The 120,320-nt window shown below is 42.0% G+C and overlaps 2 protein-coding genes, 1 non-coding gene and 1 pseudogene across 3 annotated transcripts; 3 read left to right on the top strand and 1 right to left on the bottom strand.

The window, feature by feature from the left end:
• Window positions 1–33,274: 33,274 nt before the first annotated feature.
• On the bottom strand, window positions 33,275–68,257 carry TTC9 (tetratricopeptide repeat domain 9). The gene is made up of 3 exons (XM_019733343.3): window positions 67,358–68,257; window positions 36,923–37,105; window positions 33,275–34,915 (listed from the first exon to the last, which is right to left on the bottom strand). Exons 1-3 carry the CDS (start codon window positions 68,202–68,204, stop codon window positions 34,836–34,838), a joined length of 1,110 nt encoding a protein of 369 aa, XP_019588902.2. The 5' UTR covers window positions 68,205–68,257; the 3' UTR covers window positions 33,275–34,835.
• A 27,918-nt stretch (window positions 68,258–96,175) lies between these two features.
• Window positions 96,176–96,389, top strand: LOC141570961 (small nucleolar RNA U3). The gene has a single exon (XR_012495390.2). It is a non-coding gene; the product is annotated as a small nucleolar RNA U3 (small nucleolar RNA).
• A 463-nt stretch (window positions 96,390–96,852) lies between these two features.
• On the top strand, window positions 96,853–110,765 carry MED6 (mediator complex subunit 6). Its single transcript, XM_019733344.3, has 8 exons — window positions 96,853–96,966; window positions 100,161–100,320; window positions 101,368–101,459; window positions 103,216–103,298; window positions 103,602–103,710; window positions 105,037–105,152; window positions 109,169–109,196; window positions 110,366–110,765. The coding sequence occupies exons 1-8, from the start codon at window positions 96,945–96,947 to the stop codon at window positions 110,494–110,496; spliced, it is 741 nt and encodes a 246-aa protein (XP_019588903.1). The 5' UTR covers window positions 96,853–96,944; the 3' UTR covers window positions 110,497–110,765.
• A 147-nt stretch (window positions 110,766–110,912) lies between these two features.
• On the top strand, window positions 110,913–117,076 carry LOC109448219 (disintegrin and metalloproteinase domain-containing protein 20-like; annotated as a pseudogene).
• Window positions 117,077–120,320: the final 3,244 nt, after the last annotated feature.

Genomic DNA, 120,320 nt, shown 5'->3' with positions numbered 1-120,320 from the left:
ATCCTGATTATATAAAGAAAATGTATTTCCTTTTCCCCCCCCATCTCTTAAAATAAATACTTGATAGGCATCAGAAAAAGATGGAAAGTCAGTAATTGTTATCTTTATGGCGAGGTATTATGGATGATCTAAAAACGTTCTTTACTTTTGGAATTTTTTTTTTTTTTTTAGAGTTAGGGTTAGGGTTAGGGTAAGGGTTAAGGTCAATGTTAGGGTTAGGGTTAGGGTTAGGGTCAATGTTAGGTTTAGGGTTAGGGTTAGGATTACGGTTAGTGTTAGGGTTAGGGTTACGGTTCTACTTTTGGAATTTTTAAGACTTTTTCTAGAAGGAATATATGTTACTTTTCCATTGAGCAAAACCATAGTGAATACAGCAGTTTGGGGGTTAATTTCCCATGATGCCAGGTCCCTCTGTAGATGTTCCAGAGCCCCAGGCCACGTGCTTCAAGGATGCCCCCTGCCCTGAGCAATATAACAAGCTGACTCAAGAAGCCCTGCTCTTGGAAGGTAGAACAGGCCGGGGCCAGGTCCAGCTTCCAGTTCTAATGGAATCTTCCCCTCATCCCTTTCCTCTTCTCTTCCTCCTAGTTGATAGACGGTGCTGGAATGGTGAGTCACACGCGGAATGCGAGCAGAAAGTAGTACGGACACATGAACAGAGGAAGTTCTAAGAGGAGGTACCATGGAGGTCTCCTAGAGGGCACAGCCTGGTTAGAAATGTCAGGTCCTGGACAGGCAGGTAGCATGCTCTTGCTTTTGCAACACATGCACACACACTCTGAGCTGGGCTGGTCCTAGGTACACCACACCCTGTTTACTTGACTACTGGAATGTGCTTCATTAAGGCTGGGACTGATGTGCTAATCCTCTGAGCCGTCCAGTCCCCACCCAGTCTAGTCTGACCAGCTTAAGTTGAGAACATGTTTTGGCATAGGAGAGGCAGGTGGTGGTGAAGGGTGGGCGTCTGCTGCTCTGCCCGGCCTCTCCTCTCAGACACTGGTCACACTGCAGCCACCCAATCAGGAGGGCCTCTTGTACAGTCTCAGCGGTAGGCACTGGAGACTCCTTTGTGATAAGGGGAAAAGGGGGTGGGTTGGGATAGATTAGCCTTAGAAAATATGCTCGTGGAACACAGGTCTGATCATGTTACACCCCAATGTCCGTAGGAAAAGATAAGCATTCTTTAGCTGGCCTTGAGGGCCTCTCATGATCAGGTCACAGCCTACCTGACTCCTACTGCAAGTTCCCTGCTCCCAGCTCTTCCCCACCCTTAATACCACACACTTCCCTTTTTCCTGTAGGACTTGATCTTCCAGGAACAGAGGCCTCCTGCTTAAGAAAGCATTATCTTCCTTATGAGCAGATTCTCTGCTACCTACCCAGCTGTCTGAGCTGACTGCAACCTAATTAAGTGGTTAAATTGGGATAGGAGGAGGCAAGGAAGAATTAGGCAAGAGAAAGAGGGAAAGAGAAGAAGAGAGACTTGGATTCTGCTCTCTGGAAGGTCACAGATTCCCTGGTGAGACCAACTATGCTGGGATGCACTGAAGCAGTTGACTGAGCACAGTGGGACTCCTGCAAATAAAGGCATTCCTGGGGGCCATGGTTAGTGAAGGGTGGCCAGTTAAAGAAGCACTGACTCCCACCTTGTTCTGTGCTTTACCCAACCTGAAAAGAAAAGAATGATCCCTCTGATAAATACTTATGGAGGGCCTATTCTGGTCTGAGATGCAGTGTGACTGGTAAATTCCAATTCATTCAGTGCCAGGCAGGTCAATGAGCGATGCATTCTTATGACAATAGAATGGGGGACTATGGCAAATGGAGAGGCATGTCCCATTTAAAGTCATCCACTTAAAAAAGCAGTGCGTAGGGGTGGCCGGTTAGCTCAGTTGGTTAGGTTAGCTCAGTTAGTTAGTGTGATGCTGGCAGCACCAAGGTTGCCGTGTTCGATCCCCGAATGGGCCACTGTGAGCTGCGTCCTCCTTAAAAAAAAAGCAATTCATAAACCATCTCCCTACCCCCTTGTTTTAAAACCCCTGAGAGTGAGTGATGAAGACAGAAAATAACTGCTGCCTTTTTGGAGTTTACCATCTAGTGGGGAAAATCAGGTAAGGCAAGACAATTAAGGCACTGTGAGCCTCTCTCTGCCTCTCTCTCTCTCTCTCTCTCTCTCTCTCTCTCTCTCTCTCTCTCTCTCTCTCTCTCTCTCTCTTCCTCTCTACCTCTCTCTCTTCTTCCTCCCTCCCTCCCTTTTCTCTTCCCTTCCTCCATCTGTCTAGAGAGTGCAGTGGTGTCTAAGTTGAGACCTGAATGGTGAGTAAGACTGAACCATCAGTGGGTTGTGATGGTAATGGGGATTCCAAGTATTGCGAGGGGCCCCTGTGAAGGGGATTTTTATCCCGGCCAGATTGGTTATCTTGCATTCCTCACCTCACAGGGTGCTTTGTTCTTGAAGCCTGTTCTTTTTCTTTTTTCCGCCTATCTTCTGCCTGCCCCCCAATTCCGGTTCAAGCCGTTGTTTCTCACTCTAGTTGTGTAGGACACAGCTCCCTGGCCCAGGCTGGTATTACGGGAGGCGGGCAGCAGGCGCCAGTCATCAGCCTGCCGCTCACAGCAGCTCATGGCAGCTTTAGCCAGCTGCCGGCCACTCATGGCAGCGCACAGTAACCCACGGCAGCACACAGCAGTCCAACTCCACTCATGCTGGCTGCCGGCCACTCACGCTGGCCACCGGCCACTCATGGCAGCCCACGGCAGCTGACGCCAACCTCCGGCTGCTCACGGCAGCCCAGCTCCAGGGAGAGCTGTTGTTCACAGTCTTAGCTGTAGAGGGCGCAGCTCACTGGCCCATGTGGGAATCTAACCAGTAACGTTGGCATTAGGAGCACCGCGCTCCAACCACCTTAGCTACCAGGCAGGAAGCCTGTTTTTTTAATCAGTGTTAGGGTTAGGTCATAACTGGGAGAGATAAAGAAAAGATAAATTTTAGCCTAGGTGGGAAGTGGAGTGGGTGTTCTCAGCTGGGTTCCACCTGTGCCATTTAATCTGCCCTCAGGTGAGGGGAAAAAAATGTGGCTCTTAAGGGACTTTCTATGGGGAATCAGAAAAGGGTAAATAAGGGAAAATAACATGTGGGGAGAGGGTTCAGGAGATGGGTTCTGGGGACAGAGATCTTTTTCTTGACCCATCTCTGAGCAAATGATATTAATGACAGAATACCAGGGGTGGGTGCCAAAAACATGTATACAAGTGGACACTTTGGTCAACGTTGCTCAAGCAGTAGTTCTCTGTAATCAGACATGTCCGGATGCTGATGGTAATGATGTAGGATTTGCCGGCAATTTCTGGGTATGGGCCAGGATCATGTTTCATGAAGCCGAAGAATGGACACACGGACCAGGGAGAGGCAAGGAGTTGTAAAGGAAGATAGTTTATTAAAACCAGGAGAAAAGGTTACAGCTCCCGAGCAGGAGGGGGTAACCAAAACTCGGAAGCTCACTAGTTAAGGCAAAAGGCTTTTACTATTATATTTCTATTTCTACCTGGGAGGGGAATATTGGAATGCTGGTGTGGTGGTGCTTACTGTTAAGGTGTTTATTAAATTTGTTCTATTCTTTAACCTGGGGAAGGCTATTGGAAATGTCCTTCGAAATGTCTTTGCTGCCTTGGGGCATGATTGATGTTTCTGTTTTGTGAAGAGTGTGTTGTTTTGAAAACTTAAAAAAAATGGCCAGTGTTTCGTTTTTGGTCAGCCCACCAGGGAATTCCTGACTGCCTGATGTCATACTAACTAAACTGTCTAACTAACCACTTTGAGCACCTCTTGTAATGGCAGAAGTCAAACGTGACTTGTATTCATCTTTTGTTGTCGCTGTATATTGAGTATTACAACTTGAATACAGTTTTCCTTTCTTAAAACGTGTATACATTTTTTTGGCACCCTCTGTATAACAGCCCATTCCTTCTTCCTTTTGTCGCGCACCTTGGGATGTCTGTCCCAGTACAGCAACAATTTTTAAAGTGTGCTCTATAGACCCCTGGGGGTCTGTGAGGTTGAAACTATTTTTACAATCATATTAACCAGTTGTTTGCCATTTCACTGTGTTGATATCTGCACCAGGGGTGAAAAGCAATGGTGGGTGAAACTCCTGGCACCTTAGCACACGGCATGGCAGTGACACCAGACTGGACAGTACTCTGTGTATTTATCACTACCATGCACTCACAGTAACAGAGATGCCAGTTTCACTTAAGAATGTCCTTCATGAAACAGAAAACATTACTAATTTAATTACGTATTGACTCAAGAATACACATTTTTAACATTCTGTGTGATGAGATGTGAAATTCGCATAAGACACTTTTGCTGCCTATGGAAGTACAAGGGTTGTCCTGAGGTCAAGCACATATATGACTGAGTTGCTAGGTTAACTAGCTGCCTTTTTCCCCCCCATAGAACACCATTCTTACTCAAAAGAATGGTTGTCAAGCAAGCTAGGATTATTTGGGCTTACGTATTTGGCAGGTATTTTTTCGAAAATGAATGAAGTGAGACTGTTACTTCAAGGAAAACAACTAACAGTATTTATTCCTAATGATAAAATTTGAGCTTTCAAGTGAAAATTAGGATTTTGGAAAATTTGAGTTCTGTCATGAACTTGACAACTTCCCAATACTTACAAACTTTTCTGATTAGATGGGTAGCGATATTAATGAATATGACTTTTTGATGTCATATAACGAAATGTGTCAACATTTGGAAATTTTGCACAATTCAGTGAACAAGTATTTTCTACATGACAATGAATGAAGTTACAAAATCAAGCATTCAAAAATACACTCAACACCTAAGATTGAGCAATGAATTTTGATACAGCATAGTACAAAAAGTTCATGGATATGATTTCAGATTCCACATCCTAACTAACTTGCAAGAAACTGTATACTAACTTGTTGAGTTTGGGTATAGTATCAAAGAAGAATGCCTACAATTATCTGAAAAAAATCTATTAAATATTCCTCCCTTTCCAGCTATGTATCTGTGTGAGGCCAGATTTTCTTCATATGTTTTAACCAAAAACAAGATATTGAAAAAAATTGAATGTAGAAATGGATGACAATTTGGCTGTCTTTTATTAAGCCAGACATTAAAGAGATGTGCAGAAATATGAAATAAGGATACTTTTTCATATAATTTTTTTGTTTTGGAAAAGATGGTTATTTTTCATTAAAATATGTTATGTTAAACATTTAATGCACTTATTATTGTTATTTAAAAATGAATCACTAAATTTAAAAAATTTTCTTGGTTTTATTTTCTAATTCAATAGCTAAATACGATAGAACGTACACAAACAGACACTGGGGTCTTCAGTATTTTTTTAAGTACAAGAGGATTTGAATCACCACCAGATGGCGATGATGAGAATATAGAGCAGATTGTGTGTGTGTGTGTGTGTGTGTGTGTGTGTGTGTGTGTGTGTTTGAGAGAGAGAGAGAGAGAATAAAAGTGGAATTTGCAGTAGTGAGTTTTATATGAGATTTCCTAATAGCAATGATGTTTGTAGACTCCACAGGAAAAATAAAATGACAGGCTCAGGGCTTAATCAGTTGGGTTTTCACAATCTAAATTAGATAGGCAGATTTATGCCAAATAATATGTTGGATTTCTTTTTCCCCTTTCTCTAACAAAAGCCAAGCACATTCCTTAGAGAAACTCCCTGCAGCCTCGGAAACTAAGTAGATTAAACTGAAAGAGCTCAGTCTTTTCCATTTTGTGTTGCTAATAAGATAACATTAATCTCTGGGGTGTAAGAGCAAAATTTAGGCAAGGAGTGCATTGTGGAAACCTAACAGCCTGCAGTTTGTTCCCAGAGGTCCTTGGAGATCCTAAGTAGGGGAGGAGGTAGTTGGGGTGGGGGTGAAGAGAAGGTTACCTTAAAGAGCATTAGCTGGCCACGGGATGACAAAATAGTATAAATGTCTGGGCTTTGTATGAGGAACTATAAATGGGCGTTGGGAAAACTTAAAGCCAAACTTATTTTCCTTCAAGGGCAGTCTGAAATAGCTGATACAGGATAGAAGTCTTTTCCAGAAGTGAAGTTTTTATTGGCAGTGCTCTTCTAAGGGTCAGCAATAAAAGGAACTAGAGCCTAAGGGCGGTGGGGTGGGGCTGGCTCTCTGAATGGATTTAGAAGCTGCTAGTGAAGTGGCTGTAATGAGGTATCGACCCTCCCTAGGCTGGGGGTTTATGAGTGTCCCCCTCTGATATTTATCCATCCATTCACTCATTCATAATCATTGTTTGGAACCTACTATCTCTGTGCTAGGTGCTATGCAGGGTGCTGGGTCTACCTTGGAGACTGAAGCAGACATGGTTCCTACCTTTTGGGGGACCTGTTTGAAAAAATCCAAATCAATACTGAAGGAATCTAGACATCATGCCACCCCCTCACCATAGACTTTTTAAAATGTTTCAAAGTCCACTCAGCCTATTGTCTAGTAAAGCTACCCGTGCAATTGGCCAAGTTGAATGGCAGATTTCCCATATAAAATGAAGGTGTCTCAGAAAGAGTGGGTGGGGAAGCTGTTTACCCTTGACTGCCCTTTCTCCCTCTCTTCTTCCCTTCCTTCCTTCCTGCCCTTCCTCTTTCCACAAATATTTACTGAGCACCTACTAAGTGATAGGTGCTGGGGCAATAAAGCTGAACAAGACATACTTGGTCTCTAACCTGGTGGAGCACTCAAGTATGTAAATAATAAAAACATATTTACAGATTGTGGTTAGCAACGTGAGGGACAAGGGGCATGAGAACCAATTTTAAATAAAGATGCGCAGGGAAGAACTCTCTGAGGAAATGAATTTAAGCCAAGATTCCTCAGCCTTGGAACTAGTCACATTTGGGGCCAGACAATTCTTTGTTGTGAAGAGTATCCTGCACATTGTAGAATGTTTAGCAGCATCCCTTGGTGTGGGGACAGAGCCCCAGAGAGCAGTTTCCAGGCTCTCGGCCTCACATGGAAAGGTGCTGGCTCCGGTAGTAAACAGCCATCAACTGTGATTGGATAGCCATCAGCTGTGGCTAGTTAGCCGTCAACTGTAACCAGTGAGCCATTGGCCACTAATATAACTGTCATGGCTATGCTAGCGGAAAATGGGGGCTAGCAAGAAGATGGTGGCTGGGCTAGCAAGCGGAGCAGTGAGGGTTGCGAACAGTGTGGCTCCTGCTTCCTGTGTCCCCAACCCAGCCACCAGTGAGAATATAGTGATATGACTCCCCTACCTATGGCTCCGTGAGTGTTCCTTTTTGGTCTCACCATATCCTGCGCTCTTATGTGGGGATGGGGAGCTGAGGCCCCACAGGCCGCCCCGCATGACACCTGGCCTCTGCCCACTCAATGCCAGTAGCACCCTCCACCCCCAATGTGACACCAAAAATGTCTCTAGATGTTGTTGTGTCCCTTAGGGGCCAAAATTGCTTCCGATTGAGAACCAATGGTTTAAGCTGACACTAGACAGATGAGGAGCCCATCAAGAGAGGACTGATTGCATTGCAAGTCTTTTAGGCCATAGTAAAAAGTTTGGGTTTTATTCTAAGTAGAAAAAACTCAATGTTTTTAATCACAGGTGACATAATCCACTCTGAATTTTGGAAAGATCATTCAGGCTGTAGAGTGGAGAATGGGTTGATGGCAGTAATAGAGAAAATCATAGTAGTCAAAGGAGCCCGGTGCAGTTGTCCACCCGGCACCCAGGAAGTGATGGTAGCCTGGACTGGGTGATGGCCCTGAAGGTAAAGAAAAATGTCCACCATTTTTGAGGTAGAACACCCAGGTCTAGCTGATGGATTTGACGTAGAGATTCCATCCTTAAGCGTACCCAATGGTGCCCCCTTTGCTCCCTGGTCAAGTGGTAGCATTTTCTGGGGAGGGAGCATGGTTAAACTTTAAGCCTGACCACAGCTGCCTGCTAGGAGCTCTCATAAGACTGTCACTGGGGCTAACATTTGGTTGGGATGATGTATAGAAGTGAGTCACTGTGGTCACAGTTCTCTGCCCCCTGGGATTCTGACTGATAATGTCTCTTAGGCACCAAGGCTGAAGTCTCACTTCCAAAGCCATGGATGATGTAAAATCCACTCAGCATCCCCGACTCAGGAATCTTGTGTTTCTCATCTGGGAGAAATGGAAGCACCGTGCCCTGGAAACTCAGACTAGGAGTAAGCAAAGCTGTTTGAATGGCACCTGACCGAGGGCCTCTTCACTGAAGTTGGAGAGTGATGAACAGGCATTAGGCAACAGGGGGCTGAGGCTGTTGGGTGAAAAGCATTAAGTGTTCCCAGGGAAGCGGGAGAAGAGCAGGGACGAACTCTCATGAAATATTAGGGGTGCAAGAAAGGCCTGTTTGTTAGTTTGTTTTTAATTGCATAGAACACGGTTGCCAGGATTTTAAATTGTAGTGCTCTAGGCATGTAATTAAGTAACAGGGCTTAGTTGGCACCAACTGGGATACCAAGTTGTTGATGCAGCTTATGAGAGTGATCTTCTGATATTAAAATTCAGGGCTGAGTACGTGTGTGTCCCTAGCCCTATTTGTGTGTTTTTCCTCTGGGCCTCTAAGCTGTAAGTGAAAATGACCAGACCCCCTTTAATGATGATTTCTTTGTTTTCTGCCTGTGTGAAAAATTCCTGTCTAGGTCTCAGTCTGGCCTGTGGTGATGACATTCAGCTGACAGGGTTTCTGGACCTAAAACAAAGATGGATCATTCAGCCCAATCATGAGCCATCCTAGTCATTACAAATGCCCCATTCAATCTCTTCTTCTGCTTAACAATCACAGAATTTTAGAGCTGAACGTGAACTTAACAATTACCTTCTCATTTTATATATGAGGAATCTGAGGTCCAGAGTTGTGAACTGACTTATTCACGGTTGCTCAGCTGATAACCAGGATGGATGGAACCTGAACACAGGGTCCTCTCTGGCATAACCCCAAGACCCTGCCCCTTCCTGGACTCTGGAGCAGTCTCTTCTCCAACTGCCCCGCCTTCAACACGAATTCCCACCCTCTTTGAAATAGATGCTGTTTTCCCAGTCTTTTTTGCCAGAAGTATGGCAACTCTGCTACGGACGGTTCATGGAGAGAGAAGAGGGTTATCATAGACCAGGTAACTGAAATGCTTTGTGAAATGGTACAAGATAGTTCACTTTTCAAGTCACAAGGGAACCATTTCACCTTGGCAAAGGCAACTTACTGAGTGGGCCATAATGGCCTGGAAGAGTTCCTGCCCCTCCCCAAAGTGAGCAATTTCCTCTGCTCTGCCAGCACAGGCCCATTACATCATAAAGACAGTGAGTGTTTACCTGGTAATTATCTGGAGTGGAAGCCAGCTCTTTCAAGAGGCTCTCTTTGATCCTTCCTAGCAATATCCTCAGAGATGGGGGTGGGGATGGGAAACAAATGAAGGTCCTCAGAGGGTCCTGAGAGTGACCAGAAGTCACAACCAGATCTCCCGGCTGCCGGCCCACCCCTCCTGCACTCTGCCCATTTGGACCTTGCTGCTACTATAGCAGATAGAGGATTTTAAAGAGTCCCAGTTTCCCCTTTCCCAGGCCAGTGAAGGCGGAGTTTCTGAGGTGCTCCTCATTAGAGGTGGATAAAGGTAAATTAGCTGCGGATCTTTTGGGATAAAAGCATTTGTGCTTGTTTAAGGTGACCACACCCTGGATATCATGGATGTCCTGATCTCAAGTGTTCTGTCCTAAGCTCAATAAATTCATGTACTTATTGAAACTCATATTCTGATTTTTGGTTCTGAACATAGAGGCATTCCACTTATTTAGAAATGGAATTCTTCACCCCTTTCCTGGTATCTGACTTTGAACCACACAAAGCTCTCTCTGGAAAGTACAGAATCAACCCCCACCCGACCCCCACCATCACACCAGCCTGTCATCTAGGGAACCGGTGATGGGGCCGAGCAAGGCAGGGTGTGTGTAAGCATGGGTTTGGGAATCAGTTCTGGGCTCAAATGCCAGCTTCCAGCCCCATTATTTACAGCATTTTCTAAATGCATCTCCTACTGCTCCCCCTGCCGCCCTCCGTTTCAAAGCACTAGCCTCCAGCTTGTCTCTTTAATACTTGGTCCCTGCCTCGAGGCCTTTGCACTTGTGCTTCCCTTTCTCTGGAATGCTCTTCCCTCACATACCTACAGGCCTGCTTTCTTCAAGCCTTTTTGCTCAGTGTCATCAGGTGGAGGCCTTCTATGGCCTCTTTCTAATATTGCAGCCCTCCATGCCCTCACTCTGTCTCCTTCCTTGCTTTGTTTCTCCATAGCACTTATCACCCTGTACCATGTCATGTAATTCACTTGTATATTTTGTTTATTGTCTGTCTGCCCCAGACATGATGTAAGTGCCATGAGGGCAGGGACTTTTGTCAACTTTGTTCACTGCTATATCCCCAGCATCTAGAACGATGTCTGGCTCTTGGCATGAGTTTAACTAATATGAAAGGATACATCCATTTGAGCAAGTAACTTACCTTCCTGAGCCTATATCCTCCCTCTCTTAAAAAGAAGGTGTGAGAATTAAATCAGACAACTGCTGTAGATAAAAATGATAGCCAACATAGATCAAGTGTTCATTCAGTGCCAGTTTTCAAATGTGCTAAGTGCTTTATGTGGGTTATTTTATTTAATCCTCTCCCAAATCCTGTGGTAGTCTTTTTGTCATCGTTTTACAGAATAGGAGCCTGAGGCTTACAGAAGTTGAGTCACCTATCCGGCATCACACAAAGTTCACGTCCATATTTGTTTGCGCCCAGAGCCAGCATTTTCAACCTCGACGACACAGTGCACAGGGCCTGGTATGTAGCCACAGCTCAACCAGCGCCTCTCTAAGCCACACAGCACCCTTGTGGTCTATCTACTCCTCCTCTTTTGGGAACCTGGCCCTCTCACTGAAACCTGACATTTTTGAAGCATTCCCTGTCCTTGGAAGGCAGTGTGGTATGTGTAACAGTGAGGTGGTAGGTTTGTTCATGGGGAGACCTGGGTTCTGGCACCTCCCTTGCCACTAACTTGCTGTGTGATCTTGAGCAATCACTTTCCCTCTCAGGGCCCCCCGGTTCTACTGGTGCAATGAGCACTGAGGTCCCTCCAGCTCTAACAGCCCTCCGACCGTGGGAGGCCACTTCAAGGTATGAATTACCTTGGAGTATCCTACTCCCAGGCTGTGGCCTTGACCCTACTCTGCTCAATAATGCAATCTCTCCTGCCTGGACAATTGCTGGTCTTTCCCCTCCCACATCTCTTGAGTTTCAGGCTGCTGGATTTGAGTGAGAGAATGGAGGAGGCAACATTTCCAGGGGTTTTCTAAGCTCTTCTCTTCCTAGGAACGAGACCAAGAGGAAGAAAAGGAAGGTGTGAAGGTTTGAGAGCCCTTCCCACCCAACCTGAGACAAAGTCACTGCAGGAAATGGATTTCCCTTGGTGGGGGTCACAGGAGAGATATGCTTGGCTTTCTTGAAGCTCTGCAGAAGGGCTTGGGGACTGCTTGTGTAAGATGGCATCTGCACGACAGCCCCTTCTCACTTCCCCACCCCACCGCCTGCCAAGAGTTCCAAGGATTCTCTTATTTGCCAACCCTAAAACTGTCTCACTTCAGTTTCAAGTTCTAAACTGGAATTTTTTCCCCTCATGGAATAGAGGTGAAATGGAGGTTGAGTAAGCCTAGCTAGCCAATGGCTTGGGTTATTTTCTTCATTTCATTAATTCATTCAACATTTATGTGCTAGACTCTTTACAAGGGACTTAAAGAGGAAATTAGTCAGGTCCCATACTTTGGTAATTGGTAATTCGAGGAGGGTTTAATAAAGAGACTACTTTCAAAGGTGAGGACAGAATGTAGGAAAACAAGGGATAATGTAGTAGCCTGGAGCTAGTAACATCAGGGAGATTGTTAACCCTAGGCTGAAGGGATAAGAGAAAATTCACAGAATCCAGGCGAGAGCCCTGTGGAGAGGGCCACCTGGCAGGAGCTGTGTGTGACCTTTGGTTGAGGGACTCATCTAGCAGGTGAAAACCTTGACCTCTCTCCCTTCTTTCCATTGGCGGAACTCCATGGAGTTGGTATGAGTCAGACTCCTGGAGCTCACAGCAGAATGGAGAAGAGTGAGAATCTAGAAAAACAAGGAGATTTCTAGCACAGAAATCAGGCATGGCCTCTGTCCTCAAGGAGCTTGCATACTAGCAGGAGAGATAGGAGTGTAAAAGTAAATTACAGTGAGGGCCGGCCCGGTGGCTCAGGCGGTTAGAGCTCCGTGCTCCTAACTCCGAAGGCTGCCGGTTCGATTCCCACATGGGCCAGTGGGCTCTCAACCACAAGGTTGCCAGTTCAATTCCTCCAGTCCCGCAAGGGATGGTGGGCTCTGCCCCCTGCAACTAAGATTGAACACGGCACCTTGAGCTGAGCTGCCTCCCGGATGGCTCAGTTGTTGGTTGGAGCGCGGGCTCTCAACCACAAGGTTGCCAGTTCAATTCCTCGAGTCCCGCAAGGGATGGTGGGCAGCGCCCCCTGCAACTAAAATTGAACACGGCACCTTGAGCTGAGCTGCCGCTGAGCTCCCGGATGGCTCAGTTGGTTGGAGCCTGTCCTCTCAACCACAAGGTTGCCGGTTCGACTCCCGCAAGGGATGGTGGGCTGCGCCCCCTGCAACTAGCAACGGCAACTGGACCTGGAGCTGAGCTGCGCCCTCCACAACTAAGACTGAAAGAACAACAACTTGAAGCTGAACAGAACCCCCCACAACTAAGACTGAAAGGACAACAATTTGACCATTGTTCCCCAATAAAGTCCTGTTCCCCTTCCCCCAATAAAATCTTTAAAAAAAAAAAAAAAAAAAAGTAAATTACAGTGAGATAAATGCTTTAATAACGATATGAACAAAGTACAAGAGATGCTCGTGTGTTAGAAAATGAACTCCTCCAGGAGGGTTTTAATGTGTGTGGAGGTTGGGGGAGGAGATTGGTTGCTGGGAAGGGAGTGCAGAGGAGTTGTTTCTCAAATAATGATCAGGCTTCTTGGAGGAAGTAATGCCTAAACTGAGACCTGGAATATGATAAGAATTAGCCAGGAGAAGAGGAGAAGTAAATGGAAACTAGACAGAGTGAAAAACATATGTAAAAGCTGGAGACATATGTAAAAGACTGAGAGTGTAGAACTCTTGGGGAAACTGTAAGTAACGTAATATAATAAAATATAATAGTATATAGGAGGATGGGGGACAGATAAGGCTGAAGAGAAGAAGGGCCCAGAGCATGAAGAATTATTTTGCCAGACTAAGGAATTTGGAATTTTGCCTAAGTAAGTCCTTAAAAGGTGTATTTATGGACAATGATTATAGATAACATTGTATTTATGTTTTAGAAAATCACTTTAGAGGAAGAGGAGAGAGTGGATTAAAGTCAAAGAAGTTAGAAAGCAGGATGTTTTTATCATCTAAGTGAGAGATAACAGTGGCCCAAAGTCCACTGGTAAAAGAGGTGGAAAGAAGTATTAAGGTAAAACTTGGTGGGATTTGGGGATTGGATATAGGAGCGAGGGAGAATTTAGTTCTGGAGAGATGGTGATATAGCTCACTGAGATAAGGTACTTTAGAGAAGGAAGAATATGAGTGTGTGAGGGGAGGAGAGGGATGGTGCATCATGGTGGAGAAGATGGAGGAGACTGAGAACTAATCCAGTTTGGTACATAGTGATGTGTTTGTATCAGTAGAATATTCAAATAGAAATGTCAGTGCTTTGAACCATTTGTTAGAAGAGGTTGGTGGGAGCTGTGGATTTGAGAACCATCAGAATGCAAACAATTATTGCAACAATGGAGTCCATAAGACCACCATGCAAAAAGCTTAGATTTAGGAGAAAAGAACTTCGAAGAATACTGACTTTTTCAAGGATGGTAGAGGGAGAGGAACTCACAAAGGAGATAGAGGAGTAGCCTGAGAAGAAGGAGAAGAACTAGGAGAGAGTGGAATCATAGATGCCAAAGAGAATAGTGAGTTCTAAGAGGCGGCAGGAGGAGAAGTAACTATGTCAAGCGTTACTGAGAGTTCCTAGGCATGGGAGTTAATTAACAACGGCATGGTTGTTCTTTCTCTTTCCATGTCTTCTACTCAGATAGACAAGGAATATTTCCTGAGCATCCACAGTATGGTTGTTATGGCCTGGATTTTGTCCCCCTAAAAAGATATGTTTGAATTATAACTCCTAGTACCTCAGAACATGACTGTATTTGGATACTGGACCTTTAAAGAGGTAATTAAGGTAAAATGAGGTCATATGGGTGGGCTCTAATCCAGTATGACTGGTATCCTTATAAAGAGGAGACTGGGACACAGACACAGAGAGAAGACTGTGTGAAGACACAGTGGGGAACAGCCATCTACATGGCAAGGATAGAGGCTTCCAGAAGAAACCAACTCTGACAATACCTTCATCATGGACTTCTAGCCTCCAGAACTGTGAGCAAATAGCTTTCTGTTGTTTAAGCCACCAAGTTTGTGGTAATTGATTATGGCAGCTCTTGCAAACTAATACAATGTTTTACGTAGGGATTAGAAAAAGTAAACATGAGTGAGGACCCTCAAGGAACTTAAAAGTCTTTTAGGAAGAGAAGGAGCCCATAGATTAATAATTGGCTATTCTAGGAACTGTAACAGCTATATACGATGTCAGAGGGGTAGTAGACTGGGGGAGGCGGGTTATCACTTTGTGAAGAGTGTAAATATCTAACTAGTACATTGTTTTGTACACCTGGAACTGATAAAAACAAAATAACTGGCTGTTCTAGCCAGTATAATACTCAGGTTTGGGTAATTAGGTTAATAAGCACTATACAAGGTTAGAGAACACGGCACTTGCTCTAGGCTAAGGTAATTGGAAAAGGACTCAGGAGGATTGAGTTCAGCCTTAAAGGATGTATAGGATGGGGGGTGGCAGAGAAAAGGGGAAGGGAAGCCCTTGTAGGGGGACTAGGCTAGAGGAGAATGGGAGATGTTGAGGGAGACGGTAAGTAGTTCAGGCTGACTGCAGGGTGGTTCCTCGAGTAGGATAGTGAAAGATGGGGCTATAGACTGATACCAACACTGTTATACTTCCTCCCAATATCTGTGCTCTCATCATGGTAGTATAAGGTTTGGCTTAGCACTTGGCCACTTGCTGAAAGACATTTCCTTTGCCGTTAGGTGTGGTTGTGTGACTAGGTTCTGGCAAAGAGGATGTGGGTCGAGTGGTGTGGACAACTTCCCAATTGTGCCCATGCAAAGAAAGAGACGTACCCTCCCTTTCACCCTTCTTTTCTTCTTGCTGGCTGGAAGTGCAGACATGTGGTGGTGGGGCGGGAGCAGCCATCTTAGACCACAAGATGGAAGCCTTGTGTTGAGGATGGCAGGAACAAGATAGAGCCTGGATGTTGACAATATGTGGTCACCATATCAGCCCTGGACTGGTTTCACTTGGACTGCTATTTGAGAGAGAAACTCCTATCTTGTTTAATTCATTGTTATCTTATCCCTTATAATAACAGACAAATGGATATTCTAACTAACACACACAGGATGGGGCTAAATGCTGGTGGAGTCTGTGGTTTGTACTGTGTACAGTGGTAATTTCCAAAGTCTTTTGGATGAAAGAATGGGGATTAGGGGAAGAAATAAATATTTACTGAGTGCTCATCGTGTGCTAGGTATTGTATTAGGTATGTATTATATGTTAGGATTATTTTATTTACTTCTCGCAATGGTTCTGTAAGGTAGCTATTATTAGCCCTGTGTTAACGTAAAGGAAACTAAGGTTCAGAGAAGTTATGTCACTTACCCAAGGGAGCACAGTACTGATGGAGTCAGAATTTGAATCTAGATCAGTAGTTCTTAGCAAGAGGCAATTTTGTCCCTCAGGAGACATTTGGCGATGTCTGGAGAAATTTTTGATTGTCACAAATGGTGGTGGTGGTGATAGGGGTGGGGGAGGGATATTACTGGGTAGCAGGAATGCACAAGACAGCACCCCACAGTAAAGGATCCACCCCAAACTGTCAATAATGCTGAGGTTGAGAACCCCTGAGGTCTTTTCTACAAAAAGCTCATGTTTCCATTACACCACATTGGGGGCTGGGAGTTGAAGAGGGTGTTGTGTAAAAAGAATACAGTAGGAGAAGAATGTCACGAAAAAAAAATTTTAGGAAGGTAAACCTACAGTGGTTAAAATAAGAGTTGAAGACAGGAGACACTGAAGCTAAGAAGACTAATGGAAACCACTGACACAGTCCAGGTGAGAGGCAGGAAAGACCTGAAGGGCTGGGTGGTGGGGCCGATAAAGTGAAGAGAATTTCGGTATCAGTGGCAAGAACTTGCTGACTGAGATTATAGGAGGATGGAGAGGCAGGGAGAAGTGAAGACAGAATAGTCAATGATTCCGTTTCTCTCCCCTTCCCCCTCTTCTTTTCCCATCCCACCTTTATTCCTCTCTTCTCCCTCCAGCCCCCTCCTGCATCTCCCTCTGCTTCCCTGTCTTCCTTCCTCCTAACCCCTTTCTCTAACTGTGTACTGTTTTCCCCTGATGCTCAGTTCTAGGCTGTGGGTCTAAGCTCCCACCCTCACCAAGGGCAACGTGGAAAAGTCTGTTTCCTCCGTTTTATCCCTTATGACAAGAACCAGCAAGCTCCTGCAGCAACAGTTACAAACTCTGACACATCTTTTCAATCTTGCTTCCTTCTCCATTTCCTGTTTGCAGAGTAGGTTAAAAACGTGGACTAGGGTTGTTAAAAGACAGACCCGTAGCTCCTGGAAGAACCCTGAGGGAATTTCTGACATGCCAGAAGAGGAAGGAAATCCTTTGTCTTACTGTTGCTGTTTTCTCTGGAGTGTTTCCAAAGGACACTGGCCTGTTGACAAGGTATCCCAAGGGCCTTGGGGTGGCCTTCCTCCCTTCCTCACCCCGGGCCTGTGCCTGTCCTGGCAGCCTGCTTCAGGGCCAGGGCACTGCCAGGCATCTGAGCCCTGGTTTCTGGTCTCAGTTTTAGCTTCCTTTGCCCTCTGGGAACACTGTTGAGAGGCCACTGCCATCTCATGCCTTTGGAAAAACTTGGTCAATAAGAAGCCTACAATGATGAACTGATTGCTTTGAGGCCTTAGAGCTAAAGTTGGTGACTGCCTGGGTCCGCCCTGACCCGCACGGGGTGGGGCGGGGGTGGGCGTCAGTACCTCTGGGGTGATGCTGGGTCCCCACTCCTCTTCCCATCATGCTTCCCTGATGTTCTATACCCCTCTCACCACTTCTCCCAGTTCAGCCTGTGTGCATTCCTTTGCCTCCAGGTGCCCTCTGCTCACTTATTCTCTATTTCCTTAGTTCCCTCTTCTCTCTCCCACTCACACCACACAACCATGAGAGCCAGATCTCCGAGAATATGGAGAGTGAGTCCTAGTTCCTCTGCGGACTTTGGCTTTCTGCATTCTTTCCCCTCCCTCTTTCAGGTATCTATTTCCTCATTTGCTACTCCACCCATCCCAGCACCACCTGTTCTGAAGAAAGGATTGGGTATCAGTCCTGTGTTCCTCTGGTGGCAACATAGCATGATGTTTTGGAAAATGACTACACTTTGGAGATTAATAGCTTGGGTTGGAATCTGGGCTCTGTTCCTTACATGCAGCTTTGGGTATGTTACCAAATTTTTATGCTCGATTTTTCTCTCCCAGTCAGGGCTAACAATAGTATAGACCTCGTGGAATTGTGAGGATTAAATGACTAATGTATGTAAACCTTTGGACAGTGCTTGGCGCTTGAGAAGTTTTATAAAAATTAGGTGTTGTTATCTATACAAATATGAATTGATGTTCTGGAGCTAAAAGTTCTGCATGTAGGAAAGGTTCCCCTCCAGCCGTGGCCAGCTGACTCAAGGGCCATCGTAGGGTGGCCAGCCTACAGGGGTGGCCAGATTAGTGTCTGCTGCCATCAGAGCGGCCAGGGATGACATCATTCGAACACTCACTGGACTCCAGTGTGACCATTAGGCCAGCAGTGGTCAGGAGAACAGAGGGTACATGCCACTGCTGGGGGAAGACTGAATGGCCAAAATGGAGAACATGTAGGCTTCTCTAGGAACCTGCTGGGGATGGGTAGGTGGGACCCGCCACATGTGGAGGGCCAAGGTGCCAATAGAAACCGTTTTAATAGTCACAACCTCCTCCTCCTCCATTTCCTGCGTCCTTTCTCCCTTGTTTAGGCCCTCAATACCATTTATGGGCTCCGCCTTGCCTTCTCAGGAGAGACCTCTTGGAAAAGCCTCTGACAGCAGCCACACCTGAGGGTGAATGACTTTAGGTCTTTTATATGAGTATGTCTTATAAGTTTTCTGTATATGGGAGGGATGGAGGTTCTGACTTTTATTAAGAAAAAACAGTATCATCACCCCATAGGAGGGCAGATGTTGGAGGTCCAGGACCTCCTTCCTATTGGTCCCTGGCTCAAGGGGAGGCCTGTCTTCCCAAGTGAGGAGCAGTACACCGCATGCAACGCCACACACTCAGAGGGTGGGGGCACCATCCGTCCGGAGCACCACTCACATCTGACCTCTGGAGTTGCCCGTGGACCCTGCCCTAATCAGGGACTTTGCCTAAGGATTCCTTCCTCCTCCTTCTTGGCTCTTTGCTTATGAAGGGCAGGTGTTGGAGGGAGGCAACTGAGGGAGTGGGAGTCATCAGATTGAAATGCAGGGCGGAGAGAGACCATTGCTTGGGGCAGGAGGAAAAAAGCGGGAGCAGAAGGAAGAGCAGACCCTCAGCTTCCACTTCCCCTTTCCTCCTCTCACCTTGTGCCTCAGAAGGAACTATACCGTCTCACAGATGATGAATCGGGGGCTGTGCAAGGAGCAATAAAGTACCAATAGACCTAGCTCTCCACTGGTTCATTAGAAAGAGAAATGACAGCCAAAGCTGCCAAGAACCAACTCTTTAGCATTGTTTTTTCTGACCTTTCACAGCGTTGCCAAGCTGATGGAGGAGTCAGGGATATCGGATGCTGGGAGCAACAGGAAAACCAGGCCTCCATAAGGTGGTTGGTCAGGTGTATGCCTAACATGATGGCCATGCTTGATGTCCTGAGAGGGACTCTTGTGGTCTCCCTGGGCTCAGAAAGGAACCCTCTCGAGGTCTGTACCTTCACAGTCACATATAACTGCCTCATGGTGGGGCAGGGCTGCTGCCCCAGTGACTCAGCAGGAAGAGAGTTTCCTGGCAATGCTTACTCTCTTTTGTAGGGATCTCTCCTGAGGACTATCTGAGGCCACAGTGCAGTAGTTGGGTCTGTTTGTTTTTTCAACACTGTTCATCAACTGCCCTGCCCTCCTCCCCATTCATTGATACAATTGTTGTGTTTTTCCATCTTAAGAGAAATGCTGTGCAAACTCATCTTCAAGCCAAGTCCCCTAGCCCCAGGGGTGATTTTCAAAATAGTGCTAGACATTCGTCCTTTTATAGCCGGATGTCAGGGAGGTCCAGGGGTCCAGGGGAAGGGGCCTTGGGTGGCTCAGGGCAGTGCCATTTACCAGCTGGAAGGAAAACACTTGAATGTATTTGCGGGGAGGATAGTCACTTCTTTTTTTTACTTTATTGTAAAAAACATAATATTAAATTTACCATCTTAACCATTTTTAAGAACTTATTTCAGTAGTGTTAAGTGTGTTTACATTGTTGTGCAACAGAGCTCTAGAAATTTTCCATCTTGCAAAACTGAAATTCTATACCTACTAAATACAAATTCCCCCTTGTCCCTTCCCTCAGCTCTTGGCAACCACCTTTCTACTTTCTGTTTCTATCATTTTGACTACTTTAGATGCTTTATATGAGTGGAATCATGCAATATTTGTCCTTTTGTGACTGGCTTATTTTGCTTAGCATAATGTCCTTGAGGTTCATAACAGTTTAGTATTTTAACAAACCATATTTACGCACCTGTATTGGCTGAATGTCAGCCCTGCCTCACCACCACCTCAAACTTAAGCCCTATTGCACAATTCTGGAAATTACTCTTGCTTGAATATTAAAGAAATCCCCTTCCTCATCCCCCAATCCTACTACGGTTCTTTCCCCAGTGTATTTCAGGAGACTCTTGCAGTATGAGAAATCTCTCTGCTTTGGCCTGTATTTTGGTCAAGGCCTCCTTTACCAATACTTTTTAGTTCATTCCCAACTGTTTCCTTTAATATACCACATACTATCTAAATGGAATTTCTTGCTATTTTTTTTTTAAGACACATCTTTATGCCTTTGCTCATGCAGTTTCCTCCATAAGGGGTCCCCTTTTCTCTTCTTTTCAAAAATTCCCAGAGAGGTGTGGAAAAAGGAGAAACTTTATTCAGGAGAACAGTTTGCAAACTGGGAAACGCAGCCTCCAGTGAAAATCAAGTGTGCTCCACCAAGACAAAAGGAAGACTGCCTTTTATAGAGAAAGTTCCCACCCAGGTCCTCAATTGGTCCAATTTTATGCAAATGAGCTTTGCAAATTTGTACAGTTCTGATTAGTTCGAATCATGCAGTTCTGATTAGTTGGTATTATGTGTTCTGATTGGTTGTTATAGAGCAGTTCTGATTGGTCAGTTTAGATGCAAATGAGGATATAATTGTGCAATTCTGATTGGATGGGGTAGGTCTCAGTCCACTGGTCAAAAGACAAAACCAGGGGCGGCCGGATGGCTCAGTTGGTTAGAGCACAAGCTCTCAACAACAAGGTTGCCGATTCAATTCCCACATGGGATGGTGGGCTGTGACTCCTGCAACTAAAGATTGGAAATGGCGACTGGACTTGGACCTGAGCTGTGCCCTCCACAACTAGATTGAAGGACAATGACTTGGAGCTTATGGGCCCTGCAGAAACACACTGTTCCCCAATATTCCCCAATAAAATTTAAAAAAATAAAAGACAAAACCAGGCACTCCCTTATAATGGTTGACTCAGATGATAGGAGCATACTATAGGGGGTTGAAAGCTCAGTCTGTGGCTCTGTGGCCTTTTTTGAAATGCAGAAAGCATGAGAGGCCTGTCAGCAATGGTTATAGACTCTGGTTATAAATTTGGGCCCAGTTAACCATGGAAGTCCATTTTGACAGATACATTTCTTCTCAGGATTCACATTCTCTTCTCATTGAGTCCAGCTCGAACTCATCCACTAAGGCCTACTCAAATGGCACCTTCTCTATGAAAGTCTCCAACTATTAACCTTGTTCAGAAATGATCTCTCTTTCCTCTGACAACCTAAAACAACTTTTTCTAAAACTTCAGTATGGCACTAATAATTTTGTCATCATCATCATCCTCATTTGGTAATATTTATTGAGAACCTACTGTGTGTCATGAAAATATTCTGAGTTTTACAGTCTCATTTGCTTTTCTATCTTGTAAGATAATTATTTATACATGTTTTCTTCCTTTCTAGATTGTAATAGTAAAGCAAATGGGATTTGGCATCAAAGAGACTTGGGCTTGGACACTAACTAGTTCTATTATTGGCTGAAGCACTTTGGGCACATTTGTTATCTTCCTAGCCCTCAGCTTTCTTGCTGGTAAAACACAGATAATAATACCTCATGTTGGGTATTTATATTGTATGAAATAGTAGCAATAGCTAAGGAGCATTTATTGAATGTTTATTATGTACTGAGCAATGCTCCAAGTAACTTTTCTGTATTATTTTATTCAGTAATTTAAATCCTTATAACAACCCTGTGAGTTAAGTTTACAAAGGGAGAATCTAAGGCAAAGAAGATTTAAGCCAGTAAGTGAAAGAGCCGGAATAAAAACTTTAGAATCCTTACTCTTAATCATTACCAACAGCTGTTTCCCTAGGGTGACTGATCTCCAGCACAGGCTGGATAATATCTGTATAATACTTAGCCCAGCACTGGCAAGTGGCAACTGTTCTTATTCTCATTCTTATTGTTGAGGGCTGGGGTCTGTCCTCTAGCATCTTTGTTTCCCTACTACAGGACATCGTGGTAATAATAGCTTGCATTTGTTAAGCATTTTCCATGAATTTGCATTTGCCAGGAATTGTGGGAGGTCTAGCCCTAGCACAATTAACGAATGAGTGATTGAATGAATGAATGAATGAATGAAGAGGGGACAAAAACTCTTGAACAAGTAGCAATAATGGTGTGAAAAGACAGGTTCCCCCCCCCCCCCCCCAGGTTGTTAGGCAGGCAAAAGGATGTCGAAGCTGAGGAGAGGCCTCCCAGGAATCTGACTTACACCCAGTATTCATCAGTGTTTTCATTAATGACTCAAAAGGTGGAGTGCAGCGTATGCTAATCAAATTGGAGAAGCCTGCAAGGCAGGATAGAAGCTGAGCACTTAGGAGGAGAGCTCAAGCTTGCAGATAGTACTTGACAAATTAGAGAAATAATCAAGAGTCAATAAACGGAGCTCCAGGAGTTGCAGACTTCAAGTGGCTCTGAGGGAGCAGCTACCTCTAACGGAACTGCCCAGAGAAGGATTTGACCCACTTTTCTTTGGGCTTCACCTGGCTTGACTGCCTATTTGGGGCAAATCTGAATGCAGTTCCCTTGAGGGACTTGGGTCTGGAGGCCTCATGGCCAAAGTCCCCGCCCTGAAGGCTAAGCTGTCCCCATTCCTTCCTGGCTTCTTCCCTCCTCACCCTAACCATCTGCTCAGCTGGGTCATGGAGGGAAGGAGACGGCTCCACCTGCTCCCGCAAAGAACTGAGACTTGGTAACAACATGAACTTGTCTCATGATGCCCCATCCCAACCCACCCAAATGATGCTGCCTTTCTCTTCCTACACATCTCATCGTTAAGTAACTTCTTTTCCCATTTGAAGCTGTCCTGGAGGTCCCGTGGGAAAGTGTATCGGGTGTGACTGGAGGAACAAGGAGACAGTGTGACCTGGTAGGGAATGCTCTACCTCTGTGCTGCTACCTCTGGGAGGAAGACAAAGTCTGAGTGATGAGGCAGTTAGAGAAATGTGTGGGCTTCGGAGTTCTAGATTCATCCTTCTGGAACTATGTGGCATTAGGTTAGTTACTTACCTTCTCTGATTCAAGCTCCTTTGGTTATCAATGATTGAAAGCCACTTGATTTACCTTAATCAAAATGTAGTACTTAATTTGAAAAATAAGAGAGATTTTAAGAAAACCTGGGAGCTGCTAGGAGAGTCTCTCCTAGACTCTGTGGACTGTGGCATGGTCTCTCCCTCTTTCTCCTTCTTTGGAGCTGCGAAGTGCCCTGCTCCTGCTTTACTCAGCACATAGATTCTTTCTTCTTTCTCAATTGGCCCTCATGGTACACATGACCACACACTGGTGTTTCTGCCTTTATGAAGGGCCTATCAGTGAGGACAAATGTCTCTACATCCAAGTCTACTTTTCTGGGATAAGAAACTGACCTGCCCCACTAGGGTCAAGTTTCTCCGTGGCCTGAGGAATAGTGGGATATGCCTGGTACCAACATGCCAGCAAGAACCCACTTTGTGCATAGATGGAAAGTTCTCAGAGAAGAGGAAAAAGGGAGAAGTCACCAAGTTAGGTATTCAATGCAATCTCAAAGCTTCAGTTTTCCCGTGTGAAAATGCAAATAATATTACCTACCTCATAAGAATTAAATAAAATACTCTACATAAAGTGTTTAATATAGTGACTAGTACATAGTAAGTGCTACCACTTGTTGAACAATTGCTCTTATTGAACATAAGGTTCACTGGACTTGGTGGGATCTCTGAGGTGAGATGGCCTGGGTGGGGAAGGGAGCGCAGAGGCAATAGGCCGAGGGGTTCTCAATGTGGGGAACGTGTCTCCATTCGTCTATTGGTTGCAAGGAGTGGACAGGGAATGGAGGACGCTAAAGAATTTAGCTCTTCTACAAGCTCAATGACAGCTCTGATGGTACCCAAGAGCCCTAAGTTACCTCATACTCAAAGCTCACAAGGTTCAATCCTCTGAAGATGAGGTGTCAGTACCTTCTTACACTGAATTATGTGCCAAATGGGGCACTCGCATGCCTTTTTAATTTCTTCATTTCCTTATTTCTACCATGAACTTGTAACCATGCTGATGGTCAGACACTCCATTCTATCTCCGTTGTCTTTATTTCTATTCTCCATCTTTTCTAAAAAAAAAAAAAAAAGTAAAAGCCTTTCCCCACCTTTGACCAATATGCATATTAATTCACACAAATAAATGCATGCATCAGAAAGGATCAATTCTATTTGTAGTCAGCTAGGATATCTGACCACATACTATAGAATATTAAAACTATAAGAGACCTCGCAGTAGTTCAGTGATTCCTAAATACCAGTCTGAACCAGTATCAGAACTTAACTTCAAAAAAACTTAACTTCAAAAAAGTGCAGTTTCCAGGACCCCACAACCTGTATTTTTTAAAATGATGTCTGGATGATTCTGATACCCAGACGGATTTCTGACTTGCCTTCACCCCCACATAGATGAGAATGAGGTAGATGAGACCTGCATAGGCTCTAGGTCACACGGCCAATGATGGTAGCAGCTTGATGGTCTGCACTTCTGTTAAAGACATGAAAGCCCTTTAATGTTGAATCAAAAGTAATGGAAAAGTAAAAATTTAAGGAACATTTTGATAAGGTAAGCTTTACTTTACCAGAGTTGTCCCCAGCATGTGTTCCAAATGTTCCAAACGTCAGTTCCCCCAGCCTCTCCCCTCAGCCTGTCCTCAGCTTGTCCTCAAAGCCTCACTGCTTTAAGGTTTGGGGAGTGTGGGGACGGACTAAAATCCCACCATGATTTTAACAATTTCAGTAGATTCTAAATTTAGGAAAATAATTTTCCTTATAAGCTGCCAGACTTCATTTAACACTTATCAAAACAAGCGAAACAAAACATAAAACCAGACCAAACAACTCTAGCTCAGGACTCCTGTGATGATCTTGGAAACCTTCATGACTGATCGGCCGTTGGTTCTTCCCCATGGGAGCTCTTTTCCTCCCTCTACCTCAGTGCTCATTTCTATGCATGGATCTCTCAGACTTTCCCCTGCAACCCTGTGCTCTCCCCAGCACACTTCCCCACTAGGACGACCTGTCACCGCCTCCCTCTTTCAATGCATTCCAAACAGAACTCAGTCCTCTGCATTAAGACAGATTTTCTTCCCTTGCCTCCTTTCAGCCAGTGCTTCCACAATGCTTCTCATCTCCTAAGCTTGAAAATTGAAGGGAGATTTCTAGTTAAATACTACTGGACTCCATCTTTATTTTGTTTTATGTTGGATTAAGGACAGAAAGAATTATGATCAAATCTGTAGATGGCATGAGCTTGGGGAAATGAACAGATAAGGGTGATGGAATCAAGATGAAAATGCTTACGACAATCTGTAAGGACAGACTGAAATCAATATGATTAAATTTAATAGGAATAAAAGTGTGCATTAAGGTAAAATTATAGTGTTACAATACTATATTATTCCATTTTAGGAATTTCAACAACAATTTTGTGTTTTCAAAGCTAACCTATGTGGCTAGAAGTCAGAATAGTAGTTCCCGCTAGGATTTCATGGAGGAGACTGGTTGGAAAGGAGCGTGAGAGAATTTTCCAGGGTGATGGCAATGTTCTATATTATGATCGTTGTGTTGGTTGCAGGAGCGTATTCATTTTTAGGACTTATCAGTTGACACTTGAGATCTGTGCATTTTATAGTACATAATTATAAATCACATGGGTCATAAGTCAACTTTGTGTTTAACCATTTGAGGAACCGCCAGACTATTTTCTACAGCAGTTTCACCATATTGTATTACCTCCAGCAGTGTGAGGGTTCCAATTTCTCTATATCCTCATCAACACTTGTTATCTGTGTTTTTGATGATAGTTATCCTAATGGGTATGAGGTGGTATCTCTTTGTGGTTTTGATTTGCATTTCTCTAGTGGCTAATGATGTTAAGCATCTGTTAATGTGTTTAGTGACCATTTGCATATCTTCTTTGGAGAAATGTCTATTTGGATGCTCTGTCCATTTTTAAATTGGGTTATTTGTATTTCACTAGTGAGCTATAATACTTCTTTATATATTCTAGATACAAATATCTTATCAGCTATATATGATTGCAAAATTTTCTCCCATTCTGTGGGTTGTCATTTTGCTTTCTTGTTGGTGTCCTTTGAAACACAAAGACTTTTAATCTTAATATATAAAAAGTCCAGATTATCTATTTTTTGTTGTTGTTGTTGCTTGTGCTTTTGGTGTCATATCTAAGAAACTATCACCTATCAAGATCACAAAGATTTACACCTACGTTCTAAGGGATTATAGTTTCAGCTCTTACATTTAGGTCTTTAATTCATTTTGAGTAAATTTTTGTATATGGTGTGAGACAGTGGTCTAACTTCATGCTTTTGCATGTGGTTATCTAGTTGTCCCAGCACAGTTTGTTGAAAAATTCTTTTTCCCCCACTGAATTATGTCAGTACCCTTGTCAAAAATCAATTTACCAGGGTGGCCGGTTAGCTCAGTTGGTTAGAGTGCGGTGCTCTTAACAAGGTTGCCAGTTTGATCCCCACATGGGCCACTGTGAGCTGCACCCTCTACAACTAGATTGAAATGACTTGGAGCTGATGGATCCTGAAAAAATACACTTGAAAAAAAAAAGTCAATTTACCATGAATTTGAGGATTTATTTCCAGACTATTATTTCCATTCCAGTGATCTGTTGTCTATCTTTATGCCAGTACCCAGTCTTGGATACCGTAGCTTTGTAATAAATTTTGAAATCAAGAAGTGTAGATCCTCCAACTACACTTTTTTCCCAAGATTGCTTTAGCAATTCTGGGTCCCTTAAATTTCCATATGAAGTTTAGGATCAGTTTGTAAGTTTCTGCAAAGAAATCAATTGGGATATTGATAGGGATTATGTTGTATCTGTAGATCAGTTTGGAAAGTATTGCTATCTTAACAATATTAAGTCTTCCAGTTCATGAACGTGGGATATCTTTCTATTTATTTAGGTCTTTAATTTCTTTCAACAATGTTTTGTAGCCTTCTGAGTATAAGTTTTGTATTTCTTTTGCTAAATTTATTTCTGAGTATTTTATTCTTTTTCACTATTTAGAACATATTAATAAAACTAATTTTCTTTGTTTCTGAGTATTTTTACTTTTTAAAATGTGACTACTAGAAAATTTAAAATTACAAGGGTAGCTTACATTATATTTCTAATGGACAGTGCTGTTCTAGAATTAAAATGCTGAGATTAAAGAAAACAAAATAACATAAAACAATGGGAGATATTCAGGGTAATCATGACATTATCACTCTGGAGCTATAGTCATGAAACCTGGTGAGGATTTCCACTTATGGAAATAACAAGTCTTGAAGAGTTTCTGATTGCACTCAGAAATAACATATGTAGCCACTTGTCCCTGTTCTATACAGAGGAAACTTAATCAGATACAACCTTCAGAGTTTTCTGTGACCTCTCAGCCCTTGAGTCTACAGGGCAGTATAAGTGACGTTGCCTGAGCTCAGGCAAAAACCAGAAATAAAAAACGTAAGAAAAGACAGCTTTTGTCTCAAGATCTCAAATATTTTCACATTATATCTACGAAAAGGGCCAGTAGTGCATTGCCATTGACCCTGGACTGAAATGTACTCATCTCTCACCACTTGACACCTTCTCAGAAGCTTCCCTCATCCTCCAGAACTGGTATAGATGCTCCTTCGATATGTGCCCTTGGTGTTTTTATTACACAGATTTGAAGTTGTCAGTTTACTTTTCTTTCTTCCCTATAGATTGTAAACTTGTCAAGCACAGACAATATCTTGTTAACCACTGAACCACCTGTATACACTGAAGTGACTAGAATAATAAATATGGAGTGAGGGAATGAATGAATGGGTACTATGTTCCTTCTTTCTGTAAGAAAGTAATATAAATGGAGGCACTTAAAAATGGAGTCGGAGCTGCCATCCCAAAAGAACTATCTTGCATGTCTTATGCTTCAAACTTTGGAAAATTAAAATGGCAAAATAATCTTTGGACTGGGCCTAAAGCAACATTGTGTCCCAAAGGATAACAAAAATAGCATATATGACTACTGGACTAATTCTTTAGAATTAGCACCACTATGTAAGCTTATCTGCTCCAGGAGAACTCCCTTCCTTCTATTGATTTACTTGTTCCTCTTCTTTCTCATAAATGTCCCTTGCCTTTATCTCCTTATTAGAACATGAGTTGGTTTCTGCCTGAATCAGTGCCTTCCTGAATAGTGATTCTTTTTTGATCTCAAAAAAATGCTTGTTGCCTCTCACTTTGGCCTTTTATTTTTTAGGTTAACACTTTTTAGAAGAGAATAATTTTACAGCATTACACTGAAAAAAAATAGGTGCTTTGTAAGTGTGTTGGTTCAGTGAAAACATTATTAAGTTTGTTGTCAGAAAACTGAACAGAGTTCCAGTTCTGGCTTTGTTGCTTACTAGTGGTGTGACCTTGAATACGTCACTTACTTTCTCTGGACTTGATCCCTCATCTGTAAGATGAGAAATATTGAACTTTTGAGCTTAAGGATTCCTTCCAGCCCTAATATTCTGTGAGATGTTGAAAACAGGGCAAATCTAGCTTTCAAGTGTAGGCTCCCTTCCAGAAAAGCAATTCAACAGAACAGCTGCGATCTCCAACCTTTTGCAAGGGCCTCTGCTTTTCCCCCAACTCCCCCTCCCATGTCTTAGTAAATATTAATAGCCAAGGGCCTCTGTGAGTGTGGTTTTTAATAGAATGCAATTTCAGTCCATTTAGAGTGGGACTTTTCATGCTGACTCGGTAATTTGAACTCTGTCAAGCCTGATGGACTGAATGCATTTTCCCTGTCTCTGCTGCTGGCCCTGGGCTGGTGGGGAGAGAACGTGCAGGCACTGGGAGCGGGAAGTAGGGTTATCTTAGTCAAAGTGGCTGCAGATCAGCTATTTTGACTTCACAGCCAGTGTTGTTTTTCCTACACTACGGCATGGGGTGAGGATACCAGGGCTTTGGAAGGAGAGCAGGCAATGACTACTTTTTCCTGACAATCGCCTTCTCTTTGCAGCTCAGAAGTCACTGGCTTCTGGTGGAACCACAGGAACAAAACTGTGTTGATTTTTGGTTCTGAAAAGCATCAGAATTATTCCAATTGATTGCTATGGATTCTCTGATATTCTTGAAGAGAGCATGTGGTGGAATATGGGACTTCTTCTGCCCCTCCATTACCCAAGTACTGGTCCTGTTTGATCAGAGTAATCCAAGGGCCTGTTGGAAGCTTTCTTCCTTCTAGAGTTCAGGAATATGGAAGACAAACATACAGGTATTAGTAGCCACACTATGAATGGGAGAACTGAAGCTGAGGGTCGGGGAAAGGAAATGAATGTTTATTTCATGCATCAACTGTGCTAGGCACTGAGCTAGGAAACAGGTATTTCTTAATCCTTCCAACACCCTTTTAAGGGATATATAATGTCCTCATGTATAGGTGAGGCTGATGAGGATCTGAAAAGTCAAGCAACTGCCCCAAGGTCACACAGCTAGTAGATGTCAAAGCTGGCATTCAAACAAAGCTCCATCTGTCCACTCCAAAAATTCACATGGTTTGAAATGGTAGAGCTGAGGCTCTGATTTGTCTGCTGGTAGCTTTTTAACATGGCTGGTCGTCAGCAACACTTTGGGACATTAAGAAAAACTATAGTATCTTGGGCATTATCCCCATGAGTCTGACTCAGTGGGTCCAAAGCAGAGCCTGAGATTATGTATTTTTGCAAAGCTACTTTAAGCGATTCTGATGTTTCAGAAAGCACAGCAGTGGAGCATGTGGCTTCTCTTATAACCCAAGTCTCCCATGATTTCTTCAGTTCTCAGAAACACAGATCCAGTCCAGCCCTGGGTTTACCTCAAGTAATATTTGCTACCAAATCCATTATTCATTCATTCCAGGCGCAATGCTCAACATTTATTGAGCACTTACTATGTGCAGGCATTGTGCTTGAAATTCTGGCTGCAGAGATGAATAAAGCATCGTGTCTGCCTTGAACATCCAGGTAGTAGGGGAGACAAACCTAAGAAGGCAATGCTAATCCACTATAGCAAATGCTAGCCAGAGGTGAGCTCATGCTACTTTAGGAGTACAGACTAAAGGGTTAAGGAAGGATCTCACACAGTGAGGCTTAGAGTCCTAAAGGAGTTAGCAAGGCAAAGAGGGGGTTGGAGGGTAAGGCCTGACCAGCTAGGCAGAGGGAACAGCACAAAAAGGCCTAGAGACCCAGAAGGATGGGTTCAGGAAATGACAAGAACCTGTGCAGCAATAGAATGTATGGTACCTTGAGAAGAAGACCAGCAGGTGAGCCTGGAAGAGTCAGTGGGAGAGATCACGTGAAAGACCATCTATGTTATGCTAAGGAGTTTGGCTTTTAAAGTGATGAGGAGATGTTTAAGCTATGGAGCAACAAAATCAGGTGTGTTTTAGAAGAGCGACTCTGATAGAAATGGGAGGGTGAACCATAGGCAGAAGAAGCTGGCAACAGAGGAACAAATTAATTGCAGAATTAAGAATTTATGTATGTCAAAAAGCACCATAAACAAAATTAGAAAGCAAAGCACTTGGAAAGCATATTTGCAATGTTTCTCGACAAAAATAATATTCTTAATAAAATTACATGTTGATAATAAAGGTAAACATACCAATATCAAATAAATAGAAAATTCACAAAGAAAGAACTTTAAATGGTCAATAAGCATATGAAGATGTTACTCAGTAATAATCAAAGTGCAAATTCTAATAACATTGCCATCCTTTTCCTTTCCTATCAAATTGGTAAAGATTTGGTAAGTGATAGTACCCACCGTCAGTGAGTGTGCAGGGAGCAGGGCACTCTCAAGCGTGAAAAGGAGAGTGCTTAGGTATGAACTTTCCGGAGGGCAGTTGGCAACATATATCAAAAATCTTAAAGAGAGTCAAGCAATTTCCTCCTTGGATCTTTATCCTAAGGAAATAGTCATAGATATGTGCAAAATTTAGCTATAAGAATGTCTGTTGCAACATTATTTATAATGAAGATTGGAAACAAATGAAATAATCACTATTAGGAGATTGGTTACCCAATGAGGGTCCATCCATATAATTGATGCTATTGAAAAAGTTTGACATGCAAAAAATGTTATGTGTATGATATAGTAAGTGTAGTAGCACAAGGTGCAAAAAAGTGTGTCCATATGCTACCATTTGTGTGTGAGCAAAGAATAGACATACATAGGTTTGAAAGTGCTGAAGTGTCTCAGAAGGATATACACGTAATGGGAGGGAAACTAGATGCCGGCAGATAGGGTGGGAAGGAGATTTACTTCTTACTATAGAACTTTTTTGTACTTTTTGAAATTTGTGTCTGTATGTACTACATATTTTAAAATATAAATACATATTTTGAAAAGTAAGATATTAAAGAGTATATATATATATAAAGTGTGATCCAGATTTTGTTAAAAAACACAAACTGTGTATGTGCATGAGTACGTTTATACCACAGAGAACCAAAAGGTAACATCCAAACGTATTACAATGTTTGTCTTGGGTGGTAGAACTATGGGTTGGAATTTGTCTTTTTCTTTGCTAAAATTCTATAATTACACATGTGAGACTTTCATAATAATTACAAGAAAAGTATAATTTTTTTTCTCCGAAGAGTCGACCACAAAAATCCAAGCCGGAGATGACAAAGAAGGTCAAATCCAGGTTTAGTTTCCCAGGTAGAGTTCAGCAGTGACATCTGCAAACAAAGCATGTAAATGAGGGTCCCTGTTTTGGGGAGGGATGGGGAGAAGGAAGCTGAAGGTTTGGTAAGGGGAACAGAACTGAGTTTGCTTTAACAGTTCTCTGAGGTCTCTGTTGGATAAACAAAAAGAAAATTCACCACTCACCCCAAACATCAACAAATACCCCCAGGCAGCTTTTCCCCCTGGGATCATTTAACTTTGAGTCACAGTGAATGGAGTTCCAATAAGCATGTGAATCTAAGTCACCAAACAAGCATACAGCCTGCATGTACACTTGTACAATGAGCTCTTTCTAGGTTGTCTTCACCTAGTTCTGGTTTTCAATCTTTGTCTTTGGAAGGATGGCAACAATCATCCCCGTCTGTCCAGCCCTGCCGCAACTCTTTGAGGCAAATCTTCTCTCCTGCTCCATGTTCGGGATACTTACTCTGAGTCCTTCCTGCAAGCAAGACCAAAGGAAGTCCCTGCCAGTTTGAACTGGTTCTGCAGGCCACCCCTGACCTCATCTTCTCCTTCAGCTCCTACTGTAACAAGCAGTTCACCAACTCACAAACTCTGGACTGGAGGCTTGGGAACAGGGGTTTTGCCTGTTTGCCTGTGCCGTGCGTGCTGCAGGGTGGTTTTGAATTGGGGTCATGCGAAACCATTTTGGAGGAAGAGGGCAGAGAGAAGGGTATGGTAGGGGAGAGGCGAATGTGGCAGCTGTAACAGCTTTTTCCTTTTCCTCTTCTCCAGAGGTTGAACTATATAGGCAAGCAACTGTGGGCCCTTGGATATTTCTAGCACCTTCTTACAGTCCCCTTGGAAGCCTTTGAGGAGCTCTGTGAATATAACCCCAGGCTGCTGGCTTCTGGGCCTGTCAGCAGTGATTGGGTTATGCAGTGGGGGAGACTCTGCTTAAACAAATAACCCATAATGAACTTTGTATTTCCTCTCAGTCTCTACCTATAACTGTGAATCCTCCCCAACGCTGGGGATGCGGTGAGGAATGCCAGGTGGGTTGTTTGGATTGTGCTAGCCACTTCAGCAAGCAGAATGAACAATACACAGAAGTAACTGCTGGGTCTCAGCTGTCTCTTCCTGGTCTATCACTGCCCTGACCACTGGAGTCTAGTGTTGGGGACCTTTTTTTTTTGGCCTGGGGCATTTTATATATAAGAGGTGGCTCGTGTACCACCATTGACATAGTCAAGGCTTTTCAACTTAATGCACACTGTCCTGCTTTTGAATGGTTGTAACTGCTCATTGCAATACTTTATAGAGCAGCAACTAACCATAAAGCTGTTAATAGCTAGAGCTCCGGAGTCAGACAGACCTGGTTCAAATCCTAGCTATTCCACTTATGGCCATGCAACCTTGGGATGATCTTTCTGGTTTTCAGTTTTCTTATCCATCAAATGGGAATGGTATCTCATAGGGTAATTGCATGAAAGAATGAGATTATACATGTAAAGCTCTGAGGATAGTGCATTTAATAAATGCTAACTATTAACATTATTGCATCTGTATATATTTTAATTTGTACAATATTGTCTCTTTCACTAATCACACGAAAAATACATGAAAGTGCTTTGAAAAATTTAAAGCATCATATAAATTAAATGTGTCATTGGTAATAATCTCATAGGAGTATTTCTCAACTCTTCCATCTTCTTGAAAACTGGGACCACATCCTATGTCCCACAGCATATTGCACAATAATAGGCAAACAATAAGCTCTCAGGAAATGTTTCTCATTTGACTGAAGCAACATGGCATAGCGTAAAGAGCATAGATATCAGGAGACTAGGCTAGGATAAAATTAGTTTAAGGCGGGAGAGCCAGTCTGCAGTCATAATTTATTCATTCAACAAATATCTGTTGAACACATTCTCTGTGCTAGATATGGAGTACAGATAATGTCATCAAAAAGAGGCTGTACAAGTCCCACAAAGTCCCACAAAGCCAAGTTCCTGGGCAGTCTCCCCAATCTCAGCCTACTCTGAAAGCACAAAGGCAGCAGCCAACATTGTATACCACTGAACAAATGGCCCATTGCTTTGGGGGAAGCCCCATCCTGCCTGGCTGTAAGTAGCTCTGATTGAGAGTTGGGGGAGGGAGTATAAGTGGGGGAGTGGGCTGCTTCCAACAGAAATGACAGGAACTGCTGCCTGTTAATTTATTTTTATTTATACGTAATTAGTCCACAGTTCAGTCCTCCAGTCTATACAATGCTCTTTCCTCTAGACGTCATCTCTCCCTTTCCCCATCACCTACGTGGTCAACTCTTGGCCCACTTTACCCTGCCTTTTTGCTGTCACAGTTGCCTGCTGGGTAGGAGTATGGGAGAATGGTATGTGTGGTCACCAGAGAGCTCTGAGAGTGGGCTTCAATGGCATGTGAATCCTGGCAGAGTCTCAGATCCCCGAGGGGGATGGAAAACAGCACAAGCCAAGACAACAAGTGAGGGAGGGCGGCAGGGCTGAGGTTACTGAGGGTGAGGGGAATCCAGTGTACAAATTCACGGTCTCTCTCCTGGCTTAACCAACGCTTCTGGTGTTTGTCTTATCCCTGGATCTGTCACAGTTGCCTTAAGATACTCTGGTGTGTCAGGCAGGCGAGGAGGATCAAGCCGTGGGCTCCGTGCCTGCTGCCTTTGGGACGGTACACCTGCCAGGCTCTGCCTGTATCAGAAGCACAGGCTAAAGTCAAAGCTACAATGGCATTCCTGGCCTGTGAGTGTTCTCCCCAGCTGTCCCCGAAGAAGTTAGGTCCCTACTTCTCTAGTGGCTGACATACTAGAGAAGAGGATATCTCCATTGTCAGGGTAACCCAACAGATTTCAAATTTGCATCTCTGCTTCTTTTCACACTGGGAGCAGACAGAATGGAGGGCAACAGGAGGAAGAGGTAGGAAGGGGGTGATGGAAGAAGTGGGGAGAAAGGACCAGAACTCAGGGAGGGGCTCTCCACCAGGGGGTGCCTGGAAGTCCAGGGTCAGGCGCAGGTGCAACTCGAGAGAAGTGTTGTAGTTACATGGCTTCCTTCTCTCTCTGGGAGCATCTGCTGAGCTTCATCTCCGTCAGCTGGATATACCGAATCACGTTGGTGTCTGTGAGGAGAGAAGCACACCTTAGGCAGGGGAACTATTGGGTCTATACAGAACCCGCCCCAAGTTGTGTCTGCAGATCGTGGACAGGCTAGACTCGCTCAGCCAAAGCCCACAGTGGCTGAGAGGGTGACCAGGATGTCGGCTTTCTCCTGCTCTGTCTCCCCCTAGCAAATGTGAACAGGTCACCCTGACCCAGGGAACGGTGGGGAAGGAGAGGAGAGGAGAGGAGGCGGCATTTCTTCCTTTATTTCTATGAAACAGCATGTCCCAGTGCCTGAGTCAGCACAGTTAGGCTCTGTTTAGAGTTTTAACCTCAGGCAAGTTACCAGCTTCTCTAAGCCTCATGTCTGTGTGCAAAAAACAACATCCATTTTCGAATGCCTACTTTGTACCACGTTTTTAACCTTCATTATCTCATTTTACCTCCATTATAATCCTGCAAGGTATGTAGCATCATTCTCACTGTGACAAGGCGGAAAACTGGGCCCCAGAGAGGTTAAGTAAGATGCCCAAGGAGACACATAGTAGTTGGTACATCTGACTCCAAAGCCTGCCTCTCCTGGGATCATAATACCTTCCTTATGAAATTGCTGTGAGGACCAAAATAGGTTAGTCCAAAAGTGCTTAACCCAATGAATATTAGTTGAATGTAATTTTTTGAAATGGAAGAGTTTTAAATGACTTTGCTTCACTGTCTTATTTTTGTTCGTATGAGTCAGACAACTACCTCACAAACTAGGGAATTTCCCCCCAATCCTAGTCCTTAAATTAGTGAGGTGGCTATGACATGAGACAGCTGCTTAGCTTTGCACACACCAGCATATAAAAGTTACAGGGCTGCCTGAGATGTTTACTTCCAGAAGTAAAAATGAGTGCTGTAGAATACTCAAAAATTCCAGGCACAGCATCCATAACAGTGCTGGCATATAGTAGGTGTTCAAGAAAGTTCTGTTGAATGAATCCAGTTCTTAGTCCTCAAGTTGTTCCAGTATAGTTGGGGGACCACAACTGATATACAGAAAACAAATCAACACATAAAAATATGGGCTCTTAATTGATGTTCTTAAAAAAATAAAGAAAACAGTAAGTATACATTTGGGTATTTGCAAATTGATCCTAAAGTTCTTAAACACTTCTTGGAAGAAGAATTGCATTTAAAAATCAGCCGTATGAACAACGCAACATCAAGTCAAAATCATCGTTGACCTCTTTAGAGAGGCTCTCTCTTACCACCAGGCCTACAATAGCACCCCATTTACTCTTGACCATTTTACTCTGCTTTAGTTTCTTCATAGCACTTACCACTGCTAAATATTACGTTATCCATTTGGCCATTTGTTTACTGTCCATCTTCCTCCTTTATAGCATAAACTCCTTGAAGGTAGCAAATTTCGTTTGTTCCCTGCTATCTACCTAGCACACAGAAGAGTTCCTGGGCTATTGTAACTGTTCAACAAATATCTGTGGAATGAATGAATGGCTGAGCTAGTGGATATGACTTTAAGTGAATGGTACAGGTACTGCAGGCTCTAAGGAGTGGGATCTGGCTGGAGAAGTCAGAGCATGCTTCCTGGAAGATGCTGGCCTTAGCACCAAAACTGTTTATTTGTAGTCTGTCTTGCCAACCAGAGAATGGGGTCCTCACAAGTATGGGACAGGTCTTGTCATTTATATCCCTGGTGCCCAGCACAAATCTTGGCACATAGTAAGAATTCAACATGCGGTTGTTGAGTAAGTGAAGAAAGCTGGATTCTGGGGAGGAAAAGACAAAGCATTCCACATTCGATTTGTAGAGAAAAGGTGCCCAAGGTCCCGAGAACCCAGACCCCAGGCAAATGCATAGACTGTGTGCTCTCCTCATCCAACGTCCTAGCACCCACCTGACTCCTAATTTGTCATTTCTGTGCCTGCCTGGCCCTGCACCATGAGAGCTGTCCACCAGGGTGAGAAGGCCCCAGGAGCTGCCAGAAGGGGCTAATGGTAAGAAAACATCAATTGCTGCCTTACCTGTTGGCTGTCGGGTCCTTGCTTCTTTCAGGTAGTAGAGTGCTTTGTCATAGTCTCCAAGGTGGTAGAAGGCCACACCAGATCGGTAAAGGGCCTTGAAGTTCTCTCCTTCCTTCTTCAGGACTTTGAGGCAATATTCCTTGACTCGTTCATAGTTTACCAGCTCAGCCTGGAGCAGGCAAGCTACAGAAGAAGAGAGAAAGAAGGGAAAATGCCATCAACACTACAGCAGCAGGCTCTGAATGTCTCTCTTTGGTTCTTTCTCCCCGTCCAGAGAAGGTTTAGGAGTGCCTTTATATGGGGGTTTATACCATGGAATTTGTCATCAAATAATCCTGGGTTCTAGGACCCAGTTCCATCACCAAGAAGCTGTGTGACCTTGAGCAAGTTACTTAGCTTTGTATTATGGGTTAAATTGTGCCCCCTCAAAAGACATGTTGGATTCTGAACCCCCAGCGTCTCAGAATGTGACCTAAATTGGGAATAGGGTCTTCATAAAAGCAATCAAGTTTTACAAAGGTCATTAGACTGGGCTCTAATTCAATATTACTGGTGTTCTTGGGGCCGGCCCGCTGGCTCAGGCGGTTGGAGCTCCATGCTCCTAACTCTGAAGGCTGCCGGTTCGATTCCCCCATGGGCCAGTGGGCTCTCAACCACAAGGTTGCCGGTTCAACTCCTCGAGTCCCGCAAGGGATGGTGGGCTCCACCCCCTACAACTAAGACTGAACATGGCACCTTGAGCTGAGCTGCCGCTGAGCACCCAGATGGCTCAGTTGGATGGAGTGTGTCCTCTCAACCACAAGGTTGCCGGTTTGACTCCCGCAAGGGATGGTGGGCTGCACCCCCTGCAACTAGCAACGGCAACTGGACCTGGAGCTGAGCTGCGCCCTCCACAACTAAGACTAAAAGGACAACAACTTGAAGCTGAATGGCACCCTCCACAACTAAGATTGAAAGGACAACTTGACTTGGAAAAAAGTTCTGGAAGTACACTGTTCCCCAATAAAGTCCTATTCCCCTTCCCCAATAAAAAAAAAATTACTGGTGTCCTCATAAAAAGGATGCTACAGACTGAATGTCTGTGTCCCCCAAGATTCATTGGTTGATAACTAGTTCCCAGTGCGATGGTATTTGGAGGTGGGGCCTTTGGGAGGTAACGACGTCATGAGGATGGGGCTCCCCTGATTGGGATTAGTGCTCTTATAAAATAGACCCCAGAGAGCTCTTTCACCCCTTCTACCACGTGAGGACACAGTGGGAAGACGGCTGTCTAAGAACCAGGAAGCAGGCCCTCACCAGACACCAGATCTGCCACCACCTTGATCTTGGACTTTCCAGCCTCCAGAGCTGTGAGAAATAAGGGGATGTTGTTTGAACCTCCAGTCTGTGGTATTTTTGTTACACAATATACAGCAGGCCGAATGGACTAAGACAAAGGGGAAGCTTGGACACTGAGACAGACACAGAGGAAAGACGATGCAAAGAGACATATGAAGATGGCCATCTATAAGCCAACGAATGCCAGAAGCTTGGAGAGAAGCATGAACCAGATTCTCTCTCACAGATCACAGAAGGAACCATCCCTGCCAACACTTTGATCTTGGGCTCCTAGCTTCCAGAACTGCGAGGCAATACATTTCTATTGTTGAAGTCACCAGTTCATGAGACTTTTGTTATGGCAGCCCTAGGAAAAAGCTACAAGGAGCAACCACAGTACTAACCATGGCTGGTATTTGTCCAGTGCTGACCTTGTGCTGGATGTGTGTCTCATTGCTTTACTTGTGTTACCTGATATAATCCTTGGAATACTATGATGTAGGTCCTATTATTATTCCCATTTTACAGATGAGAAAGCTGAGGCCCAGTGAGGTTATTTCCCAAAGTCACACAATATGAAAGAGGCAAGGCTGAGATTTAAATCCATGCTGTCGAGTGCCAGAGCCCAAGTTCTTTATTGAATTGTTGAGAGGATTATATAAAATAATGACCATAAAGTATTTAACATTGGGCTTTGCACATAGTAAGTACCTAAAGTGCTGTCTAATATTATTATAATTCTTTTCAGCCCCTGCACCCCTGAAGAGGCAGCTGCCATGGAATTTCTTCAAGTTCTCTTTCATACATATTTGTCTCTGTAGTTTCTGGGAGCAGGGACTGTCTGATGGGTTAGTGAGCTGCCTCCTACCTGTGGACGACATGACAAGTGTGTCCCAGACAAGAAGAAGCTAAGGCTGGCAGGTATCTGTGGTGGGGCCCCTTCCTATTCCACAGTTAGCCATCTCTGAGTAAACTGTCCCCTTGAAGCTTTCTCTCACCAGCAATCAGCCACAAGACCAGAAGCAGGGTGAGGAAGCTTATACGGCTCTGGAGACTGAGCGCCTCCTGAAATTTGGGCTTTAGTTGCCTCACCCTAATCCCCGCCCTGGGGAGTTACCTCCTCTTCCATTCAATCACTCAGATATTTAGTAGGTATCGACTAAGAACAAAGAGGTGTGTTATACATGTTGGAGGGGTTACAAAAAAAAAGAAAGAAAAAGGAAATAAAACACCAGTCTGCTTCTTCGAAGCAAATAAAAACAAACTTAGGAGGCAAAAGTGCTGTTTCCCGCCAAGACCTGGCTGGGTGATGTGGGGCAGAATGCTGGTAGCTGCTCTTTTGTGCCAAGGTTTCTCCCACATTGGAAGAACCATCCCCAGATAGAAGCAAGTCACTGGTTTTAATCTTCAGGGGTCTAACTTCAGCTGTTTTTATCCCTTAAATAACTTCCCAGCAATCAGAATGGCTGATTAAGAGACCAGACCTTTCATTGGCATTGTGGACAAAACAAAGCAAAACACATCCTTTTGCAGTGAGGGGGTGGTGGTGAACCACAGTTTTTCAAGTTGAAGGTGTGAGAACCAGGAAGTGGAAGAGAATCAGCCCAGATCTAGGAACTGACCCGTCAGGTTTCACTGGCCACAGGGCAGAAAGCCAAACAAGTCGACCAAAGCAACCGGCTGCTAACCCCGTGGGCGTGGGCATCCATGGCTGCTGTCACAGAGGCTCTCCATCTGCTGACATGCCAGGGGGCCATCCCGCTGTCCCCACATCACCCCCATGCTGTTGGCATCTTCCCTGGTGGTTACACAGCTCTGCTGATGGGGAGGGGCTTCTGCCAAGAGGTTCCTTTCCTGTGTGTGAACCTCTCTGGCTGCAACCTGCATGGGGCTCGGCTTCAACATCTGCTCCCAGAGGTAAAGGATGTCCTGTCTGTAGCTTCCATGTGCTCCATCTGATGTGCCCTGGGCCCAGACTGAGCGGCCCTCTTCCCCTCCAGTCCTCCATCTTCAAACAGACACCTCTGTTTCTTAACTTCAACAGTCTAGGCAATGAACCTAGGTTTTTGTTTGTTTGTTTGTTTTTTAAAAACAGTTTTTGAATGTCTAATATGGGGGAAGGGCAAAGAGGCCTGGAAAAGGAAAAGCTGCCTTCTCCCCCAGGGCAAAAGGAACAGTAGCAATCAATTTCTGGGACTTGGTGAAAATGTTTAAAATTCCCCTGCAGATCCAGTGAGAAGTGTGATACCTGGCTGTAGACCAGGGTTCAGATCTGGCAGTAGGTAGGGCCAGGCAGGTTATAGGATGCAGAGCCCCTGCTGGCACCAGAAGCAGAGCCCAGGAAGATGGAGAAATCTAGAGTTTTCTTGGCTTCAAATGGGCTGCCATCCAGAAAAGCTGGGCCGAGAGGTGGAATCCAGTTAAGGAACCATGGGTGCCAGGCCAGAGCTCTTAAAAGGGTCTGAGGTGCAGAGGGTAAGAGAGTCTGGAAAGCTGCCCTCAGCTCCACCTACAGGTAATTTTTAGACACCTTTCTAGTTTGGCTAGGGAGCTATTTGGGGTCCATATAACAAGCCCGTGGGACAGGTAAGATGGGATGTTTGTGAGGCACATATTAGAGTTGAGGACGTTAAGAAAGAGAAGTTGACTGGCAGTCTCCTTGTGTTCCTTCCACGTCCTCGTGCCCACTACCCAGGGTCTGGGGGCTGCAGTGAAATGGGTCACGTCTTCCCATTGTCCTTTCTTCCTCTCAGTTGATCCCTGACTGTATGTCAGAGGTGGTACTCAGTACCTCACATATACTATATCTTTTCATCTTCACAGCAACTCTATGAAACAGGTTCTATTTTCAGGTTTGTTTGTTTTTTATGATGATGAAACCCAGTTCCAGAGAAATTAAGTAACCTGCTGAACGTCACTCAACTAGCAGACGGTAGTACCAATTATGATATCCACCCACTTCTGCCAGGCTCCTAAGACTGTGCTATTGACCATGGGTGTCTATGGATCTGCATTTGAAGCCCTTGGAAACCCATGTGACCCCTGGTAAAAGACAGATCACCGGTGTAAACTACTTCCTCTGTGTTCTGGGGTCAACAGGGCAAAAAAACGATGTCTAACTACACTGGGCAGCATTGAGGGCACGAGGATCAAGTGATAAACCGAACTTTCCACTCCATCCTGGAGCTGATGGACTGGTGGGGAAGGCAGATGTTACATTATCTCAGATACGCCCATGTGCCAAGTGCTGTGAAAGAGAAGGGAGAGTGGGGGGAGGGGCCCTCAACCAGTATAAAGTATCATGAGAGGGCTTCTTGGAAGAAGTGGTATTTAAGGTGGGTTCCAAAGATTGAGTGTTTCTCAACCTCAGCACTATATAAACATTTTAGGCTGGACAATTTTTTGTGATGGGAGGATGTCCTGTGCACAGTAGGATGTTTAGCAATGTCCCTGGCTCCTTCCTACCCACCAGATGCCAGTTATGACAACTAAAAAGAGTCTCCAGATATTGCCAAATGTCCCCTGGATGGAAAATCACCCCTGTTTGAGAACCACTGATGTAGGAGATAAAGCTTTCTAGGCAGATGAGAGAGAGAGAGAGAGAGAGAGAGAGAGAGAGAGAGAGAGAGAGAAAGGTAAAACCGGGACACGGAGACCTTTATGGTCCATATTGAAGATCTGGGACTTTATTCTTAGGGCAACAGTGGATGGATGATGAAATGATGGTGATTATGTTGACTCAAGTGGAGGCAGGAGAAAGGGATTCGTTTAAGTGGCATCCAGGAGATAGAACTGACAGGTGTTAGGGAGCCCCGGAAATATTTTCCCTCTGCTGTTACATTCACGTGGGCGCCCTTCATACTGGAAGTCTTAGATTATCAGGACCGTTAGACGATCCAGGCCTGTTCAGCAACATTGTTATAACCCGGCCTCTATTTGAATTAAGGTTTATACGACGACAGTCTCTGTGCTCTGCTATACAGCATGGATAATAAATATTTTAAAGAGTAATGGGTTGGGAATCAGAAGAGCTGGATTCTAGTTCCACTTTTGCCATTAGGCAACATTAGGAAAGTCACTCTCCCTTTCTGGGCCTCAGTTTCCTATCTGTAAATCAAGGGGCCTGCACCTCACTAAATAATTTCTACCATCTGTTTCAATCTAACAGCCTACAAATACAATGTTTGCCACTTACTAAATGGATGAAATTGTTTCACTGGTTCCTTCAAAAGGAATTGTTCTCCCTATTACTTGTGGCAAGGCATCTTCTGTTCGGAATGACAATCAGAACTGGTAAGGCAATGATCAAAAAGGGGTTCTATCAGATAATTCTCCTGCCATGTGGAGATTTTTTTTTTCCATAGAGATTTGATTATGTTCTGATGCAGTCTTCCCAAGGCAAGGCTCAGGGGCAGGATCTTCCCTGAAAGGAGTAAGAACTGCCGCGTTAATCAGTCTCAGCAGAGAAGGCTGTGGGCTTGGGAAGGCAGGTCTCAGGCGGGTGGAGAGGGAGCTTGTTCCCATCTACCTCTGGCCTCAACTCTGAGTATGTATTCGGATTCAAAGATGCAGTAATTCAGCAGCAGAAAGGGTGCAGGGTGGGGAGACCTGTCCACAGTGGGCACTTAAAGATGGGCCTGGACTCCCAGACAACCATATCTAGAAGCTCTTGTGAAAGAAATGCTATTAACCTGGTCTTTTGTCTTCTGACAAGTTAATAAATGTTGCAGTTTAGAATCAGCCAAGCTGTAGAGAATTAAGACAAATTTCTCTTCATGCTTGGGAAGAAGTGCTAGAAGAGAAACAGCCTCCTTGAGCCTAATATGATGATAGCAGTGGTAGCCAGTGCAACTTACAAGAGAGGTAAATTTGAGGGACAAGAATTAGGGCTATAAATCTCCAACCACCCCTCCCATGTGGAGATTCCTCTTCCACTGCCAACTTTGGGTGGTTAGGGTATGATTTTTTTTAAATTAAATTTATTGGGGTGACAATGTTTAGTAAAATTACATAGGTTTCAAGTATGCATTTCTATAATGCATCAGTTATAGTTCACATTGTATGCTCACCACCCAGAGTTAATTCTTCCATCACCATATATTTGACCCCCTTTACCCTCTTGTACCATCCCCCTTAGGATATGATTTTATGAAAAGGGCTGGCAGGCTTTCTTAAGGGGTCTGTGGTGAGAAAAAACTAGAGAATCAGCAATTTAAAGAATCCTCTTACATACTCATGCACTCAGAAAAAGGTTGACGTTCCCGAAGCTACCGCACTGAAACCTCAGGCTAAAACATGTCAGATTCTCCTGGCTCTGGCACCTGTTTTGTTTTGTTTTTTTTTCCCCTGGTGCATGCAGGGCATAGTGACTGCCTGGGCAAAATGCCATTCATTGGCATGAGATGAAGGGAAACTGGATGAGAGGAGGAAGAACAAGTTCATGTAGCCATTGCTTTTCTTCTTCTAGCTGACTCACTGTCGTTTGTCCTTACCTGGTGAACAGAAGGGAAGCATGGGCTGGATGGGAGGGAAGGAAAGACCTGTCCGGGGGCAGGAGTGAGGAGAAGGAACAAGCCTCCTCTATGACGCTGCCTCACTGTTATTGAATTGTATCCTCCCAAAAAGGTATGTTGGAATCCTAATCCTCAGTACCTCAGAACATGATTCTATTTGGAGAGAGGGTCTTTACAGAGGCAATCAAGTCAAAATGAGGTCATTAGGTTGAACCCTAATTCAATATGGCTGGTATCCTTATGAAAAGGAGAAATTTGGACACAGAGACAGATACACACACAGGAAAGACAAGGTGAAAAGACAGGGAGAAGACGGCCACCTACACACCAAGGACCGCTGGAGGCTACCAAAAGGTAGGAGAGAAGCATGGCACAGATTCTTCCGCACAGCTCTCAGAAGTAACCAACCCTGCCAACACCTTGATCTTGTTTTCCGAGCCTCCAGAGCTGTGAGACAATGAATTTCTGTTATTTTAAGCCACCCAGTGTGTGGGACTTTATCATGTCAGTCTTAGGAAACTAATACACCTTGCTGGTCATTCCTCTGGGAGTTGGGCCCAGGGACTGGCTATTGTATTACTGGGGGAAAACTTCCCCAAAGTTAACCAAATTGTTTAATTGGTTTTCAAACTTATTTCAAGGGGCAATGGCATAGTGACATGGAAGGTACTTGGATCTGGACAGAAGTGACATTCAGAATATTTAACTGGTATAGGTTATAACCAAATTGAACAGGCACATAGTATTGTGCCAGTTCTGAGGTGTCCTGGCCGAATATCAGTGCTGGATCTGGTGATAGAGTCCTGGGCTGGAATCCAAGCTCTGCCACCTACTAGCCTAGGCCTTTGGGCATGTTACTTAATCTCCCTGGGTCTTGTTCTTCTCATGTGTTAAACAGAGATAATACCTACTTTGTGGGAACTCTTGCGATAATAAAATGAGATAATTAATGTATGGTATGCCTCACACAGTGCTGGGCACAGAAACTGATTCTCATAAATGCTAATTCTTTAGGAAGCCATTTGTTCAATACGGTTTCCCCAGCAATGTGTACCTTCATCCAACAAAATTTCCCCTCTGAGTGCAATACACAATGTATGATGCATACACAAAGCTATAGCTTAATTTAAAGCAAAATTTTAAGAATAGGTCAGAAACGTTTCGGAAGGTGATTTAGAGGGTCTTTCTATGGCAGAGCAATGGGCGTGTAGTGTGTGCAGTGAAATGACAGCAACATTTCCTTAGGAAGCTGTGTCTAGGCCTGCAATGACTGCTCAATTTCATCTTTCCATGAAAGTGCTGATTTTCTCTTCTGTGTACACAAATGCTTGCATTTAGAGTTCTGAAAACAACTCTCTTCTGATTTCTCATTTTTGTTTCATGGTCTAAGTTGTACATAAACTCACACTTGCCTCATGTTTCCCAAACCAAGGTTTGATGGTTGGCTTTACTTACCATCTTTCCTTTCAGTTATGTTTTTCCCTATTGGGGATGGGTGAGTACATGCAGAGAACATTACATAAGCAACTTTGCAGCCAGAAAAGGGGACTTGAAGGAAAGAATGGGGTGGAGTTCTGGACCTATTTTCCTCTCATTTACAGATTAGACAGCTTCTGAGTCAACAGCTGGTTCTACCCTCACCCCTTCACACTCCCAAACTGCAAACATCAGTGCTGTCTGCTGCCTGCACTCAGCCCCGTCCCTCACCATGAATGGATGAGTAGATTTCACAGTATTTGGCTGACATCTTTATGGATGGGTTGGGAGGATGGACCCAAAGTCTGTGGGCTCCTCTGGACTCCTAATAATTCAGGAGAACTAGGAGTTCTAAAAGTCAGCGGTGGCAGGAAAATGAGCAGGCCTGGTTTCCAACTGTATAGGGCATGGGACAGCCTATAAAGGAAGAGGAGAATATTCTTAGCAGAGGAGGTAGCTGTTGGTCAGTTTCGGTGCCTTTGAATTCTCTCCTTCACAACAATGTCCCTAGCACTGGCATTCACTCATGTGTCCTTGAGTTAAAACACCTCACCTCTCAGGGTCTCGTTGTTGAAGTAGGAAAAAGGAAGGTAATTATGGTTGCTATAAACCTTTTCCTTGAAGGCTTGTTAGCAGGATGAAAAACATCACTATTCCCCATGCATTGAGAACTTCACAGACAAGTGTTTCTCATTAAATCATCTGTGGAAGCTTACTGAACATGGAGATTCCCAGACCCCATGCCCCCAGCAATGCAGATTTGCAGATCCCCAGGGTTTAGGGTGGAGCCCAGTAATCCACATTTTTAGTAAGTCCCCAGTGGGCATCTACAGATGCACCTCCTCACCACCTGAGCTGGTACATTCTAGCATTTTGGATATATGTTTCTTAAGGACCATCCAGTTGGCTAAACTATGAGAGCCCACGACAGCCACGAGGAGCTCCAGGATTACCCACAAGGGCAAACAGGCCCCAGATGGCCAAGTCCTAGAGCTATACATTTGGACAAACAATTGCTCTCAGATTGACAGTCAACTTGTGACATTTTAGACTTTTATCTTCTTAGTAAGTGGTGACTTCTCAGTGGAGAAAAGGAGCCCAGGACACGGAAATAGGGAAACAGGGCAGAAGGCTGAGATGCTCCATGATGAGCTCAGGAGAATCTAGCTGGACACCTGCGGGCAGCGTTCATCCATCCTTCCAGAGGGGTCATAAGAATAAGAGCAGGTAATTTTTATTAAGCATGAATGGGCCAAGCACTGTTCTAAGCATTAACTAATTTAATCTTGACAACTTAGGACGTAGGTTCAGTATTTTGCCCATTTTCCTGATGGGAAAACTGAGGCCCAAGGTCACAAAGCTAACAAGTGTCAGGGCCAGGATTTGAACCTAAGCCATCTGGCACCTGAAACTGTGCTCTTAAGCATTATACATACTGCCCTCCTAGGATGCTCAACTGCGTATGATGAATTTTTTTTAAAGATTCTTTTTAAAGATACAGCTAACATACAAAATTATATTAGTTAACCATAGTTATTCAACATTTATAGACCTAAAGAAGTGATCACCATGATAAGTCCAGCAGCCATCTGACACTGTACTATACTACCACAATATTATTGACTATATTCCCTCTGCTGTATATTATATTCCCATTTTGTTTTATACCTGGAAATTTGGACCTCTTATTCTCTTTCACCTTCCTCCCCTTTTAAATTTTTCAATTACAGTTGACATTCAATATTATTTTATATTAATTTCAAGGTGCACAGCATATGGTTAGACATTTATATAATTTAAGAAGTGATCCCCAACTAGTCTAGTACCCACCTAGCACTATACATAATTATTACCATATCATTGACTATATTCCCTATGCTTTATTTTGCATCCCCATGACTATTTTATCACTACCAGTTTGTACTTCTTAATGCCTTCACCTTTTTCACCCTGCTCACAACCCCTCCTATCTATCACCCCAACAAATCTAGTACCCATCTGACACCATACATAGTTATTATAATATTATTGACTATACTCCTTATGCTATACCCTACACCACAACTACTTTTTAACAACCAATTTGTACTGCTTAATCCCTTCTTCTTTTTCAAAGTCCACCCCTTCAATACCCCTCCCATCTGACAACCATCAAAATGTTCTCTGTATCTATGAGTTTGTTTCTGTTTGTTTGTTTTGTTCTTTAGATTCCATATATAAGCAAACTCACATTGCGTCTGTTTTTCTCTGTCTGACACTCCAATCAGCCCAGTACCCTCCAGGTCTATTCATGCTGCTGCAGATGGCAAGCACCCATTCCCTTCCATGACCAAGCAATATTTCATTGTATATATGTACCACCTCCTCTCTATCCATTCTTCCATCGACCGACACCCAGGCTGCCTCCACATCTTGGCTGTTGTAAACAAGGCTGCAATGAACATATGGATGCACACATCCCGTCTAGTAGTGTTTTGGGTTTCTTTGGATAAATACCCAGAAGTGGGATTACTAGGTCCTTCTTTGTCTCTTGTTATAGCATTTGTTTTATTTTGTCTGGTATACTCGTAAGTATTGCTACCCCAGCTTTTTTTTTTTTTCGCTTTCATTTTTATAAAATAACTTTTTCCATCCCTTTACTTTCCATTTGTGTGTGTCTTTGAATCTGAAGTGAATCTCTTGTGGATAGCATATATAAGGGTCTTGTTTTCTTATCCATTCAACCCTCCTATGTCTTTTGAGTGGAGCATTTAATCCATTTGCATATAAAGTAATTGTTGATAGATATGTAGCTATTGCCATTTTATTAATCATAATTTTGATTTTTTTTTTTCCGTCTTAAAGAAGTCCCTCTAAGATTCTTTGTAATACTGGTTTGGTGATGATAAACTCCTTTAGCTTTTCCGTGTCTGGGGAGCTCTTTATCTGTCCTTTGATTTTAAATGAGGACAGATAAAGAGTCTTGATGGGCAGAGTACCCTTGGTTGTAGGTACTTGCTTTTCATCATGTCGAATATTTTGTGCCTAGCCCTTGTGGCGAGCAAAGTTTCTGTTGAGAAATCAGCTGACAATCTTATGGGGGCTCCCTTATAAGTTACCAGTTGTCTTTCTCTTGCTGCTTTTAGGATTCTGTCTTTGTCTTTAACCCTTGCCATTTTAATTATAATGTGTCTTGTTGTGGCCTGTTTGGGTTCATCTTGTTGGGGACTCTCTACGCTTCCTGGACTTACATGTCTATTTCCTTCGCCAGGTTAGGAAAGTTTTCAGTCATTATTTCTTCAAATAGGTTCTCAATCCCTTGCTTTCTCCCTTCTCCTTCTGGTACACCTATGATGTGCATGTTGTTATGCCTGATGTTGTCCCAGAGGTCTCTTAAACTATCCTCATTTTTTTGGATTCTTTTTGCTCTTCTGATTGGCTGTTTTTTGCTACCTGGTCTTCCACACAGCTGATTCAAACGTCTGCTTCATCAAGTCTGCTGCTGATTCCTTCTACGGTATTCTTCATTTCAGTTATTGTATTCTTCACTTCTGACTTGTTCTTTATGGTTTCTATGTCCTTTTTGATGCTTATTATCTCTTTGTTGAAGTTCTCACTAAGTTCCTTGAGCATCCTTATAAGCATTGTTTTGAACTCTATATCTGATAGGTTCTTTGCCTCCATTTTGTTTAGTTGTTTTTCTGGGGTTTTCTCCTGTTCTTTCATTTGGGATGTATTTCTTTGTTTCCTCACTTTGGCTGTCTCTCTGTCTTTGTTTCTATGTATTAGGTTGATCTTCTATATCTCCCAGTCTTGGCTGGGTGGTCTTATGTTGTAGGTGCCCTGTAGGGCCCTGGCACAGTCTCTCCCTGGTCACTGCTCTGGGTGCTCCAGGAGTGTCTCTTGTGGGGGTTGTGTGTACCCTCATGCTATAGTTAAGCCTTAATTGCTATTGGCATATCAGTGGGTGGGACTGACTCTCAGGCTAACTGGCTGTGGCGTTTGGCCACATCCAAAGCTTACAGGCTGCTATGCAGGCGGCTTACCCCAATGAGTGGAATTCACCCTAGAGGGCTCTGGTGCCTGTTGAGACTGCCCTTTGTGTGTGCCACTTGTGGGGCTAATTGGGTGGTACTCTGCTGTGGTCTCCAAATATGTTGGTTCTGAGGCCTCTGAGGAGGGTCTCCAGTGCAGGCCTAGGTCACCTCCTGCCTGTGATTGGCTGGGGACTACCTGGTAGGAGCTACAAAATGATTTGCGGTTGTTAACTTCCTGTGCTAAAGTTGGAGGCATGTGGGAGAGGATACGCTATGAACTGAGGATGGCTGCCACCAGTACGGAGCCTGGGATGGCTCCCCCAAAAGCCAGGACATGCCAAGGCCTGCTGCCACGTGCCAGCTCGCTTAAGGTTCAGCTACTGATAAAGTCTTGTGTGGTACATGAGTTATGTGAGGTAGGGTCTCAGGGAGTCACTAGAATGGGAAGAGTTGTGGTCACCAGGTTAATATAGACTCTTGTTTGGCACCAGTGCTGAGCCTGGAGCTACTCAGCAAAAGTCTCAGAGCACACTGAGGCCAGTCACTGCCCACCTGGGGCCCTCGGACTCTGATAGTTTTCCAAGAAAGAGTGCAATGCGAGCAGGGCTGGCTGCTTGTGAGAAAGTGCCTCTGGCATTGGAGGAGTTAGATAGGGCGGGGTCCCAGTAGAGCTCACTAGGCCAATCAGATTCAGATTTGGCCTGTTGGCTAGGGCTCAACACAGGAAAGATGGCACCAGCCTGCTGGGACTGCATAGGAGAAGGACCCCACTCAGGAAAAATGGCGACTGTTCTCCAGCTCTCACCTTAGTCTGTGCCCCGAATGCCTTCAATGCCCCCGAGTCACCATCCCTCCACTGGGGCCCAGGTGACTGCCTACGAGTAAGTCTGTGCACGGGCCGTTTAAAAGGACATCTTGGTTCCCACAGCCTTCTGTCCCACCTGGATGGTTGGAATCCCCATTGCTCTTCACAGCCAGATGTTGTGGGGACTCCTTTTCCTGGCACCAGTGGGGCTGGGGTCCCTTGCTCCTTGGGATAAACTCCATGGCCGAGATATCCCTCCTGATTTTCAATCGCCACATGAAGGTTTGGGGTTAGCCCGTTTCTCATCTCTGCTCCTCCTACCAGTCTTGACGTAGTTTCTTCTTTATATCCTTAGTTATAAAACTTCAGTTCAGCCAGACTTCAGATGGTTCTCCAGGTTGATTGTTTTATAATTTAGTTGTAATTTTAAAGTGTTCATGGAAGCATGCACAGTGCTCGTCTACTCTGCCATCTTAGATCTCTCTCCCTATGATGAATTTTAACTCAGTTCCTTCATTAGATTTGAGGCATGATTCTGCTTCTTATGAGGATTAAGTGTGAGACTTAATGGTGCCAAACTGTGCTCACTTTATATGTATACTTTATATGTATACTTCTCATCTGGAAAATTTCTATATAACTCTCCAGGACCCTCTACCCCACTTGTTTCTCTGTATTCAAAGAAACAAACAAACAAACAAATGAAACAAGTGCAGAGTTTCCACCAACACTGTTTTTTAAGTTCTAAAACCACCAGCATCTCCAATTCCACTGAGAGTCTACTGTTATCCTAATACAGCTGATGCCACACATCTCTGGTTTCTTCCTGAAACAGCTTCTATCTTATCTGATGCTTGAAAGCTAACTCCCACAGTATTATTTTTTAATTGAAATTTTTATTGGGTAGCTGTAGCTTTACATACAGTTGTAAAAAATAATATAGTGAGATCTGCTGTACCCTTTCCCCAATTTTCCTTCAATGGTAAAACCATAGTACAATATATTGACTATAATACTGATACTGATACTATCCACGGATCTTATTCAGATTTCCCCGGCTTTACTTGTACGTGTATGTGTGTGTATTTAGTTATATACCATTTTATCACATATGTAGGTTCCTGTCTACCTCCAAAGTTAAGTTAAAGAACAGTTCCATCCCAGAAGGAGCCCTCCTGTTACTCTTTTATAACTACATACATATCCCTCCTATGTCCCCACTTCCTCTCACCCCTAATCTGTTCTCTATTTCTAGAATTTTGACATTTCAAAGCATTATATAAGTTGAATCAGACAGTTTGAAGTGTTTTGGAATTGGCTCTTTTTCACTCAGCATAATTCCCCTGAGATGCATTCAAGTTGTTGCATGGATCAGTAGTTCATTCCTTTTCACTGCTGAGTAGTATTCCATGGTATGGATATACTATAGTTTGTTTGACCATTTATCACTTGAAGGACATCTGGGCTGTTTCCAGTTTTGGATTACTACTATGAATAATGCTGCTAGGAACAGTCACAGGCAGCTTTCATTTCTCTAGGATAAATGCCCACGTGTGCAATTCCTGGGTCATAAGGGAAAGTATTCATTCTCTCACCATTTAAGTATGATGCTAGTTTTAGTTTTTTTGTAGATGCTCTTTATCAAGTTCGGGCACTTTTCCTCTACTTCTAATTTGCTGAGAAATTGTCTTTCTATTACCTGTGAATTATAGCACACGCCCACCTAACGGTAATGCTTTCACAGAACATGTTAAGTAGCCTTTTCCCAATGAAATCAGACCTACAGGTACGATCAGGCAGTGGACCCTTTAGTTTTCCAAAGAATAAAATTATTTTCCACATCCACATACTCAGATCAGGAGATACCTAACATTGCAGTTATCACTGAAACATGTCTTCTTCACCATCCTAGACACACATCTGTAGGTCATCTTCAAATCCCCACACAACAAAACCACATTATAGTGATTCACACATATTGGGTGCTCAGTAAGTAGCAATTCCTAATATTAGGATAGTGTTTTATAATTACAACTCACCTGACCCTCATAGTGACTCTGGGAAATAGGTATTAGCCCTACTTCCAGAAGCTTCCAAGGGCTTGAGGAAGTTAAGTGACTTGCTTGCTGAGGCCATTTGACTTGTAGGGAAAGAATCAGCGTTGTCTAAGCACAAGGCCTATGTTGGTTCCACTCCTGCAGAGCTGGTGGTAACGATTGGAAACCTGGATTCACTGGTCTTTAACAATCTTTTCCAAATCTAAAGCATGGAAAAGCTATGACAAGAGGAGGATGGCAGTGTCATTGTTCATGTCACATTTGCCTTGCCTGGCGCCCAGGCAGTGGGAGAAAGAATTCTCCCACTTCTGCTATTGCTCTGCATACTACCAGGAGTCATTTGGATTTATCTAGTGGGCTGAATCTCCTCCGATTCCAATCACTTTAATTTCTGACCTATTTTTCCAATCTAGCATAGCACATGCTTGCACTTGACTCGAACAAGCATTGCCAAGTGTTTTTGTTTTCTCTGTTTTAGCAACACTGTCCTTGGAGATCTCTGCTTTTCACCATTCCCAAGCTGCTCTTTGTTTTCTCACCCTTTGAATTCTTCCCTTCGATGCCCCCAGCATTCAAGGGCTGATTGAACAAGGGCTGTCGTACCACTCTCACCATCATGGAACAATCCTGGGCAGAGGCTCTTATTGAACTTATTTAATATGGATCCATCATCCCGGCCTGTGCCTGGAGCTTTGGGAGGAAAATGGGGCGCATTCAAAAGATGTTGATATCTTCAATGACTTTATATTCTTATTCATCCTTCATTGGCCAGTCCTGAGCTTTCAAAGTGGCAGGTAAAAGAGCTAAGGTGAAACAGCAATCTGAAAATCTGATAAGCTAAAGGCTTATACTGACAGTCTTTTAAGGGATATCTGGATCTACTCAAGGGAGTTGTAATGCCAAAGCCTGAGGTCACCTCAGTTTTTTGGTGCCTCTCGCATGCCACTGTTCGTGAGGGAAGGCACAGACCTGGGCATCCTGGCAGCACACTTACAAGTGATCCTATCCAGGCTCTCACTGCAGTTGACACAGAGAAAGACGGGAATAGTAGGAAAAAGGTGAGACAGGACTATTTTTGTTGGAGTCTTCACTAACACCCCTTTCTTGGGTTGGAAATGGGACTTTGAAGGGGCCAGTTGGGCCATTTGGAATGTAGTAATGAGTATATGCCCAGAAATATTCAGAATAAATCCACTGCCTGATTTGATCTTTTTTCCTTGTTGGCTCTGGCCAAGGACACACGTCATGCCATTGGCAGGAATTCTGTGCCAGGATGGAGGAGAATCTCAGAAGCCAAAATTCCATCCTGTTCTTTTTTGTACTTTAAAGAATACCTCTCCTGTTCGGATCACCTCTCCCGCCATTTCTCCGTGACTCCAGCAATAGCTTTCCTGTTCCCGCTGCCTCTCTCAGCATCCCTCTATGACACCAGACCAGTTTTGTCACCAGTTTTGTTTGGGGATAAGTTAGTTAACAGGCACATATAGCAGAAAAAGCACTTCCATGGCCTTCGTGGCAGCACTGTGTGATATAGCAAAGTGTTAGAAATAACCTAAATATCCATCAGTAGGAGAATGGATAAACATTTGTGCAGTACAACCTGAATCTTGTGAAAAATAGGGGAGAGAGAGAGAGAGAGAGAGAGAGAGAGAGAGAGAGAGAGAGAGAGAGAATACGAATGAAGAGTTATAATAGTAGGCATCAGAGTTTCTCTTCAGGAAGAAATTACCTTATCTTATTTTTAGAATATCCTCATCAACTGCTTCAGTGAGGAAGGGGAAGCTTTGAGATCAGGAAAATCAGGTAAATGAAAAGATGAAAAGATGGCCAAACTGCTCTGAATATGAAATGACAGTAATTTGATAATCAGAGAACCTAAGATGTGGAAAAGGACTAGAAGGGAAAAAAGTCTGAGAAGCATGGTAGGTAGTTGGAACCAGTCACAAAAGGTAGAAAGAGGTCAATTAAGAAATTCCTGGTAGTCTGATAGCCAAATCAGTTTTAGGAAAAACAATTTTGAATATTCAGCTTTTGAGGTGTAAACTCCTCCTGTATCCTGTACCATTCAGTAAAATCTGATACGACTATACAGCCTGATGTGGTGGTATCAGGGGTCATGGAAGGAAAGCAGCAACAAAGGGAAGTAGAACTGGCCCTTGGTTGACACCCCTGTGGGGGCAGAGGGGAAGGAGGGAGACCTGGGCTTTCCAGCAGTGGCCCCAGCACATATGAGACAAACCCCTTCTTTTACAAATAATCTGGAGAAAGGCAGACGTTGACGTGGGCTGGCTGGTATGTTTTACACATACATGTTTATATGCACAACAGAGGAAGCCTGGGAGGACATAAACCCAAAGAGGAAAGAGTGGGCATCTTGGGGTCATGGATGACAAGCGAGTTTTAGTTTTTTCTTTGAATTTCATTTATTTTCAATTATCGTCTATAATTACGATGTTTTCATGTTGTAATTAGAAAACTATTTTAAAAAATCATCCTGGCCATTCCATCTTCAAAGAGGGAAGAAAGGTGCGGATCAGGCTTCTGAGGGTTTCCTGAGCAGAAAGCACTGCCTGTTCATGGGGTACCACCTTGGAGAAACCTAGGCTCATGAGGGGACATTACAGTGGAGGAGTGCCTAGTAGGGGGGAATTAAAAGGATGGCCCAAGGGACACACCTGCTAGTGCTTTCGTGCTCAGGGTGCCTGGTCAAGCCAGGGGCTTTCCTCATCTGACACCAAGAAGGAGCTCAGTAAGCTGGCACCAGCACGAGGCATAAGAGGGGCAGACAGAGCAGGCACGAGGCTGCCAGCCTAGCAGCCTTTCCCTCAGATGCCTCCCTCTCACAGAGGTCTTGCCTTCCTCTATTTCCCCTTCTGACCAGTCAGCTTTCTTGCCTATTAAGCTCCCCAGGGAACCCAACTGATCACAGCATGTATTCTCTCTTCCTGGCAACTCCTTATTCTCTGCTCTCACACTCTGAACTGGTCTGACATGTGAAAGAGCCCGAAGTTCTTTCACTGCTAGTTCAGTTCAAATAAAGGGTCAGAAAACCCTGGGGCAGATTAAAAAAAAAAAAAGTGGCAGAGAGCAGAGGCTGTCTGAGGCTTCTTCACTTACACAATTTCAGGCCAGAGACATTGCTGCCTAGAAGCCAGCAGTTTCTAAGTGTTTCCTGGACTGACCTGATCCTGAGAAGTTACAAATAGGCACAAACCCCTGACCCAAGGGTTCTGTGTTCTGCTGGAGCTCAGCTGCCCTTCAGAGGAAGCCTGATGGGTCACTTGTTCACTCAGCCTCCCGGGCCCAGCAATGCATCAGGTAGCAAAAACCCACACTGAAGGCTGTTGGTTCACACCTTGCTCACCCTCCCCTGCCCCGTAGCCACTTAGGGAGGTGAAACTTCCCTGACCCCTCTCTTGCCCTCCTCTGTGTACTCACTTGCTTCCCATATTCCCCCATAGCTTTTTTTTTTTCCTTCCCATCACATACTTTCCTGTCTTAGTACCTACCAGAGTAGGAGTTAGATTTACATATAACCGTCATTTAGTAAGCAAGCATCTGTTATGTGCCAGGCACTGTGCTAGGCATGTGTGCATATATCGTTTAATTTCACTCGCCATCACAATCCTGTGTGGTGCCTATTATTACTTCCTCGCTGTCATGGAATTACTTCCTTGCTGTCATGGAAACAGAAGGTCATAGAGCTTGGGACCTGTCCAAGGCTAATGGAGGAGTCGATGGGAAGTCAGGATTCAAACCCAGATGCTTTTATGTTATGTAAAGTTCTTTTCCATTAGGCCACATTGCCCTGCAGGTTTCCTGGGGATATAGGTCCGCTGCCTGTCTGTTCCTCTGTGTGCTCTCTCTTCCCTTCTGTCCTCACTGGCACACACAGGGATACAGCCCTCTCCTTATATAGGTTTGAGGGACGTGTTCACACAAGTTCCCAAGACCCAGTGATTTCCACAACGTGGGGTGGCGGGTCCATTCGAGAAAGGCGCTCGGTTCTGACTCAGCATGAGCAATAGGCCCAGAATCATATCCCAAAATGCTCACTCCTTAGGGATCTCCAGAAAGAGAGGCCGAGGGGAGGAGGGGGCTGGAGGGCCTTCAAAATCCTAGATGATTCAATACTTCTAAAAGGAGACTTGAAGGGCATCTGACCCAACGCCCACTGTTTACATATGGGGAGACTGAGGCTTAGAGTGATATGACTGGCCCAAAATCACAGAGCAAGTTAGCAGCAGAATCTGAGCTAGCATCCTGGTTTCTACTGCCTCATGCCATGTTTTGAGGAGAACAGAAAGGATTTAGCTTTGGGTCGTGAGGAGTCAGGGCAAGCGTCCAATAAAGATTCTACGAATGAGTGAGTTTCCTTCTGATGCTCTGGCTGCTATGTCTGAGCCACCGATGGGCAGGATTTCCTAGACTCAGGGGCCAACAAAAATCTTGGACACTGTGCACCCATACCATCTCTTTGTTAACACCAGGGGCATCTCACTAACGTTTAGGACCAGGTTATATCACGGACTCTGACCCAACTTTCTTCCCCATCTCACCAGCAGATTCAAACTGTCACTAACATGCTACTGAGTCCAGAAGGGTGTCCTTCTACTGTGGGGTACCAAGCTGCCAGGACCTAGCCCTGTGTGTGGATTGGGATGGTGGGCACTGCAGAAAGGGGCATGAGTCCTCTGACGGGATATTAAGAGAAAGTTTGGGGCTTGGGATAACTTTGCTTGACATCTTTGGCATTAGTATCAAACAAGGATAGACACGCATTGGTAATATCCCAAATGGCACTAACAATTATGTTTATAAGGTGGTTTTTCTTCAAGAAAATAAAAGGAAAGAAAAACTAATTTCTCTGCACAGATAATTCTGTCATCATTTTTCTTGAAATATAAAAGCAATAACACATGGTTAGAAAAATCAAACACTACAGATTTAAAATAAAAAGTTAAAAAAGACATGGAGGAACCTCAAATGCATATTACTCAGTGAAAGAAGCCAATCTGACAAGGCTACGTACTGTATGATTCCAACTCCATGGCATACTGGAAAAGGCAAAACTATGGAGAACAGTAAAAAGAAAAATCAGTGTTTGCCAGGCGTTGGGGGTGGAGGAAAAGAGATGAACAGACAGAGCATGGAGGATTTTTATGACAGTGAAAACACTCTGTATGATACCCTAGTGATGGATACATGTCATACATTTGTCTAAATCCATAGAATGTGAAAGCCCTAATGTTAACCATGGACTTTGAGTGATTACGATGTGTCATTGTAGGTTCCTCAGTTGTGACAAATGTACCACTGTGGTGGGGACGTTGATAACGGGGAGGCTGAGCATGTGTGGGGGAAGGGAGTATATAAGAAATATCTCTACCTTCACCTCAATTTTGTTGTGAGCCTTAAAATGGTCTAGAAACAATAAAGTCTTAATAATAACAAAAGACAGTCTCTTTCACCAATTCCTCTGCCTAGTATCTTTTTCAAGTAAAGTTAAGAGCTTTACTTGTAAGATTTCAGATAATTTTGAACGCAAACACTTTTATGCTAGTTTGTATCTTTTTTCTGTACACAAGGGAATCACATTAAACACTGTTCTGCATTCTGCCTCTATGTATAATAACAGATTTTGGAGACTGGCCTATATCAGCACACACAGAATTATCCCATTCTTTGTAAGGGCCACATAGTTCATAAAGAATGGCATGGAGAATTTTTCTTTTTTCCTTCATTCCTTCCTTCCTCCCTCCCCCTGCCTCCCTCCATCTTTCCCTCCCTCCTTTCCTTAAAGGAAGGCAGATTGCCACATGCAGTGTCTCATTTGGATGTGTCTGGGGTCTTGGAAGCTTAACTACCCTACGTTCTCCTACAAATGGACTTTGAGAGTTTGTTTGGAGGCTCTAGCAGGAGAGCACAGCTCCTCGTGTACCCTTGACCCAAGATGGCCCTCCTCTTCCACCCAGTGAGTAGCTTCAGGAGGGACTCCCATGGGGCGGGGAGGGAGGCAGGGCACACCCGCCTAGCCAGCCAGAACAGCCTAGTCACCACTGGTGATCAATGGGGTGACAGATGTCGCAGCCAGACTGCCTTCACATGCAGAGTCAATTTTTCTTTTAAGAGCTGTAAAGGACCTTTGAGATCTTGGAATCCAACCCTAGGTTTTTATAAATCAGAAAACTGGGCCCAAGAGGTTAAATTCCTTGACCCAAGGCACCTGGCAGATTAGAGACAGAACTTGTAGTCCAAGTCCCTGTCCAGCAAGCCACACTTCCTCTATGTTCTTAAAGATGGGAACATTTGAAGAAATGGAGGAAATCTTAGCCTTCAAAGAACACCCCGCACCCCACGCATGAGCCTCATCAGATTCTCTCTTTCTCTCTCTCTTAATTAACAAGTGCTGTTTTGGTGAACTATGAAGCAGCCTGCATTTGGGGAACGCTTTTAGTGTTTGTGTTTGAAATTACATGGGACAGTCAATGTCGATAGATATTTAATACAGAAAGCAGGTATCAAGAGAGTTTTCCTAGTAGATACTATTCAAATATCCCTTTTATCTTAAAATTGTTAGAATTAGAAGTGAGAATTTCCTTCATTGGGCAGGTCCCACTTCTTTTTTCCCCTCCTACATCTCCCTGCCCACTTAAAATGATAATTTACATTTTTAGTATTTTGTAGTTTACAAAGTACATTCATATACATATCTTCTTGGTCTTTGCCCTTACCCTATGAGTTAGGCTGGCATGAGTATACCCATTTAATCAGTGAGGAAACTCAAGGTCAGAGATCTTGTGATCAGATTAAGTTCAAGTAGTGAGGTTAAGTAGTGAATGTGCCATCAGCTATAATGTGGGACTACCTCCATTAGTGTTCCACTAGACATAGGGCCAGCTAGTCAGTTTAGTGCTGCGTTTGGGGATTTCTGTTTTTGTTTCCTGAGAGATGAGGTTTTTGGCCCACCAGGAAAGAATACAACATCAGCCAGTCATAAAAACACAAACTAAAAAATAAGTATGACCTTCCAGGATGTCAGCGGAGCCAATGTTCCATGCCATACAGAATAATAGTGTCCAACTTCATTTGGCACTTAAACTGGAACTTATTTCAAATGATGGTATCATCACTTTCATCACATTAAAAACGTCCTTGTCTGAGGTAACGCATTTGGACAACTCCAGATGTTACTCTTCTGGTGGGTCATTTCCCTCATTGTTCACCGAGCGGATACTGAAATAGTAATGGCCGAAATGAACTTCTACTCTTAACGTTTCCACTTCAATTTCTCAAAATCTTTGAACTGGAATTCACACACTCTGGCCTAGAAAAAAGGAGGAGGTATGAGTGGGGCTTCGGTAGCCTCTAAGCTCATTAGAAATTATGACTCACCAGTTCCTCACTCCTCTCTGTCCGTACAAATTCAGGTCACCTTCCTAGTGACATAGGACCTAGGGAAACTATGACCTGGTTATAGAACACGGGACAATTTCCCTTTAATCACCCAGGATGGTCATAGAATGGGAATCCTGATCACACAAGGCACAATCACAGGAAAAGGATATTTTATGTACAGAAAACAAGACTGGAGGATGGGCAAGCAACTTGCCCTAAAAATGTCAGGGTTTGTCCTTGTTACAGTGATGAGATGTATTCCATGTTGCTTCAAAGGGTAGATAGAATATGGAAGGATCGATAGAAATTTCAAGGAGGCAAATTTTAGTACTTAAGGAAGAAACTATTAAACATGGAGGATATTGGGTGAATGGTTAGGACTATAGGCTTTGGAATTACAGAACTGACAGATGAGAAATCCCAGTTTGCCACATAATATGTGGTCATGGGCAAGTGACTCAACTGTTCTAAGCTTGAGCTTTCTGTCTCACAAAGTTGTATAGATCAAATAAAGGCAGAGACCTTGTTCTTCATGTTTACTCCTGCATACTCAGCCCCCAAGCCCAGAGTCTAGCACATATTAGGTGCTCAATATAGTGGAATGATTGAATTTATTGGATCCTTAATATAAGACAGATGCTGGGATAAGCATTTTAATGTATTTCAAACACATTCACCCAACATCTATTGGGTGCCATGAATTGGGCTCATCATGGTAGTCTTTACTGCCATTATTGTTACTGTGAAAATTAACAAAAGAGATCTCAACTAAAACTGGAAATGGGAAGGCCTGTAAAGAAAGCAGTTATACCCTACCACTTGTCAATTATTCCAAATAGAAAGACATCAATTACAGACCCCCAACAGGAAAAAACATACCTTGTACTCCCAAACAGGAAGTGCAGCTACTTTACTACTCTAGCGGGAGGAAGATTTTCCTCTTGCCCAGCAACAAGCCCAGCCAAGGAAATACTGCAGCTCAGACAATGAGAAGCTGTTGTCACCTGAACTCTTACTTTCCTCCAGTGAAGTTTGATTTTTCTCTTTCTGATAAGTTTCTTGTCTTACCCTCCTTTTTGTAAAAGCCTTCCATCCTGTGTAACCCCTCGAAGTATCTCTCTGCTTGCTAGATGAGATGCTGCCCGATTCATGAACTGTTTCATAAAGCCAATTAGATCTTTACAGTTACTGTTTATTAACATTATTATTATTATTATATTGTCGTTTTGTGGTGGTGGTGGTTGTTAAATGAGTCACTTTAGGTGGTGGTGAGTACCTTTACTGTTGGACATGCCTAAGTTCATGCTGGATGACAAGTTGGTCATGTTGAAAAGGAAATTCATACACCTGTAAGGGATGGGGTTATACCCAAATCTGAAATTATAATTCTGATTTTACATAACTCTTGAGCTAGCTAGTTAGCACCACTTCTCAGTTTTATTCTTTACACACAGAAACACTGTGGAAGGGAAACATTTGCCCCGTAAGCTTCCTCTGTGTAAATCTAGCCATAACATGAGTACTCTTTAAAGTCCTTTATTCAAAAAGGGCAAGAAGGTCCACATGAATACATTTCAACATAGAATTCTTCTAGTTCAAGTCAAACCTCCTTGGCACTACACATCCTGCTTCCTTTTCAAAAATATTTGGGAACTATGATTTTGAGTCATACTAGATATGGCACCATTTTATTGCTGATATGATATGTATGTATAAAAGAAAGATAATGAGCTTTATACTGCTAATGAATAATTTCAAGGTCATATGAACATCACCAGCAAGGCTAAACTCCTTTAATCTTCTATAGCATTATTTTTGGCTTTTTTGTGTTTGGTGCCATTTTCTGTGCTCGAACTTGTGGTTGCTCCTATGTGGTTGGGACTGGAAAACACTAATCATCGTGGTGAAAATGGAAAACTCTGTTCCCAGCATGTACATCAGACTTCCCAAAGCCAAACACCTGGGAAGTGGGAAATTGCTGGTTGATTTGTCGAAACATGTGGTTTTCATCCTAGCTGTTTGGAGTAGGCACAGCCTGGTGGTGAACGAGAACAGCTGGAAGGAGAGAAGTTCCCATCTGGAGGGCACTCACAACCTGCAAAGCTCTGGGCTGCTCTGCATCTTGCCTTTCCTGTCTGCACTGCAACCAAATCCCCTTGCCTTTGATGGGGCACTCCCAGGTATTCAGCTGTAGGGCCTCTGACTTCGACATGTCCCAAAGAGGTTCTGGCCAAGAGCCATCCAACTCATTTCCCTTGGAGGTAAAGAGCTTCAGAATCTACTTTAGAAACTCTGCCCAGAATCTAAATTCAGAATGTTCTTTTCTTGAAAGCATTCTGTAAGTTTCAAGTCTCATCTCCTTTTTTGGAAGATGGTCTTTGAAGCATTTATAGGCTTAAGATTTATTGGCCAGGGTGCTGTGCAAGCAATAGCCTCAGATGGACAATGGCTTGGGCAGTCAAGTTCTCCCATTCAGATGGCAAGAAATTGGCTGAGGATCTTAGTATGAGGCCCCTGTTCTTTCCCCTTCCTTTGGCCAGTTTGTACCCCAATACTCATCTTCTGGCACCAGGTTCCCAGTTATCTCTAGCTCTTGACTTCCTTTTCACCACTGAGTTCTTGCATTTGTAATGCATCCATCTTTATGCTTGGTTCTTTGGTTCCACACCAATTTCTGTTGAGTACCCTTTGTCTTAGAATCTGCCTTAGAGTCTATATCTAATTTTGTCTACTTTAGATGTATCCACCTAATCATCTTCTGGTGTCCCATTGAGGGCTGGCTTCAAGGGTGGGCAACTTATGTAGTCACATAGGACCCATGCACAGAAGCACCCTGTATTTAGCTTAATGCTCTGCTATTACCTTTTTGAAATTCTTAATTATTTTATCTCTGAAATTGTGTTTTGTAAGTGAAGTCTGATGGGACAATGGAGCATAAACGTGAGCAGAAGAGATAGGCAAATCATTCTTTGCAGCCCCACTCACATATAGCAGTCACAATGCCCCATGAGCACATAATTCCAGTGCATGAGAGTTCAGCAAGACCAAACTCGAGTATAAGGTAAGTATGAGTTTGTTAGGTCTATAAGTAAGCAGACATGCTGACAGCCCCAACAGACTATGCTTTCCATTCAATCCAGAAGTTGCTTCAAATGCAGAAAGAAAGCAATAGTATTCTAAGAAACACAAATGACCTAGTAACCCTTTCCTACTTATGTTACTTCCTGTAGTAGCCAACCATTTAGGCTGAAAACGATGACATAGAAAGAAAGACTAGGGCAACCTATAATTTCTTTTCTTTTCCTTACTCATCAGAAAGCCAAGTTTGGTAGAAAGTGTGCATATAAAGAAGCAAAATCAAAACAATTGAGTTTGTTTTGTTAGCATTTCCACTGTTCTAGTAAGAATAAACTACATATGCATGTATAAGCTACAAAAAGTGAATTGTGCAATTTATATGATTCCATATGCAAATTAAGTGCTGTTTTATTTCCATTAAAAGTGGCATTGCACAATATAAAGATGAACATTAAAATTCATGCCAATAATTTAAAATTTTAATTTTCTTGTAATGACATTAAATAGCAAATAAAACATCACATAAAAACATCATAAAGTCGAGAGAGATCATGAAAGAAAGAAAGAAAGAAAGAAAGAAAGAAAGAAAGAAAGAAAGAAAGAAAGAAAGAAAGAAAGAAAGCTTTATCTTTTAAGATCTTTAATGACATTTCACCCCTGCTTTTTGAACAAGGAGCCCCACAGTTTCATTCATTCTGCACTAGACCCCACAAATTATGTAGCTGCCCTGGTCCCAAGGCTTCAAGACATGTCCACAAGCACTGATAAAACTGGTTCCTATTCCAGTGTGACTTCTTTAGGCCTTGTCACACCCCTGTCCTGGGCTTCAAGTTGGGACCGATGGATATTATCTGCCCCTTTGGTAAAATAAACAAAAAATTTCCCCAGCATAGCTCAAAATGCATGGGAAAATGGAGATAAAATGACGACGTGGTCGGAGCTCATCCAAAGTCACAGGGCATGTCAGGGATATAGAGGCATGACCTGGCTCTCATCTTGCCTTTGGATGCAATACCATGGCCTGTCTGCACCCATCTCCACTGCTGGCATTTGAGTCTCAAACATCATTTTAAAATACCAACAAAGTCATTATGTGTTGTAACCTTTTGATCATACCCCAGGTGAGGCCACCACTGCCTCACAGGAACAGATGTAGAGCCAAAGGCTCTGCCCTTGAAGAGGTTCGGCACAAAACATTCCAAGGCCCCAGGGGAGTCCTGTGTCTTGTTCAAGGTCAACAGGAGTTGATCAACAGGCCAATACACGCTTCCTTGGTAAGGATCAGATTCTTACATCTCCCCAGGCAAGTCAGACTATCTTTTCTAGTCATTGTATCAAAATCGTTAGAAATTCTGAAGGAACAGGGTGCCTCCCATCTCTTTCCTTGAATTTCTTAGAGAATAAGACTTGTAAAACCAAGTCCAGATATCTTGTGCCACTGGCCAGATCCCTACTAATCAGAAGAAACCCTAAGCCGAAGGGACCACAACTGTGGGCACTTTGCAAATTGCCTGCATGCCCTTCACATGATGCCCTCAAGTCATCCAAATGGATTTTTAGACTAACATCTCTTAGCACATTCCAGCTGCCCCTTTGCTATTCTCTCGGAGCCTTCCATGCAGAGTCCAAGGGTCCACTGAATCCAGGTTTCCTTCAGAAGCCTTTTGTTTAGTGCTGAGCTGCCCTTAGTAACGCAGCTTATTCCTTTAGCTACTGCTGGGCTAGTCCAAATTCCTTCTAAGTCCCAGAGCTCCCGTTCTATGCACAGCTGTGTAGAAGAAGGACAGGTCCTTGAGAGGACATCTTCAGCCTGCTCCTGCCTGCAGCCTGCTGGGCTGCTCAGCTGGCACTGCAGCCCCAATGGAAGGGTCACTTGCCTTTCTGACAGAATGAACTTGCAGTTGTTGTCTCCTTCCTTTTGGCAGGCACAAGAGGGAAAGGATATCTTATGGGCCACACTGCACTGTTCTGGTTCTCACAAAATGACAGTGATCATCTTTCCTTCCCTTTCCATCAAATGATAATTGTAAACACACATTGAACAATTTTATGGTGCCATTTAAGATAATCGTCACAAAAATATTTTAATGAAATGTACAATGTTTCTGATAGATTGGTACGTAGAAATAAAAGCAGGATACTGGAGGGCCTTTGCTTTGTAAAGAGTTTACATTTATGTACAGAAAAACATACAGGAAGGAAATATATCACAATTGATTTCTTTAGGTGGTGGGGTTAAAAGTAATTTTCTATTTTCTTCTATAAACTTTTTGGTACTTTCTAGTAAAAGAAAATGCATTATTTAGGTATGTATTACTTTTACAATCCAACAAGAAAGGATACTTTTCTACTTGCTAGGATTTCTAACCGATTTTATGCATTGTCTAAAAGGAAACCAACGTTGGGCTTCTACTTCTCCAGGTGACTTCTATGTGGATCCTTTCTCTCAGTTGAATTTTCTGTACAGGATACAGATTTGGCTTTGATAAGACTGTTCACCTTGTAATTACTCTTCTTTTTTTTAATGTGAAACTTGACAATATTTGAAAATAGCCCTACGGAGCCTTGAATGAAGGTGCTTTATTTCTTTCTCCTGGTTACCAGGGCTGAGAACTCCCAACAGAATTTTCCAAGTAGTACAAGGGCCCTGGAGCCTACCTGAGACGACTCCAGGGACACAGAGGTCTAGAGGATGCTGACTTTGTGCATGAAGCTGTGATGACAAGAACATTGACTTTGGAGTTGAATGGTTCTAGAACCTTGGGGTTTTTTTCTCTGCAAAACTGATGATCGTATTCTTTATATTGAGTTGTTTTAAATATTAAAAAATACAATGTATGTAGAGGGCCTAGCACAGTGCACACAGTAAATTATTAATATTAGTGGTGAGCACTAGAGAAGGCAGTAGAGGGGGAAATCTGTTATTGTTACTCTCCATTCTCTCAGCTCTGAAGTTTTCCAAAGTGTGTGGGTGGCTGAGGCGGGGGTCGAAAGTGGAGGAGCTGTCCAGATCTTAGCCCCCGCCCGCCCTGACTGGGCTGGCCTGACCAAGGACACACATCTTTGGTTTCACTATAGAAATGTAACCACTTCTGGGGTAAAAGACAGGCAGTGCTAGCCACAGGATGGCAGCCAAAAGCATGGGGTGAGGGGCAATCCCAGAATGCCCATGGATAATACTAAATATAAGACTCCATTACCACTCTGAAATCGCCCCATTAGCGATCCAGAGAGCTTCTTCCCCCACCCAAGGCCACTCTGCCCTTTAACTATTAATCAGGCATAACTGAGTATGCCAGAGACTTACAGGAAATAAAGGGAATCAAACTGTACATTGTGAGGGATTGAAATATTCCATCTTTGCTAAGCTACTACTTTATCTGCTGCCGTTATTACTAGTAGTACTGCTATCTGTACCACCATTTCTACAACTGCTACTACTATTACTACTAATTAAGTTTGTAAGCTACCATTTTTTAAGTGCCTGGGTTTTGCCTGATGACAGATGATACTGGACATGGCATTACCGAAAAGCAGTGGTAGGCTGGCACTAGAGATCTCAAAGGGAACAGAACACATCTGCACTTTGGAACAGAGCAAAATTATCGATATTTTTTTCATCCCCCAACTGCTTGGGCCCCAGCCACACCCAGTCACTCTTCCAAACCTACTCAGCTCCAACTGTCCATGGCTAATTTAGGCAACTTCAAGGGTTAGGGATTAGGAGTAATGGCCTTTTGTTTGGTTAGAGGAACTGGACCATGCCCAAACCCCACCAAACAGGGTGGGGGAAGAGGAGGGAATGCTTTTAATAGGGGATATAAGGCCATTGCCTCTCCCACCTTCTCACAGGACTGGCCCTGGTAAGACCCAGACTCTTTCTTTTTTAGAGACTTTAAATTTTCCTGTGCCAAAGTCAAATTTGTAGAAATGTCTGATTTTGCCCTCAATCCCCAAAGTGAACTCTGGAATGTATACCTCATCTTCTCATCCCAGTAGAAAGGCTCCCTTTCCTCACATCTAGCGGACAGCTGGTGTGAGGACCAATGCTACCCAGAGTGAGAAGGAGGCAGGGAGGAGAGCAGGAATGTAGCACAGCTCCGGCCCAACCATGAACTAGGCTCCCTTTGAGATCACTCTCTTCACCTGGCAACCGAGCCCCAGCAGAGCTTAGAGAGAAGAAAGTGGCACTTTGGAATCCATTTTGCTCAAGATGCTGAAGGCATTATGGCAAACTGCTCTTTCCTACTGGGGCCAAGTGAACTTGGGGAAAAACCTTACCCATAGGGATACAGTCAGTTGGGAAGAAGATGAGGGCCAGCTCTGGAGCCAGAGATACCTGCGGAGAGCAGTAACTGGGCATGCAGTGGGTGCGGGTGGCCCACCCAGGCGCTGCTTCCCGCATTGGACCCAGGTCCACTGGGGATTGATAGTAGCAGCAGTCGCCGCCAGGCCAGCTGGGTCTCCTCCTGTCTGCCCAGTTATTCATAGGTGAGATTTACGATGGATGCGGGGGAAGGGACGCGGGATGACAACGAGTTTTGGAAGGTATAATGCTAAAAAGTCACACTTTTCCCAAAGCGTCCCCCTCCCAGGTTCTCCTTCCCAGACCAGCACGGTCCCAGCAGGGAGTATGCATCGCGGGCTCGCCGCAGCGGGCGGCTGTGACCCGGAGTCCGGAGCTGGGGAATGGGGACCCGCGCCGGGCAGGAGGCGGGGAGGGCCGGGGGAGGAGGGGCCGGGTGCGCGGCGCGGCGCGGCGCGGCGCAGCTCACCTGCCAGGCTGTTGTAGCAGTCGATCTCGATGGCTTCCACTGTCTTGCTCTGCTCCTCCGAGAGGCGGCCAGGGTTGGAGGCCCCGGCCGGGGAGGCCGCGCGCGAGTCCCGCTCCTGTTCCCCGGGGGCGGGCTGCAGCCCCTTCAGCTCCAGCAACGCCCGGTGATATTTGCCGATGGCTTCGCGGAATTTCTTGTCCTTGTAGCACTGCGCTCCTTGGTTCTTGAACTCGTGCGCGCGCCGGATAAACTCGGCGGGCTCGGCCGCCGCCCCAGCCTGGCCCCGCGCCGGGGCCCCTCCACCGCCGCCCGGGACGCACAGAGGCGGCGGCGGCCGCTGCGCCTCGCCTGCCACCGGTGGGCTCGGGTTCCCTTTGGTCCCCGCCGCCGAGCCCTTCCTCTCCATTCGGCCGCCGCCCGGCGCCCAGCGCGCGCCGCGATCCTGCCGCCGCCGCGCCCTCTCGGGTTTAAAAGCGGCGGGCGCCTGCCCGGCGTCTAGCAAGCTCGGCCGCGGCCGTGACACCCCGCGGCGGTCTGTCGCCCCGCACTCCCATTCTCCTCGCCAGCTGCAGGAGGCTGCTCTCTCCTCCTCCTCCTCCGATTGCCTTCCCCTCCTTCCCTCCCTCCTTCCCTCCCCCACTCCCGCGCTGCCCGCCCTCCTCCTCGCCCTCCTCCCTTCCCGCAACCTGCGGGGGGTGGCGACCTGGCCCTCGGGCGCTCTGAGGCTAGCGGAATGGGGGACCGCGAGCCTGATTGCGGTGGCGGGGATTGTCGCTGACCCGGAAGAAGCTTGGCTCGCCTGAAGGAGGGGAGGATTAATGACAAAGACGGGCCCGTCCTTTCCCATTCAATCCAGCCCAGGGAGACGCGCCTCGTCTGAAAGAGACGAATGGAGGAAGAAGAGGTGTGTGTGTATCTGTGTGTGTGTGTGTGTGTGTGTGTGTGTGTGTGTGTGTGTGTGTGTAGGGAGCTGGGGACGAATGGAGGAAGGGGTGTGTGTCTGTGTGCCTGTGTGCGTGTCTGTGTGTTTAGGGAGTCGGGAGGCCAGCGACGAAATGCATGCAGACTCACCCTCAATAGATTTCTTAGAAACTAAAAAGAAAGGAGCGGTGGGGGAGCAAGGGGCGTAGGCACAAGCTATAGCTTTTGTTCTTTGCAGTAAGGCATTAATATTTTTAAGGTGGCAGGGCCTCTTTTGTGAATCCAGGTTGTCGGTGAGGTGCGTCTCCGTGTGTGGCCGCCGGGGCACCCAGAATACAGTGCATTTCAGCGTGTGGGGCGTTGTACTCCAGAAGCCTCCCTGTGCTGACACCGCGGTGTGCAAGCAGCTGTGCAGAATGAGTCACAGATATCAGAGATGGAAAACACCTGTTACTGTGGGTCATCAGGCTTGGCGTGCATGCGTTCCAGTTTCCATTTACAGGACGGTTCCTTGCCTTTACTCAGATGCCATTCGTTACTTCATTCATTCTTACGGTCAACCCCGAGTGTGGGCTCTCTGCTGAGGATTTGCTCAGACCAAGGGGCAAAGATAGGCAAGTGAGTACCCGGCTCTCTATTAAGTTCCAGTCTATCGGGGGAGAGACACCCCCCCCACCCTACCCCCCCGCCTTGGAGTCACTACCAGTAGAGACCTGTACGTGTGACCAGGGAGGAAGAGAAAGTGCTGTTCCTCTGGCACCCAGATATATTCTTTGTTAATAATTTGATGTAATTCCTTCAGGTTGTTTTCTACATATCTACATTTGTACAAAGTCCTGTTTTAACAATAAGTATTCATTTAACATGAATGGTAGGAGATGATATATACAGTTTCCTGCTCTTTTTTACATTATATGTGGTAAAATAATCTCTTAAAGCCTCATTTTTAATTGCTTCACAATATTCATTTTATGTCTGTATCATACTGTACTTAACCATTTTTCTATGGTCAGGCAGATTGATTCCAATCATTTGCTATTACATAGACTACTGAGACAAAAATAATAGTTACCATTTATATATAGTGCTTCCTTTGTTGAGCCCTGCGTGAAGCACTTTATGTATAATTCATTTAATCCTCATAACAACCCAGTGCAATGGGCAAATGGGCACTATTATTATCCTCATTTTGGATACCAGGTCACAGAGACTTGTCTAAGGTCACACTGTAATAAGTAGTGGAGCTGGGATCTAAATTCAAGCAATCTGGTTTCAAAATCTATGCTCTTAACTATATTTATACTTCAGTTTTTGTCCTAATTTATTTTTCCTTACAAGAAATTATGATGTCAGTTTTTAAAAATGTCTTGTAACATATTGTCCATTTGCTTTTTAGAAAGGTCATACTAACTTGTGCTCCCATCAGTGATATACTAGTTTCTCAACATCCTTGCCAACACTGAGGATTAAACTTTAAAAAGTATTTTCTCATTTAATAAATGGGAACTTTATACTGAATGAACTGGGATCTCTTTAATTATAATTTTTCACAAGTATAATTGCCATTTATGTAGTACTGAGAACCTTTATTTAGACATAATGTACTAAATTATACCTTATATGTTACAACACCTTACTTTCCTAAGTGCTTGAACATCTTTAATCTCTTTTAATCCTCTGCTTAGCCCCAGAGAAGGAAAATGATTCTGTACTCACACAATAGTTTCTGACCCGTGAGACATCATATTATTTCAGTGGTTAAGAGGCTTCAGGCTCAGGTAGGTGTGGGCTGGAGTTCTATCTTTACTGCTTCCTGGCAAGTTATTGAACTTCTGAAAACTTCAAATTTTCTCACTCATTAAATGGGGGGGATACTACTTACTTCATCGGGTTGTTGTAAAGCACACTGTAAGTACTTAACAGATGGGAACTTTAATCATTACTCATTAATTCCAGTTGTTATTGGATCCCATAAAAAATGCTATGGCAGACTCTAGTTAATCTATATTTGCCAAACCCTGGCCTTTTATACTTCAAGGTATTGTGACAGGTAGAGGAAAGAGAAGACACTAGGGGTTGGATGCTCTGAGTTTTTACCGTTAACTTCCTACTCAGGTAGGAAGAGCTACTGAAAGCAAATATTGGATGAAGATCCAACCTGGTATTTGTCTACTGTTGAAAATAAGATGTGAATTGGGTCATAAAGTCATGATGGGTCAACTGTTTAAAGGTGAGAAATACCGATGTGCCCAATTGCTTTTTGTTTTCCTGCTGTGTCCTGGCTTAACGGTAGAGGACCTCATTCTTAGAATTTGGGTTTGAGGACAGGTCTGCAAGAGACATGTAATCTACGTGGTGCTATCCAGTGTATGAAACAGAGCTCAACACAAGAGCTTAACACTAGCGTGGGTGAAGGAGAGCATGAGGAAGTAAGGGAGGGAATTTATGGGCGGAGGGATGGAGTAAGAGGAGACTTACTACGCCCATCTGTCCTACTCGGCAGAGCTGTGTGTGTGTCTAGAACTGTTTTGCTTGCTTGTTTTTAGTATGTTTCTGTCTCTGTCTAAGCCACTCGGTAAATGTGTGCTGGTTTCTCAGGAATTGTCTCCTCTCTTCAAATGGAATTAAATAGGTGCCAAAGAGAATTTCTCAAACATCCTGTCATTAACTATTGACCATATGCAGAGCACTATTTTAGGAAGTGAGCAAATATCCAAATGACAGATAATTTGGGAATGGATTTATGATTCAGAAACTCGGTGCTTCTCAAACTTTGATGTGCACATGAATCCTCTGGAGATCTTATTAAAATGCAATTCTCTGATTTCATTAATATTGGGTGGAGCCCAAGATTGTGCGTTTCTAATAAGCTACCAGGTGAGGCTGAGAGCTGGCCCATGGCCCACATTTTGAGGAGTAAGGGAAGTTCCATCTCTCCCCTTCTCTCCTGGCCTTTGCCTTCTCCCAGAGAGGACTTTTATTAGATTGGTCAGATTCCAGGAAATTAATCGGTCTACATTTAAAGGGCAGGGGTATGAACCTCCATGCAGCTTTCTCTTCTACTTCATGCAGCAGGAATACGTAGGCTGAGCCAGGGCCTCTTCTTGGGAGCTGGCCATCTTATTTTCTCTTCCTCAAATGCATCGCCAAGCATACTTTTTATTGCTTTTCGTTTCTGGTCCAAATGTGGCAGAACAGAGGGTATGAAGATTTGGGTGTGTAAAGGGGAAGGAAAGGCTTGCGCGGCTCTTTACTGTAGGCTGCTTGCTCCAACCTTGTTTTTACAAGGTAGCTCTGCACTAAAAACTTGGGCATTTATTCAGGTGAAAATAAAGTAGTATTTTGGTTTTTTATCTGGTGATGGCCCTTGAATGTATTGCTTGCTCATGAACCTCACAGGCGAGAAAGATGATTGAGCCAGAGTAGGTTTCTAGGACTCATGTTCCTTTGGCCCGATATCACCGAAACCTCTCCTTTCATTCCTCACAGGCAAGCATTGGGCACAGGCCAGTGCATCCTGAGGATGAGCATGCCACTCAGCAAATAACTCATTACTGCTGAGATATGCTGGGGGGGTTCTTAGAGAAGATGTATGGGGAGCTATTTTGATGGAAAGAACTTGGCGTGGTACATAGCAGAAGGCACCGTGCTCCTGCTGGCTTTATGGGTCTCAGGCTCTGTATCTGCCCTGGGTTCTGACCTTGTTTCTGCTTCTCCGAGTCTCTGTCTTTCTCACTGCCTACTGGTCTTAGATGACTGAAGCCCCCTTCCTTTCCAAACTCACACTGGAGCTTGCATACCTCCTACACAGATGGCATGTGCTGCTTTTTCTCTTCCTTCAGTTCAGTTTCTTAAGCATATGTGAAAGATATATATTTGAATCTCTTTTATACTCATCTAAGCTGTTCGGGGTTTGGTCACGTGCCAACCAAAACATAGCTATTTTGGGGATGCTTTTCTAATTGCATTTAATTTCACAATTTACCTGAGAAAAATTACAGAATTTCCATACCCAGTTTTTATCCATACTCAATCTTCAATTATCCTTTGAAAAAGTGGGAGATTTTTAACTATTTCATGCCCAGATGTAGCATTAGCCATGTGAGGCTAATACGAGCTTCATATTTTCATTCATCCCACCATCTGACCCCTTCCCCCACCCCAACAACAAATTTCTCTATTATTCCAGAGTCTAGTTCAGTCTGGCCTTATTTAGAAAAATAAGGCCTCTTTGCCTAATCCTACTCTCCTACTACTCAATCTACTCTGCACCCCCACAACCTTCTCATCTCCAATATCAATTGTTGCCCTTCATGGCAGCCGTGACATCGGTTGTTTGGATCTGTTAGCATCCCTTCCCTAGGGGATTCTTTCTACCCCTATTCCATGTCGTCCTGGTGGAACCCTGGATCGTGGTATCTGAGTTCCCCTCCCACACCACTTGCTAACGCTATTACAGGCTTGGTCAGTCATATTCCATCTCCCCACCCCACAGTGATTGGTTCAGGGAGGGGCACATGACCTAAGTAGAGACAATCATACACTTCCATGAAATTTATATACTGACATTAGGAGAGAAAATTTCTTTAAGTTGGGAGGATTTGATGTGGGGACTATATCAATGGCTGTCTTGCTTACCACCTGAAGAACGCCTATCTGAAAAATGAAGTTGAACAGAGGCCAAAAAGGGTATAAGGGAAAGACAGAGCTCTGGTGGCATCAATTAAGTTCTTAGATTCAGTAGTTTTTAATGTCAGATACACCGTCGGACTTCCTAGTATGTGAACTAATGAATTTCCTTCTATATTTGAGCTAATTTGAGTTATAATTTACAATAGAAAAACTGTTGACATATATTCCTTCTCAAGTATTTACCCTCTTTACCTACCACCTACTGCCACCCCAGTTTGGCTGCTGTTACATGTGGCTGGTAACTATAGCCATGTCCCACTGCCTAGAAAACAGTCATTTTTAAAATGATTTTATACTCATTAAAAAATAGTTTGCCCCAATGGCATTTTTTAAAGAAATAGAACAAAAAATCATCAGATTTGTTTGGAACCACCAAAGACCCCAAATAGCCAAACCAATCTTAAGAAACAAGAACAATGCTGGAGGTATTACACTCCCTGACTTGAGCTTGTACTACAGGGCAACAATAGTCAAAACAGCATGGTATTGGCAGAAAAACAGACACGTAGACCAATGGAATAGAATTGAGAAGCCAGAAATAAAACCACATAAATATGGACAGGTAATTTTTGACAAAGGAGCTAAAAACATACAATGGAGGAAAGACAGCCTCTTCAATAAATGGTGCTGGGAGAATTGGATAGCCACGTGCAAAAGAATGAAACTGGACTGCTATCTGTCGCCATGTACCAAAATTAATTCAAAATGGATCAAAGACTTAAGCATAAGACCTGACACAATAAACTGCATAGAGGAAAACATAGGTACTAAACTTATGGACCTTGGGTTCAAAGAACATTTTATGAATTTGACTCCAAAGGCAATGGAAGTAAAAGCTAAAATAAACGAATGGGACTATATGAAACTTAAGAGCTTCTGCACAGCAAAAGAAACCATTGACAAAATAAAGTGGCAACCAACTGAATGGGAGAAGATTTTTGCAAACAGTGCCTCCGATAAGGGGCTAATATCCAAAATATACAAGAAACTCAACAACAAAAAAACAAACAACCCAATTGAAAAATGCGCAGAGGACCTGAAGAGACATTTCTCCAAAGAGGACATACAAATGGCAAATAGATATATGAAAAAATGCTCAACATCACTAATCATCAGAGAAATGCAAATAAAAACCACAATGAGATATCACCTCACCCCAGTCAGAATGGCTATCATCAACAAGACAAATAGTAACAAGTGTTGGAGAGGCTGTGGAGAAAAAGGAACCCTCATACACTGTTGCTGGGAATGCAGACTGGTGCAGCTGTTATGGAAGGCAGTGTGGAGGTTCTTCAAAAAATGATTAATAGAATTACCATATGACCCAGCAATCCCTCTCCTGGGTATCTACCCAAAAAATCTGAAAACATTTATAGATAAAGACATGTGTGCTCCGATGTTCATTGCAGCTTTGTTTACGGTGGCCAAGACATGGAAACAACCAAAATGTCCTTCGATAGATGAATGGATAAGGAAGTTGAGGTATATATACACAATGGAATACTATTTGGCGGTAAGAAAAGATGATATAGGAACATTTGTGACAACATGGATGGATCTTGAGAGTATAATGCTAAGCGAAATAAGTCAGACAGAAAAAGCAGGGAACCATATGATTTCACTGATATGTGGTATATAAACCAAAAACAACACAAGAACAAGACAAACAAATGAAAAACAAAAACTCATAGACACAGACAATAGTTTAGTGGTTACCAGAGGGTAAGGGGAATCAAATATATAGTGATGGAAGGAGAACTGACTCTGGGTGGTGAACACACAATGGGATTTATAGATGATGTCATACAGAATTGTACACCTGAAATCTATGTAATTTTACTAACAAATTTCACCCCAATAAATTTAAAAAAATAGTTTGCTTATTTGTCTGTTCTTAATTTTGTATGATGGAAAAGAGACATGAAAGAATAGTATAACAAACCTTCAAGAACCCATCATCCAGCCAGCATAAACAATTAACAGCAACTGATATTATTGCCATATGTTCAGTTTTCCATATGTGCCATTCTCTCTTAGATCTCTGTGCCTTTGGACTCATGGTTCCCTGTATGTTTCATCATTCTGTATTTCTCATTTGCCTGCTCTTAGAAAATTAGGTCTTTCAGCCAAAGTCATCCAGATTTGCTTCAAGATTTAGCCCAAACGTCACCTCTACTAGTATGGAGCTCTACAAGTTTGGTGTTTCTGCTGCTGTGTTCTGGTAGCTCCTTTTACATACTTTTTATATTACATAGCATTTATTCATTCAATGTTCATTCAACAAACGTATAGAAAAATGTCACCATTTTAGGCATTGGAGATCTATCAATGAATAAAACAGGCAAAAATTCTCACCTTCATGGAGTGGAGGGAGACTGACATAAACGACATAAATAGATCAATTATATAGTACGTTAGAATGTGATAAGTACAGTGAAAAGGGGGAGTATAGGAGAATTGGGCATATGTGTGTCTTCCAATTTTTAATAAGGAAAACAAGATAGGCCATACTTATTACACTGCATGATGGTTTTCTGCTTGCTTTCTCTCTCTCTGCAACTAGACTATAGTTATTTGAAAGCAGAGGTTGTCTTACTCTTTTTATAGCCCCAGCACGTAGTATAGTAGTAAGCACTTTGTCATGGTTGTGGAATAAATGGAATACATAGAAGACTACAAGACACCAACTTGAAAGACTTTTGGTGTCACGGAAGTTTTTTAAAAGATAGTGGAAAAATATACATATACATGGAAAAAAATTCTCTGTAAAAGAATATATAATGAAAATTAAATTTTCCTTCTACCTCTGGACTCAGTCCTCCCAAATCCTTCCCACTGGCATCCACTGTTATTTGTTTCTTATGATTCCCTCCAGAGATGATCTATCTATCTATCTATCTATCTATCTATCTATCTATCTATCTATCTATCTATCTATCTATCTATCTATCTATCTATTGATCTATCTATCTTCTTCAGTTATAAGTACTATCTTGAAAATCGTTGTATTTCAGTATATTAAGAACTGCCACATATTAAAATATAGCTATTTGGTATTTGTACAGACATATCAATATATTTCACCAGGTTTCAGTTGATGGATATTCAAGTAGTAATAGAGATGCTTTGGTGAGCCACTCAACTAGTTGAGAAGTCAGGTTGCACTGTGAATCTGGTGATCAAATTTTTCATCCTTAACTAGTCGACAGCTCCTCATGGGGAGGAGGCCAGTCTCCCCACCTCTGCATATATATTTAATTTCACCACAACCCCATGAGGTTATTATGATGCTCACATTACAAAGAAGAAATCTGAGGTTTTCAGAGGTTAGGTAATTTGCCAAAGGTCACGCAGCTTGGAAGCAGGGAGCAGGCCTGCCAGACTACAAAGGCCATGCTTTTTGCCACCATTGGAGTTTTTGGTACTTCTGCTAGGGATGAAATAAAGAAGATTTACACAGATAGCCTGGTGGACTGTCTTAGATGATGTTTAAAAGTTCTTTTTAAGAATATGGAAATGCTCTAACACTGTGCTACCCCCCACCATCCATCTTGTGCCCTTTTCTTTTTGGCTTTGTGCCCTGGGAGACTGACCCCTCTACCAACTGGGCTCCTTTGCCCTCTTGCTGCTGGTCAGCTTTGCCCAAAGGCAAGCATCAACATGAGACTGGAGGATGAGGGGGAGAGAGATTAATGTATTTCTTTCCCATGCCCTCCCTGCTTTGGCACCAGGATTTTGGGCACGGCTATATCCTGTCATTATGATAGCTATGTTTGGGTGCCCCTTCCTCCCTGGGCCTAGCTGTCAATGGTCTCTGATAACACTGTTTCTGCCGTTGGCCCAAATATCTTCCCTCTCTTCTCGTCTCTGGATGCTTCAATATTCTTTGGTTCCTATAATCATGCCAATGCTTTTGGAAGTAGTCTGTATTAAAAGTCTCTTCAAATGAACCATTAGAGTTAGAGTTTGTTTCCTGTCATTACCCTATCATAAATACTACTTTAAGATGTTATTCCTTCTAGGAGATGCTTAAAGACCTGATACTACAAGACTCAATGAAATTTATCTCTAATGGAAATATTTCAGATTAGTAGGGTGAGCTATTTGGAGCTAATCTGTACCTTTTTATTCTCAAATTCTGTCTACTTTGCAGCAGCCTATTTGGCCAAGTGCTGAGATCTGCTCTGCTGTTAGTATGTGAGGTTATACGTGGATTTTTTTTCATCATTTTCCTGTTTCTCATAATTTTTATGTATGCATCTTCATGCATTTAACATTTTAACAGCCTTTTCTGATATACACACACACACACACACACACACACACACACACACACACAGACACACACATTTTTTTCCCCTACAAAATTCCTGAAGGGATATATTAGTTATCTATAGCTATATAACAAATTATCCCAAAATTTAACAACTTAAAATACCATTTATTTATTTTAAATAATCCCACAGTTTCTGTGAGTCTCTTAGTTGGGTGGTTCTGGCTCAAGGTCTTTCAGAAAGTTACAATGAAGCTGTTGGCCGGCACTGAAGTTATCTGAAGTCTCTACTGAAGGAGATTCCAGTTCCAAGCTTATTCACATCATTGTTGGCAGGTCTCCGTTCCTTGCTGACTGCTGGATGGACATCTTAGTTCCTCACCAGGTAGGCCTCTCCATAGGCTTCTTGAGTATCCTCATGGCATGGTACCTGGCTTCCTCCAGAGTGAGAGATCTAAGTGAGCCATAGTCTTAAAACTTAATCTTGAAAGTGACATACCATCACTTGTGTTGTATTTTATTGGTCACACAGACTAACCTTGGTACAAGGTGTTAGGGGACTACACAGGGTGTAAATACAGGAGGTGGGGAATACTGGGGTTACATTTTGGAGGCTCAATTTCTCCTTAATTTTTAAAGGACAATATTGCTGAATACAGTAATCTTGGTTGACAAATTTTTTTCTTTTCAGCATTTTAAGTGTATCATGCCACTCTGTACTGGCCTGCAAAATATCAGCTGAGAAATCCACTGATAATCCACTGATAATCTTATGGAAGTCGCCCTTGTATGTTACCAATTGCTTTTCTGTTTTGCTGCTTTCAAGAGTCTCTCTTTTATCTTTGACTTTAGACAGTTTTATTGTAATGTGTCTCAGTGTGGTTCTCTTTGGACTTGACCGAGTTGGAGTTTTTTAAGCTTGTTGAATCCATATGTCCATTTTTTCCTCAGATTTTGGAAGATTTGACCATTATTTCTTCAAATAAACTCTGAACCTTTTTCTCTCTCTTCTTCTGGGATTCCCAAATATGTATTAATATATTAGTCCTCTTGTTAGTGTCCCATAAGTGCCTTATGTTCTCTTTGCTTTTCTTCATTCTTTCTTTCTTTTTACTCCGCTGACTCAGTGATTTCAAATGACTTGTCTTCAAGTTCACTATTCTTCCTTCTGACTTAGCAAGTCTGATGCTGAACTCCTGTAATATTTTTTTTTTTCAGTACTGTTATTGTATTTTTAAGCTCCAGAGTTTGTATTTGGTTCTTTTTCTTTGTTTCTGTCTCTTTGTTCATGTTCTCTTTTTATTAATGCATTGTTTTCCTGCTTTCATTTAGTTGTCTGTGTTCTCTTTTAGCTCCTTGAGCATCTTTGTGATAGTTATTTTAAATTCTTTGTCAGACAGCTCATAGATCTGTGTTTTTTTAGAGCCAGTTTCTAAAGTTTTATTTTGGTCCCTTGATTGACCCATGTTTCTGTGCTTCTTTGTTTGCCTTGTACTTTTTTGCTGGGATATGGGCATTTGAAAAAACAACCATCTCTCCCAGTTTTTGCATATTGGCTTTGTGCAGGGGGAGATCTTTGCAAATTAACTCAGCTGCAGGTTCTAGGACCTCTCAAACCTTTTCTGATCTATTGCTCTCTTGGAGTCTACCTGTAGTTCTGCAGCTCTAACATGCTACTTGCCTCTCTTTTCAGTGGCTTCTAAACTCTGGTTCAAGTCCTTTCATTGGTCCAAATCAGCCAAAATAGAAACAAGTCTCTCAGGTAGCCCCCAGACATGTTAGAATGTTGGGCACATGGTCTGTTCTTTTGTTTCCATCCTGAGGGGGATCCCTGATATGAGGGATTTTTAATCCCGGTTGCTCAGCATTATGCTGCCTAGGAAAAGGGCAAGGATGAATGTGCCAAATGCTGCAAAATTTCCTACCCCTTTTGTTTGAATCCCTTCTTTGTTTTAAAATGACCTGAGTGCTGTAACTTCTTGATTGGTCTCTAGCGTTCTCACAGAGTTATTTTGGTCCATATAGTGTTAACTTGGTGTCTCTGTGGGGAAGGAGGTTCTGTAGCTTCTAACTCCACAACCTTGCTGACATCATTTGCCCTTTTAAACAATCCCTTTTCTACTCAAATCAGTCAAATTTGTGTACTTGATCAGTACAATATGGTTCCCCTGATGTCCTGATGTTGCAACTTAGAAACCATCAAGGTTTAATGAAATAATGGGGCATTTGAGACCTTGTAAGAGAGAGCTTTCTGTGAACTGGTGGCTGCTCTCATGCACCTCAAATCATACTCTTGACCACCACAAATGTTTGGATTGTGTGGCACTTTGATTGTTTTGTGATAACTGTGAAGTGTGGGCTCATAATCATTAAGCTGCTGAAAATAGCCAGATTTTCTTTCCCTCCTCTTATACTCAAGATCTCTTCAGATCTGCAGAATTACATCTAAACTTTTGCAGATTCTGCTGTTGCAACAATCTGTTGCCAGCCAAGCTTATCATCCATTATTTATTTCCTTCCCTTACATTTTGCCCCAACCCTCCCCTCCACAGGTTTCAGAGGTTTTGTCACTAAATTTAGGACTGAGTTGTGGGCCTCGGAGGGAGGTATTTGGATATGGAGGGGATGGGTAGGGCAGAGAAAAAGAATTAGGCTGAACATACAGCTTTATTTACACTTATTTTCTTACACATACCAGATAATCTTATAATGGGTGTGTAAAATATCTGACCTTGAAATTCAAGGCTTTCTGAACTTTCACAATAAATCAAAGTTCAAGCTCATTGGTGGGATTTAAGGAGGCTACTTAAGGCTAAAATTAAGAGAGAAACATGTAAAAGCCACCACATAGATGGAGTTTATTAACAACCTTTTCTTTTTCCTTTTTTTAAATAAACCCCATCAGTCCTTTTTATTTATCTATTTGTTTATTTATTTATTTTATTGGAGAATATTGGGGAACAGTGTGTTTCTCCAGAGCCCAAGTCCAGTTGCCATTTTCAATCTTTAGTTGCAGGTGGCACAGCCCACCATCCCATTGGGGAATTGAACTGTTGTTGAGAGTTTGCGCTCTAAACAACTGAACCATCCGGCTCCCCCTCTGGAAGCTCAGCGGCAGCTCATTGTCTTCAATCTAGTTGTGGAGGGTGCAGCTCACTGGCCCATGTGGGAATTGAACTGGCAACCCTGTTGTTCTGAGCTCGCGCTCTAACCAACTGAACCATCTGGCTGCCCAACAACTAATTTTTCTTTACCTTTTTTCCTTTTTCTCTCCTTGCAGTCTTCCTTTGCTTCTATTTTCCAGTAACTAAGTTTGCATTGTAGTTGATAGATCTGTTCTACATCCTCAGTACCTGTCTGTGCTGAGAAAGTAAAATATTACATTGTTTTGAGTTGGCTATTATTTAATTCACAAATGACTAGCATTTTCAGGGCTTCCTTGGCATGCAGGAGAAGATGGGGAAAGTCTGGAGAAGAGTTCAGAATCAAAACAGATATGGGCTGAGTTAGGGCCTGGAAGGTCAGTGCAAAGGTGCTGTAGGAGTCGAGGGCTATCCGACAGCTAGGGAGCAAGTACAGAGGGGCAAGCCACATGTCCATTTCCAAGTCTAGTGCGTTAGCTTGAAGACTTTAGGAAGCACCATGCTCAGGCTTTACTTAAAATTTTTTTTATAAATTATGGTTTCCTATGTTACCAATTCTCTTTCAGTTAAAAAAAAATGCCATAGAAAAATTGTGTTGTTTTATTTTGTTTTGTTTTTTTGTCCTGGTAAATCTGAGTTCTAAAGTTCCGCCTGAGTACTGAGAAGGAAATCCAGCCAACCTTGTGTTTCTGAACCCAATAGAAGAGCCAATAGCCTATTGTTTGGTGAAACAGAGACTCCTGCTGGCAAAGGTGACTTCTGCTCTATGGAGAGGTGCTAGGCTCTCACAATTTGTGAAGTGGGAAGCCAAGGCTCAGCCCTTTCCCTGCACCTTCAGGGTTGAAAAATAAATTTCTCTACTTCAACTTGGCCCTGTGCCACCCTGTGACTGGCTCTACCTGCTTCTTCTTCCTTAGTTACTTGCAATGTATAGACTAGACAAAAACTTGTTAAACTGGATAAACTCAACACAACCATTTAAAAGCATAATTTTCTTTTTATTTTTTTATAAATTTTATTGGAGAACACTGGGGGACAGTGCGTTTCTCCAGGGCCCATCAGCTCCAAGTCGTCGTCCTTCAATCTAGTTGTGGAGGGCGCAGCTCAGCTCCAAGTCCAGTCAGTATTTTCAATCTTAGTTGCAGGGGGTGCAGCCCACCATCCCATGTGGGAATTGAACCAGCAACCTTGTCGCTAAGAGCTTAAGCTCTAACCAACTGAGCCATCCAGCTGCCCCATATTTGTATAGTTTTTATATTATCACGTGACAATCTGTCTTAAAGGAATAGTATATCATACCTAACACATTGCATGTCAGATAATATACATAGGTTCATAATATTGAAATGTGCATTGTTGGCAGCATTTACTGAATATCCTTACGTTGATGGATGTGGCTTCTTTGATGATGGCGGGTTCATCTATTTTGTCATAATATCAACGTAAGTTTGCAATATTAGCTACTGTTAGTCGCATAGTCATTATGATGCCATACAACGTCATTCTCTATGGTTCTGTTTCTGAAAGAATGAACTCATCTGGGAGGCCACTTTCTATAGTCTACTTTAGTTACAGCAATCAAGATATCTCATGAGCTTCTGTTGGTGTTCTTAAGTAACCAATTCTGACGCTTGGGAAATGTTGAGTTGGATGGGTGCTGTGGTGCACCAGCCAGGTACACCTTCAGGAATGAAGGGCTTATGCTCAGCTGTTCGGACAACTCTGAAGGGCTATCTCAGCTCCAGATCTTCTCTTGGGGCTGGCTAAACCCATTGTCAAGGCCTGTATCACAGCTCAACTTCTTTCTCTGCTGATTCCTGCTTCCTTCCCCTTTTGTCCAGGAGTTGATTCTAAGAGCACGCCCTAATGAAAGTCATGCTTGCTAAACACCTTGGAGTCTGTCTTCCTGAGAACTTACCCTGTGACTCTGAGTTAGTCACTCACAGTCTCAAACAATCCAGATTTTAGGAGACATTTTCTAATATGACTCCTACCGGGCAGCCATGATTCCTGATTCCTGTAAGACATGTCTGCCCTAACCCCTTTTCTCAGCCCAACTGCCCTTAGAAACCAGGTTCTGGGTAGCAATATGAATTCCAGACTCAACTTCTGGTAGAGATGAGGTCCTTAGGATACTGCCTGGCTTGGGTAGAACCAACCCAGAAACTGTTCAGGCTAAGTGGGGATGATGTGTCATCGCAGATGTTTTGGCTGGGAATACAGAGAATGAAAATGAAATTTGTGGTTTTTTTTTGAGGGGGAAGCAGGGAGCCAAAGCAGTGTTTCTCAATTTTTTTTTTTTATTGGCCCCTTAAGGAGACTTTTTAGGTATTTTTTCCTAATCACCCCATCATGACTTTTTTTTTTAAGGTGGAAAGATTTTTTTGTTTTTTGACAACTTTATTGAGATATAATTCATATACCATACAATTCACTCATTTAAAGAGTACAAATTAATGGCTTTTAGTATATTCACAGCAGTGTGCAACCATCACTTCAATCAACTTCAGAGCATGTTCATCAACCCCAAAATAAACCCTGTACCTATTAGTTATCACCCCCAGTGCCCCACCCTCATTCCCCCCAGCTCTAGACAGTCACTAATCTTTTTATTTCTCATAGATTTGCTTTTCTGGACATTTCACATAAAAGGAATCATATAATATTGGGTCCCTATGAAGTTTTAATGGCACCGATATACTGTATATATGTTGATGTACCACATGTATATCGATGCTTTATACATGAAGGTTTTTTTGCCCCCCCTCCCAAGAGCTTGTTTTCAGCGCCCCCATTGAGCATGCATCATCCAAGGTGACATTTGGTTTCTCCACAGAATTTTTCTAACCAGCTGTAGATACCAAAACTGTGAGTCATTTGTTGATAATACATGATTATCAAAATGAGGTGTTTGTGTAACTGGTTATAATTACTACCGACACCCCCAGAAACTGGGTATAAGTGAATGAACTCTTCATGTGCTTAAATAGAAGTGAATGCAATTTTCCTTACTAGGCCCAAATATAACTTTCTAAATGGAAACACCTGATCCTAAAATCTGGACTATTTTACCTGCATCTACCTTTGAATGGACCTACTGAATAGCTTCAGGAGTCCTGCCTGTTCCATTGCTATTTTCCCTATTCAGGCTCATATTCTTTTTCACTTAGACTGTAGGTAGTATTGTCTCCAGTCACATCCTTCCAACCATCTTTCATATGACTACGAGATTGGGCTTTCTAAAACAAAAATCTAACCTTTTATTACCCTAAGTAAAACATTCTCCAATGGTTCCCGCATTGCATACAGGGATTAAACCCAAATTACTTATCATGGACTATAAGCCCTCCAGTTACTGGGCTTCAATTTGCCTCTTGCTATATCTTATACTCACTCATCTCACTATTTATCCACCTTACCCTCAATGTCCACACATAGATCTTTGCAAAACTTTGAATATGCCAGGATGCTTCATGTCTACATATTTCTGTTTCTCTTCCTTTCTCCTCCCTCCTTGTCTCTCTCCTCCCCTTTCCGCCCCATCTGGAAAAAAAATCTCATCTATCTTGTCAGCTCAAATGTCATTTCTGATATAAACCCTTTGCTGAAAATCGACCCTATTGATCCCATTATTTCCTGGGTAGAATTCATTATTCCCTGAAGTATAGTAACAGTATAATAATAAATATTCATAATAATTATGTATTGAATAAATGAAAAAAATAGATGTATATACTCTTTCCCTAGTTTGTTAGTAGAAGAGTTTGGTGGCGGTTGTTATCTTTTTTTTTTAATACTACATCACTGTCTAGGAGAGCTTGTTCATTCCCATGGGCTTCAATTACCAACTCTACACAACTAATTTCCAAAGAAGTTCCAGTTTTGTGTCTTTTATAGCTCACCACATATTCCAGTGGGGAAAATAAACCAGAGACAAGGACAGTAATCAGAAGTCGATTACAATAATCTAAGTGAGAGACAATGAGAATGGAAATTAGAGGACAAATTTAAGAGACTTCTGAGATATGAGTTGCTTCCAGGCCAGATGGCAAGACTCTTGCCTGTGCTCTGGAATGACACAATGTGTGCGGATGCCTGCTTCCCCTATGGTGAAGGCTGACACAGGGCAAGGCTTAGCAGGACTAAGGAAGGTCAAATATCTTCAGAGCACCACTCCTTTTCCCTTCCCTCTCTTCTCAAAGTCTGACGTACAGATGGGTAGGAAATCAGCAGAGTTGGGAAGCAGGAAGGAAAATTCTAGTTTCTCTTCTCCCTACCCAAGTTTTAGATCTAATCTTTGGTCTTGGGCTTCCCGGATATACTATATGAAATCAAGACTGCCAACTGCCCTTAGTGATTGTATGATAGACCAAATAATTTCCTTTAGGCCCTCTCTTCACAATTTATGGCTTTTGGCAGACTAGCATACTGGATGCCTGAATCTACCTTCATTTATTATCAGAGCTGGATTCTCCTGGATTCACATTGAGGAGTGTGGCTCTAGAACAAAATTCTATGTGTGATCTGTCAGGTCTGATCACAGGCAATTACAAGGCTTTGTCTGGCAGGCCTCTTGGGGGAAGCTGCTTTCCCACACCAGCTTGGTGCACAGCCAGTGCACTGTAATTATCTAGAGGGAGTTGAGTCAAGGACTCAGGTCCTCTGGGACCAGCCATGCTCATCTGCAGACCTGCATTCCCAGCCCGGGCGCTTTCATTTGGAGTCTTCTTTATCAGGGGACTTTGGCTGAGACCCTTTTCAAGCACTGCATTGTTAGGGTCCCTTGGCTAAGGCAGTTTTCTCAGTATCTTTTAACACCTAGCCTTTCCCCTTCTCCCCGTCTTCCTTCCTGTGGCCCCACAAGTCCATAGAAAAGCAGGACGTTTTGTTCAGGGCTTCTTGGCAGTGAGATGACATTCCCCATTTGTGCTTCCATTTGATCTTTGCCTGGTGCTGTTCCACGAGGAAAGGGAACATTAGAGAGCCAGGGTCTTCTCTTGTGTCTCCTGCCTGCACTGTCAAAATAAGTGAACAAAGTGGTTTGACTGTTACTTTCATTTTGGCTTGTTATTTAACTGACCATGTCAGCACCTGGCAGCTTGACATGCATCTGTTTGATTTCCTTGTCTTTTAAATAGGTATAAGAATATTCTATCCCAACCCCCTTCTATTAAGGGCTCTGGGCTCTTGAAACAAGATCTTTTTGGTATACATGACATAGATTCTACTCTTTCTTTTCACTCTAGCAAGATTCAAATATTTTGAGAAAAGGAGAATGGATAATTCAGATGCACATTAGACTACATTGGATAGAATATTGAAACCTCTAAAGTAAAACACATAGTTTTGCTTGGTCTACAGAATAATGTGACTAATCTTGGCCAGGAGGAGCATGATTGTGAATTAGCTACAGGTACACTAGATTTGAGACACTAAACAACAACCCACTGCATTGCTTTAAACGATACAGAGGAGGCTCTTAGCTCACAGTGGTTTAATTATTTTCTTGGAAGACATTATACTTCTTCATTCAGGAAGCCTAATGAATTTTATAATTACCTTTTCCTCTGAAGTCCACAAGTGATGATTCCTCATCTGAAATGGTAAAGAAGAACCCACAGCAGGAAGCATTACTGGTGTGTGAAAAACTCAGGACGGCACTCCTTTGCTGACTGTTACCATTTTCGCACATACCCCGCAGTTGATTAAGTACTTGCAGAGGAGAGGAGGAAGAGGAGGGGAGCTAATTTCCTTTATCCCTCCAAGGTCTATATTGCTATTATTTTGATAGCTCCCACCTTAGATTAGTCCATCATCACCTCTTGTCTGGATTGTTAGGAACTATTGCTTAGTATGTATCCAATTCACCCTCCACACAGACATCTGAGTTCCCATTATCCAATGCAAGCCTCCATTGATTAGGCAAAGCCTTTAGGATCAGGTCAAATGCCTAAGCAAATAAGATCCGAGATAAATTGGGCTCAAGTGTCCCTTCCAGTTTCATCCTCCAGCATCATCACATTGTATGCTCAAGGCCCAATATACTTGCTCTCCTTTGAACAAAATCCTTTCCACTTCTGTGACTTTTTACCAGCCATTCCCCTAGGCAGAGCAAAATGCCCATCTTCTTCCCTCTTCTAGGAAAAAAAATCACACTCATCTTTTGATACTAGTTCAAATTTCAGTTGTTGTGTCCAACATGCTAAAGGCAGAGCAGCTAAATGGGAAAGAGTAAGGGGACTGGAGACTTGGCCTCCATCATTGATCACTGTAACCTTCAGTGACTTCTTTTAACTTCCCTAAGTTTCTGTTGCCTCATGTGTAAGTTGGGGATTTTTTCCTCCCAGCTTTATTACCATATGATTGACAAATAAAAATCATTTATTTAAAAATATATTTATGTTGCACAATGTGATGATTTAATATACATATACATTGTGAAATGATTACCATGATCAAGTTAATTAAGGTATCTATCACTGTTACCTTTTTTCTTTTGTCGTAAGGACACTTTAGATCTACTCTCTTAGCAAATTTCAACTATATATATATATATATACTATTATCATTAACTATAATCACTATGCTGCACATTAGATCCCACAAACTTATCTTATAACTGAAAGTTTATACCTTTTAACCAACATTTCCCCATTTCCCTCAGTTCTTGGCAACCAGAGTTCTTGTCTCTGATTCTGTGAGTTAGCGATTAATCGTAATTACTGCATGAGGTTGTTGGGAGGATTAAATGCAGCAATCTCTTTAAAGTGCTTAGCACTGTGCCTGGCACATCAAAAGTACTTAAGTACTTCATATGTAAATGTTTATTATTTCTATTTTTGCAGACAGTTTTTCCAATTCAGTTGTATTTTAACTTTGTTATGTTTCAGCTTAACTAGCTTTTATGCCTAGAATTATATTAGTTTGGGTGAGATGAATAACCAGGGCAAAAGTCATTACCAGTTCTAGTTAATTTATTCCTTAATATTTACTATAGCTATATCTCATGGAATATGGTTGAATAAGTTATATTGAACTGTTATATGACAGTGATAATTATAAATGTAATTCTATCAACAACTATTAAGTCAGGATTAAGCTTTTGTATTTTGGGGATTCTTAGAGTTCAGTCAGGTATTTTTAGTGCTTTGCTTTAATAATAAGCAACATTAACATAAAATAATTAAGGATTGTACCTTTGTAAAATCTTTCTATGTTCACTATGTGTAGAAAAAAGTGTTTTTATTAAATTTATACACAGAAGTGGGATTTTTAATACCACTTTAAACTTATTCATTCTAATTTCCAATTTGAACTTATTTCCATTTTAATTGCACATCAAAGTCAAATTTATTTCCATTCTATATCAAAATGCTGCAGAAATCATTGTGATTTCTAATCTAGCTTTTGAGATCCGACAAACTCTTATATGTAAATACAGTTTTCTGGTAAAAGGGGTAATTGAATTTGCAGTAAAAATTAATTATGAATTACTTGTTTCATCTTTGAGTGCATACATGTGTATAACTATGTTTTATTCATCTAAAAATACAAATTGTTTTAAACATGTTAAGAATAGAAGCCTTCCCTCATTATTCCACCGTTTCTCAAGAGCTTTACAGTTGACTTGTCTTCTGTAAACCTATAACATGTATTACATAATTTTTCACTTTGTATTACAATATTGGTTCGCACAGCCATTTTGTATGCACCCACAATTGATAGCTGAATGAATAATTAAAAATGAATAGATGAATGAATACCAAGAAGACAAATTGTTTCTCTGAGTGATTTGTCCATGAATCAAACAAATTTTCTCAGTTTTTTAAATGGCATATTAAAAAACAGAGTCCTGATGCTAGCACATATAAAATATAGTTTTACATTTTACATGGTTACACTGTATATCCAAATAGTATATGAATTAATAGTCTTCATTTGCATATAACTTGAGAATAATTTATGGCATGGATTGGTGACATGAGAAAAGATGCTGTATTACAAAGTATCATTTCAAAACATTTGTCTGTTTTTAAGCTTTATTTGGCTGTTTTTAAGTTTTACTTTTTTTAACCTTTTTTTTCCCCCATCTCATTTATTTTTTTTATTAGTTTCAGGTGCATAAGACAAAGCAAAACTTAGACGTTTATCATTTATATCCCTCACACTGTGTGAACCCCCCTCCCCCATCCACTATCCCTCTGTACGTTCCCCAAATTAATTTTCAAAACCCCGTGGTCATCTTGTGGTTACCGACTATTTTCTAAACCTCTCACCTTCCCCTTATCCCCACCCCCCGCCCCTCTGCAACCCTCAGTTTTTCCTCCATTTTTTTTATCCTTCTTTTAATCCAGGTCTGTGAAATGACTTCAAATCTTACACTTCAGCACCCACAGGAAAGAAAAGAATTAGCTCTCACTATATGTCAGATTCACAGAAAGCCATACTCACAAGAACAGAAATCTGTGAAGAAAAGGGTCACTTCATCTAGCAGGAATTAGAACATGAACCCAGAAATTTTCTTCCTACCAATAAATGTTTGGTAAATGTTCTTATATAAATATACTCTATACATGGCCCTAGGAAAATAAAATTATTTATTTGTGTCCATATATTTTACATTTAGAAATAAAGAAAAGGTAGACTGCAGGAAAACTCAACAGGAGACAGTTATTGGAGAATACAAAGAGCATAATTACGTATTAGGAAGGCAAGCCTAGTATTAGAGTTACCAGGCAACAATCCCAAAAGAAAATAACATGAAAGTGGATTGGGAAATAGAGTCATCCAATCATCCAAATGCCTGGGCAATTAGGTGTCTGAGAAGAAGTGGAAATGAACATATTATCGTTTCATGGAGGTTTAAGAAAATTTCTTAGCGCAGCAGAGAGAGGATAAAGAGACGGGAACTATTTGTGGGCTTACACACTGTTAACCATTTTCTGCCTTCTCCCTATCAAACTACTTTCCTCCAACTAAAATCACGTTAATCACCAATTGGCAGCATCTGCACAGTGATAAACTTTTAAAAAAAGTTTTCTCCTCATTCTAATCTTGCTTACACATAGGTTTCTGTGTATTTGTGTAAATATGTGTGTTTGTGTGTGTGTGTGTGCACACATACAAATTTGCTCTCCTGCATATTGAGCTGAGAGTGTGAGTGAAGGAAGGGCGAGAAGAACATTCAAAGTTTCCAGGTAGAACCACGTTCAAGGGTTCAAAGACAGTAGCATCTGGTGCAGTTCCGGAATCCTTGAGAAGCTTATTGTAGGGGTTCAGTGTGTGGAGTGGTAGTATGGGGTTGGGAGATAAAGCTGAAAAGCAAGTTGGGGCCCCCTTACATTTCATCCTGTGGGCAGAAAATAGGGAGTCAATAGAGATTTTAGAACAAGAAAACACTTTTTAAAGACAAGTTTCCCTGGCAGCAATGATCAGGCAAGATAGAATGGGTGAGGGGAAGGAAAGGGCAGCAGTGGCCATGCATAGGGGCCTGACACAAGACGGGCCTCAGGAGAATGGATGAGATTTGGTGCTACCTTGCATGTGGGCAGTGAGGAAGAGGGGAGGCAAGGTTTCTTAGCTAATATCAAGAATCCGGGCCGGAGTGAAAATCTTTGAGTCTGGGACACACAGCAGCAAGTTGGAGCTGTCCAGTAAGCAGTTATGAATATGTTCCTGGAATTTGGGAGATGTCTGGATTAGGCTACTTTGCAAGCCGTGATGACATAGACGGAAACTGAAGCCACAATTGAATTAGATTGTCTAGAAAGGAGAGTAAAAAGCAGAAAAATAGAAAAGATGACGCATGGAACTAAGGATTAGGGAATTTGAGGATAAAAGGAAGGCAGAGAAGCCAAGGTAAGAGATAAAAAAGGAATGATCTGAGAGGCAGCATAAATATTAGAGGACGGTGGGGCCATGGATACCAGGAAAAGACGGCTTGGAGAAGTTGTGGGTATCTGTATCCAACACTTAAAGAATGCATTTCCTTCTTAAACACATATGATCATATAAAGCCTAAAGCAAATCTAAACAAATATCAAACAAATAGGACATATTCTCTGAGAACAATGCAATTAAATTACAAGTTAATAACAAAAAGATTTTAAAATTTCATATATTTGGATATTAAAAAATCATACTTATGAGTAACTCATCTCAAAAAAGGAATTGAATTAAAACTTAATGAATACTCAGAATAAATGATACTGAAAATACTCTGTCAGATCTTGAGGTATACAAGGAAAATGTTTATTTAAGGAAAATTTATAGCATCTCTAGCTTATTTAAGAAATGAATAGAAGCTGAAAGTTGATGAGCTAAATGTTCATCTGTATAAATTAGGAAAAGAACAACAGAATAAAGCCAAAGAAAGTAGAAGGAAGGAAAGAATAAAAATAAAAGCAGAAATAAGTGAAATAGAAAAAGATACCACAGAGTGACTTAATAAAGCTGAAAGCTGTTTTTTAAAATACTCATATACAATCAAATTAGATAAAACTTTGGTGACAGTAATTGTGAAAAAAGAGAGAAGAAAAAAATATGACTAAAAATGGGGACATATGTGCAGATACAGCCTAGATTCGAAAAACAATATGAGAATACTATGAATGATTTTATTACTAATAAGATCTAGGAATTACTACTTCTTTCCTGTAATCTTGTTAGTAAACTACCTAGTCCTCTACTTGCAGTCTCAAAGTAAAGCAAGGTCGACCAGCAGATTTCCAAGCCATTGCCACAGCCATCCCCTTTCCAAGGTTTGCTGGAACTGTCACTTGAGGTAAAGCAATTTGATGTTCAGCATCACTTCTGGGGTCTTTCTTACCATATCAGTAGTTAGTCATGGATCTACCTTGGTATACTCCCTTTGCTTCACTCAGAGTCAGCCAAGCATCTCACCGGCAGACTCAATCCAAAGAGTGCGTGAATTGCTAGCCATCTTTGATTGCCATACTGGAATCTGATCAATTTACTCCACCTTTGCTCCTGCTTTTTGATACCTCATGGAGTCTTATTTGAGGTTCAGTGCTGCACAATCTTATGGACACTTGACCACTGTCCTGCAATGAGAACAAAATCCAATGAGAAGTTCTTGGAGGGAAGATGATTCTGTTTCTTTTGGGCTAAGCTTGTCTGTACTACATGTTTGGGATTCTAGGGTAGAACACTTAGTGATCAGATTTTTTGGTTTTTGATTACAGCCATTTCCCTAGGTAAACAGTTTCCTTCAGAGTTGTTGTTCCAGGTCAGGCTTTGACATTTGCCATGCAGGGATGGTGTAGATTTCCTCCCAACTTCTAAAATATAGAATATTGGTAGCATGTCTCTCCCTGGATCATTGGGGCCACTGTCAGAGGTTCCAGAGTATCTTTTCAGATATAGCTCTTAAGTAATTCTGAGGTGATTTTCTCTCCTGGTCTATATTATGAAGTAGCTGGCTTTTCCCTCATCAAATAACAAAGAAAAATATTAACCCACACAGAGTTAATATTTGCTAGAACACTTTTCTAGTAGTACACCACACAAAACACAGCCATGTATTTTTCTTTTCATTTTGTGGATTTCCAGAACATTAGCATAAATAAAGTTATTTGTTCTGCATTATTCTAAGACCAAGAGAGATTTTAGGAGGTTTTTTATTTATTTATTTATATTTTTTTTTATTGGGGAAGGGGAACAGGACTTTATTGGGGAACAGTGTGTACTTCCAGGCCTTTTTTTTTTTTTTCCAAGTCAAGTTGTTGTCCTTTCACTCTTAGTTGTGGAGGGTGCAGCTCAGCTCTAGGTCCAGTTGCCGTTTTCTAGTTGCAGGGGGCACAGCCCACCATCCCTTGCGGGACTCGAGGAATTGAACTGGCAACCTTGTGGTTGAGAGCCCACTGGCCCATGTGGGAATCGAACTGGCAGCCTTCAGCATTAGGAGCATGGAGCTCTAACCACCTGAGCCACCGGGCCGGCCCTAGGAGTTTTCTTGTAACTTCCCATAAATCATTGCCATTTAGCAGTGTCATTACATTTCATTTGTTATTGAATTCCAGAAGTTTATTATTGATCTGAGGGCCATTGCATTATCCATTCATTTATAAATGATTTGTTTATTCAACAAATATTTGTTAGGCATCTATTATATGGAAGATACCTTGCCAAGGATTAGGTAAATACCATCAAGCAAATACATATATGACCATGTGCTCATGGATTTTAGAGAGTTTCTTTTTAGAAGAGAGTCTTGAATTCAGGCCCTGGAATTATAGAGGTATTCCTATAAGGACAAGCACATATTTCTGTAGGTAAAGAAGTGGGATGACATGATATGTGTAAATTTAGAATATAGGAATGTTAGTGAAAGTGAAACGTAGTGATGAGGAGCAGTGTGTCAAGTATTTAAAAGGAGCCTGTACGAGGAAAAGCTGTTTATTTGGATGGTGACCATATGAAGGAAAAAGAATACAGTGCCTTATCAATCATCCACAAACATAATTTCCTTTATCTAACCAGAAATCATTCCCATCCTCTTATTGAAGAGCTTCTTATTTTTCTCTTTCACTTGCGCTGTCACACTTGCATATCAAATGAGGTAAGTCCCCACATCACAAGGACTCAAAAGGGCACATTGTATGTAGGGGAGGCAGGTACAAATTTTTAGCGTATCGTATAGTAAATGGAGTAGATTAACTAGCATTATTACATAATTTTATAAAAGAGAGAGTACATAGCAAAAATTGTGTGTGTGTGTGTGTGGGAGGGGGGTAGTGAACACACACAAAAAAACCCTTATTTCTGCTTTTGTCAAGGTCCAGTGTAGGTCAGTAGTAACTGTGGCCAATCATTCAGAAACCCTGGCTCCTCCATTTTCTATCCATGGCCTTAGGGTCTCTGACATCTAGCTAGTGGCTGCAGAGAGAGAAAGTGGAAAAAGGCACTCATACTTTTAACCACTTTGGCCTGGAGATAATACTCATCACTTTCTTTCATATTCCGTTGATGAGAACTAGCTTTGTAGCTCCATGTAGATGTAAGGGGAATGGAAAGTGCAGATTAACTGTATATTCAAGTAGATAAGTTTGACAGCAGCTAGCTTATCTGTCAGTCTCATTTGTAAAATGGGAGTAATAATAACTTCTGCTTCATAAAATGTGAGAGAAAAATTAGGTAATTCATCCAAGTGCTTAGCACAGTGCCTGATCTATAGTAAGTGGTTCGGCAAACATTTTTGACACCTATTAAAAATATTTCTGATTAGAACTAATACCTTTGTGGCATTCTACTCCTTAAAATCTTTAATACCTTCTCATTTTCTCTGAGTAGAATCCAAATTATTTACAAGGCCCTCTGTCATCCGGTCCCTGCCTTCATTCCCAATCTCTTCCTTCCTATCATTCCTCCTTTACTTCTATGATCTTCTTTATATTGGCCTGTTTCAGGTTCTCAGATCAAGCCCTTTTCCACTGAGGGGTCTGTGGTTCCCTCTGCCTGGAATGCCTGTACCCCAGCTCTTCATGTGGCTGGTTCATTCTCATCCTCCAGGTGTCAGCTCAGGTATAACCCTCCTCAGAGAGGTCTGTCCTGATCATCCTACCCAAAATATCTGCCTCAAGTTATTCCCTATCGCGTTTCCCCCAATTTTTGTTATCACAATCTGTAATGCTCTTCTTTGTTTACTTGTATATTATCTGTCTTTTCCATCAGAACTGTTGGCTCCTTGAAGCCAGAGGTTTTGATTGTTTACGGTTTTATCCTCTGCCACTAGAGCTAAGCAAAACATCTAGTAGGTATTAAATAATTGATAACTAATTGAATGAAGGAATGAATTAATTGGAGATAAATTGAAAATCTTCTCAGCTGGGTGTTTCACCTTAGCCTATCAACACATTCACATTTCCCTATTATTATTTCTGTACAACTTCCAGGTAGTGTTCTAGCTCTAGCCTTCCCTCTCAGCCAAGCTTCCTGAAAACACAGAGTACACTCAATTCCATTTCCCTTTACTCCTGAATATACTCCCCTCTGACTTCTGCCCCTACCATTCCACAGAAACTTCTTGTTTAGGGGATCCTATTTACCAAATCCAATGCTTGAGTCTCAGGTAACTCACTTGTCTGCTTGACACAGCTGAGTACTCCTCTCTTCCTGAAACTCTTCTGCTTTGACTTTGTACTCCTATGGATACCTGTGTATAGCAGTGGTTGCCAAACTCAGGGCAGTTTTGTGCCCCCGGGGGATATTTTGCAATGTCTGGAGACATTTTTGGTTGTCATAACTGGCAGGGGTCTGCTACTGGCATCTAGTGGGTAAAAGCCAGGGATACTCCTAAACATCCTATAATGCAAAGGACAACTTCCCATACCTGCAGCAAAGAATTAACTGACCTAGAATGTCTATAGCACAAAAGCTAAGAAACCCTAGTGCGCAGCGTGTCCTGCAGATAGTTCATGCTTAACATGGACATGTTCGAAACTAAATCATTACCCCTTTATTCACCTACTTGTTCCTTGCTATTCCTAATCTGATTAATGGCACTTAGTTTTATAAATCAGTGTTTTGGGAATCATTTTTTATTTCCTCTCTCTCCCTCATTATGCTCATCTATTAGTCACTAATTCTCTTTTGATACTATCTCCTAAATATCTGCAACCTTTTCTCTTCCCTCAGTTACCACTGCCTTTATACAAATGCAGACATCGTTTAGTTTGTAATGGTCTCCTAAACTGTCTCCTTAAAAATGTGCCCAACTCATCCTCCTTGAATAATCCTTCTAAAATGGAAGCCCAATCACATTTCTTCCACTGCCTACAAGATAAAGGCTGAGCTCCCAGGTCTGGCTTACCATGCTTACATTGTGTTTTATTATCTACGGATCCTCCTTTTGTTGCTTTCCCCTCCTAATGTCCTTCTCTCCTAATAAAAACACAAGAAAACAAAACCAATAAAACAAAACAAAACGCTTGATGTTTCACACCTGTTTATTGGACATAACATCCTTCCTTTTTGGAATGCTCTCTCTACCAGGTTCCCTTCCCCCCCAGGCCCTCCTGAAAATTTCCTCCTGGAAAAATCTGTCTTTTAAAAATTCTGCTCTGTGTAACATACATACTTCTTTTGGGACACTTTTCTATACAAGTGTCTCAGGTGTAAAATTCCAGCTCAAAAATTGAAGTGTAACAAAGCAATATCTTTTTATTCCACTTAGATTTAAAATTTTTGAATTCCCAGTCTATGAATTTACTGGAAAATCCCAGTAAATTCATGATCTTCTCCCCTTGCCCCTCGGTTGTGGTTAAATTTGGAGGAGCCTTCATAGTACTTAAGTTTTGTAGAAGATGAAGGCACTTGCCTCTTATCCCTGTATCCAGGGCTCCTTTAGATTTTGGGGTTCTCTTCCAGGTATCTGTGTCTTGCTTGCAGATATCATTGTGCTTTTATGGGGCTACAGTGGAGCTCGAGCTTTCTGAGGCTTTCTGGGAAATCTTTCTATGGCTTTCCCATATCACAGAATTATTCCCCTCTCTGACATATTGCTACCTACCCCAGATTGCCTGGAATGCAGACACTCGGTCTTTACGTAGACCCAGCGTTATTCCCTTTCTTTTAATCTTGTTAATATTTTACTTCAGAAGCATCTCCTGTCTCGTGAACTTTTTGCATCAGAGGCATGTAATGTATTTACTTAACGGGTTTAGACTTTTAATGGGTTTAAGTCATATAAAAGGTAATGACTTGCAAATTCTTTCTGCTTAGTCCTGTCCCATCCCCACTCTTGAGTCCGGGTAAAAAACAGAATGGCCAAAGACTATACTTTCAGGGATCATTTCTATAGTTTGTTACTAGAGAAGTTTCTGTGATGGTGCAGAGTACCGGAAACCACGAGGAGGAGGTGCAGTGTTCTCTCCTGAGCGTGAAGCCGGCTCTTGGTGCTGCTTTTATAACTGTCATTAGCCATTGATGATCGTTCTTCTCTTCCTTTGGGAAAGTAAGAGGGAGAGGACCCATACTGAGTGGCTTTAAGGAAAAAAAAAAGAGAATGGCCAGCAGCTCCTAAATCTAACAGCTCATTGGATACACCTGAGGGAGCTTTGAAACGTTGAAGATGCTCCCACCCCCAAGTCTGCGTAATCAGAATTTGTTTTTTTAAACGATCACAGGAGATCAAGGTCGAATCTTCGAATCTCTCAATGGTTGGCGTGCGTATCACTCGCTCAGCCTTTTCCCTCAGTCTCCCAATTTTTTTTTCAGTAGTACGCCTTGCCACTTGCCCACCGCGCGGGGGCGCCGCTGTCTCCTTCCAGCCGGTCGCTCCTCCCCTCCGCCCTCCTGTCCCCGCCCAGCTCCACCGCCCCGCCCCGCCCCCGTCCTCCCCGCCCCCTCCACCTCGCAGCCGCGGCCCCGCGCTCCCTGCCTCCTCCCCTTCCCAACCCTCCTTTCCTGGACTCGCAGTCTCCACCTCTCCCTGCATATCTCCTCAGGTTTCCCTAGGATCTGCCTCCCGCTGCTTCCGTCGTCACGTTGTTACGTTTTCTCTGCGCCGGAAGGAGAACCCGCGAACGCTTTGGGAATTATGGCGGCGGTAGACATCCGAGGTAATCTGTGCTGTTAGCCTCTGTTTCCTGACTGTCTGGGGTCTGGTTTGGGGCTTTATAGCTCGCGGGGGCAAGGTACAGGTTCTTTTGTGATGTCTCCCAGGCTCTTTTGAATGGTTTCTGTGGACGACCCAAGGCTTCAGTCTGGCGACAAGTTGCATAGCATAGTTTCCCCCTTTTCCTCCAAGGTCTCTTAGGAGCGTCTAAATGAAGCGATTGGAAAAATCTCTGGGTTTTGAGCCCTCAAACCTGCAGGGTTGTTTCACACATACATTTCTACAGCAAATATTGGGGTGTTGTGTCCTGGTGAAGGAACGGCCTTTGGGCAGAGTGGTGCGCGGGTTAATGAACCAACATGATTTCTTTCATGTCTTGGCACTTGGCGTGGGGGCCGCCTTATTTCTGACATCGCGCCCTAATTCGTCCCTGGGCATGAGTCCCCAAGATTTTCTTCTGTCCGTTTTATTTTTGAGTCTGTAATACTTTCCATCGAACACCTGGCAATTACTGAGGGCAGGTGTCGTTTCTCTTTCACAGCTGAACTGTAAAGGTACGCAAATACTCGTTGAGTCAAGTGAATAAATATGGGGGGAAGCATTCCCTTCATTGCTACTTGATCTCGGGTAGCATTAAGCTATACAGTCTCTTCTCAGCTCACGTACAGACATCCGTTCCAGTGAATTTGGGGAAAAACACCAATAACCTAGGACTTGTGCTCTGCGATTCCAAAGAGTGAAGGAAAGGGCGATTAAAAAATAGCCGAAACATGAGAACGTAGTTCTAAACAGACCAGGTTCCTCCAGGTTGGGAGGAGGTGTCATGGAAGTTCCCAGGAAAAATTCATTGGCGAGAGAGAGTGCCTGCGAATATCTTTATCTTTTACTGTTGTGGTGGCTCCCACACAACTTCTTACACTTGTGTGAAACTTTCAACGTAGAGTTATTTCCATTTGAAACTGTGGTACTTTTTCTTAAAGGAAATGTGAATTTTTGTACGTAGGTACACACCCCAGCAGATTAAAGAAAAAGGACTTTCCTCAAAAGATGTTTAATTGTAATATGGCTCCTACTTTCTACATAGGGTTGTTTTGTTTGTAAATATACTATGATTTTTAAAGGGAAGTGTCTGAGATTCTTTTCTCTATTAACCAAAGTGGAGTCTAGCGCACTTATTACAAATATATTTTCATTTATAGTTACTTAAAATGTCCAGTGATCTTCAGCATTTCTGTATAATATTTTTATGTGTGCGTCTTTCATTATAAATTAGAGTTTCAAGTACCTAATTTCATCATTTGCTGATTGTTAGAGAGCTATGTTTGGACTATGGGAACACTCACCCTTGCTACTGAATAAAAGAAACATTTAGTCCATCAGGCTGTTTTCATCTATTTCACTTTCATAATGTTTTACTTTTTACTTAGATTTGTTAGAGTTATTACAAAGGCTCAAAGGTGGGGGTGTGTCAGATGTGTTAGAGGAACAGCAAGGAGGTGGGTATGGCTGAAGCAGAGTGAGAGAGGAGGAGGCGGGAAGGAGATGAGGTCTAGAGATAACTGGTAGCTTGGTCCTTATCTTCCTGTCATTGCCATTGCCTTCCACCAGGTCCTCATCACCTCATGCCCGTAGCTACTGACTGTCCATAATTGTTGGTAGGTAGGCTCTGTACTTACACTTTTATTTATTTCTGCTGATTGCTCTTCTTTCTGGGGAAATGATCTGTAATAACAGTTTATTGTCCATAGCTTATTATGATACCAGATACAGTTTCCACTATAAGTGAGAAACCTAAAATTGTCCTTCTACAAATGCTTTTATATAATCATTCCTAAAGAAATGAAGAAATGTGTAACAAATTTGCTTTAAACAAAACTAATAACTGGGTTGTAGTAGTTCAAGCTGAGAATAATGATTATCGTTAGTTGCTTTTCATTAGAAAATCTTTTTCTGAAAATGTTATTTTCTGGCCTGTTATATAGTTGGTTATATCATGATCCATTTATGATGAACCGTCTTAATGATTTGTACTGATTATTTATTTGGTCATTAACATACTTCATTTGTTTCCTCTATTTTATAATGCACACAGCACATTTTACCTTTCTATAATTACTTTATCATTTAATTCATTTTGCTCACAACTGCTTGTCACCTTGGATTAGGCCTGACTTCTTTAAAAATGCCAGAAGCAGTTACAATATAGGATTCTTCTTCCTTCAACCAGTATTATATAGGCTTTTTGATGTTTATGACTCGCGCCCAGTGGGGTTTAGTAGTCAGTGTATGAAACGTCATTGCAGTCAGTAACCAATAAAAGCTCATTAATTGAAGGTGTCTAGCTCTATTTACCATGTTTTAGTTTTCTTTTTGCATTTTGAAAAATTTAAGATTTAATTCTCTAAAGTATGAAATTGTATGGCTGTAATTAAGCTCATTCTACTTCTCATTTGCCCCTTAACTTTTACATCATTATTATCTCATCTATAATAATAGCTTCCTAATTTATTTCTCTGTCCCTAATTGGGAAGTCTCAAACTGGTGGCTATGGATGTGTTTTCTTCGGCATGGGTGGTGTTTGAAAATTTTTGAATTAATTGCCTAGTTGCCAACATATAAAAACTCAGTGTTTCCAGTTTTTCCTTTTTTTTTTTAAATTAAAGTTTATTAGGGTGACAGTTGTTAGCAAAGTTACATAGCTTTAAGGTGTACAATCCAATTTTTCAAAAGAACTCTTTAAAGTTCAAATTCACTTCTCCACCTAATCAAATTACTCTCCAAACATATAATACACTTTTATGTTTTCCTACCTTTTATATGTATTCTCGTTGCTTAGAATTATTTTGCCCCTCCTTTTCTGGGGGTGAATCTCTATTTATTCTTTAACATATAGGGCTAAAACCCACCTCTTTCTCGCCCCATGAAAAATCATTCTAGTTCCCTCAGGTAACGTATTCTCCCTCCACTGTGCTCGCATGACACATTTATTCATACCTTTATTATAGTACTTAATCATGTTGAATTGTCATTGCTTTCTTGTATACTTACCTCTTCTGTTAGATTTTGAGAGGATGTAGGTTAGTATCCATGTTATCCTTCTATTCATAGTGCCTACAACATTAGATACATGGTAAGTGTTTGTTGGATTGGATTTTTTTCTCTTTTCTCATCCTTTATCATTTTGTTTCTTTCCTACAGATAATCTGCTGGGAATCTCTTGGGTTGACAGTTCCTGGATCCCCATTTTGAACAGTGGCAGTGTCCTGGATTACTTTTCAGAAAGAAGTAATCCTTTTTATGACAGGACATGTAATAATGAAGTGGTCAAAATGCAAAGGCTAACATTAGAACACTTAAAGTAAGTTATTGTAAGGCAGTAGCATATCCTCCAGCTAGAGATTCTGCAATAAACAGTTCTTTCAAGCTGTTGTGAAGTACAGAGAGTTTTAGAAGAATTGGAGTTTTGTTTGGGTTTGTAACAAATTTGACATGCAAAGGAATTATTAGTAGTCACTTGTTACCTAGGAAGTCTTTTCTGTATAACTTCAAATATCACTGTCCAATTAAAATACAGCTATAGGGTTTAGATGTATATCTGATGAATGATTTAGCAATGCAACTGTTATCCTTAACCAGAGAACTATATTTATTGTCTCCTCTGCATCTAACTTAATGTCTTAAACCATAGTCTGGTTTATAGTAGATTTTTCTTTGTCTGACAAATAAAAAAAATTTAGCCAAACAGGTACAAAGCAAGTTTCTTCAGACGTAGGATGCTAAATAATTAAGAATTTATTACTGTTACGAAAGTTTTTGAAACAACTGTGTGATAAAGTTTTTTATCTGTCAACTAAACATCAGGGTGAATTCATGAAATTAAATTTCTATGGTATTTTAAATAACTTTTATTATGAGACAAATATAACTATTAAGACAACTTATTGTTGCTTTTAAACAGTCTGTCAGATCAAAAATGTGTTGGGGCAAGGATAAGATTTTTGTTTTCCAGTTGGGTAGAATGTATTGTTGACATATATGGTTAAGGCATGTATAATCTTCAAGTATATTTTTATCTTTTACGTATATTTATAGATTGCCTTGGTCAGGAAGCTTCATGGTATCTTGGTTGCCTTTTTGGAAACATGCTCTTCCGTGTACTTTCATGACTGAAAATACTCAGGTTTAAGTTCATGAATTTTTGTAAAGGAATTTTGTTGTCTAAGAACCAAATCTTTATTCCACCTACCTGGGAAATTGTCAGTTTTATTAAACAGCCCGTTTTTAATATCAAACACTGGCAGTTTTAATCCTATTTACAATGTTGCTATACTTTTATATAATAATATGAATGTTCAACAGAATTGTAGGGCATTCATAGATCTCTGGATGTCTATTCTGTTTTCAGTCAAATGGTTGGAGTGGAATACATCCTTTTACATGCTCAAGAGCCCATTCTTTTTATCATTCGGAAGCAACAGCGGCAGTCCCCTACCCAAGGTAAAATGGTAAACTTCAGGCATTATTTTCTTAAAATACCATGATTTATTTACTTTCTGAGCGCTGTGTTCTCCTCCCCCTGCTCCTCCTCCTCTTCTTCCTCCTTTTGGATTGGGTTCTGTTTTGGGGATCCCCAAAGCACATGCTCAGTGCTTTACTAGGAGGACTGAGCAGGCTCAGCATATAGTCAGTCATGTCTAAGATTTGTTATGGCAACACTGTAAGGATACACAGCCAGATCAATAAGGGAAAAAGCTGTTTCAGGTGGGATCTGTAGGAATCCATGTGTAAGCTTCCGATACTTTCCATCGGAAAGTGAGGGGCCACACCAAGTATACCCTCCAGCAGTGAAATGCAGCCCCATGTGGGTAATATGCCTGTTCAGAGAAGTCCATTTGAGACTCTGAGTCCAGAATTTTTGTTGAGGGCTAATGTAGGCATCCTTTGCTTGCTAAAATTCCAGATTCTGAAGGAAATCAGGTTTCCACTATAATCATTATTTGTATAATTTGTCTACGCAGGCTGGTGCAGTAGGCATAGCTTTATCATTTAGGTAACAAGCCAAGTTCCACAAGTCACATAGTTGGGCACCAGGAGTCTTTCAACATGCCCAAGAACAACTCTGCACGCTCTAACAGCAACTTGCTGTATTGAAACCACCTCTTCCTGTGAGCACAGTTGTTGGGATTCCAACTGAACCTCGAGCATCCTAAGTCACCTTTCTTCTCATCTCAGTCCACTGAGTGTAATTCTGTTGCAAAATACATGGTAGATGCAGTTGTACCAAATTCATAGAGGGTTGAAAGTCCTCATTGCCACATTCAACCAAAACTCTTACCTGGGTTATATTACCAAACAAAAACTTGCTGTAGAAATCACACAAAAGAGTATAGAATTTAGATTTGATTTTGAATCAAAGAGTCACCTATTTGTAGACACGATCCATTACATCTCTTAATTAGATAGATACTCTCATCAAGACATTTAGAAACAACCTTCATCCTGGTATTGATTCTAGAGAATGACTTGTTAAGTTGTAGTTCCAGAGTCAAGAATTTAAATTTAGTTTGAAAATCAAAGATCTAGAGTCTCAGCCCAGAGAAAAAGAGAACTTCAGAACAAAGGCAAGACCAGGGACAAGATTTCCATGATGAGAGGGTTCAAGGTACAGAAGCTACACAAAATGGCACCAGCCTCACTAGCAGCTGTTTTATTCCTTAGGACCCAGGACTGGGACACAGAGGCAAGTTCAGCACATCTGATATCTTCACCCTGGGCCCTAAATCTCTTTTGCTCTAAGGTCTTACTCCCCGAAGTGTGGTTGACTGATGGCAGCATTAGATCACTTGGGAACTTGTTAGAAATGCACCCTTCTTATAAGTAAGATCTGGTTTTAACAAGATACTCAGGTGATTCAGATACACATTAAAGTTTGAGAAGCACTGATCTAGGGCAAGAATTGGCCAACTTTTTCTGTGAAGGTTCAGAGAGTAATTTTTTTAGGCTTTGTGGGCCTCATGGTCCCTGGGACAACTATTTTAATTGTGCCATAGCAACCTTAGATAATAACGAAAATGAATGGGTGTCGCTTTTTTCCAATATAACTTTATTTACAGAAATAGGAAATGCCAGACCCTGCCTTAAGCTTTAATATGGAAGAATGTCAAATTTTAGTTGTTCTTTTAATGGAAATCTATTTAGTAGCTTGTGTACATAGCTATATTCATAAACTTGTTGTTTTCCCCCACTGCTTTAGTTGTCCCACTGGCTGATTACTATATCATTGCTGGAGTGATCTATCAGGCACCAGACTTGGGATCAGTTATAAACTCTAGAGTGGTAAGTGTCTTCACATTCTTTAACTACTAAAGAAAACATTTAATTGAGCTACTTGCTTCCAAGAATCAAACAGGAGCTCCTCTCCCTTGTGTAAGTTGGTATAAAGCATTGAGTATTAGAATGTTTTGAGCATTGGTTACTCTGGGCCATCTCCGTGTTAAAAGTGTATACCACAGCCCCAGCAATATAGAAATTCAGGTTCTGAAAAGCAGGGAATTACTGTCTTTGCAATTGTAATATTTCTGTATTTGGAAATTTTGGTTGATCGAATGAAAAATTCAGAATTCATTTTCTTCTTACAAGCTTACTGCAGTACATGGCATTCAGTCAGCTTTTGATGAAGCTATGTCATACTGTCGATATCATCCTTCCAAAGGGTATTGGTGGCACTTCAAAGATCATGAAGAGCAAGGTAGGTAGACACCTAGACCCTACTAAAATACTGTTTGGTGCTCTGAGAATGAAGCTGTTTTCTTTAGGAAGATGGCTATTGATGATTTGTAAATGTGTTTTACTTCTTTGGAAGATTCTTCATAGGATGAATGATGATGTTGTCACAGCTACAATACATGTATCTAGATGTGATAATAGCTTTCCTATAGGAGCAGATATAAATTTTAATCTGTTAGGGTAAGTGGTAATCTTTGATAAGTGGATTCAAGGTTTTTACATATTTGGAGCATGCAGAGAAAATCATTGATGAGGAATGAGTAACAATATTTCTTGCTTACCTAACTGTTGAATCATCTTGAAATTTGGAACCTGAATCCCTCCAGTCTTAAAAGTAAGGGAGATGCTCTTAGAGCCTTATCTCTGGATGACCAGTCTGTTTTCTGATCTTTCCATGTTATCATCTGTTGTGACGCTAGGTTTCCTAGTTTCCATAGCTGCTAATCTGCTTCTTGTTTTACACAGTATTTTACCAATAAGAGTACTTCTAGAAATGTGTCTGTAGCAGTATATTTATAGTCTGTATTTCCTTCTCTGAGAATTAGCAACTCAGAGTAAATTATTGATGGAAAAATAGCCTTTAAATAGAATTCAGACCTGTGGAATGGTCTCTCAGATACAGCTGTATTTATTCTTAACAGTGGTGCAGGCTGCAACATTGGGTGTAGGAAAGTTTGTATTGATTAAGTAAATTTCTCAGAGCTCTTTGCCCCTACCCTAATGAAATGTTTGGAGTAAAACTTATCTGGAACCCTTCATTTAGAGACAGTATCCCAATATCTCCCATCCCAGGGAAAATTACAACATATCGTTAATCTTGCCTTGATCTTCTGTTGTTTGGTCTGTCCTGTTTTTCAGTGAATTATAGTCTTCATAATTGAGTATGGTAACGTGGTGAAAGTTGCATTTTCCATTTGCACCTATTAGGTTTTATGGGAAAAGACCATTTAATACACTTAAAATATAGAAAAAATAATCTGGATTGTGATTTCAGTTATGGAAAATTCTAGACTTAAAATTCTGTTTTCTATCCATGCTTATATACTAAAACTAAAGTATCTTTAAAAGACATATCAGCTTTTTAAATGTTAGAATGTTAACTTCGTTTAAGAGGGAGCATTAGAATACTTCTGTGTATATGTTGTGTGTAATTCATTTTGGGGATTAACTTCTAACTAGCAGCCATTAAAAATAATGAAGTTTGAGTATATTCATGCTGGACAAAGATTTGTAAAATATAAAACACCAAACTAGGCAATGTTTTGATTGGGACTTCATATTTTAATAGATAAAGTCAAACCTAAAACCAAAAGGAAAGAAGAACCAAGCTCTATTTTCCAGAGGCAGCGTGTGGATGCTTTACTCCTAGACCTCAGACAAAAATTTCCACCCAGATTTGTGCAGGTAATGAGAGCATACATGATACTTTTGATTTGACATTTTTTCCTGGCATTTTTTTTTTAATTGAGAACTATTTTACATGTGACCTAAAATTTTGATTTTCATCTTTAATTAAAAAATGATCTCTCACTCAGAGGAGAGGTTTACAAAGACTTAGTGGAGGAAGTGGGTAAAGGGAATAGAACTAACGCTGTTCTGTGCTCTTTTGAGTGTTTGCAAACTACGAGCACTGCAGGCAGACAATATTCTCCTTTAGAAGGTTGCTTGCTGGAAGTGTCCTAGACGGTAACAAAACTAGAATCTGAAACTTAGGCTGTATGAAACTTATGCTATGTGCTCCCTTCCAGCCTGATACAGTTCTTAAACAACATAATAGTTAAAACTTTTGTAATAAAAGAATAGAATATTTGAGGTAGAGGGTTTGGCCTGATAAACGGAGGAATAATAATAAATAAGTTATATGAATTCCATTATGTTATTTGAAGGGGTCCCAACAGCAATCGCAAATCTACCTGCCATTGTACTAAATGAGCTTTTGAACTGAAGTAGGTATGAGATGGAATATGTGAACATGTTATTCTCATGGTTAGTTTTAGTTCTTATGGACCTTTACAGGACACAGTTGGAATTCAAGATAGGAAAGCAAGTTTAGAGAAATCTCATGATTGCACTTGAAGATGAAACAGCATCTGATGAATAAATGAAATTATAGCTGTGTGTAGAGTAATGAGTACCCACTATAGAGTGTAAGAGGTTAGATGTGGTGGACCACTCACTCAGTGAGTATAGAGTATATGCTAGGGAGTCTGGGGGAAGAACAGCTAGACCTTCCAAGGATAGTAGCCGTTAGGTACATGTGACTAATTAGCATTTGAAACATGGATAGTCCATATTGAGTTGTGATATAAGTGTGAAAAACCACACTGGATTCAAAGACTTAGTACAGAAAAACTAAAATATTGATAATTTAAAAATATTGATTATATGTTAAAATGATAATATTTCAGCTATATTTGGTTAAAAACATAAAATTCATCTATTTCTTTGTGAGAATGTGACTACTAGAAAATTTAAAATTACGTATATATCTTGCATTTGTGGCTCTCATTATATTTCTTTTGGACAGTGCTGGACCTAGAAAAAAATGGGAATAGAACATGCAAAACCAGAAACATGAAGGAGTGCTAATGAACATATACTCAGAAAACAGAAAGTCTTTAGTTTGTTCTTTTTTCCTAGTTCTTTGAGGTGTAATTAGATAGTTTATTTGAGAACTTTCTTTCTTTTTAATATAGGCATTTATTGCTATCAGCTTCCCTCTTAGTACTGCTTTTGCTGCATCCCATAAGTTTTGGTATGTTGTGTTTTCATTTCTCTCCATATAATGTCTGATTTCCCTCTTGATTTCTTCTTTGACCCCTTGGTTGTTCAGGAGTATGTTAATTTTCACATGAGTTAGCAGAAGGAAAGACCTATTAATGATTAGAGCAAAAATAAATAGAGACTAGAAAAACAATAGAAAAAAAACTCAATGAAATAAAGAGTTGGTGTTCTTTAAAAGATAAACAAAATTGACAGAACTTTAGCTAGACTAACAAAAAAGAGAAAAGACTAAAATAAATAAAATTAGAAAATGAAAGAGGAGACATTGCAACTGATTCCACAGAAACAACAGGGTCATAAGAGACAAGACTGCTGTAAACAATAATATGCCAACAAAGTGAATAATCTATAAGAAGTACTTGGAAACATGCAACCTACCAAGACTGAGTCATGAAGAAACAGAAAATCAGAACAGATCAGAAATGAATACGGAGATTAAATCAGTAATCACGAACCTCACAACAAGTAAAAGTCTAGGAGCGGATGACTTCACAGGTGAATTCTACCAAATGTTTAAAGAGAATTAGCACCAGTTCTTCTCAAACTCTTCCAAAAAACTGAAGGGAAAGGAACACTTTCAGATTCATTTTATGAGGCCAGCATTACACCAAAGACAAAGACACTAAAAGAAAACTACAGTCCAATATCCCTGATGAATATAGATGTAAAAATCCTTAGTGAAATAGTAGCAAACCGAATCCAACAGCGCATGAAGAGGATCATACACCATGATCAAGTGGGATTTATCCCTCGGATGCAAGGATGGTTCAGTATACTAAAGTAAATCAGTGCAATACACCACATGATCAGAACAAAGGATAAAAATCACATGATCACCTCAAAGATGCAGAAAAAACATTTGACAAAATCCAACACCCTTCTATGATAAAAATCCTCAACAAACTAAGTATTAAAGGAATGTACCTCTACATAATAAAGTCCATATGTGACAAACCCACAGCTAACATACTCAGCTTTGAAAAACAAAGCTTTTCCTCTAAGATCAGGAAAACGACAAGGATGCTAACTCCTCACACTTCTTTCCAACGTAGTACTGGAGGGAGTCCTAGCCAGAGAAACTAAGCAAGAAAAAGAAATAAAAGGCATCCAAATAGGAAAAGAAATCAGACTGTCTCTGCAGATGACATGATCGTATACATAGTAAACCCTAAAGCTTCCACTAAAAAAAACTTAGAATTAATCAATGAATTCAGTAATGTTGTAGGGTATAAAATCAACACTCAAAAATTGGTTGCATTTCTATGCACTAACAACAAACTACCTGAAAAAGCATTAAAAAAAAATTAGGGACAAACTTTGTTTCCAGCTTTATTGAGGTATAATTGGCATGTAACGTAGTGTAAGTTTAAAGTATACAATGTGTTGATCTGATATGTATTGCAAAATGATTACTACCATAGCATTAGCTAACACCTCTATCACGTCACATAATTACCATTTTTTTTGTAGTGAGATCATTTAAGATTTCCTCTCAGCAACTTGCAAGTATGTAAGATAGTATTATTAACTATAATCACCATGTTGTACATTATTAGCTTCCCAGAACTTATTTATCTTATAACTGGAAATTTGTACCCTTTGAATAACATCTCCCCATGATTGTCCCCTCCACCCCCTCAGCCACTGGTAACTAAAACTTACTTTCTGTTTATATGAATTTGGCCTTTTTAGATTCCACTTAAGTGATATAGTATTAGTCTTTCTCTGACTTATTTCATTTAGCATAATGCCTTCAAGGTTCATTCACTTTTTGTTTTTTAGATTTTTATTGGGGAAGGGGAACAGGACTTTATTGGGGAACAGTGTGTACGTCCAGGACTTTTTTCCAAGTCAAGTTGTCCTTTCCATCTTAGTTGTGGAGGGCGCAGCTCAGCTCCAGGTCCAGTTGCCGTTGCTAGTTGTAGGGGGCGCAGCCCACCATCCCTTGCGGGAGTCGAACCGGCAACCTTATGGTTGAGAGGACACACTCCAACTGAGCCATCTGGAGGCAGCTCAGCTCAAGGTGCCATATTCAATCTTAGTTGCAGGGGGCGGAGCCCACCATCCCTTATGGGACTCGAGGAATTGAACTGGTAACCTTGTGGTTGAGAGCCCACTGGCCCATGTGGGAATTGAACCGGCAGCCTTCAGAGTTAAGAGCATGGAGTTGTAACTGCCTGAGCCATCGGGCCGGCCCCACTTTTTTTTTTTGTAAATGACAGAATTGTCTTTGTTCTCAAGGCTGAATAATATTTCATTGTGTTTGTATATATACGAGTGTGTGTGTGTGTTTGTGTGTTTGTGTATGTGTGTATGTGTGTATTGGATTCTACTTAGCTGCTTTTTGTAATCATTGTAGCCTGGGTGCAGAAGCAAAGGGCTTTGTAGGTTCTCAAGGGTTATTTATGTTTGACTCTTGTTCTAGCTTTAGATTTGTCTTTTCTGGAATAAGTCAATAAGAAGGAGAAAATGATAAATTTTTATGGTACATGGTTCCTCTTCATTGAAGTCATTTATAATATAATTTGAATAAAGGTGTAATTTTAATAAGAATTATGAAATGAAGAAGAAAACTTGTCTAACCTGCTTTGTTTTCCTCTACTTCTCCTCCTTCCCTTTTCTTTTTTTAATTACAGCAAAAATCTGGAGAAAAGCCTGTCCCAGGTATGGTTCATCTGATACTCTTATTAAACTTGAAATGAGACCAAAATAGCTTGTTCAAATCAGTAACAACTATAGCATGTTAGATGAGCTGTGGTCGTTTTGTCCTTCTGGATTCATTGTAGTTTGTTACTCCTGGCCTTTGAGATGGCTGAATTGCCCAAAGATAATGCTTTTGTGGTAGTGATATTAGAATTTAAAAGATGGAGTGGGAAGAGTAGGTATTGAGGAGGTGTGGAAAACCAAGGTGATTTCAGGTTGGTTTTAGTTCAAATCTCAGCATGCTGAAAAAGGTCTTCTGTTTCATCACTGAAAAGAGGTATTGAACTATCCAGTGAACTGGGATGGAAAATAATGGGTGCAAAAATATGTATACACATTTTAAGAAAGGAAAAACTATTAAAATTGTAATACTCAGTATATACCAATAACAAAAGATGAATGAATACAAGTCACGTTTGACTTCTGCAATTACAAGAGGTGCTCCATGTGGTTACCATCAGCGTCCAGACACTTCTGATTACGGTGAACTACTGCTTGAGCAACATCGACAGAGTGTCCACTTGTATTGCTGTGAATGCCGTTCCAATTTCTTCACACAGTACCATGTGTTTGAAACTTATCATGAATGCGTGCAGTGGTTAGGCGTGTTGGAGGTGCTGTTACACACTCACACCTCCATTGTCGTTGTACTTGCACAACGCTCTCGAATTTCAAATACCACTTCAAAATGGTCTTGCGCTCCTCGAACAACTGTGCTTCTGCCATTTTCTTTGACTGTCCTGCCTGTCGCATGGTGACGCTTGCATTCATTTGATTAACACCATCTTTTGAGCGAACGTCATACTATATACATTGCTACCATAATTCAACTTCGAAAAGTAATAAATAGATAACATCTCTTAAAATGTGTATACTTCTTTTTTGACTCCCCTGGTATTTTGGTTATGTGTAGTATCTTATTGCAATCTTGTGTTTTTGTCTAGTATCAAAAATTTGTTTGGGTAAATGGGTTGTTATACATCTGCCCGGTGAAACAGCTAAATTTAGAACTTGAGATACGCAGTTCTAAATGAATTTGAGCGCCTCAACCATTCACATTAAGTGTTGTCTAAATTGGTCTCATCTCCATCCTTCTGCCCCTCCAAAAAATACTTTCTTTTGATGTGTAGTGGATCAGACAAAGAAAGAGGCAGAACCTATACCAGAAACTGTAAAATCTGAGGAGAAGGAGACTACAAAGAACATCCAACAGACAGTGAGCACTAAAGGCCCACCTGAAAAACGGATGAGACTTCAGTGAGTATTGGACAAGAGAGAAGCTTGCAAGACTTCCCTTGTCCGTTATTGTACCTCATCACTGTGCCGGGCTCTTGAACTTCAAAATTTTTGTCAAAACCCTCTCATTTGTACAGGATGTACTTGTTCTTTAAGAAAGGATGTAAGGACCCTCATGCTTTAGATAGGAATGTTTTCATGTATCTTTTGTAACCTTTCCCCTTGGACTGGAGCAGCCTCCTTATTTGTATTGCTACATTTAAAACCAAATAAAGGTATTTGTATAAATTATCATCACCTTCTATCCCGTGTTTCTCTCTCCAAGGTGTTTCCAGATGCTCTTTGTAAACACAAAGGATTGATGTGAAAATAGTAACTAAGCTTATTTTCTTATGTTAGTTGTATATTCCTCAATATTAAAATAATAAAGTTACCAACAATTTGAAGGATAAAGAAATGGAAAAAAACTCACTTATCTACACTGTCACCCTACAAATGCTATAATGTGTTGTGAATTTTCTCTCTTCTTTTTCTGTGCATAGATATTTTAGAAACCAGTTTATAATTGTTCACATAATTTTACTTTAACATATTATGATGTCTGTTGTAAGCACTTCCCCATGTTTACTTAGTTTTTATTTTTATAGAGCATTTATTTTAGTGACTGAGGAATTCCTGTGATTGTGTTTCCTTAAAATCTTCATGTGTTCTACTTAGGTTTTCCCCAATTTGCATTATTTTAAAAATAAGGCCGCATGTTTACATTTGTGTATAATGACTTTTCAGTATTTAGCGTTTATTTCCTTAGGATAGAGTCCCCGTGGTAGAATCACTGGAATCTACTTTTTTGCTCCTAGTCCATATTGCCAAGTTGTTTTTCTCAAAAGGTTTGGATCACTTGTTACTAATAGCGAGGTATGAAAATACCAAGTTCTCCAGAATCTCACTACTACCACTTGTTTTTAGTGCTAATTAAGTAGCAAAAAATGGTGTTTTATTATGTTAAGTGGTTGAATAATTTCTCATCTTTGTCTTTTGCTTTTATGAAATGTCTCATTTTCTGTATTGTATAAGATTTTTCCAGTTAAAGAAATGTTGAGACCTAGCTGTACACAGATGGAGTCATGTTTAATATGTGTTTCTTCTGTTGCTTTTGAGACATTCTGAGTAATTGAAACTATCGTCCACCACTAGGACCAACTGTACAAAGGGCCAGTAGGTCCACCAGCTCTGGGAACTTTGTGGCAGTTTTGAGTTCTCTGCCTCCAACTCCAGTTTCTGATGTATTTCCTCTTCCATTAAGCCACATGGGTGGGAATTAAGTCTCGTTAACTGTCTGTCTTATGCAATTGGTGTTCAAATGTGGTAGAGGGCTTTATGGGCTCGATTTCACAAGTGAATTTTTAGCTGTAACATCCCTTGAAAGGCCCCCAAATATGTACAGAGGACAATCATTGACTCCGGGACCCCTCTATATAACCATGATAGTTATTCTGGACAAAGAGCTGATTCTCCTGGAGGGCACGCTGCTTTGTGTAGTAGGTGAACATTGGTAGTTGTCTGGAAACCAGGAGGTTTTTAGACTGTAGACAAGTGCTGCGGGATGTGGCTCTCCAAGTGCAGGTTGTAGGCTATCTGGTAGAGGGGGCCTTCTGGGGAATCAGCACTTGGGTGAGGCCTGAGCGAGTTTAAACCTAATGAGTATTCTGCAATTGTTGGGTACAGTATTTTACATGTGTCAGCTAGGTTAATTTGATTAACCTTAAACCTTTTATTTCATAAACATTACTAATTATTATTATTATTATTTTGGGGTCTGATTGTTCAATCAGTTGCTGACAGAAGTGTGTTAATATCTACAAAGTAGATTTTGGATTTTTCTGTTTCTCCATTTTGTTCTCTCAACATTTGGTTTATGTATTTTGAAGCTGTTAAGCAGATACACATTCCTGTTGAATTTTGTCATATTAAATATGTCTTTATCTTTGTAACTACATCTGGTAGGTATTTCTCTTTTCTGAACTAGATCTTGACAGATAGATGTAACTATATCAAAAGATGTAACTACATCCTTTTTAGTAATTAATATGGCTTGTTTCCTTAATTTTGCCAATATAAATTAGTAAAATATTGTCATTATTTTGGAGTAGAAGTTTTCTCAATTCAGACATTGAACTTGTTCCTCTGGAACATGTTGAGTTTGATTCTGATTTGCATTCAGAACCAATACAGGGTGGTAGAAGTATGTTTAGAGGAGACTAGGCATCCCCTTGCAGGGTACCTGAGTTAATTACAGGGTCTCAGGCCAGAGGTGGCAGACTTCTCAGACAGGAGAGGTCTAGGTTCCTTCTAGTAAAGGAGACCCAGGGATACTTGGGCAGCTGTAGATACTCAGAATCAATGAAGTCCAGCTGGAATTCCCCTTTGCAAGTATCAAGGTTTTTCCCCTTTTCAGCCACTGTCCTAACTTTCCCACATGAGTCTTGGCAAATCTGTGTCTTCAACTTACGTTGTGATTCTGTAAGTCCATAATTAAAATCTGATTTTCTGTGAGGTTGACCCTGCGCCTAAAACAAAGGAGAGATCATTATCAGCTCTCTGAGCTGAGAATTTAGAATCTTGAGATTCGTTGTGCAAATTTCTCCAGTAGACTTCATGGCCACACTGCCCCTCGGTCCTTGAGCTACTTACATCATCACAGCCCTCGCTTGGTCCCCCACACACTTGCTTCAATAGGGCACTTCATCACAATCAATATTGGGTGGCAATTTAATTAACTGTGATGCCGCTACATGCCCATTCCCCATTGGACAGGAGTTCAGCAGTGTGTTAAAGCCACGACAGGTCCAAACCAATCCCAAAGTTTCATGTTGTTGGTCTCTCTTGGCAGCACTCTTGGTACCAAGTCCTATATCTGCCAAGATCTGGTCCAGAAAAGAGAAAAAAAACACCAAGAATAATTAATACAGGGAATTCTTGAAAAGGTGCTAGAGACCTGAAAAGATAAAAAGGGAACACTGAGGTACACAGAGGTGTGAGTTGCCAGAAGGAGATCTACTCCCTAAGAATGGGGGAACAAAGGGAAGTTAGGGTTATAACATGGAAGCTGTTGTAATGGGCCTCATAAATCTAGAACGGAACTGTAGAAGATAGGGCCTTGCCCGGGTGATGCTGGTAATTTAGGGACTCAGAAAGGGGCTTTGTGGCACCGTTAGCTGTGCCTCTTCTAAGGTAATGCTGAGTTGGTGCTGGTTTCTTAGGGACTTGGAAGAAGTTCCTCCAAAACTCGGACTCAGATCTTGCAGAGAGGTGCTGTATGTGTGGGGCTTCTATCAAGGCACTTTGTGGAGTGGCCGGGAACATCTGAGAAAGGCTGGTGTGGGTTGCCTAGGGTATAAGAGCTTGGCTGTACATGTCTGGTTCTCAGACTTCTGGGGAGGGTGCACTGTCAACCAGGTATTCGTACCTTTGGCAGGGCTTGATGAAGCTGGTTCTGGGATTGTGGTAACCAACCCTCACCACCAGAGCAAGGCCCCATTGCTGGGGATTCACAGTCGTAACAGTAGGCAGGTAGGACAAGTCCCTTGTCCTCCCCTTTTATCTTTTCTTCTCCCTCTAGCGAGTACCCTTCTTGATAAAATTTCAGGAAGCCAAATAGCAATGAAGAAATAACACCATCCAGAGTCTCAGCTCCAGCTTCATAGACAAAGTATAAATTCTAGTTTTGGAGTTTACAAAATAGTTGATAATCAGCATAAGAAGCTATCAGCAAAATGCTGCCATAGCTTCTGTGGTGACAGCTAATAGCAGGTGACATTTTCTGTGTGAACCTGTCTGATACCTTTTTTTGTATTTTGTTCAGCTGTGGCTCACTACATCGATTTCATGACCCTGTATGGTTTGTGACCCAAGTTTGAGAAACACTGATATAGGCCATGACTGACTGAGTGGAGGAGACGTGGTAAGATATGGGTTTTGAGGAGTTTGAAGTAGCTGCTGGAAATAGAAGAAAGAGCTAATGACTGGTGCGGAGGAAGATTCACACATTGCTTGAAGTGCTGGTAATGTTAGAAGGAAAGGCTCTGGTGTGACACCAGTTCACATAATTAATGGTTATGATGTTCCTTCAGAGTTTGTCTAGGGAGTAATGCAGCGGTGACAAAGACTGGTGTTTATTGCCAAGAATCTTGGCAATAAACTTTTCTGTTATTACCACATCATATAATCCTCTTCCAGTGAACGCTTTCTCATCTTAATACCCTCAGTTTGAGGATATCACGAAGAAAGACATGGAGAGGAGATCTCGTAATGAAGATTTCGCCTCTGTCAGAGATGCTTTCTCCAAGAGGCTTCATCTAGTATTCTTCATTTTTGGTAGCCATCCATTAGTTCTGCAAAAGTATCCAGATGTATACAGGTGTTCTTGACATCCCAATGATGAAGATATTATTTCTCTTGCCTTATACTGCTGATCCCATCTATATTCTTATCTAGAGTATTCAGGCCACCAGTATGTGTTCAAAAGTGCTCCAGGTTTGTTTTAACTTTTGCTTTCAAATATTAAGCAATTACTGATACTTTTAACTGAAAGTCAGTGAATGAGCAAGATTAGCTTTTACCTGAGCTAAAATTAATGTTTTCGATAGGAATGATGTAAGTCCACTTGAATTGTGGTCTTTTGAACATTTTAAGGAACTGACTCTAGGTTTAAACCCCTCCGTCCAGCTTTCTCTAGAGATTTCAGTTACCTCAGCAGCCCTGTAAAAAGTAGAATAGAATCTATATTTTTATAACCAAAATGAATCTCTTTTAATTGAGAACATGATGCAGCTGGGATGGGTAGAGAGAATGCTGCTGCCTTCATGGTGTGATTAGAGGCAATTGAGCTGTTTGTCTTGCCCCCAAACAGCAGCCCCATTCCCTATTACTCCATCAGTGTGGCTGCTGCCTCCTTGGAGATCCATCCAGGTATTTTCTGTAGATAAGAATGCATTATAAAATAAAAATTTGTCTTCATTGGAGGGCGTCTTTCAAAACTAATGAGTCCCTTAAAATGGGGCTTACTTTGATTGCTAACTTCAAACAGAATGGAGGCTAGGGATAGATAACATGTCTGCAAAATAAAAGGAGATGAAACAAACTGAGTAAAGGGACCAAAAATGGTGCTTTTTGGATGGGTTGTCCACATACTTGTTGAAGATAGGTTATCAATAGATTTTTGGGTGGAGGAGAAACTGGGGAGTCAGATATCAGTCTTTAATATGGAAAATTTCATGCCAGTTTACATGTTTAGAGAATAGTATGTAATGAATCCTTATGAATCCACCATCCACGTTCAATAGTTATCCACCTATGACGACTCTCCTTCATGTCTTTTTCTGGAAGCCTGCTCTTTCCCCACCCCTTGCCCCTGGTGTATAAGATAGACACCGTTGATTTACAGTTCCCACCTGTGAGATGTGGATTAACAGAAGAGAAAATTGCATACCAGCTGGAGTTGCAAAAGTTGTATGATTCCACTCTAATGCAAAGTTCTTACGTGGGCTGGTGGACTCACTTGTGATTTCTTTAGCTTGTAGTGGTCCTGTACCACTTCCGATACCTTTACTCCGGAACTAACGTGTGTCAGTAGTGCAGCATGAAGTAATTGATGTTCTCAATATAATAGATATCTGTGTCATCTTTCAAGGTTGATGTAATTTTGACTGCAGCTGAAGTCTGGAATAATGGAAGCCCAGTTCTCAACAATGACAGATCAACCTGTGGAGGAATTTGTGCCGTGAAACTATTAATATAGCCAACTTGATGCCTGAGTGCAATGATGGTGCCCATCTTTTCATAAAAAAATCATTTGGCATAAAGTTTGGTGTTGCATACATTGGAGGAATATGTCAGCATCCTTTTAATTGTGGAGTTGATGTTTTCGAAGACAACCGTCTGTATTCTTTTACATTTACTGTGTCTCATGAGCTTGGTCATAATTTAGGTATACAGCATGACACTGAAGGGCGTGTGTGTGAGCTCGAGTGGTACATAATGTTTCCCTCCAAACAAGTGTCAACTTAATTCAGCAACTGCAGTTATGCCCAGTTTTGGGGCAGTACTTTCAGAATGATAACCCATGTATTTTCCCTCATCCGTATCCTGGGAATATTTTTAGGCTGCAGTATTATGTGAACCTAGTTGGTGAAGAAGGAGAGTGTGACTGGAACCTACTCCATCGTCTAAATGATCCCTGCTGTCTGTTGAGCTGCACTCTGAGGCCTGGGGCTGCCTGTGCTTTTGGGCTTTGTTGCAGAGACTGCAAGTTCATGCCGTCGGGGGAACTCTGTAGACATCAGGTCAATGAATGTGACCTTCCAGAGTGGTTCAATGGGACATCCCATCAGTGCCCAGAAGATGGATGTGTGCAGGATGGGATTCCCTGCAGTGACAACGCTTACTGCTATCAAAAGAGATATAATAACCAAGACGAACAGTGCAGGGAGATTTTTGGTGAAGGTGCAAGGAATGCATCTCAGAATTTCTATAAAGAAATCAATTCCTAGGGAAATGATTTGACACAAGTGGCCCTTATCTCCTGGAAGGAAACAAATCGTAGCTAAGGAACAATCACAGGATTAGATAAGAGTCCAAGAGCTCCAGAGTCTTGTACATCCTCCTCCAGACCAAATCTGTTATGCTGTCAGTGCTCAGGTGGAAAAACCCGGACTATAACACATGAAATGGTGACATCGAGTGGATCCCTCTGGAGATACTGGCTCTGCAGCTCCCTCAAGGATCTGTCCCCATTTCTCTTCCTCACTGTCCTAAATTCTATCTTGGGCTGCTGTGCCATACTCAGTGTAATCTGGCTGATGATGTACAAAGTGTGATAAAGGAGGAATGAGATTACATACTAAAGTAGCTGTAAGAATTACATAACACATAATAGCAAAAACCAGGGGAATGTACCTGGGGATTGGATTGTGAGATGGTTATTTGATAATGGGGGCTACATGTAAATCTGGATAATGATTTACTTGGGGGCATTTTCTTGATGGGGGTTTGTCACCCTGACAAGGACCCCACCTTGTCACCCTGACAAGGACCCCAGGAGATGTGGCACACTTACTGCTGGGGCGACACTTAAAAACGGAGAAAGTAATAGCACACCCTGGGTAAAGTGGAAATACTTTTCTTTACCATGGAAGTTGGCAGAACAGGCTGAGAGAATGGGTATGTTACATTGTATATATTATATGAGGCCGGAAGAGCCATCAAGAATGCACTGGTGCAAGGGCAATGTCATGTCTAACGATTACAGTTGTGTGTCTCCTCTGCAGACCAGTTTGATGATAGAACAGATTGTCACACATTAGTGCTTGTTAACAGCCATGGGGATAATAAGGTCCCTCAAAGTTACAGAGGCCAGGTGGCTGTACTTAACAGCCAGAAGTTATGGGACCACAGTTACCATAAAAATTGCCAAGGTTGGAGAAACAGCTAAAGGGATTTGCCTGTAGGGATTTTTGAGGTGGGAACAGATCACAGTATCTCAGGTGGCAAAATGTAACTAAAGAATGTGCTGCTTAATATGTACAAACAGATAAAAGCCAAAACGGAGGAGTGGGAGATGAGAATGGTTGCACCAATATAAAATCATGATCCCTGTTCAGTTTCTGGAACAAAGCTAATTTTCAGATACAGAATCTGTTGACTAAAGATATCACTGAGTTCCTAGGAGGAAGGACATACCAACATCATGAAAGATATATAATGTAATGATTATCCCAGTTCTTCCCCCAAGAAACCTTTAGCCATTTTCTTTGGAGTCTGTATGCTAGAGAGAGAAATGCCTGTAGTTGAGAGGATTGTTGGATATACGAGTAGTGTCTGCATTGACATTGGTACCCATAGCTCCAGAACATTATCATGGATACTGTTATAGTGGGAGCATTGGGATATCAGGCAATAAGTGGAGTCCTAGCTGACATACAGCTTACTGTGGGTTCGGTGGTCTGCAGTCCAAGCCAGGGGTCAGGTATGTAATTGGGATGGGTATTTTGGCAGTTAGAATAACATCCTCATAGAGTCCTTGGCATGTGGAATAAGAGCTGTTATCATCGTGCTGCAGGTAGAAGCCTCTTAAATGCCCCTCTATCCTTGGCCAGCATAGCAAATCAAAGACAATATTGTATTCTGGGTGGGCAGGTGGACATAAGTGCCACCATTAAAGGCTAAAAGATGCCACAGTGGTTGACCCTATCAGTTCCCATGTAAATCATATGCAGAAAATGTATTGATCCTGAAGAATGACTGTAGGTTACATGAAGCTCTACCCAATAGAATCTCTTATTGTAGCTCTGGGTCAGATGTGCTATCACTGCTAGAGCAAATTAACATGGCCCAGGGGGCATGGCACCAGTGAATTTCACTCAGCTTGCATATATACCCACATGGTATATATGCACTCAGCTGGTTGTTGTTCAACCAGCTGAAGGGGGAATAAAATGCCTACATTTTGTGTATAGATGGGAAGGATTGGTGTTTGGGTTCAAACCCAACGTGGAAGATGACTACATAACATTCCTCTTCAGGGATGACTTTGAAAAGGGAGTAAGTGGAAAAAGATCATTGTATTGGGCAGAGTTGTCATGACTGCAATTGGTCATCTACCCTGTGTGGAAGGATAAGTGACCTAAGGTGGCCAAGGGCCTCACCAACTGGTCAGGGGCCTGGAAATGAAAGGACTGGGGAGTCAGAGAAAAGATGTGCTAGGGTACAGACATGTAGCTATAGATTTAGCAGTAGTCAGGAGGTGTTAAGATTTTTGTAGCAGATTCATACCTACCCAGAAAGATCCACCCTGGAAGGGGCCCTGAAAAACCAAGCAGGCAAAATGACTTCGCCTGTCAACATGACACGAACACCATCATTGTCCACCGTGGAACTAGCATAATGAGCTCATGGAGAGAGTAGCCATGGTGGCATATAGGTAGAGGATACATTGGGCCTCAGCATGGCCTGGCACAAAGGTCACTAACTTTGTTAATTTCCTACTTAAGTACAACCTGGAATTGTAGTGGCCCTTTGGTTTCTTGGGCATGTGAAACTTGTGAATTGTGACACCTTAAAAGAAAAGGATAATTGAATAGTGAGTGCACCATGGGTAGCTTGCTTCAGTTGGTACAAAGAATCCAGGAAAATAAATATTTTCAGCAGATTTTAATATTTTAAGGCCCTTTCCCCCCCAAAGCTCTTATCCCTTCTGTCTACCTCTGTTCCTGTGTTTCATGACCCCATTCCTTTCTCACCTCCGTCTTATCCTGATCCCTATTTTCCTTTCAGCTCCCCTGCTCCTTTTCCTCAACTTCTCCAATGACCACTTAACCATTGTCCTGGAACTTCACCCTTCCTTGATATGCCAAAGCCCTATAAATAGGAAAAAACAAAACTTGAAGGCTAACCCTGAGCATTGCTGCTCTTGTGTTAGCTAGGAATAATCCAGCCGTGTTGACTACTGGAATGAATGTCTCAAATATCTGGCACCAAATAGAAACCACTTTTAAGGAATACACATGTTCGGCCTTAACGTGATACAGCCACTTAAAAAAAAATTATGGCCTATAACCTGAAATACCAGAGCTATTTAGAAATACTTAGGGTGGGGGGTGGGAGATGAGGGTGAGGGGGATCAAATATATGGTGATGGAAGGAGAACTGACTCTGGGTGGTGAACACACAATGGGATTTATAGATGATGTAATACAGAATTGTACACCTGAAATCTATGTAATTTTAATAACAATTGTCACCCCATTAAATTTTTAAAAAAATTTTACATAAAAAAAAAAAATATCTTAGACT

This window comes from Rhinolophus sinicus, chromosome 3 (assembly GCF_057876585.1).
Source record: "Rhinolophus sinicus isolate RSI-liver-muscle chromosome 3, RSI-T2T, whole genome shotgun sequence".
NCBI lineage: Eukaryota > Metazoa > Chordata > Mammalia > Chiroptera > Rhinolophidae > Rhinolophus > Rhinolophus sinicus.
The sequence above is the reverse complement of the archived record's forward strand: the minus strand, read 5'-3'. Positions and strand labels throughout refer to the sequence as shown.

What these genes read in the sequence shown, in the direction of transcription:
- MED6 (XM_019733344.3), top strand. Translation starts at nt 96,945, where the DNA reads ATGGCGGCGGTAGACATCCGAG. An exon ending in GCGGCAGTCCCCTACCCAAG is followed by an intron (nt 101,460 to 103,215) that starts GTAAAATGGTAA and finishes CCACTGCTTTAG; the next exon opens with TTGTCCCACTGGCTGATTAC. An exon ending in CAAAGATCATGAAGAGCAAG is followed by an intron (nt 103,711 to 105,036) that starts GTAGGTAGACAC and finishes ATATTTTAATAG; the next exon opens with ATAAAGTCAAACCTAAAACC.
- TTC9 (XM_019733343.3), bottom strand. Translation starts at nt 68,204, where the DNA reads ATGGGAAAGGACGGGCCCGTCTTTGTCATTAATCCTCCCCTCCTTCAG. An exon ending in CTGCTACAACAGCCTGGCAG is followed by an intron (nt 37,106 to 67,357) that starts GTGAGCTGCGCC and finishes CTTCTTCTGTAG; the next exon opens with CTTGCCTGCTCCAGGCTGAG. An exon ending in AAGGACCCGACAGCCAACAG is followed by an intron (nt 34,916 to 36,922) that starts GTAAGGCAGCAA and finishes CTCTCCTCACAG; the next exon opens with ACACCAACGTGATTCGGTAT.